The following is a 142,390-nucleotide window of genomic DNA, read 5'->3' on the forward strand; positions in this document are numbered from 1 at the left end:
CTTCTGGCAGACTCCTTGTTACTTGGAGAAACTATTGTGCTCTTCCTGTCTAACTAATGCATGGAAGTGGTTTGAAACCATTGCCTCATCACACCCATTCTCTCTGAATACACTTCACAGGTGCAGTGAGAAGGCAGAAGTTCCATCCTCATTCACAGTAAGCTTCTACCAGAGTTCCCTTATCCCTGAAGGCTCTTTAATTTATTGAGACTCAGCACAGACTTGGACCTTCTGGCCCTTCGAGCTGTGCTGCCCAGCAATCCCCTAATTTTAATCTGAGCCTAATCACAGGACAATTTACTACCCTACCAACTGGTGCGTCTGTGGATTGTGGGAGGAATCCCACGTGATCACGATGAGAGGAGACAAACTCCTTACAGACAGTGGTGGGAATTGGATCTGGGTCGCCTGCACGGTAAAGCGTTGTGCTAAACACTACGTTACCACGTCGCCCATTTTGTTGGTCATGGTATAGTGTGCGTTGGGTTAACAACTGTTTTTCTCTCTACTTTGTGGGTGCTGGCGATGAGTTATCAGCACTGATATCCCTGGCTCTCACCATCCTGTTGAGTAACTAAAGCCCTAGCACTAGTAACTAGCAAGCCCTAGTAACTAGAACAGAGCAGAACTATTTGCTCACAGATGTCACTGAGTGTGAGGTCAGTTGGGTTGAAACAAGTAGAACATAGACCAGAAAAAAACAGTACTGGCCCTTCAGCCCATAATGTTATGCCAACTTATATAAACCTACTCCTTAATCAACCTAACCCTTCCCTCTTATATAGCCCATAAATCCCCATTTTCTACTTACACACCTCTATCAAGTTGAATATCATCCTTCTTTGCTCCGAGAAGAAAAACCCTAGCTCAGTCTGCCTTTCCTAATAAGACATGTCTTTAATCCAGACAGCATCCATGTGCCTATCTAAGAGTCTCCTAAATGTCCCTAATATATCTGTCTCTACCACCACCACTGACCCCTGACCACAGCACCCATTACCTCTGACATTTCCACTAAAATTTCCTCTACTCATCTTTAATGGATGTCCTCTGGTAGTGCCCAGTGCTGCCTTGTGATAAAGGTGCTGGTTGTCTATTCTATCTATGCCCTCAATGAACTTACACACCTCTATCGAGTCTTCTCTCATTCTCCTTCGCTCCAAGGAGAAAATAACTCCAGCTCAGTCTGCCTTTCCCCATAAGACATGATCTCCAATCCAGACAGCATCATGGTAAATCTCTCCTGCATCTTCACTGAAGCTTCCACAACCTTCCTATAATAAAGCGACCAGAACTGAGCACAGTACACCAGAATTCTGCAGAGCTACAGCATTACCTCTCCAGTGCTTCCATGTTCTTCCAGGTATCGGCAACACATTGAATTATGGTGTGCTTGGGCCTTAAATTGCAAGCTGGCATCAATTCCAGCCCACCTCTTTCAGGGAATCCAGCTGGTTTTTAGAATTAGAAGAAAAAAAATGCTGGAAGAACATCTGTGAGTGAACATTCTGGGTTGAGACCCGACATTAGGACTGAGTTCTTCCAGCAGTTTTTTTTTGCTCTCAGTTCCAGCATTTGCAATTTCTTGAGCCTTATTGTGAGAAATACCCTACTTAGTCACTCTGACTCCACAGAGAAACAATAAGTTGAGATGACTGTCTAAGGACTTGAGGCTCCACTGAAGATTGCAAACACATCAACAAACACGGTCTGGATAGACAGTCACAAAGGGATATTGACAACTCCTTTCCACACACCGACTTGACCTGCTGAGCTTCTCGAGCAGATTGTTTTTTTTTTTGCACCAGATTTGCACCAGCATCTGCAGTCTTCATTAACTGGAAGGTCTCAGTCATCCAAGCAACACACAAAATGCTGGAGGAACTCAGTCGGCCAGGCAGCATCTATGGAAAAGACAACAGTTGACGTTTTCAGGACTGGAAGAAAAGATGAGGACTCGGAGTGAGGAGGTGGGGGAATGGAGGAAGAACCACAAGGTGATAGGTGACACCGGGAGGGTGGAAGGGGTGAAGTGAAGAGCTGGGAAGTTGATTGGTGAAAGATACTGGAGAAAGAGGAATCTGATAGGAGAGAATAGAAGGCCACGGAAGAAAGAAAAGTGGAGGAGCACCAGAAGGAGGTGATAGGCAGGTAAGGAGATAAAGTGAGAGCAAGAAATGGGAATGGGGAGTAGTAAAAGGGAGGAGGGTGTTGGACAATACCGGAAGTTCAAGAAAGCGATATTCATGCCATCAGGTTGGAAGCTACGCAGATGGAAGATTTTCTCTTGTTTGTCAATCTGCAGATTTTCTTTTGTTTGTGATTGGTCCCTGTTACCCAATGTTTTTGACCCTGATCTGTTGCCATCCTCCACACAGATCAGCAAGAATGAGGCTGTGTCTAGACAGGGTGACACAGCAGTGTAGACATTGGCACTGCTGTCTCACACCTCCAGTAAACCAGGTTCAATCCTGACCTCAGGTGCTGTCTATGTGGAGTCTGCATGTTCTCCATGTGACTCTGTGCATTTCCCCTGGTTTCTCCTGTTTCTTCCCCCAACCCAAAGACTTAGGGGTAGATCAATCACTCCAACAATTTATATCTGGTGTCATTGAAAGAATCAATGGGGAGCTGATGGGTCAGTGAGGCAGAATAAGTTGGAGAGGTAGAAGGAAATAAGGAGAGAGTATTTTATGAAATGACCCATAAGATCATCGAGAGCCTGCTTTATGGACCATTCGTGAGTATTTTATGGATGAAGTAAGCTTGAGGTATTGCACTTCTGGAGACAAAATGAAAGGAGAGAATATACAGATAATGGTAGACCCCTTAATAGTACTAAGGTACAGATAGATCTGGGAGTACTGGTCCATCGATTAGTAAAAGTGGTTACGCAAGTGGACAAAATGGTTAAGAAAGTGCAGTCTGCGACATGCTTGCCTTCATTGGTAGGCGTGCTGAATATAAGAGTCAGCTGCTGCTGTATGAAACTTCAGCCAGGCTGCACTTGGAGTATAGTGTTGTGGTTCTGAAAGCATGCAGATTGTGTCAAGAATGGCCGTAGACTGTGGATTCAGACCGTATTTGAGCTGCGGAGTCAGACCGTGGTTAATTTGCACTAGGATCACGGATTGAACAGGAGCTTTTATTTTTGGGTGGATTTGCTTGATTTGGAGCAAACATCACAGTGTGCGCATTTACTCTGAGAGCCTATTGAGGAAGCTCAGGCTGCCTTTTAAATGCTACCTGCCAGGTTCTCACAGAGCACTGTCTCTGCTGATGGATGTATCCACGGGGTACTAACTATCTCCGTGACAGATCTTCCCCCGGCTTGTATCTAAAAGGCCTGCGGACTCCTGCTTTTCACTCTGACATTGCAGCGAGTTTGATTAATGCTTGTTCCTGTTCTGCCATCCATTCAAGTATCTGCAAACACATGTTTGGTGTTAACCCACCATGGAATAATTGCTTAATGTTGTTTATGAAGCTCTTCAGCTGTAGGTTTCGAGTAATTAACATCCAATATTTCATTCAGGCTTCGTTCATTAATGGAATGTACATACCTAATCAGAGCTAAGGTTCAGGGTGTACGAACAGATCAAGAAGATTATTGGAGAGCAACCAGCTGATTCTTTCAGCCAATGTGCTGTAGACAGCGTCTAGCAAGGAAAAGAAATGGATATGATTTACAGTCACAGATTTATTTCTTGAACCTACTTTACTGTCTGGGGATTGTAAAAAACCAAATATTTGACACTGAGTCGTGTTAGGAAATGTTAGGTCAACTGAACTAAGGTATGGTCAAAGGGAGGAGGGGAGGTTTAGAGAAGGAGAGAGAGGCTGGGCATCATATGTTGGCACAGCAGCACTGCTGAGAGAGCAGAGGCCCCACAGCGCCAGTGAGCTGGGTTCGATGCCCACCCGAGGCGTAGTCTGTGTGGGGTTCACGCGTTCTCTCGGTATGGTCACCCCAGTGCACTGATTACGTCCCGCACCCCAATGACTGAGCATACTGCAGCCCAGGAATAGGCCCTTTGGTCTACAACTTCTGTGCGGACCAGGATGCAAAATTAAACTAAGGCTACGTCCACACTAGACCGGACAAATCCGTAATCAAAGCTTTTTCTCTTCATTTTGACCATCCGTCCACACTGAAACGGTGTTTTCCTCCCCCGGAAACGGAGATTTTCAGAAACACTCTCCAGAGTGAATAAATCTGAAAACGCCTAATATCTGGCGTAGTGTGTACGGGGTAACCGGCTAATTTTAAAACCGCTGTCATGACGTGCCGGAACAATTGGTGACGGCACCACGACATTTCATTGTTTTCTTGAACGCAGCCTCCAACACCACAACGATATCTGACAATAGATGTGTAACAGCCTAATGTAACATCGTATGGAAATACAAGATAACACTGATGCAGACATGTTTCATACATTTAACAAGGTGCTTTATTAATGTATTGCTGGTGCAAACGTTCAATAGATGCAATTGTCACTTTTGCCCAGTAACTCGTTTCATTGCACATGTTAAATACAGCAAAATAATACACAAGGACATGGCAAAAGTAAAGGCAAACAAATGAGGTAACAGCAAATTTCACTTTTGCCCAGTAACAAGCCTTATTGCATTTAGTTGTAGCTGTTGTCCCTTTCATCGGTGAAGAGACTATGGCTGTAGGAAATGTTTCTGGACAAACGCGCACCAAGTCTTTGTTTGGCAATTTCCTTTTAAGTTTTTCTAGTCTGTAACTGGACAAACGCGCACCAAGTATACCATTTCCCCTTCGCTTGTTTTCTGTGTGTCCTGCGCATGCCCAGTAGGAGGAGATTCATCCAAATATCCATTTCAATGGGGACAGAGATATTTTTAAAAATGCCTACTGTGGACACCTGTCATTTTTACGCCAAACCGGCATTTTCAAAATTATCCGGTCTAGTGTGGATGTAGCCTGACTCTCTTCTGCCCACACATTACTACATTTTCATCTCTGTCTAAATACCTCTTAAACACCGCTTTTGTATCTGCTTCCACCATCTCCCCCGGCAGTTGTCAGGCCTGCAAATGCAGACACCTCCCGGACTCCATCAAGCCATTTATTTCATCATCACCTGCAACCTATTTAAACCCAGTTCTCATCCACGCTCTGTTGTTCATCCATCAAACCAGCCTTAACCAGTTGCTCCCAGCCTTCAGTTACCTTGTTGTGTTGAGTATCTGCTCTCTCTTGTTTTGTGGCCCCTCGGAGCTTGTTTATTAGTAAAATACCAGAATCAGGTTTAATATCACCGGCATATGTTGTGAAATTTGATTACTTTGTGGCAGCAGTAGAATGCAATACGTAATAAATATAGAAAAAAAACTTAATTACAGTGAGTATATATGTATATTAAATAGTTAAATTCAGATAAGTAATGCAAAAAAGCAGAAATTTAAAAAATAGTGCTCATGGGTTCAATGCTCATTTAGGATTCGGATGGCAGAGAGGAAGAAGCTGTTCCTAAACCGCTGAGTGTGTGCTTTTAGGCTCCTGCACCTCCTTCCTGATGGGAACAATGAGAAAAGGCATGTTCTGGGTGGCGGGGTCCTGCAAGATGGAAGGCACCACTCCTTGAAGATGTCTTGGATATTATGTTTACTGCTAAATATTGTCTATTGCTAACTTGTCTCTGCTGCTCTGCTTTTGGGTCAAGGCACCCTCAACACCACCTGACGGAATGGGTGAACCCAATATTGACCCAGCAAAGTATGCTCGCCTAAGGGAAGCTGTATGTTGACATGCGCACATGATCCCGAGGAAGCAGGAAACCAATGCCTCTCTGCTCACCACTCTCAACCAGCTTTCTGTCTCACCACAACAACCATGCGTCCTTCAACCTCCTTCCTTGGAGCCCCACACTCTGGTGCCTGAATGCTTTGACAGCCCAGTGCCAAAACTGTTTATCCAGTGTGTCTCTAGCCATCTCTGTATTCTATGGACCGAGCCAAAATTGCCTTTATCATCTTTCTCCTGGCTGGGCAAGTTCTGACCTCGGTTGCCACTAACTGGGACAACGAAACAACCGTTTGCAATAAATATGAGGAATTCACCACCGAGATGCGCTGGGTTTTTGACTATCTGGGAAATGGAAGGTGGAGGGTAGTGGATCAGATACTTCACAAGGATATAATGCTAAAACTTTACAAGGCATTGACGTGGCCTCACTTGGAGTATTCTGAGCAGTGCTGGGACCCTTATTTATGAAAGGGTGTGCCGACATTGGAGAGAGTTCAAAGGAGCTTCATGAGAATGATTCTGGGAATGGAAGTCTTATCATATGAGGAGCGATTGATAGCTCTGGGCCTTTACTCACTGGTATTTATTTATTTATTTATTTATTGAGTTACAGCACAAAATAGGTATAGAGAGCTCCCTTACCCCTCCAAGAGTGCAAGCACTGTGGAGAAAACACTTGTGCACTTACTGCCGATCATCCACATATCAAATGCTCTCTGCGTCCTGGAGAGACAGCACCACCAACCAGAGAGAAGGGGCGCTCTATCTGTAAACTTCGGCTGGCCTCTTGTTTCAGCACCATACCTCAGCAGGTCTATTTGCATAGGAGGCTATGGAGGATTCCGTCGTCACAGGCAACCAGAATCTATGTATACAGCTTGGACTTGTACCAAATCTGTCTCTTACTCCTTCCGTATCAACGGCCATTGACAGAGCTCCATAGGGGTCTGGGATGGTCAGAGCAAGCAAAGGACCAGTGCACATGAGCATTAGAGAGCATTGCAGCTCCATGCAATTCCTCCAGACTGACTCAACCACATTCTTCTCATTCTTGGGTTACCCCTGGCTCTCCATTCACGACCCTCACTTTGCCTGGTCATCCATTTCACTGCTGAGTTGGAGATGCACCTGCCAGACCACCTACCTGCTCACCTCATCAATCCATGGAGAAGAAGAAAACCTTCAATCTCACCAAACCTCCACAGGGATACCATGACCTAGCCATTGCCTTCTATAAGTGGGAAACCAGCACCTTGTCACCTCACAGACCATACGATTGCACGGTCGACTTCTTCCCTGAGCTCGTCTGATCTACCTCTCCTCTCCTGAGTCTCTAGCCATGAATGACTACATACTAAAGTGCTACAACGCAGCTTCATTCCACCATTCCAGTCCTTAGGCAGTGCAGGATCTTCGGTGTCAAAAGGAAATATGGAGATCTTTGTCTTTGCACCACCATGGTCTCAACAAAATTGCCATTAAAAACAGATACCCTCTCCCCTTGCTGGAGTGTATTCAAAACACTCTGTGTGGCCTAGACCTTCACCAAACTGGATGTACAGAGTGTGTACAACCAGATATACAGTCGCCAGGGAGATGAGTGGAAGATGACGTTCATAGCATCAACTAGCCACAATGAATACTTGGACTTGCCTTTTAGACTTTCTAACAGTTCAGCTGTTTTCAAGACCTTCCCCAACGAGATTCCCTGAGTCATGCTCCACAGGTATGTGTTCGTCTACCACAATGACATCCTCATCTTCTCCAAGGACCCCCAACAAATGTCTGTCACATCCATTCAGTCTTTCAGGTCTTCTTGAAAACAAGCTGTACTGCAAGTTAGAAAAATGGCAGTTATACGCCCCAGTTGTTTTCTTCCCAAACATATCTATGGACACAGGGAAAGAGCGTACCATGGTTGAATGGCCCCATCAAACAGCTATAATGTTTCTTGAGCTTCTCCAATGTTGACCAACGCTTCATTAGGAACACAGCCAAATTGCCACTCCTCTCACCTCCCTCATCAAATCACCTACCTCACGGATAACCTGATCTGCTACCGTGGATCGTGCTTTCGAGAAGCTCAAGAGGAGCTTCACCACCACTCCCCTTCTCCACCATCCAAACCCCCTCTTACCTTTAGTGGCGAAGATGGATGCATCTGATGTGGGCGCTGGTGCCATCCTCTCCCAGCGAGGAGCAGACGGGAAGACACACCCTCATGCCTTCTTCTTGTGCACGTTCAACTCTTCACAGTTCCGTTGTGGGCTAGGAGACAGGAAACTATGCTATTAAATAGGCCATTGGCTGATAGGAAATACAGAGCTCCATCCTGATCTGGACTACCTCATGTCCACACAACAGGCCCACCAACCCAACCCACACCAGGCTTGCTGGTCTCTCTTCAAGCAATTCAACTTCCCCATCCCTTACCAACCTGGCCTCAAAGACACCAAGGCAGACACCCTGTCATGACAGCTTGACCCGGCTTAAATGGAACTTAAATCCAACTCAAGCATTAGCCCATCATTCCATCCTCCAGGATCCTTGCCCCAACCATCTGGGATCTTGAGAACCAGATCTGCTCGGCCTCACAGCATGAGCATGCTCTGGCCGACACACCTGGCAACCGTATGTAGGAGCCGATGGCCCATACATCTGAGGTGGCCCGCTCCTCGCCCCTCTCTGGCCATCTAGGTGCATGATAGACTCTGGATTTCCTGGTGGCTCACCATCATCGCATCTGTATATCAGTTCACCACAGTTCTAATTTCTCCAACCAGCGGCCCTCTGGGCTCCCCTGGCTCTTGCTGGTCGCTCAACATCCATGGTCCCATATCGCTATGGTGACCATGACAATAGTGGACTGGTTTTCCAAAGCCAGCCCACTTCATTTCTCTCCTCACACTTCCATCTGTCTCTGAGATAGCGAACTTGCTTCTGCAACATGCAGTTCATCTCCGTGATTTCCTTATGGGCATTCCCTCGAGACATCGTGTCGGACCAGAGCCCACAATCATCTCATACTGCTGGTGAGCCTTCTGCTCCCTCCTCCATACTACAGTGAGTTTGTCATCTGCCTATCCTCCGCAAACCAAATCAGAAAGAGCCAACGAGTAGGTTGGGAAATTTCTGTGGTGCTTTCCCCTCTAATCCTTCCACATGAAAGAAGTATCTGCTCTGTGCCAAGCTCTCCCGCAATCTACACACCTCCTCTGCCACAGGTATGTCACTCTTTGAAGTGCTTCGTGCCTACCAAACACTGATGTTCCCCATGAAGGAGCCAGCTGTGGCGGTCCCATCTACCAGAACCCTGGCTCGCCAACACTGGAATGCTTGGAAGAGGGCACGAAGGGTCATGCTAGCTGACAACCACACCTATTGCCACCAGGCTAACCGCCACCAGTGCATAACTACACTACTTGTGTCTGGCTCTGCACCTGAGATCTGTCCCTGCGTTCCAATTCCCGCAAGACTTTGCTGCGGTTCACTGGTCCCCTGAACAGCACCCATTGCATCAATCCAGCCACTTCCTGTCTCCAGCTGCCCCCATTCTTCAGGGGTGCACCTACCTTCCACGTGTCCTGCTTCAAGCCCATTGTCCATGGACCATGCCTGCATCTCCAGAACCAAGGGTGGTGGAAGGTGGCACAGTGTGCATGGTTTGCCGGTTGATAGATTCACGTCATCATGGACAGGGTGTACCTGGTCGACTGGGAAGAGTAAGGCCCAGAGGAAAGATCTTGGGTGCTGTCCAATTTCATTTTGGATCTATCACTCATTGAGGAGTTCCACTGGTCTTATCCAGATGCTGGCCATGGGGGTGGGGGGGTTGGTCCTATCAGGCACCTCCCAGTCACCTGCCGCTCACTTCCAACTCATCACCGGCAGACTATTTAATCCCAGCTCTCACCCGCAGTCCTTTGTTCACCCATTGAAACAGCCATTCTCAACCAGTCCCTAATCGCTTTCAGTTACCTTGTTGCCTTGTCATTTTATGTACTTGTTCCCTCTTGTTCTGTGGCTCCTTGTGCAATTTATTAGTAAAATATTGTTTACTGCTTAACTGTCTCCGCTACTCTGCTTTTGGGTCAAGCCTCTTCTACACCTCCCGACAGCAGCATGAATCCAGACACCCTCCACTACACCCTGTGTAAAAATCTTGCTTTACATAAAGGCATCTGTTAGTCTTGCGAGACTATGGATCTGCGCTGGAAAGTCTTCACTCTCCAGGGCGCAGGTCTGGGCCAAGATTGTATGGAAGACCGGCAGTCGCCCATGCTGCGAGTCTCCCCTCTCCACGACACCAGTGTTGTCCAAGGGAAGGGCACTAGGGTCGATGCAGCTTGGTGCCGGTGTCGTCGCAGAGCAATGTGTGGTTAAGTGCTTTGCTCAAGGACACAACATGTTCCCTCGGCTGGGGCTCGAACTCACGACCTTCAGGTCGCTAGTCCAATGCCTTAACCACTTGGCCGCGTGCCCACACTCTTGCTTTACATATCGTACAGTATAAGACCATAAAACATAAGAGGAGCTTTCGGACATTTGGCCCATTCAGTCTGTGTTGTCATTCCATCATGGCTGATCTGTTATCCCTCCCAACCCCATTCTGCTGCCTTCTCCCCATAACCTTTGATGCCTTTACTAATCAAGAACCCATTAACCAATCCCCTTTACACTTCCCTTCTCTCATGTCCTCCAGTATTTGACATTTTGTCCCTGGGAAGTTGATTCTGAATTTCTACTCTATCTATTTGAGCAGGTAGGGCTCATTAGCCAAGTTTGGCAGTTCAGCCAGGAGAAGGTGAACTCTGATCTCTGCAAACCTCCACTGCTTTGCGGCTATACCCACTTATGGGGAAAGCTTTGGGAGTAAACGGTAAGTGAAATACTGGAGCTGGAATCCCAAAGGTAGTCCAACGTTGAGCTGACAGCAACTCCTGCAACACTGCTCATACCAAACTGTATCAGTCTCTGTCATTCCCATAAACATGGGAAAAGGGATTAAGTTTGCAGGGAAGTAATTGGGGGAACGGAACTGATGGAAATCCTCTATGAGCGAGGATAGAAGATGGGCTGAGTGGACTCTTTCCAAGTTATAGGAAAATATGAAATGATAAGATGCCATGTAAAGTTGCACCATTTGTAGTCCCTATTCTTTTCTCTTCTGTTTAGTACAGAGAGGCAATTAGATGGAAATAGTCGCAATTCATGTGCACCTGCAAGACACTTTGACGTGAGCACACAATTATGATGAACGTCAGCAATCTGTACACTGTTTGAAGGTGAAATTCACTTTTGAAGTAAGGGGCTCAGAATTTTACAATGCCTACCACCCGCTCTCCAAGTTGCTGTATCACCATCTGCTGTGGGGAGAGGCTGCTGCACGGGATCAAAATAAACTGCAGAGAGCTGTAAACTTAGCCAGCTCCCTTTTGGGTACTAGCCTCCATAGTAACCAAGACATCTTCAAGGGGTGATGCCTGGGAAAGGTGGCATCCATCATTAGGGACCCTCATCACCCCTGTTATGCCCTCTTCTCAATGCTACCATCAGGAAGGAGATACAGAAGCCTGAAGGCACACACTCAATGATTCAGGAACAGCTTCTTCCCCTCTTGCCATTCAATTTCCGAATGGACATTGAACCCATGAACTCTACCTTACTACTTCTTAATTTTTTTATTCTTGCACTACTTATTTAATTTAACTATTTAATATGTATATATTTACTGTAATTCGCAGTTTTTTCTCTATTATTATGCATTGTATTGTACTGCTGCTGCAAAGACAACAAATTTCACGACATATGCCAGTGATACTAAGTGTGGTTCTGATTCCTCTAGTGAAGCTGCTCCACAAGCAGACAGCACGTCTCACTTCTCCCTGTGTGGCAGATGTCTTTTGTGCAATGGGAAATGGTATGGCAGAACCTGAGTGAACTTATGGACGATAAGAGATATCCCCCAAAGGAGCAAGCAGCTCTGAAGTTAAAGACACACCAGCTCTGCTTGCACCAAGAAGGACTCAGCTGATAAGCCGCATCTGCGGGAGGAAAGGAATTGTCAATGCTTTGGGCCAGAACCCCAAGCACCAGCACGAAGTGTAATGCTTGCAAAGATACATACTGGACCAGAAGAGAGTCAAGGTTTGTTGGCATTGGGGTCCTGATGCAGGGCGCTGGCCCAAAGTTTCAACAATTCCTTTCCTCCTACAGATGCTGCTTATATATGCTGATCTCCTCCTGTGGATTGTCTTTTGCTCCAGATTCCAGGATCTGCAAATCTCGTGCCTCCAATCTCAGTTAGCTCTGGTAAGGTAGCAACACCTTCGGTCAGGATAACCACTTTTGGAGGGGGTGTGGGGAATACAGCCTGGGGTTTGACTTCGGCCCAGAACCAGAGGAGTAACTGAGTCAGGGTTCACAAAGGCAAAGTGTTTTTTTTAAATTTTTAATTGTTTCAAAGAACCTGGGATTAGCAGGGAAATAAGTTCCTCTATGGAAACTGCTAACCCTATTGCTTGAATGTTGAGGCCAAGACTTTTAAGGAAAGCAGTCGGTGTGCCTGCTCTCAGTTAAGCTCCAGCTAAGATATACTTAATGCCTTGCTGCCAATAAACAAGAAATTTCACGACATACATCAAGGATAATAATAATTCTATTCTCATGCTGATTTCTGTACGGTCACTCGAGAGCACAGCAACTGACCCTGGTTTCACACAGTTGTCGACGACGTGTGCTCCCGGGGGACTGGAAGGTCCCTCTCAGCCCATTGGGTGCAGAGAGCCCAGACACCAGCTGCTTGGGCGGGATGGGAGTCCCACTGAGACTGACTGGCGTCCCGACTCATGCAACACACTTACAGTTCCAAAGCGCGGGGCGGGTGGCGTGACGGGGCACTGCCCTGAACGAGGACTAAACAGTGGCAGGAGGGACCAAGGAGCTCTCAGATCTGCCCCACCAGTCACCAGAGTGACACACACAAAATGCTGGAGGAACTCAGCAGGTCAGGCAGCATCTATGGAGAGGAATAAAGAGTTCACGTTGCAGGCCAAGACCCTTCATCAGGACTGGAAAGGAAGGGGTAAAGGCTGGAAGAAGAGGAACACAAGTTCCAGTGCAACAGCATGGAAGTGCTTCAGCGTCAGGGGCTTCAGAATGATGCTTCCGATTAAAGTGGCTCTTCATGCTCAAGTGAGTTTAAAGAATCACATGCTGGCATTTCGATGGAAGACAGAAGAATTCATCCTGTTACACCTGACTAGCGTTTATCCCTCAGTGCCTTTCATGCAGCCAGTAGAGCAGCTACCGTACAGCGCTAGAGACCCGCGTTCAATTCTCGACCTCCGGTGTTGTCCGTGTGGAGTTTGCATGTTCTCCCTCTGGGTGCTCTGGATTCCTCCCACATCCTAAAGATTAGTGTGGGTTGGTGGCCACTGTAAACTTACCCTCGGTGTGGGTGAGTGGCAGAATCTGGGAAGCATTGATGGCAATATGGGGAGAATAAGAAGGGATGAACATAAATGGGTTCCTGGTGACCAGTTCGGACATGATGGGCTGAATGGCCTGTTTCTGGGCTTTATGATTATAACTTGTCCTTAAAACCATATTGTCTCTTTATCATGTTGCACTTGTTAGGGATTATTGCCTGTCACATCTGTTACATTATAACAAGGGAGCTTCAATGGATGCAAGATACATACAATTCTGGAAGATCTCAGCAAGTCAAGCAGCGTATATGGAAGGAAATAAACAGCTGATGTTTTGTGCTGAGACCCTTATTCTCCTTATTCCCCTCCATAGATGCTGTCTGGCCTGCTGAGTTCCTCCAGCATCTGCAGAATCACATGTGGTAATGGATGCAAGACACTCGGAGGCATCCTGGAGTTGGTGAAAGATGAATAAAGATGAACGCCTGTCTTCTCATTCGTGCTCTGTTTTTGCTCAGTCGGAAGATTCACGCATTTCATATTTGAGTAACTTCCTCACTCTGCAAGCTGCCGTTGAATGCGGTTAATCGGTCAGTGTAAATTGCCCCATGATTAGGCTAGGATTAAACTGGAGGATTGCTCAGCAGTGTGCCTTGACGGGCTGGAAGAGCCTACTCCGTACTGAATCTCAAGAAATAAATAAATAAAACCAAAATCACTCAGTCTATGCATTACCACGCGACCTTACCAGAAGGAGGTGCTTTTGCTCTAAGCTGAGGAGTTATAAGAAATTAGACATAACCAATATATTTAATGTTGTTCCTTCACTGTTACATTGCAAATGGACACATGGAAAGGGCCTGGACCATTCCTACCTTAATCTCCTGTACATTTTTTCCCTCACATTTCCCCTGATTCTACCAGTCACCTACAAAGCAGGGGCGATTTACCACACACCTGCATGTCTATGAGATGTGGGAGGAAATCAGACCACTGCTATGCTATCTTCAGAGGGATGGCAGCCAAGGTGAGGATTGAACCCGGGTCTCTGGCTCTATGAGGCAGCAACTCTACTGGCTGTGCTACCGTGCCAGACTTCACTTTGGCTATGCCAATTGGATTTAACATGCTGTGTGTTATTTGGAATTGCCTTCCTCAGCTTCCTACCTAACTAAACTCCAGCAAAACTGACTCTGTGGACAGGCTTTTGGACCCCTGCCCCTCTCTTGGTGGGCTGCTGTTGAAGTTTGACTTGATTACTCACTGCGATGTTACAAACACTAATTATGCTCTGTATCAGAGGAGAGACGGCGGGTGTGGGCGGGGGAAGGGGGTTGTGGAGAGCACCCTGATTACTTGGCCAGTCTTTATCCTTCAGTCATTATCTCAGGTGATTCAGCAAGTAAAGCTGCTGTCCCAGAGCTCCAGTGACTCAGTTTCGATACTTGAGAAAGGATCCGATTGTGGAAAAGATGTGGGGGGTTGGGAAAAATGGGAGACAGGAACAGGTTAAAAAGAGCTGAGCTTTTGTTCTCTTTTATGCTGCAGTTTTCTGTTTGCTTCCTTTCTCCCCTACCCCCACCTCCCCATCACCTCAAACACAATACACAGAACAATTCATCAAATTCACATAAACAATATTCAGGAGCTGCACTCAGCCGAGGAAATCCACAAAGCGATTTGTCAGCTCGGTGTTCCAGTCGTAAAATTATTCACCTCATTTCGGCTTTCTTCTGCCGCAGGAGCTGACACTAATGATATGACTGCTCCATCATTTGGTTAACAACCTCTGTAAGATGTGTCAGATTTCGTCACACTGGCCTGGTTACCTTGCCATTGAGAACTTTGCCAATCATCCTTCAGCAGGTCAGTAATAAGAGGGCAGAGCCCTGTTGTGAATCCCCGGTGGTAAGTCAGCTGGTTCCTGAACTGCAGGTGGGCATTGGAGTTGAGTACAATGCTGTTTGCAGTCAATACCGTTAACCTGGAGAAAGGTCTATCGGGATCTGCAGCATCATTACCAACTAGATTCAGGAACAAAAGGGAAAACAGAATCCATTCCTTCCCTTAAGATATCCCAAGCTCTTCCCAGCCAACGACATGAGATGCTAGAAGTCTTGAGCAACACATATAAAAATTGTAGAAACTCATCAAGTCAGGCAGCGTCTGTATGGAGGGAAATGACTACTTACTGCCAGAGGTTGAGAGAGGTTAATAGGATCATTTAAGAAGCACTTGGATGTGCCTTGTAAGGCATGAAAATGCCCGACTCAGGCCTCTCATGGTCTGTTGACATTCTCTCCCTGGATGGGAACATGCCGGGGCGTGCGCGGGCAAGGTTTGAACACAGGACTAGCCGTACCCGTGGTCAGCATAGACTGGTTGGGCAGAATGGCTTGTATTTGTGCTGTATGACTCTATGACGTTTTGGGATGAAACTGTTCATCAGGACCAGAAAGAGGGCAGAAGCCAGAATAAAAGGTGGGGGGTGGTGGAGTACAAGCTAGCAGGTGATAGGTGAGGGACCATAAAGTGTTCCGACCCGTGGTCATTGCTTTTGTATTGAAGGGGCACAGAGAGTGGCGGGTGTCTGGATTCACTGCCAGGTCTGGTGGTGGAGTCTGATATAATGGAGGAATTTAAAATAGGCATGTTACTATGCAGAAGTTGATGGGATATGGACCATGTGCAAGGAAAAGGGACTAGTTTAGTAGGCTTCATTGGCTAAATTAGCTCAGCACAATGTCCTTGGTCAAAGAGTCTGCTCCTGTGCTGCACTATTCTCTATTCAATGAAAGACAGGAGTTTCTGAGACAAGTGTCAAAACCCAGACAAAGGAGCAATTTTATGAAATATTGTAAAGACAAGGAGGTAGAGCCAGTGAGGGAATTTCTGAACTTTGGAGACTGAACATTGGACATTGAATGATGGCGTGATGGCAACCAAGAGCGCTAAACAAAACAATCACAAAGGATTGCTGGACTGAAAGGTGTTGAAGGGTTGGTGAACAGCAAATAGCTGAAAGAAAGATTAAAAAAATTAATTCTAATTTTAACATTGTGTTCTTGCTTATCTCCCTCCAACAGCTGCCTCCAGCCTCACTCTCCCCTTCCCTACTTCACTCTATCTGCCTCTCATTATTTTCTCTCTCCACCTATCAACGACCAGCCATTCTCTCCCATCTCCAAACCCTCTCCCCTCCTCTTCCTGGTACAACCTGTCCGTCGTCTTTTACCCATTGTCAGTCATCAAAGCTGAGGCTCCAGCCTTGCCACTCCTCTTCCCTGGTGCTGGGTTCCAACCTGAAACAGCGACTATCCCTTTCACCTCATAGAAGCTGCTCAACCTGCTGTGTTCATCCAGCAGATCATTCATTGGTCCAGACTGCAACGTCTGCAGTTTCTTGTACCTTTAAGAAATTTAATTATTGCTATGAGATAACAAAGGCAGTTAACAAAACCCTTCTGGTTAGTGACGAGATATCAAAACTTGGATTTTTTTTTCTCCTTCAGCGAATGCCAGCAGTCTACTCAACTGCAGAAGGCTTCACAGGCAAACACAATCCTGCTCTCATCAAATAATCACATGATCAAACCTCTATCACGTGATGTTCAGTTTTCCCTTTCTTTCACTGTATAAGCTGATCCCTACCTCCACTCCTTCAGCACATTTCCACCTGGTGCTTACTAGTCCAGGAGCCTTGGCTTTTCTTCTCCGCACATTTGTACGAGGGAGAGGTGACTCACACCAACACACATGGATTCAGATTTGACCAGTACAACTCTCTGCCAGACCTCCTGGGCATGGTGTTGGGAATGACGCTAGAGTGAATGACAAGATGGTGAATGTTGCTTCCTAAAATTTTCCTAATTTTTTAATGTCTCAAAGTTCAAAGTAAATCTATTATTAAACGCACACTCAATACATTTAACATCTAAACAGCCGATCACATGCCAACAACTCAAAGCACAAAAGCATGCAGTTAACAGGTTCAGTTGTTGTTAAGAATGGGGAAGAAATGTGATCCAAGTGACTTTGACTGTGGAATGATTGTTGGTGCCAGATGGGGTGGTTTGTTCCTTAGGGGCAAATCGCTGATCTGGGACTTTCGTGCACGACGGTCTCTCGAGTTTACAGAGAACGGTGCAAGAAACAAAAAACATCCGGTGATCAGCAAGTCTGTGGGTGAAATCAGCTTGTTAATGAGAGAAGTCAGAGGAGAATGGCCACACTGGTTCAAGTCGACAGGAAGGCAACAGTAACTCAAATGACGCATTGTAATAGTGGTGTACGGAAAAGCATCCCTGCGTGCACGCCACGCCAAACCTCGAAGTGGATGGGCTACAGCAGCAGAAAACCATGAACGTAAGGAAATACACTCAATGGCCAATTTATTAGGTACCCCCTCTGCCTAATGAAGTGGTCACTGAGTGTATATGTCACCATATACCATGTTGAGATACATTTTCGTGCAGGCATTCTCAGTAGAACAGAGAAATATAACAGAATCAATGAAAAGCTGGTAAACAACCGATGTGCCAAAGAAAGCAGGCTGTGCAACTAAAAAGAACAAGAAAGTCAATAATGCTGAAAACTCGAGTTGTAGAATCATTGAAAAGGGAGTCTATACATGGTTGTGGAATCAGTTTGGAGTTGAGGTGAGTGAAGTTGTCCGTGCTGGATCAAGGGCCTGATACTTAAAGGGTAATAACTGATCCTGAAGCTGATAATGTGGGACCTAAGGCTCCTGTACCTCCTTACCGATGGCAGCAGTGAGAAGAGAGCATGGCTAGGAGGCTTTCTCTTCCTGCACAGGTTTGATGGATCGATTGACTTACTACTACTCCTCCCATTTTGCCATCCCTCATGTATTTTTAGAAAAGTCTTGAGATATTTTTCAGTGTCAATGCCATTAGCTGGTACTGTTTTACTGTTATTGTTATAAATAACCCAAGTTAATCAGAAAACCTCTGGGCCACTGAGGTTAAAAACAACATTTCAGAATATGGCGTCAATTTAACATTTCACTTTGGAGGCAGAAGTCACTTCACATCCAAATTCAGCAGCAGACATTTTATGAATGGGGTGTTAGAATCAGGTCTCAGGTATCCAGTGGACAGCACAGAGCATTATCCTGAAGTCCTGTCCCGGTCACTCTTAATCCCTCAAGCCCCCTTTACAATCCCGAGTTGCTTCCATCTCTTTGCTGCCATCAGGAAGAAGATACCAGAGCCTCAGGACTCACATCACAAGGTTCAGGAACAGATACTACCCCCTAACCATCAGGCTTTTGGATCAAAGGAGATAACTTCGCTTGGCCTATTATTGAAATGTTTTCACAACTCACTTTTGAGGACTCTTCATCTCATGATCTCGATATTATTTATTTATTATTATTCATTTCTGTTTGTGTTTGCATAGTTTGTTGTCTTTTGCACATTGGTTGAATGCCCAAGCTGATGCGGTCTTTCATTCATTCTATAATGGTAGTTATTGTATTATAGATTTATTGAGAGTGCCTGCAAGAAAATGAATATCAAGGTTTTATATGGTGACATATACAGTGGCATGCAAAAGTTTGAAAAAATTCTGTTACTGTGAATAGTTAAGTCAATAGAAGATGAACTGATCTCCAGAAGTCATAAAGTTAAAGATGAAACATTCTTTTCAACATTTTAAGCAAGATTAGTGTATTATTTTTGTTTTGTACAATTTTAGAGTGAAAAAAAAGCAAAGGAGCACCATGCAAAAGTTTGGGCACCCCAAGGGATTTGAGCTCTCAGATAACTTTTACCAAGTTCTCAGACCTTAATTAGCTTGTTGGGGCAATGGCTTTTTCACAGTCATCGTTAGGAAAGGCTAGGTGATACAAATTTCAAAGCTTTATAAATAGCCTGGCTCCTCAAACCTCGTCCCAACAATCAGCAGCCATGGGCTTCCCTAAGCAGCTGCGTAGTACTCTGAAAATTAAAATAAATGATGCCCACAAAGCAGGAGAAGGCTATAAGAAGATAGCGAAGCGTTTTTAGGTAGCCGTTTCTTCAGTTCGTAATGTAACTAAGAAATGGCAGTTAACAGGAATGGTGGAGGTCAAGTTCAGGTCTGGAAGACCAAGAAAACTTTCTGAGAGAACTGCTCGTAGGTTTGCTAGAAAGGCAAATCAAAACCCCCGTTTGACAGCAAAAGACCTTCAGGAAGATTTAGCAGACTCTGGAGTGGTGGTCCACTATTCTACTGTGCAGTGACACCTGCACAAATATGACTTTCATGGAAGAGTCATCAGAAGAAAACCTTTCCTGCGTCCTCACCACAAAATTCAGCGTCAGAAGTTTGCAAAGGAACATCTAAACAAGCCTGATGCATTTTGGAAATAAGTCTGTGGACTGATGAAGTTAAAATAGAACTTTTTGGCCGCAATGAGTAAAGGTATGTTTTGAGAAAAAAGGGTGCAATATTTCATGAAAAGAACACCTCTCCAACTGTTAAGCGCAGGGGTGGATTAATCATGCTTTGGGCTTGTGTTGCAGCCAGTGGCACGGGGAACATTTCACTGGTACAGGGAAGAATGAATTCAATTAAATACCAGCAAATTCTGGAAGCAAACATCACACTGTCTGTTAAAAAGCCGAAGATGAAAAGAGGATGGCTTCTACAATAGGATAATGATCCTAAACACACCTCAAAATCCACAATGGACTACCTCAAGAGGTGCAAGCTGAAGGTTTTGCCATGGCCCTCACAGTCCCCCGACCTAAACATCATCGAAAATATGTGGATAGACCTCAAAAGAGCAGTGCGTGCAAGATGGCCCAAGAATCTCACAGAAATAGAAGCCTTTTGCAAGGAAGAATGGGCAAAAATCCCCCAAATAAGAACTGAAAGACTCTTAGCTGGCTACAGAAAGCATTTACAAGCTGTGATACTTTCCAGGGGGATGTTACTAAGTACTGACCATGCAGGGTGCCCAAACATTTGCTTCAGGCCCTTTTCTTTTTTTGTTATTTTGAAACTGTAAAAGATGGAAATTAAAAAAGTAATCTTGCTTAAAGTATTAAAGAAATGTGTCATCTTTAACTTTATGCCTTTTGGAAGTCAGGTCATCTTTTACTCGCTCAGCTATTCACCGTAACATAAATTTTGATCGGGGTGCCCAAACTTTTGCAAGCCACTGTATGTACTTTGATGATAAATTTACTCTGAACTCTCTATTGCTGATTGTGGGATCTCACGAGTACAAATTAGTTGAAGTTTTTCAACTTGTTTGTTCCTTCAGAGAATGTGAACATTGCTGTGATTGCCTGTTAGCATCTAACTATAATCTTGCTCTCATAACTTTGGCCATACCACTGTCCTACCTGCTTGCGTTTGACTCATCTCCCTATCTTCTCGCAACTACCATCATGCAGGTGGTGCAGGAGTCAAAGGTCCCATTGTAGGGTAACGTAATTGGTGAAAAGGTACATGTTTCACAACCACCGATATTGATCTGAGGCTCACTTTAAAAGATTATCTCTGTGTGGAGGTTTGTGTTCAAGTTGGAGTTCAATAAATGTGTCGTTATGGTTCCTTTCTTAGACTTAAAATACCTCTCATTGTTTGATTTGCAAAAACTTACACTGTGTCAACAGGTTCAGGAACTGTTCTTATCCTGCAGCTATTAAGCTCTTGAACCGGCCACTGACCTTCGCACTGAAGTAACTTTCCAGCCTGTAGATTCACTTTTAATGACTTTGCATTTCATGTTCTTTTTTTTTGCTATTTGCCTGATTTGTTCTTTTCACGCTCATTAAATTTTTATCAATCTTTGTTGTGTGGGATTCTTTGTGGTTTCTATTGTCTGGCTTTGTTTTGTGGCTGCCTGCAGGAAGAGAATCTCAAAGTTGTATCTGGTGTGCATACTTTGGTAATAAATCTTCTTTGAACTTCTAATGTTGAATGCTTGGAGTATTGTGTTCAATGATACCATCATGCTGTAAAGTGTGCAGAAAAGATTTATGAGGATGTTGCCAGGTCTCAAGGTAAGGAGAGGTAGGGCATGCTAGGACTTCATTCCCTGAAGTGTAGGAAAACGGGTGTGATCCTGTAGAGGTGATCACACCTATATGACACCGTGAGGATCATAGGTAGGGTGAATTCACACAGTCATTTCTTCCAGGACTGGGTAATCAAGAACAAAAGTACATAGCTTTAAAATAAGAGGGGAAAGATTTCATTGGAACCTGAGGGGCAACTTTGGGCAGGAGATAACGATTCATCATGTACTAATGACCTGAGCCTAAAGACCAGGTAATAAAGACCCTGAGCAGAATAGAATTGAAACTCTACATCATTTGAAGATTACAAAAGACATTTTTAATGGCAGCCCATCTCAAAAGCAAGTTTCTTCTTCCCGTTTTCTGTTGTTTACCCATCATCTAGGCTGACCACTGGTTGAGCTCACTTAATTTCAATGGGTCAGTGCCCATGCTGGCTAGGCACCGGAAGCAAGCTATTTTAATGGTCTAATTCCTACCCTATGACAAGTTGAGTTACAAATTACTCATAGTTAATTAGTTTGAGCTTCAGTAAGTACTTTTCTGCTGACTCTCATGTCATTGTTGAATCCCAGCACCAAATGATGATGAAAAGGCTCTTCCTGTCTCTTCAATGTTTCTAAAGGGCAACTGTACCCCATCCTACTCTTCCCTAACAGCCCCAAAAGCTTCCTCTCCCATATTGTTTTTTTTCTGCAAATTCGTTCTGAAAGCTCCTATTGAATCAATTTTCTGGTTGAACTCCCAGCTCACAACAATTTGCTGAGTAAAATGAATTCTTCTTCTCTCACCTTTTGCTAATTGCCTTAAATCCGTGCCCTCTGACCTCTCTGTCAGTACAAACATGTTATCTTATTTTCTCCTTAATTTCTGTGCTTGTGTTAGCACTTTGCTTAATCTCCCCTGATCTGTCAAGTGTGATCCCAGTCTCTCTCATCTCTTTGGCTCACTGAGGATTTCACGTTCTGTAGGTTTCAGGTACAGCTGCTCTCCTTCCTTCTCATTCCTGCAGAAGAAGAGCAGGATGAGTTACCAATCGCTCCAACGTCATCGGGATCTAGGGGCCACTCATGTAAGTGTTAACTTCTGATATTTTAGATGAACCGCTGCCACCTTCATTGACTCTGGCTGGTCAGCATGCTAGAATCAAACATTCTGGTAAAACAAAAGCGTTGTATGACCTTCTGATGTCTCAAAACCCTTTAAACAATCTAAGATTAACTTTGCACTTTGGTATACATTTTCCAGACTTGTACGCAGCAAGATCACACAAAACTGGACCAGCTAATGAAATTAGTCATGCTAAATGCTGGAGTGGACAGCAGGAAGAACACCACCCTCCTGAGACTTTTGCCCACAACCTCATAGGTTTCCTTTGATTGAGAATAATGGGATCTTTTACGTCCAGCTAAAAGCACAGTCCGGACCTTTGTTAACTAGGCTTATCAATGAAGAACACCCTTCAGGGTTGGGGGTGGGTGGGTACTGGTGTTTCACCCCTGTTTCATCCTGATTTCAACCCAAGTCCACTAACAATTCATCTTTTCATTGCAGATCCTGCGGAGTTCCTCCAGCAGATTTGTTGTCCCTCCAGATTCTTCCAACATCTGCTGTCCAGGTGCCTTGCCGAAGTGTTGGCGGACTGAGGAAGAAATAATCTGAGTCCATAGCGGAGTCAGTGAAATAAGGAGCATTTCCTTCTAATGGAATTCAGTAGATTCATTGTGGAATGAAGAAGAGGGCTTCAAGGGATACAAGCTGGATCACTGGAATCAATTTCAGTTTGGCTTGTTTACTTGGGATCCAGGCATTGTTGCTAAGACCAGCATTCATTGATTATATCTGAACGTCTTTTAAGAAGGTGATAAAGAAGGTTTACCAGATTGATTCCTGGGATGGCAGGACTTTCATATGATGAAAGATTGGATCGACTAGGCTTATACTCGCTGGAATTTAGAAGATTGAGGGAGGAGCTGATTGAAGCGTATAAAATTCTAAAGGGATTGGACAGGCTAGATGCAGGAAGATTGTTCCCGATGTTGGGGAAGTCCAGAACGAGGGGTCACAGTTTAAGGATAAAGGGGAAGCCTTTTAGGACCGAGATTAGGAAAAACTTCTTCACACAGAGAGTGGTGAATCTGTGGAATTCTCTGCCACAGGAAACAGTTGAAGCCAGTTCATTGGCTATATTTAAGAGGGAGTTAGATATGGCCCTTGTGGCTACGGAGATCAGGGGGTATGGAGAGAAGGCTGGTACAGGGTTCTGAGTTGGATGATCAGCCAAGATCATACTGAATGGCGGTGCAGGCTCAAAGGGCCGAATGGCCTACTCCTGCACCTATTGTCTATGCTTCTAATACCATATTCAATCAATCCAGTCCAAATGACCATAAAACATAGAAACAAAATTAGGCCATTCAGCACATTCCATCATGGCTGATTTGCTATCCCTCTCAGATTCATTCTCCTGCCTTCTCCCTATAACCTTTGACACCCTTACTAATCAAAAACCTATCAATCTCTGCTTTAACTAGTATACCTAATGACTTGGCCCTCACAACCTCCTGTGCCAATGAATTCCACAGATTCATCACTTTCTAGATAAAGAAATTCCTCCTCATCTCTGTTTTAAAGGGATATCCTTCTATTCTGAGGCCCTGTCCTCTAGTCCTAGACTCCTCCACTATAGGAAACATCCTCTCCACTTTCACTGTATCTAGGCCTTTCAGTATTGGATAGGGTTCAATGAGATCCTCCCTTTTCTTCGAAATTGTCGTCCTTCTGGTGAAGGCCGCATCCTCACGGCTGTTGGATGGGAGAGATACAGAACGTAGACCCAGTGACTGCTTCTTTGGTATAATAGGTTAATGTTAGCATGGCTCTTTCTGTATCACTGGTAGGGTGCTGAGGAAGACGGCAGTTATTACAAGGTGATAGAGTGGTACAACACAGGGTGCAGGCCACTTAGATCTTCACATCCCAGCAGATCATTGAGAAAATTAAATAAGACAGATACAAGCACAGACCCTTTTCTCACAGAGGGTCATGGGTCTCTGGCACTCTCCCTTGTTAGGCAGTGGATGGAGTCTTTGAACATTAATAATCAATGGAGAGGTAGATTCTTGATAATCAAGGAGGTAAAAGGTAACAAATGGAGATGAGGTTGTAATAAAGTTGGCCATGATCTTATCAAATGGAGATACAGACGTGACTAATTCAGGTGTTTGTATTCTTTATTTATTTACTTATTATGCTACAGCGAGGAATAAGCCCTTCCAGCCCTTCCAGCCACACCACCCAGCAACCCCCAATTTATTTTAAAGCATCCATTAGTCTTGAGAGACCATGGATTTGCGCCTTGGAAGGTTTCCAGGGCGCAGGCCTGGGCAAGGTTGTATGGAAGACTGGCAGTTGCCCATGCTGCAAGTCTCCCCTCTCCACGCCACCGATGTTGTCCAAGGGAAGGGCATTAGGACCCATACAGCTTGGCACCGGTGTCGTCGCAGAGCAATGTGTGGTTAAGTGCCTTGCTCAAGGACACAACACGTTGCCTCGTCTGAGGCTCGAACTCACGACCTTCTGGTTGCTAGTCCAATGCCTTAACCATTTGGCCACATGCCCACACCCAACCCCCAATTTAACCCTAGCCTAATCACGGGACAATTTACAATGACAAATTAACCTTCTAACCGGTACGTCTTTGGACTGTGGAAGGAAACTGGACTGCCCGGAGGAAGCTCTCACAGTCACAGGGAGAATGTACAAACTCCTTACAGGCAGCAACAGGAAATGAACCTAGGTCGCTGGTACTGTAAAACATTGTTCTAAGCACTACGCTACCGTCCCGCCTCATGGTATACCTCGTTCTCTCACACAGCGCTTTCCTCCCCCACTTTGACATTACATCCCTTCAGAATTTACTGTTCAATATGTCTTTCTCCTCTTAGGCAGTGCATGGGAATATGCAGATTGTAATTAGGTCCCCTCATGTCTAATTACCATCATGTTCTCAGTCCTGGCTAATTACCCATGGGCTCCTGACCATCAAGGAGAAGCCAATACTTATGAGATGAAAGGGGAGCAATTGGTCTGCTACATAGAATCAATTTCCAGTAGAATTTAACAGAATGCAAAGGAAGGAACATATGCGCAGATGTAGAGATCGATAGGGCAAAATAGGGCTAGTTGCAAAGCAGTATCAAATAAAAAAGAGAGAGAAGAGATAAATAAATAAGAAAAAAACCATGATTACAAAAGAACAAAAGAGTGGCTTTAACTGCAAACAAAGGAAGATGAACGGGATATTTTCAAAGCACAGCGTGTGGGAAATATACTGGGGAAATTAAAAGCAATTATGTCACAGGAGGATATGGGTTTAATAGCACAAACAGAGCCTTAGCAGGAAACCGGACAGTAAAGCAAACAGCTTTGGTTGTAATATTTTCAGAGAAGCTGGATGAATATTGAAAGAACAGAGGCTGCTTACCAGCGCTTTCTCAGGGACAATGAAGGATGGGCAGGAGACACTGGGAATGCCAATATGCTAGTAATGGTTAGAACAACACTTTGCAGTACAGTCAACCTGGGTTCAGTTTCCCCCGGTGCCTGTAAGGAGTGTGTACGTTCTCTCCGTGACCTCATGGGTTTCCTCCAGGTGCTCCGGTTTCCTCCCACAGTCCAAAGACACTCCGGTTGCTGGTTAATTGGTCATTGTAAATTGTCCCATGATTCGGCTGGGATCAAATCGTGGGACTGCTGGGTGGAGCAGCTCGAGGGGCTGGAAGGTCCTATTCCATGCTGTATCTCAATAAATAAATAAAGCACAAGGCACTGGCCGTGTGGAGGATCGATGGCAGAGAGAGAGTGCTGATACTCAAAGTTCACACACTTTCAATCTAACCAGCAATTAAGGATTAAAAGGCTTTATTCCTAGGACTGTACAGCAGCCTCCCTTCTCCTCTCCCACTACAGAACACCAATAAGAACAGTAAGCTGCAGGTAGATTATGTAGTCAAGAAGGTTTGACATTATTGTTCATGATTCCCAGACTGGGACAGGGAGAGAACACAGAAGAGGGAACGGAATTCTTAAAATCTTTGAGTGACTCTTTTCTAGTGCAGCATGTTTCCATGGCAACAAGGGGGAAACAGAGCTGGCTCAAGTTTCAGATTGCTGTGGTACACTTTAATGCAGATTGTGGCTTGCTTCTATTAGAGCTGCATTGAGTAAATAGCAGTGAGAAAGGGCATTCAATCCAACTCAAATTCCTTGGTCTTTTTACACGAGTTTTTATGAATCTCTCTTTATCCAACTATATTTCCTTCCCATCTTCTTTTGCTCTGATGAACATATATATTATGCTTAAATACACCCATCCTCCTTGTTTCAGCTACTCCATGTGCTGGGGTAATGCCACATTTACCCCTGCTTTGAGAAAAGGCAGAGGAGTTAATCAGGATGCTCGCTGGAATGGAGGGTTTTAGCTATGGGCAGATAGTGATCTGAAAAAAATCACCAGAGACATAGATGGGGTAGATAACCAGAATCTTATTCCTGTGGCAGGGATATCAAAAACAAGAGGGCATATAGTTAGATTCAAGCAACACCCATAAAAGTTGTTGGTGAACGCAGCAGACCAGGCAGCATCTCTAGGAAGAGGTACAGTCGACGTTTCAGGCCGAGACCCTTCGTCAGGACTAACTGAAAGAAGAGCTAGTAAGAGATTTGAAAGTGGGAGGGGGAGGGGGAGATCCAAAATGATAGGAGAAGACAGGAGGGGGAGGAATGGAGCCAAGAGCTGGACAGGTGATTGGCAAAAGGGATACAAGAGGATCATGGGACAGGAGGTCCGGGAAGAAAGACAAGGTGGGGGGGGGGGACCCAGAGGATGGGTAAGGGGTATAGTCAGAGGGACAGAGGGAGAAAAAGGAGAGAGAAAAAAAGAATGTGTGTATATAAATAAATAACGGATGGGGTACGAGGGGGAGGTGGGGCATTAGCAGAAGTTAGAGAAGTCAATGTTCATGCCATCAGGTTGGAGGCTACCCAGACGGAATATAAGGTGTTGTTCCTCCAACCTGAGCGTGGCTTCATCTTTACAGTAGAGGAGGCCGTGGATAGACATATCAGAATAGGAATGGGACGTGGAATTAAAATGTGTGGCCACTGGAAGATCCTGCTTTCTCTGGCGGACAGAGCGTAGGTGTTCAGCAAAATGATCTCCCAGTCTGCGTCGGGTCTCGCCAATATTTAGAAGGCCACATTGGGAGCACCGGACGCAGTATATCACCCCAGCCGACTCACAGGTGAAGTGTCGCCTCACCTGGAAGGACTGTCTGGGGCCCTGAATGGTAGTGAAGGAGGCAGTGTAAGGGCATGTGTAGCACTTGTTCCGCTTACAAGGATAAGTGCCAGGAGGGAGATCAGTGGGGAGGGATGGGGGGGACGAATCGACAAGGGAGTCGCGTAGGGAGCAATACCTGCGGAAAGCAGAGAGAGGAGGGGAGAGAAAGATGTGCTTAATGGTGGGATCCCATTGGAAGTGGCGGAAGTTACGGAGAATTATATGTTGGACCCGGAGGCTGGTGGGGTGGTAGGTGAGGACAAGGGGAACCCTATTCCTAGTGGGATGGCGGGAGGATGGAGTGAGAGCAGATGTGCGTGAAATGGGGGAGATGCGTTTGAGAGCAGAGTATAGTTAGATTAGATTAGATTATATTCAGCTTTATTGTCATTGTGCTGAGTACAGATACAAAGCCAATGAAATGCAGTTAGCATCTGACCAGAAATGCAAAGAATAGTGTTATTTATAAAATAACTGCGAATAAAAAGTAAGTGCTACAGCACACAAATATGAAAGTACTGAGACGGTACAATACTGATGCAATACTGCTTAGTGCTGTGATGTGAGGTTCAGCAGGGTCACAGCCTCAGGGAAGAAGCTCTTCCTGTGCCTGCTGGTGCAGGAGTGGAGGCTCCTGTAGCGCCTACCGGATGGGAGGAGAGTAAAAAGTCCATGGTTAGGGTGAGATGCTTCCTTGATAATGCTTTTCGCCCTGCCCAGGCAGCGTTTAACGTGAGAATATCATCATTTTGCTCCGTGCTGTCTGCTGTGGCCGATCATTATTGTTCTCGGCAAATTCTTCAGAAGTGGCTTGCCCTTGCCTTCTTCTGGGCAGTGTCTTTACAAGATGGGTGACTCCAGCCATTTTCAATACTCTTCAGAGATTGCCTGCCTGGCATCAGTGGTCGCATAACCAGGACTTGTGATAGGCACCGGCTGCTCGTATGACCGTCGACCTGGCTTCACGTGACCCTGATCGGGGGTGTGGGGTCTAAGCAGGTGCTACACCTTGCCCAAGGGTGACCTGCAGGCGATCAGAAGGAAGGAGTTACTTGCACCTCCTTTGGCTGAGACATACAATATCTCCAGCCCGCCTCCCATAAGATGAGAGGAAGGATTTTTAAGAATGGCCTGAGAAGGAAGCTTCTCATGTAGAACAGTTGGTATCTGAAATGTGCTGCCTGAGGATGTGGTGGAATCAGAGATAGTCTCTATGTTTAAAGGACACTTTGAAGACAATTGAATAGGAAGGTGTGGAAGAATGCAGTTTAATGAAAGCAAGTGGGATTAGTGTACAGAGGATTAAAGATTCGCCCAGGAATGATGGGCTGAAGGCCTCTGTGCGATACAACGCAATGACTCTATTTCCTTATCTCCCATTGAATCATGGGCAGCGTGGGCAGGACAATCACTTTACAGTACCAGTGATCACCGATCATCATTCGATTACCACCGCAGTTTGTGAGGTGTTTGTATGTTCTCCCTGTGACCTCGTGGGTGCCTCTGGTGCTCCGGTTTCCTCCCACAGTCCAAAGACGCGCTGTTAGGGTGAGGGTTAGTGGAAGCATGGTGACATTTGTGGGCTGCCCCCAGCACAGTCCTCAGACTGTATTGGTTGTTGAGTCAAAGTAATATATTTCATGCAATGTTTCGATGCTTTAGTGTTCTACACATGTGGCAAATAAAGTTAATCTTTCAATCTTTCTTTGTGTTAACAAAATTATCTTTCTCATTTCCGTCAACAGAGGGGAAAAAAAGGTTTATTTGACAGGGGTCTGTATTCTTAGGAAGCGAAGTGACAACAAGGGGGAAATTCCTGATTTTAATCTTTCTACCATTAGTGGATTTGCCTTCAGCTGCTAAGGCCTGAATCTTTCAATGTCTTCAGCAATCTCTCTCTTTCCTCCCTGAAACACATGTCTTTACCGCTTCTCCGGCCTCTGTATGGCCCAGCACCAGTTCTCAAACAATAAAGCCCCCTTGAATAGATGTTGGAAGTTCAGCTGCACCAAGGACACTATATAAATGCAAGCTATATCTTGTTGGTTGAAGAGATAAAATGAGGAGCTGCAAGTATAATATTAAATGGAACACTAAGAGAAATGTGCTCACATATAGTGCAGTATAGGGAGCTCGAGGAGATTTAGTATGTCACCTAAAACACTCGCAGGTTTCTACAAATGTACCGTGGAGAGCATTCTAACTGGCTGCGTCACCGTCTGGGATGGAGGGGCTACTGAACACAGGATTAAAGTAGCTGCTGAGAGTTGTAAACTTAGTCATCTCCGTCATGGGTTTCCAGGACATCTTCAAAGGGCAGTGACTCAGAAAGGCAGCATCCATCATTAAAGACCCCCACCACTCGGGACGTGCCCCCTTCTCATTGTTACCGTCAGGAAGAAGGTACAGAAGCCTGAGGGCACACATTTAACGATTCAGGAAGAGCTTCTTCCCCTCTGTCGTACAATTTCTGAACGGACATAGAACTCATGAACACTACTTTTTTATTTTCTTTTTTCTTTGCACTACTTACTTAATTTAACTATTTTATATACTGCTGCCGCAAAGTTAACAAATTTCATGACATATGCCAGTGACATTAAACCTGGTTCTGATTCTGTACGCAAGCAAAGACCTTGTCAACAGGTAAGAACAGGATACAAAAAAATAGGGATATGGAAACAGGGATATAGATTGGACTGGATGCCATGTGTGCTGGGGAACATCAGTGTGGCCACGAAGTGCAGAACAGTCTGTTTCCATGACTGTCTTTTGTACATATTTGAATAACATCATTACAGTGGAAAACAGCTGGATAAACAGAGCCCAAGATGGTGCAGAAGGCTAACCAAAGATATATGGGCCTTGGAGATGTACTCTCTATTAACATCATTGGAATGAATTGAAGAGATCTATACACAGAAACAATCAGACAGCATGTTTAGCACTGTGAATAAACGGATTTCCAGCCAACAGCCAAAGGGCAAATAAGGCACGTTTAAAGAGGAGCTGGCCAAATAATTCTGGTCAGGATCGAGCCACACAGAGTGAGACTTTAAACATTCAGTAGCAATGATTTGAATGACATTTTCATCTGAGCCCATATTGTGCATTGTATGTGTTTTATTTATGTGTGTGTGTGTGTGTGTGTGTGTGTGTGTGTGTGTCCTCTTACTTCTCACTCCAATGGGATACTTCCATCTAATCCTTGAAGATATTTGAAGGGTATATTTATAATGTTAATATGAGTAATGTATTGATTAATTATTCTAATTAGACCTAATTTCCACATGCAAATTCCTTTAATTAGAAAATAGACTTTTTCTTCAGTGCAAATAAACAGAGTCATTCTGATAAACAGCTATTGCCTTCAGCAGTCCCATAACATTCACGTGTTTCCAGAAAGCAGCCTCCACAGAGAACCACGGATCTATTTTTATTACCAACCAGCAAGGTGAAGGATTCGTCCCACTTTTTCAGGAGATCATCAAGTTTGGGAGTAATAGGATGTGAGGCTGCGATGACCAGGAGTTAGTTCTGGAGTGGCGAGAAGCTTGGGTGTAAAGAAGCAATCACTGGCACAGCATCTTTAAGAAATTAATCATCCCAAGGTTCTTCACAAGAAGATCGGAGGCTGCTAAACAGGAAAGGGAAAGGAAGGACGAGGGACATGAAGAGTCAAAGGAATGGAGATTGCTAAACAAGGAATGAGAGTGTCAGAGCAAGAGAAAATAAGGCAGACAGGAGAAGACAGGGGAAAAACGACCGAGGAAGAGTAGACTGAGGAAAGGAAGACGAAGAAAAGACCAAAGAAGAGGGGGAAAGGAGAAAGTGAAGAAGAAAGAATTGAGGAAGGAGAGAATTATGAAATGAAGGGTGAGAAAGGGAAGACTGATGAAGGGAAATTTGAGGAAGGGGCTTAGGAAGCAGATGCAGAAGAAGGGGAGATTGAGGACAGGGAGATGGAAAAAGGAAAGCTGATGAAGGGAGACTGGAGATGTGGAGAAAGAAAAGACTGAAGACGGGGATGGGAATTAATTTCCCAAGTTGTGGATCTGGATAAGTTGGAACTGAGATTGTGTGATGAGTTTTGATTTCAACCCAATAACGATAAAGGAGGAGAAAGCAAACTTTGGTGAATCTGATGCCTGAGAAGAATGAATGTGTTCAGTTGTACAAGATCCAGCCATTTGTGAGAGGGTACATATGGATTGTCAGGGTGGGCGAATGGATCTCTGGTTAAGATGAAAGCTTTATTGAACTATTCTGTACAAGTAAGATCAAAGTGTTGCTTCCTCTCTGTTTCAAAGACCTGGTTCTGTCCTGACCCTTGGCACTGTCTGTGTGGAGTCTGCTTGTTCTCTGTGTGACTACATGGAGTACTCCAATTTCCTCCCACATCCCAAAAACGTTTCTCTAGGCCAATTCCCCGCTGTAGATTGCTCCTCATGTTGGCGGGTTGGGGAGTAGTGGAAGATGGCAAAAGAACAAAAGGGATTTGACACACGTGTGAGAAAGAACAAGCTTCCAGGGTGCAGGGAAATGGGGCTGACCAGGATCAGCATGGACTTTATCAGTTTATGAGCTAATGGCTCCTTATGTGTCATAATAAGTAAGTAAGAGAAACATTGTGACAAAGTCTTTCAAGTAGTGACAGAACAGTGAAAGACTTCATAAGAGAAAGACAAGTCAACACTGAGAGCTAGTCTAAGCTTAAGCGTGAATAACACAAATTTATAATAGAGCACCTTGGACACCTGTCCCCCACTTGTAAATATCCAGTCTCTTTTCCTCTCAGATACAGGACTTCTGCAGTGACATCACGGTAGCAACACCTTGGGGATCAAAGGACCAATAAGAAAACAGCCCTTTACCAGCACAACAACCAATCAAATTCAGTGCAGGAATTCATGTGCACCCAGTTTTAACCAGGCAGATGTAGATCTCATATGGTCCTATTTGTTAGAGAGGTTTTGTGCTCAGTAATAATTTATCACTGAATCAGGTTTAATATAACTGGTATTTGTCATGAATTTTTTTGTTTTGTGGCAACATTACAGTGTAATACATTAAAAATACTACGTGACAATGAAATGCAAATGAAGTGTGCAAAGAAGAATAGAAAGTTAGCATTCATGGTTTTATGCACTGTTCAGAAATCTTAATTGTGTTGGGCACGTGACCAAGTAGACCAAGGCATTCGTCTTTTGATCTGAAGGTCGCTAGTTCGAGTCTCAGCTGTGGCAACATATTTGTGTCCTTGAGCAAGGCACTTAACGACATGTTACTCTAGTGTCTGTGCGAGGAGTGGCGCCCCACAGAGACTTCCAATCTGCACCTTGTAAGGCATGAAAATGCCCGACGCAGGCCTCTCATGGTCTGAGTCGACGTTTCCTCACCTCCCCTCAGAAATCTAAAGGTTGAGTAGAAGAAGCTCCTTTCAAAAACTGAGTGTAGGTCTTCAGGCTCCTTGATGGTAGAAATGAGCAGAGGGCATGTCCTGGATGGTGAGAATCCTTAATGATGAATGCCACCTTCTTGAATCGCTGTCTCTTGAAGATGTCCTCAATGGTGGGGAGGGTCGTGCCCATGGTGGGTCTGGCTGAGTCGACAACCCTGTGCAGCTTCTTGCAAACCTGTATATTGGAGCTTCTGTACCAGGCTGCGATGCAACCAGACAAAATGCTCTTCATGGGATGTTCTTCCGATGTCCAAAAGAATTCCAAAGGTTCAAAGGTTCATTTCATTATCAAAGTATGCATACAGAATACAACTCTGAGATCTGTCTTCTCCAGATAGCCACAAAATACAGAAAACTGTAGTAGTTGAAAGAAACACATCAAACCCACCCCCTGCACGAAAAGAAAAAGAAATAAAACCTCTCAAACACCAAGCGCCCCCCCACAACACTTTCCTCACACAAAAACTAACAGATCACCCATATGGAGAAACAACAGCAAGAACACCAAACCCCAAACCCCAGCCTGCCAATCGGCAACAAGAAGGAATGGGCGAGAACACAAAAAAAGAATCATGAAACTGAAAGAAGCCAAAATGAACTACAATCCAAGCCATAAATTGCTGAATTTTGGTATTTCATATCCAATTGAATATGGGGTGGAATGCAAATATAGTTTTTTTTATAGAATATTGTAATAACTGGCCTGACAACAGTGAGATTCCACAGAATAGCAATGGGATGGGAGAAGGGTGCTTAGTTAAAAATGTTAAGTATTGAAAGTTACATGTGACATCGGGATTTCCCAAAGCCCTCGAAAGCGATGTATGGGTTTTTGAGATGTCGTAACACTTGTGTAGGATGCAACATACAAAGTGGCTGTAGCAATCTTTCACAAACAAAACATCAGAGCAATCATGAGGAATGATCATTGGGTCAGACAGTACCTGTGCAGGAATCAACATTGTTAACGTTTTAGGTAGAGAAATGCAGAAAATGTAGGAATAGAGGGGACTGGAGGAGGGAACACAGGAACAGTGGAAGGGAGGAAAGATAGGAGAGTAATTGAGGAAGTGGAACAAGAAACATACGATCAGATTGGTGGAGATGAAATGGAAGGAAGCAGAATTATCCAATAGGAAAAATCAGGAATAATTTGCAGTCAAAATTTTAGAAATTGTTGAACTCAAATTGTTGAAGCCAGTGGTTGCAATGTACCTGTTACATTGTTGGAACAATGTTGGAGTCCAAGGCTGGAAAGGTCCAAGCAGGAGGAAGCTCAGGAGCTAGTTTATCAGCTGAATGGAAGTGTTCTGCAAGCATACGGCCGGGTCTGTGTGTGACTCTCTAGAGCAAGCAGCGAATACAGAACCCTAAAGGAAACCTGCAATAACCCAATATCACATCATTTGGAAATCCAGGGGGCTCAGCATTTGGTTCACTGGGTAGTGATTTGATCGCTTCCTGTGATCGGCTGAAACACACCGGGGTTTGGCACCCTGTACTTTCTGTGTGGGACGCAGGTTCATTGCCAATTTTATCATTCTGCACTGTGTGACATCTAAAATGGATGACTAAAGGTATGCTGGGATGGTAACTGTGGTAGTCCCGACATCGTCAAGGTCCCAAGTGCTGCCTGATTAACTGAGGGTTATTCTAAACCAAAGGAATCCCGACCTGCTGGTCAGAGCAGCACAGTGGTGTAGATGGTAGAGTCAATGTCTCATAGCGCCAATAACCTGAGCCCAGAGGATGGACAAGGGGTATATTCAGTGGGACAGAGGGAGAAAAAGGAAAGTGAGAGAAAGAATGTGTGTATATATATAAATAAATAACGGATGGGGTACGAGGGGGAGGTGGGGCATTAGCGGATGTTAGAGAAGTCAATGTTCATGCCATCAGGTTGGAGGCTATCCAGACGGAATATAAGGTGTTGTTCCTCCAACCTGAGTGTGGCTTCATCTTTACAGTAGAGGAGGCCGTGGATAGACATGTCAGAATGGAAATGGGATGTGGAATTAAAATGTGTGGCCACTGGGAGATCCTGCTTTCTCTGGCGGACAGAGCGTAGATGTTCAGCAAAGCGGTCTCCCAGTCTGCGTCGGGTCTCGCCAATATATAAAAGGCCACATCGGGAGCACTGGACGCAGTATATCACCCCAGCTGACTCACAGGTGAAGTGTTGCCTCACCTGGAAGGACTGTTTGGGGCCCTGAACGGTGGTAAGGGAGGAAGTGTAAGGGCATGTGTAGCACTTGTTCCGCTTACACGGATAAGTGCCAGGAGGGAGATCAGTGGGGAGGGATGGGGGGGACGAATGCACAAGGGAGTTGCGTAGGGAGCGATCCCTGCGGAATGCAGAGAGAGGGGGGGAGGGAAAGATGTGCTTAGTGGTGGGATCCCGTTGGAAGTGGCGGAAGTTACAGAGAATAATATGTTGGACCCGGAGGCTGGTGGGGTGGTAGGTGAGGACCAGGGGAACCCTATTCCTAGTGGGGTGGCGGGAGGATAGAGTGAGAGCAGATGTACGTGAAATGAGGGAGATGCGTTTAAGAGCAGAGTTGATAGTGGAGGAAGGGAAGCCCCTTTCTTTAAAAAAGGAAGACATCTCTCTCGTCCTAGAATGAAAAGCCTCATCCTGAGAGCAGATGCGGCGGAGACGGAGGAATTGCGAGAAGGGGATGGCATTTTTGCAAGAGACAGGGTGAGAAGAGGAATAGTCCAGATAGCTGTGAAAGTCAGTAGGCTTATAGTAGACATCAGTGGATAAGCTGTCTCCAGAGACAGAGACAGAAAGATCTAGAAAGGGGAGGGAGGTGTCGGAAATGGACCAGGTAAACTTGAGGGCAGGGTGAAAGTTGGAGGCAAAGTTAATAAAGTCAATGAGTTCTGCATGCGTGCAGGAAGCAGCGATAGGAAAAGATAGGAAAAGTTCATTTTCAGCATAAATGAATGGTTGAGTGCACTCGATGTGTTGTTTTTCCTTGCTTTATACCTCTGTACTCTGGGACTCTGAACAACACCGTGTGTATAAGCAGAATATAAAACCACAAGACCCTAAGAAGAAGAATTAGACCATTTGACCCATCCGTTCTGCTCTGCCATTTTGTCATCGCTGATCCACTTCCCTCTCAGCTCCAGTTCCCTACCTTCTCCCCATACCCCCTCATGCCCAGGCTAATCAACAATCCGTCAACCTCTGCCTTAAATACATCCAATAACTCGGCCTCCATGGCTGTCTGTGGCATTGAATTATGCAGATTCACCACTCTCTGGCTAAAGAAATTCCTCCTCATCTCTGTTCTAAAAGGACACCCCTCTATTCTGAGGCCATGTCCTCTGGTCTTAGGCTCCCCCCCTCGAGAAAACATCCCCTTCACATCCACCCTGTCGGGGCCTTTCATCATTCAATGGATTTCAATGAGGTCACCCCCTTATTCTGAATTCTACTGAGTAGAGGCCCAGAGCCTCTGCTCTGCTGGCATGTACTGTAAAGTAGTGTCCTGGGCAAAATCCCTGCTCTTCCACGAGTCAATCCCACTTTAAGGAGTCTTTATCTTGTTATTTCATGTTCTTGTTACTTATTGCTATTTATGTATATCTGCATTTGCACAGGTTGTGTCTTCTGCACTCTAGTTGACCTTCCATTGATCCTGTCATGGTTACTAATCTATACATCTGCTGAGCATGCTCACAGAAAAATGAATCTCAGGGCTGTATATGGTGACATATATGTACTTTGACAATAAAATTTACTTTGTCCTTTGAACTTTTAGGGAAGGATGTAACATTTGCCGTCCGCCCACCAGAGCAGATGGGGCACCAGTCGGACATCACAGCTAGCTTGCACCGCCTCTAATAGTGCAGCATTCACCATTATTCAGCTTCGTCCCCCTTCTCGTTCCAAGCTGAGATAATTATTCTCTGAGTCATAGTGGATGCAGTCTAACTGACTGGTTACATGATGTAAACTGATTGTAATGGATCAGGAATAACCTCCTGCTCCGGGAATATTCCCTGAGATCTTCTACCTAAGAGGACTAAATTTAATATCTCAGTAGAAAGTCAGCAAGCCATCTGTGTTGTGCAGTGATGATCTTCACTGACCATTGAATTCTACAAGTGGGACTCCAACCCAGCAATCCCGACTCAGTGGTGAGAAAACTACTGACAGAGACTAGCTGACACACTTGATGTGTCTGCTCCTGGGATGAAGGTGATTTATAACACAAACTAAGTTGCAATTTTTTTGCTTGTTAAGGGCTTGTTAAAGCAGCAATCAATACAGAAGCTTCAAATTTATTCATTGTTACTTTTGCGTTAATACTGTTGGGTTTGAAACATGGCATTAAGGCTGTGGCTGGAGTCTAGAATTTGTTTTAAGAAAGTTGGAGAGGAGGGGTGTAATTGCACAGGACAACAAATTTTTTGAAAGTGCTGATTCCTCAGATTTTTTTTCGTTTATGATATGCTGCTTGAAGCTGAACACAAGTATAATTTCAGGCTACTTCTATCACATGGGAATTTGAAGAAACAAGTACCTGAGGCTTCTCACTTCAGTGTCCAACACTAATCAGCCAGCATTGATGGATTCCAGTTGTCCTGATGCCATTTCTTCATGACTACAATGTCCTGATGGAAACCTTCACCATACTCATCACTGAGAGCACATAACATTTTCAACAACATCCTTGAATGCTTTCCATTCGATTTTCTCCATTGCCACTAGAAATTCTTCAAATTGATGACCTATTTGATCTGTGGACCAACAAAAATTCCTTCCTTAATCTTGGCATCAGTTATTCTGGGAAACATCTTCTCAAATATCGAAAACCTTCGCAGAAATTTACCACCTTTCTAAAACATGTCCTGCAATGTACCATTTGACTATCTAAGCATGCCCAGGCATGCCTGAACAAGATAGACTAATTTTCAGCTACATTGTGGGCAACATTTTAATTGACTTGAATTATGAATTGAAATTTCAGATATAGGCGATTTTAAAAAATGTTGCATGATAGAGAAATTTCATTGTGATTTTCATGATTAGCAGCCCAAAATCCATAAGATACATCCAAGAGTATTCAGGAAGAAAATCTTTGTTGTCCAGTGTTATTTGTGGGGCTGGTTAAGCTCCTGAAGCACTGAAGCCTGAAGATCTACGCTAGGTGAAGAAGTTCCAAACTCAGGGAATAGTAATCTCTCAGAAAGAGAATTCTCCTGCCATACCTAAAAGTGCCCTCAGCACCACATTGTGCGAAGATTCATGGTAAACTACCCTGGGATGCCAGACTGAATTCACTTGGAGTTTGGAGTTTGCCTTCAGAAACTAATCTCTTTGTTACAAACCAAGGTCAGCAAGAGAGTGGGTCTCTTGTCTGAGAACAATACCACATTTCCATAATCTTTGTACTATTTCTAACCTGCTTTCTCCTCCTTTATCTTTACCCCATGTGTGTTGTGGATACACAGGGTGACTAATGCATTAAATTGACTTTATTTCTGACATCCTTCACATACATGAGGAGTAAAAATCTGCAGTGCTGAGTTTTATCACCTTGTGATTTTAGAACCAAGAGAAAATCTGCAGATACCAAAATCTAAGCAACAACTACGCAAAATGCTGGAGGAACTCAGTAAGCCGGGCAGCCATCTATGGAAAAGAGTATAGTCGACATTTCAGGCCAAGACCCTTCCTCAGGCCTGAAACGTCAACTATACTTTTTTTCCATAGATGCTACCTGGCCTGCTGAGTTCCTCCAGCATTTTCTGTGTGTTGTGATTTCAGACAATGGTTGAGGTTGTAAAAGACCATAGATAAATATCTATTTTAATTTCTATCTTAATATTAAAAATTAGTTGCCTGGATTGTGTCACTGTTTATTCGGGGGGTGGGGGGGGGGGTTCAGCCCTCACAGAAATACCCTCGAGCCATGTGTTGGCAATTGCAATAGTGAGCAGTTAGAGCAATGACTGGCCTTTGCTCTGGGTCCTTTGATTGAACTTGTGCTTTGCTACCTCAATTAGAGTCAGAGGTGGCCCAGAAGAAAGCTTAAGGATTCATGCATAACAGGACAGTTTGTAAAGCTGCCTCCTTTCAGTCTTAGCTGCCCAGGCTCCATCCTGACCTCTGCTGTTGACCGTGTGGAAATTTGCATGCTTGTCCTTTGACTGATTGGGTTTCTCCCAGGTGCTCTGGGTTTTCTCCCACATCCCAAAGACGTGAGTTTTGGTGGGTTAATTAGTCTCTGTAAATTGCCGCTAGTATGTAGGTGTAATGTGGAATCTGGGGGTAGATGATGGGAATGTAGGCGGAATCAACTGGGATGAGTGTAGAATTGGTGTCAATGGGTGGTTAATGGCTGGTGTGGACTCAGTGGGCTGGAGGGCCTGTTTCTGTTCCATCTCTCTCTCCACTTCTGCCCCTGGTCTGAAAGATAGAGCTGATTGGCTGCAGGTTTGGGAGTTTGGTGGTCCTGAGGGTGGTGAGTAGCAGAGCAGTATCCAAATTGGGCAACAAACTACAACAGATGCAATCTCACTGGCTCTCCTCTTCTGCTTCGGATTACCTAGATAACCACAAGACGTAAATCAGGTTCCTGTTTATCGGCTACAACTCTGTGTTCAACACCATCATCCCTTCAATAGTAATTACCAAGCTTCAAAACCTATACTTCCTTTCTGCCACTGAATTTAACGCTTCTTTTTTGGAAGATCCCTGTCTGCGCCGATCAATAACAACAGCTTCTCCTTGCTGACAATCAACGTAGGCACACCTCAAGGATGCGTGCTTAGCCCACGGCTCTACTCTCTCTACACTCATGACTGTGGCCAGGCACAGCTCAAGCTCCATCTATAAATTCACCTCTGTTCACAGAACCTCAGGTGGTGACGAAGAGGCATACAGGAGTGAGGTAGATCAGCTGACTGAAACAATAACCTCGTACTAAAGGTCAGTAAGGTGAAGGAGATGAAGGAGATGAAGGATGGGAATTCAGAACACACCAGTCCTCATCAAGGTGCCAGCGGTGAAATGGATGAGTCGCTTCAAGTTTCTAGGAGTCTCAGACGGTCTATCCTGGATACAACACACTGATACAATCATGAAGAAAGCACATTAGTGCCTCTAATTTGTTAAGGGTTTGAGGAGGTTTGATATGTCAGTAAGGACTCTTGCGAATCTCTATTTTTCGACCATGGTTGCATTAGTCAAGTCAAGTCAAGTTTATTGTCTTTTTGACCATTAACTGCTGGTACAGTCCACAGTAAAAATGAAACAATGTTCCTCCAGGACCCTGGTGCTACATGAAACAACACAAAACTACACTAGACTATGTGAGACAGCACAAGGCTACACTAGACTATGTAAAACAACATAAAAACTGCACTAGACTACAGACCTGCACAGGACTGCATAAAGTGCACAAAACAGTGCAGGGCAGTACAATAATTAATAAACAAGACAATAAGCACAGTAGAGGGCAAATTACAATATAATAATAAATGGTGTAGATATCGGTCTAGACTCTGAGTATTGAGGAGTCTGATGGCCTGGGGGAAGAAACTGTTGCATAGCTTTGCATGGAGCCTCAAGGGCAAAGGATTGCAAGAGGCTGAAGGAGGCTGTAAACTCAGCCAGCTCCATCACAGGCACGACCCTCCCCATCGCTGAGAACATCTTCAAGAAGTGATGCTTCAAGAAAGCATCCAACGTTAAGGACCCTCACTATCCAGGACATGTCTTCCTCTCGTTACTACTTTTTGATCCACACTCACCATCTCAGGAACAGCTCCTTCCCTTCTTCAATCAGATTTATTAATGGTCCATGAACCCATGAACACTACCTCATTCTTCCTTTTACTTTACACAATTTTTTTTGTATAATTTATAGATTTGTATGTCTTTGTATTGTACTGCTGACACAAGGTAACAATCTTCATGTCTTAGATCAGCAATAGTCAGTCCAATTCTGATTCTAATTCTGGGCACATACAGATGAAGCAGACTGTAGCATTGTGAGTTCAGCCACTATGCTTTTTTTTCAGGTGGTCCTTTTATCAAACTACGTGGAGACGTTTCCTGCAGCAACACACTCAGTTTGGGAATATGATGAGGACTCATTATGTAAAACAGTTTCCTTTCCATTGAACTAACTGGGAGACAGGGTAAGATTGATTACTGGGCTCTTTGCCTATTAGAAACAAGTTGCAAAAAAGTTTTATTGGTGTGTTTATCTCGACAGGCACCAGGATTAGGACTGGTTGGCTGGAAGTATTCAGTCATATCATTTATTACTAGTGTCCACTGGAAGCAGTAGACTTTGTCATATCTGTATGTGTAACAGAGAGCGATAAAAACTGCTGGGACTCTCTTGCACATAAAGTTTGGTAATTTGATATTGAATAATTGTAAAAATTGGCCTCATGTAGCAAGAGTACCATACAGCACGGAAACAGGCTCTTTATCGCACTGCGTCTATGCCAAATTGGATGCACTCTCCTTTTTAGCACCTTGGTCTATAGCCTTCTATACTTTGCTGATTCAGAAGCTTCGGGCATTGTGAAGTAGAAGTCAAAGTTGAGTTTATTGTCATATGCACAAGTGCAATGAAGAATCTTCGCGCAGTATCATCGCAGGCACATGGCATCAGATAAGCAAAATTTACAAGAAAGGCACAAATTATTATTAGATTAGATTAGATTATGAGGACATGCAGTCCTCTTTTATTGTCATTCAGTAATGCATGCGTTAAGAAATGATACAATGTTCCTCCAGAATGATATCACAGAAACACAAGACAAACCGACTGAAAAACTGACATAAACCACATAATTATAACATATAGTTACAACAGTGCAAAGCAATACCATAATTTGATGAAGAACAGACCATGGGCACGGTAAAAAAAAAGTCTCAAAGTCTCTCAAAAGTCCCATCATCTCACGCAGACGGTAGAGGGAATAAAAAAAACCTCTTCGTGCCATGAGCTTCCAGCGCCGCAAACTTGCCGATGCAGCATTCTGGAAGCACCCGACCATAGCCGACTCTGAAAGTCCGTCCGAAAACCTGGAGCCTCCGACACTGAGCACTGAGCACCATCTCTGCCGAGCGCTTCGACCCCGGCCCCAGCAACAGGCGATATGCAAAGCCGAGGATTTGGGGCCTTCCCCTCCGGAGATTCTTGATCACACAGCAGCAGCGGCAGCGAAGCAGGCATTTCAGAAGTTTCTCCAGGTGTTCCTCTGTGCTTGTCACGTTCGTCTCCATCAAATCACGATTGTGCACAGCCCCTAGTTAACACATACGATATCATTTTGGAGTGGCCGTGCGCACTGCGTTGGGCCGCCATCTTCTCCTCCCACTATAAAATTATACATATTTTTACAAGAAAACAAAAAATATCCATTCCAGTGCAAAGTGATCAAAGTGGTCACAGTGTTGCAAAAGTAAAGTTTTGCATGATGGTTTGAGAACGGAATGTCTCTAGGTGAGTGAGAAACCATTGCCTTTAACTTTGAGCAGTATGATGACCACAAAATAGGGTCAGTGAGTGACACTACAACTATTACCCCTTGGCAAGGTGCAGGAATCCAGTGTGCCAGCCTGTTTCAAGACATGACCCATCTTAGTGTGAAAATCAGTATCCCACTATGTAAGTGCTTGTAGTCTGAGCCAGTTCATCCACTGACGGGAGAAAGAACAGGGTCCCCGCTCCCCACAAAGTCTGAATGTAACGGAGCTGCTGCCGCCCTCCAGACACAGGAGACGTCTCTGTCGTGTCTGTGATCTGCCTGCCGCCTGCTTTCTGTCACTGAATCTGGTAAGCTGTGTCAGTTCAGCCCAGGAAAACACCGGGAGATCCATGCCATCAGCATGGCAGCGGAGGTGAGTGGGTTAAAGAGTGACTGGGGGTCGTGTAGTGAATGTACTCCTCTGTTGCAATGGCCTGGACTTTAGTTTGGCTTCACCTGGCATCAGTTAGGGGAGATGGGTCAACCATCATCCACCCAAGGAGGAGGGCCGCTCTCTCATCCTTGCGTTGTAAGAGTAAAATACGGAAAAAATAATGAGCTAGTGGAATCAAGTGGCACCTATGGAAGGGATACACAGCCAACATTTCGGCTTGAGACCGTTCATCTATGTAGACTGAAAGATTAGAGGAGATAAGCAGTGTTAAGAGGCAGGGAGAAGAGGTGGAGCAAGAGCTATAGGTTAACCTCTTCAGCAGGCTGGATAATTGCATTTCTTACTTTAATGGCTAGAAGATCCATTTTGCTGAATTGGAAAGAGATTAACCCTCCTACTGTATTTCATTGGTTTTCACCAACTATGTTGTGTTTGAATTTGGAAAAAATTAGAAGTGTGGTTTATGACCCTTCCATTAAATTTGAAAAAACTTGGAGGCCATTCATTCAGCATTTTCATATGATGCAATTTGACCATTTCCAAACTTATTTTACTTCTCAGTACTGTTGGTTGAGAGGAATGGAGTCGTTGACAGTAGGGTCTTCTTCTCTTCCATTTTTATGTTGTTAGAATTGCCCAAGTCTTTTTAGTTTAGTTGACTAATTCTGTTTAGTTTAGTTTTTCTTTTGGGGTGGGGTTTGTTTTTTTTCTATTTTTTTTCTTTTTCATGATTTTTCTCCAGTTTTTTTTTGTTCTGTATTATTCATTGTTATCCTACAAGATTGGGAGTTTTGTCAAGTTATACTATTTGGTTTTATAATTACTCATTTAAAGTACAACAATGTATCTCCAACTATTTGTATTATTGCTATGTTATGTTTATATTTTATGAAACTATTAAAAAGATTGAAAAAGAAAGAAAGAAAGAGCTGTAGGTGGAAGAGAGTGAGGAGTGATTGATCAGCAGTCGGTTGGGAGGGCGCGGGGAGTGTGGAGTAAGTGACAGAGGCCGGGAGATGGTAGGCAGAGGCAAAAAGCTCTGTGGATAATGGAGACTGATAGGAGAGGAAGGGAGAGCATGGGCCCGAGGAAGGGAGATGAGAACAGAGGGAGGAGTCTGTGGATGATGGGCAGTTAGAGGAGATAGGGGGAGGGAAATGAATTGGGTGATGGGGGTTGCGGAAGTGGTTGGGAGGAAGAATGTGTGTGAAAGGAACAGGGCAGACCTGAAGGAGAGAGGAAGGCACCAAGGAGGAACAGGTTAACAAAACTGGAGAATTCAGTGTCCTTGCTGCCGGATTGCGGACCTCCCCAGAGAAATATGGGACAAGAGAGATTCTACAAATGCTGGAAACCTTAAGGAACGCACTCAAAATAGTGGGAACTCAGCAAGTCAGGCAGCATCTATGGAGAGGAATGAACAGTCAATGCTTGGGGTTGAGACCCTTCATCAGGACTGCTGTGTACTGTTCCTCTCTTCTGCATTTGGCCTGACCCCAGAAATGGAGGAGGCTGAGGGCAGACAGGTCAGATTGGTGTGGGAATGGGGAGGCTATTTAAAATGGGAGCTCCAGAAAGCCATGACGGATGGAATGCAGGTCCTTGACAAAATGGATGCCCGTTCTGTACTGATGTAGAGGAGGCCACATTGAAAGGACTCACTGGATGCAGAGGACAAGGTGGGAGGAGGTGCACGTGAAACTTTGGAAGGACTGTTTGGGTCCCTGGGTGGATGTGAGGAAGAGTAGGGGCAGCTGTGAATGCAGCCCTCCTGCTCTTCTCGGGGGCACAGGCCCACCTCCACCAACCTCTGAACTTGCCGCTGCATTCTGGCCGGCATGTTAAAAGAAAGATGTGACGACACTGGAGAGGATGCAGAGGGGAAGTACAATTGTCTAGCAGGTGGGAGGGAAGACATGGGATGTGGACTCTGGAATAGAAAATGCTGAGGGAAGACAATCAATATATATAAATTATGGAGACATTGAGAGAATAAACAAGATTCACTTAGCATTAACAGAGTATCAAAAAAAGTAGAGGGCGAGGATATACTAAACCGAGATGCTGAAACAATATTCAGCCAGGGGGTTGTAGGGGTGTGGAACTCACCACCTGTAAGGTGGGAGGGGCGGAAATCAGTGTCACTTTCGAAGAGCCCTGTGCTGTTTAAATGTGACCTGTGGGGATCACACCAGCAGATGGGGCTGGTTGGCTGGCTCTGACTCAAAAGTCACCGGCGCTTTTGAAAAATGTGTGTGTATGAGGGAGACAGAGGGAGAGAGAGAGAAAGAAAGAGAGAGATGTGAGAGATCTGTGTATAGGTCTGTTTCTATGATTACGTCTGCCTGTGTGTGTGAGTGTGTGTGTGTGTGTGTGTGTGTGTGTGTGTGTGTGTGTGTGTGTGTGTGTGTATGTGTGTGTGCGAGTGTGTGTGTGTGTGTGTATGTGTGTGTGCGCGTGTGTGTGTGTGTATACGTGTTCACGTACTATTTTTCTATCTCAGTGCACGTGCCTGTCTGTGTGTGCATATGATTTGTGTGAGAATGTGCTTATTTCAGTGTGACTGTTCATGTACCAGTGCGTAACCGGGTGTGCGAGAGTATATGTGGGTTCGTCCACAAGAATGTGTTGATATCTGAGTGCGTGTCTGTGTACAAGTGTGTGATTTCCCGTAGTGCTGCTCTGGGAGCTGACTACATGGAAATCAGTGTGATCTGTGGGTGGTCAGTGTGGTCTGTGGGTGGTCAGTGTGGTCTGTGATGGTCAGTGTGGTCTGTGGGTGGTCAGTATGGTCTGTGGGTGGTCAGTGTGGTCTGTGATGGTCAGTGTGGTCTGTGGGTGGTCAGTGTGGTCTCTGATGGTCAGTGTGCTCTGTGGGTTCTCAGTGTGGTCTGTGGGTGGTCAGTGTGGTCTGTGATGGTCAGTATGGTCTGTGGGTGGTCAGTGTGGTCTGTGATGGTCAGTGTGCTCTGTGGGTGGTCAGTGAGGTCTGTGATGGTCAGTGTGGTCTGTGGGTGGTCAGTGTGGTCTGTGGTGGTCAGTGTGGTCTGTGGGTGGTCAGTGTGGTCTGTGATGGTCAGTGTGGTCTGTGGGTGGTCAGTGTGGTCTGTGATAGTCAGTGTGGTCTGTGATGGTCAGTGTGGTCTGTGGGTGGTCAGTGTGGTCTGTGATGGTCAGTGTGGTCTGTGGGTGGTCAGTGTGGTCTGTGATGGTCAGTGTGATCTGTGATGGTCAGTGTGGTCTGTGACTGGTCACCGTGGTCTGTGATGGTCAGTGTGGTCTGTGATGATCAGTCTGGTCTGTGTGTGGTCAGTGTGGTCTGTGGGTGGTCAGTGTGGTCTGTGATGGTCAGTGTGGTCTGTGGGTGGTCAGTGTGGTCTGTGTGTGGTCAGTGTGGTCTGTGATGGTCAGTGTGCTCTGTGGGTGGTCAGTGTGGTCTGTGTGTGGTCAGTGTGGTCAGTGTGGTCTGTGGGTGGTCAATGTGGTCTGTCATGTTCAGTGTGGTCTGTGATGGTCACTGTGGTCTGTGGGTGGTCATTGTGGTCTGTGATGGTCAGTGTGGTCTGTGGGTGGTCAGTGTGGTCTGTGATGGTCAGTGTGGTCTGTGGTTGTTCAGTGTGGTCTGTGGGTTGTCAGTATGTTTTGTGATGGTCAGTGCGGTCTGTGGGTGGTCAGTGTGGTCTGTGGGTTGTCAGTGTGATTTGTGATTGTCAGTGTGGTCTGTGGATGGTCAGTGTGGTCTGTGATGGTCAGTGTGAACTGTGAGTGGTCAGTGTGGTCTGTGATAGTCAGCATGGTCTGTGGGTGGTCAGTGTGCTCTGTGATGGTCAGTGTGGTCTGTGGGTGGTCAGTGTGGTCTGTGATGGTCAGTGTGGTCTGTGGGTGGTCAGTGTGGTCTGTGATGGTTAGTGTGGTCTGTGATGGTCAGTGTGATCTGTGATGGTCAGTGTGGTCTGTGACTGGTCACTGTCGTCTGTGATGGTCAGTGTGGTCTGTGGGTGGTCAGTGTGGTCTGTGATGGTCAGTGTGGTCTGTGGGTGGTCAGTGTGGTCTGTGTGTGGTCAGTGTGGTCTGTGATGGTCAGTGTGCTCTGTGAGTGGTCAGTGTGGTAGTGATGGTCAGTGTGGTCTGTGGGTTGTCAGTGTGGTCTGTGATGGTCAGTGTGGTCTGTGGGTGGTCAGTGTGGTCTGTGATGGTCAGTGTGGTCTGTGGGTGGTCAGTGTGGTCTGTGATGGTCAGTGTGGTCTGTGGGTGGTCAGTGTGGTCTGTGATGGTCAGTGTGGTCTGTGGGTGGTCAGTGTGGTCTGTGATGGTCAGTGTGGTCTGTGATGGTCAGTGTGATCTGTGATGGTCAGTGTGGTCTGTGACTGGTCACTGTGGCCTGTGATGGTCAGTGTGGTCTGTGATGATCAGTCTGGTCTGTGTGTGGTCAGTGTGGTCTGTGGGTGGTCAGTGTGGTCTGTGATGGTCAGTGTGGTCTGTGGGTGGTCAGTGTGGTCTGTGTGTGGTCAGTGTGGTCTGTGATGGTCAGTGTGCTCTGTGGGTGGTCAGTGTGGTCTGTGTGTGGTAAGTGTGGTCAGTGTGGTCTGTGAGTGGTCAGTGTGGTAGTGATGGTCAGTGTGGTCTGTGGGTTGTCAGTGTGGTCTGTGATGGTCAGTGTGGTCTGTGGGTGGTCAGTGTGGTCTGTGATGGTCAGTGTGGTCTGTGGGTGGTCAGTGTGGTCTGTAGATGGTCAGTGTGGTCAGCAATGGTCAGTGTGGTCTGTGATGGTCAGTGTGGTCTGTGGGTGGTCAGTGTGGTCTGTGTGGTCTGTGGGTGGTCACTGTTGTCTGTGATGGTCAGTGTGGTCTGTGATGATCAGTGTGGTCTGTGGGTGTTCAGAGTGGTCTGTGATGGTCAGCGTGGTCTGTTAGTGATCACTGTGGTCTGTGATGGTCAGTGTGGTCTGTGGGTGGTCAGTGTGGTCTGTGTGTGGTCATTGTGGTCTGTGATGGTCAGTGTGGTCTGTGGGTGGTCAGTGTGGTCTGTGTGTGGTCAGTGTGGTAGTGATGGTCAGTGTGGTCTGTGGGTTGTCAGTGTGGTCTGTGATCGTCAGTGTGGTCTGTGGGTGCTCAGTGTGGTCTGTGATGGTCAGTGTGGTTTGTGGGTGGTCAGTGTGGTCTGTAGATGGTCAGTGTGGTCAGCAATGGTCAGTGTGGTCTGTGATGGTCAGTGTGGTCTGTGGGTGGTCAGTGTGGTCTGGGATGGTCAGTGTGCTCTGTGGGTGGTCAGTGTGGTCTGTGGGTTGTCAGTGTGATTTGTGATGGTCAGTGTGGTCTGTGTGTGGTCAGTGTGGTCTGTGATGGTCAGTGTGGTATGTGGGTGGTCAGTGTGGTCTGTGGGTGGTCAATGTGGTCTGTCATGTTCAGTGTGGTCTGTGATGGTCACTGTGGTCTGTGGGTGGTCATTGTGGTCTGTGATGGTCAGTGTGGTCTGTGGGTGGTCAGTGTGGTCTGTGATGGTCAGTGTGGTCTGTGGTTGTTCAGTGTGGTCTGTGGGTTGTCAGTATGTTTTGTGATGGTCAGTGTGGTCTGTGGGTGGTCAGTGTGGTCTGTGATGGTCAGTGTGGTCTGTGGGTGGTTAGTGTGGTCTGTGATGGTCAGTGTGGTCTGTGGGTGGTCAGTGTGGTCTGTGATGGTCAGTGTGGTCTGTGGGTGGTCAGTGTGGTCTGTGATGGTCAGTGTGGTCTGTGATGGTCAGTGTGATCTGTGATGGTCAGTGTGGTCTGTGACTGGTCACTGTGGTCTGTGATGGTCAGTGTGGTCTGTGATGATCAGTCTGGTCTGTGTGTGGTCAGTGTGGTCTGTGGGTGGTCAGTGTGGTCTGTGATGGTCAGTGTGGTCTGTGGGTGGTCAGTGTGGTCTGTGTGTGGTCAGTGTGGTCTGTGATGGTCAGTGTGCTCTGTGGGTGGTCAGTGTGGTCTGTGTGTGGTAAGTGTGGTCAGTGTGGTCTGTGAGTGGTCAGTGTGGTAGTGATGGTCAGTGTGGTCTGTGGGTTGTCAGTGTGGTCTGTGATGGTCAGTGTGGTCTGTGGGTGGTCAGTGTGGTCTGTGATGGTCAGTGTGGTCTGTGGGTGGTCAGTGTGGTCTGTAGATGGTCAGTGTGGTCAGCAATGGTCAGTGTGGTCTGTGATGGTCAGTGTGGTCTGTGGGTGGTCAGTGTGGTCTGTGTGGTCTGTGGGTGGTCACTGTTGTCTGTGATGGTCAGTGTGGTCTGTGATGATCAGTGTGGTCTGTGGGTGTTCAGAGTGGTCTGTGATGGTCAGCGTGGTCTGTTAGTGATCACTGTGGTCTGTGATGGTCAGTGTGGTCTGTGGGTGGTCAGTGTGGTCTGTGCGTGGTCATTGTGGTCTGTGATGGTCAGTGTGGTCTGTGGGTGGTCAGTGTGGTCTGTGTGTGGTCAGTGTGGTGTGTGATGGTCAGTGTGGTCTGTGAGTGGTCAGTGTGGTAGTGATGGTCAGTGTGGTCTGTGGGTTGTCAGTGTGGTCTGTGATCGTCAGTGTGGTCTGTGGGTGCTCAGTGTGGTCTGTGATGGTCAGTGTGGTTTGTGGGTGGTCAGTGTGGTCTGTAGATGGTCAGTGTGGTCAGCAATGGTCAGTGTGGTCTGTGATGGTCAGTGTGGTCTGTGGGTGGTCAGTGTGGTCTGTGGGTGGTCAATGTGGTCTGTCATGTTCAGTGTGGTCTGTGATGGTCACTGTGGTCTGTGGGTGGTCATTGTGGTCTGTGATGGTCAGTGTGGTCTGTGGGTGGTCAGTGTGGTCTGTGATGGTCAGTGTGGTCTGTGGTTGTTCAGTGTGGTCTGTGGGTTGTCAGTATGTTTTGTGATGGTCAGTGTGGTCTGTGGGTGGTCAGTGTGGTCTGTGGGTTGTCAGTGTGATTTGTGATTGTCAGTGTGGTCTGTGGATGGTCAGTGTTGTCTGTGGGTGGTCAGTGTGGTCTGTGATGGTCAGTGTGGTCTGTGGGTGGTCACTGTGGTCTGTGATGGTCAGTGTGGTCTGTGATGGTCAGTGTGGTCTGTGGGTGGTCAGTGTGCACAGTTATGGTCACTGTGGTCTGTGATGGTCAGTGTGGTATGTGGGTGGTCAGTGTGGTCTGTGATGGTCAGTGTTGTCTGTGGGTGGTCAGTGTGGTCTGTGATGGTCAGTGTGGTCTGTGATGGTCAGCGTGGTCTGTGAGTGGTCAGTGTGATCTGTGATGGTCAGTGTGGTCTGTGGGTTGTCAGTGTGGTCTGTGGGTGGTCAGTGTGGTCTGTGATGGTCAGTGTGGTCGGTGACTGGTCACAGTGGTCTGTGATGGTCAGTGTGGTCTGTGACTGGTCACTGTGGTCTGTGATGGTCAGTGTGGTCTGTGGGTGGTCAGTGTGGTCTGTGATGGTCAGTGTGGTCTGTGGGTGGTCAGTGTGGTCTGTGATGGTCAGTGTGAACTGTGAGTGGTCAGTGTGGTCTGTGATAGTCAGTATGGTCTGTGGGTGGTCAGTGTGCTCTGTGATGGTCAGTGTGGTCTGTGGGTGGTCAGTGTGGTCTGTGGGTGGTCAGTGTGGTCTGTGATGGTCAGTGTGGTCTGTGGGTGGTCAGTGTGGTCTGTGATGGTCAGTGTGGTCTGTGGGTGGTCAGTGTGGTCTGTGATGGTCAGTGTGATCTGTGATGGTCAGTGTGGTCTGTGACTGGTCACCGTGGTCTGTGATGGTCAGTGTGGTCTGTGATGATCAGTCTGGTCTGTGTGTGGTCAGTGTGGTCTGTGGGTGGTCAGTGTGGTCTGTGATGGTCAGTGTGGTCTGTGGGTGGTCAGTGTGGTCTGTGGGTGGTCAGTGTGGTCTGTGTGTGGTCAGTGTGGTCTGTGATGGTCAGTGTGCTCTGTGGGTGGTCAGTGTGGTCTGTGTGTGGTCAGTGTGGTCAGTGTGGTCTGTGGGTGGTCAATGTGGTCTGTCATGTTCAGTGTGGTCTGTGATGGTCACTGTGGTCTGTGGGTGGTCATTGTGGTCTGTGATGGTCAGTGTGGTCTGTGGGTGGTCAGTGTGGTCTGTGATGGTCAGTGTGGTCTGTGGTTGTTCAGTGTGGTCTGTGGGTTGTCAGTATGTTTTGTGATGGTCAGTGCGGTCTGTGGGTGGTCAGTGTGGTCTGTGGGTTGTCAGTGTGATTTGTGATTGTCAGTGTGGTCTGTGGATGGTCAGTGTGGTCTGTGATGGTCAGTGTGAACTGTGAGTGGTCAGTGTGGTCTGTGATAGTCAGCATGGTCTGTGGGTGGTCAGTGTGCTCTGTGATGGTCAGTGTGGTCTGTGGGTGGTCAGTGTGGTCTGTGATGGTCAGTGTGGTCTGTGGGTGGTCAGTGTGGTCTGTGATGGTTAGTGTGGTCTGTGATGGTCAGTGTGATCTGTGATGGTCAGTGTGGTCTGTGACTGGTCACTGTCGTCTGTGATGGTCAGTGTGGTCTGTGGGTGGTCAGTGTGGTCTGTGATGGTCAGTGTGGTCTGTGGGTGGTCAGTGTGGTCTGTGTGTGGTCAGTGTGGTCTGTGATGGTCAGTGTGCTCTGTGAGTGGTCAGTGTGGTAGTGATGGTCAGTGTGGTCTGTGGGTTGTCAGTGTGGCCTGTGATGGTCAGTGTGGTCTGTGGGTGGTCAGTGTGGTCTGTGATGGTCAGTGTGGTCTGTGGGTGGTCAGTGTGGTCTGTGATGGTCAGTGTGGTCTGTGGGTGGTCAGTGTGGTCTGTGATGGTCAGTGTGGTCTGTGGGTGGTCAGTGTGGTCTGTGATGGTCAGTGTGGTCTGTGATGGTCAGTGTGATCTGTGATGGTCAGTGTGGTCTGTGACTGGTCACTGTGGTCTGTGATGGTCAGTGTGGTCTGTGATGATCAGTCTGGTCTGTGTGTGGTCAGTGTGGTCTGTGGGTGGTCAGTGTGGTCTGTGATGGTCAGTGTGGTCTGTGGGTGGTCAGTGTGGTCTGTGTGTGGTCAGTGTGGTCTGTGATGGTCAGTGTGCTCTGTGGGTGGTCAGTGTGGTCTGTGTGTGGTAAGTGTGGTCAGTGTGGTCTGTGAGTGGTCAGTGTGGTAGTGATGGTCAGTGTGGTCTGTGGGTTGTCAGTGTGGTCTGTGATGGTCAGTGTGGTCTGTGGGTGGTCAGTGTGGTCTGTGATGGTCAGTGTGGTCTGTGGGTGGTCAGTGTGGTCTGTAGATGGTCAGTGTGGTCAGCAATGGTCAGTGTGGTCTGTGATGGTCAGTGTGGTCTGTGGGTGGTCAGTGTGGTCTGTGTGGTCTGTGGGTGGTCACTGTTGTCTGTGATGGTCAGTGTGGTCTGTGATGATCAGTGTGGTCTGTGGGTGTTCAGAGTGGTCTGTGATGGTCAGCGTGGTCTGTTAGTGATCACTGTGGTCTGTGATGGTCAGTGTGGTCTGTGGGTGGTCAGTGTGGTCTGTGTGTGGTCATTGTGGTCTGTGATGGTCAGTGTGGTCTGTGGGTGGTCAGTGTGGTCTGTGTGTGGTCAGTTTGGTGTGTGATGGTCAGTGTGGTCTGTGAGTGGTCAGTGTGGTAGTGATGGTCAGTGTGGTCTGTGGGTTGTCAGTGTGGTCTGTGATCGTCAGTGTGGTCTGTGGGTGCTCAGTGTGGTCTGTGATGGTCAGTGTGGTTTGTGGGTGGTCAGTGTGGTCTGTAGATGGTCAGTGTGGTCAGCAATGGTCAGTGTGGTCTGTGATGGTCAGTGTGGTCTGTGGGTGGTCAGTGTGGTCTGGGATGGTCAGTGTGCTCTGTGGGTGGTCAGTGTGGTCTGTGGGTTGTCAGTGTGATTTGTGATGGTCAGTGTGGTCTGTGAGTGGTCAGTGTGGTCTGTGATGGTCAGTGTGGTATGTGGGTGGTCAGTGTGGTCTGTGGGTGGTCAATGTGGTCTGTCATGTTCAGTGTGGTCTGTGATGGTCACTGTGGTCTGTGGGTGGTCATTGTGGTCTGTGATGGTCAGTGTGGTCTGTGGGTGGTCAGTGTGGTCTGTGATGGTCAGTGTGGTCTGTGGTTGTTCAGTGTGGTCTGTGGGTTGTCAGTATGTTTTGTGATGGTCAGTGTGGTCTGTGGGTGGTCAGTGTGGTCTGTGATGGTCAGTGTGGTCTGTGGGTGGTCAGTGTGGTCTGTGATGGTCAGTGTGGTCTGTGGGTGGTCAGTGTGGTCTGTGATGGTCAGTGTGGTCTGTGGGTGGTCAGTGTGGTCTGTGATGGTCAGTGTGGTCTGTGATGGTCAGTGTGATCTGTGATGGTCAGTGTGGTCTGTGACTGGTCACTGTGGTCTGTGATGGTCAGTGTGGTCTGTGATGATCAGTCTGGTCTGTGTGTGGTCAGTGTGGTCTGTGGGTGGTCAGTGTGGCCTGTGATGGTCAGTGTGGTCTGTGGGTGGTCAGTGTGGTCTGTGTGTGGTCAGTGTGGTCTGTGATGGTCAGTGTGCTCTGTGGGTGGTCAGTGTGGTCTGTGTGTGGTAAGTGTGGTCAGTGTGGTCTGTGAGTGGTCAGTGTGGTAGTGATGGTCAGTGTGGTCTGTGGGTTGTCAGTGTGGTCTGTGATGGTCAGTGTGGTCTGTGGGTGGTCAGTGTGGTCTGTGATGGTCAGTGTGGTCTGTGGGTGGTCAGTGTGGTCTGTAGATGGTCAGTGTGGTCAGCAATGGTCAGTGTGGTCTGTGATGGTCAGTGTGGTCTGTGGGTGGTCAGTGTGGTCTGTGTGGTCTGTGGGTGGTCACTGTTGTCTGTGATGGTCAGTGTGGTCTGTGATGATCAGTGTGGTCTGTGGGTGTTCAGAGTGGTCTGTGATGGTCAGCGTGGTCTGTTAGTGATCACTGTGGTCTGTGATGGTCAGTGTGGTCTGTGGGTGGTCAGTGTGGTCTGTGTGTGGTCATTGTGGTCTGTGATGGTCAGTGTGGTCTGTGGGTGGTCAGTGTGGTCTGTGTGTGGTCAGTGTGGTGTGTGATGGTCAGTGTGGTCTGTGAGTGGTCAGTGTGGTAGTGATGGTCAGTGTGGTCTGTGGGTTGTCAGTGTGGTCTGTGATCGTCAGTGTGGTCTGTGGGTGCTCAGTGTGGTCTGTGATGGTCAGTGTGGTTTGTGGGTGGTCAGTGTGGTCTGTAGATGGTCAGTGTGGTCAGCAATGGTCAGTGTGGTCTGTGATGGTCAGTGTGGTCTGTGGGTGGTCAGTGTGGTCTGTGGGTGGTCAATGTGGTCTGTCATGTTCAGTGTGGTCTGTGATGGTCACTGTGGTCTGTGGGTGGTCATTGTGGTCTGTGATGGTCAGTGTGGTCTGTGGGTGGTCAGTGTGGTCTGTGATGGTCAGTGTGGTCTGTGGTTGTTCAGTGTGGTCTGTGGGTTGTCAGTATGTTTTGTGATGGTCAGTGTGGTCTGTGGGTGGTCAGTGTGGTCTGTGGGTTGTCAGTGTGATTTGTGATTGTCAGTGTGGTCTGTGGATGGTCAGTGTTGTCTGTGGGTGGTCAGTGTGGTCTGTGATGGTCAGTGTGGTCTGTGGGTGGTCACTGTGGTCTGTGATGGTCAGTGTGGTCTGTGATGGTCAGTGTGGTCTGTGGGTGGTCAGTGTGCACAGTTATGTTCACTGTGGTCTGTGATGGTCAGTGTGGTATGTGGGTGGTCAGTGTGGTCTGTGGGTGGTCACTGTGGTTTGTGATGGTCAGAGTGGTCTGTGATGATCAGTGTGGTCTGTGGGTGGTCAGAGTGGTCTGTGATGGTCAGTGTGGTATTTGGGTGATCACTGTGGTCTGTGATGGTCAGTGTGGTCTGTGGCTGTCAGTGTGGCCTGCGTGTGGTCAGTGTGGTATGTGGGTGGTCAGTGTGGTCTGTGGGTTGTCAGTGAGGTCTGTGGGTGGTCATTGTGGTCTGTGATGGTCAGTGTGGTCTGTGATTGTCAGTGTGGTCTGTGGGTGGTCACTGTGGTCTGTGATGGTCAGTGTGGTCTGTGATGATCAGTGTGGTCTGTGGGTGGTCAGAGTGGTCTGTGATAGTCAGTGTGGTTTGTGGTGATCACTGTGGTCTGTGATGGTCAGTGTGGTCTGTGGGTGGTCAGTGTGGCCTGTGTGTCGTTAGTGTGGTCTGTGATGGTCAGTGTGGTCTGTGAGTGGTCAGTATGGTCTGTGATGGTCAGGTGGTCTGTGGGTTGTCAGTGTGGTCTGGGTGTGGTCAGTGTGGTCTGTGATGGTCAGTGTGATCTTTGAGTGGTCAGTGTGGTCTGTGTGTGGTCAGTGTGGTCTGTGTTGGTCAGTGTGGTCTGTGAGTGGTCAGTGTGGTAGTGATGGTCAGTGTGGTCTGTGGGTTGTCAGTGTGGTCTGTGATGGTCAGTGTGGTCTGTGAGTGGTCAGTGTGGTAGTGATGGTCAGTGTGGTCTGTGAGTTGTCAGTGTGTTTTGTGATGGTCAGTGTGGTCTGTGGGTGGTCAGTGTGGTCTGTGGGTTGTCAGTGTGATTTGTGATTGTCAGTGTGGTCTGTGGATGGTCAGTGTTGTCTGTGGGTGGTCAGTGTTGTCTGTGATGGGCAGTGTGGTCTGTGGGTGGTCACTGTGGTCTGTGATGGTCAGTGTGGTCTGTGATGGTCAGTGTGGTCTGTGATGATCAGTGTGGTCTGTGGGTGGTCAGAGTGGTCTGTGATGGTCAGTGTGGTCTGTGGTTGTCAGTGTGGCCTGCGTGTGTTCAGTGTGGTCTGTGGGTGGTCAGTGTGGTCTGTGGGTTGTCAGTGAGGTCTGTGGGTGGTCATTGTGGTCTGTGATGGTCAGTGTGGTCTGTGATGGTCAGTGTGGTCTGTGGGTGGTCACTGTGGTCTGTGATGGTCAGTGTGGTCTGTGATGATCAGTGTGGTCTGTGATAGTCAGTGTGGTTTGTGGTGATTACTGTGGTCTGTGATGGTCACTGTGGTCTGTGGGTGGTCAGTGTAGCCTGTGTGTCGTTAGTGTGGTCTGTGATGGTCAGTGTGGTCTGTGAGTGGTCAGTGTGGTCTGTGATGGTCAGTGTGGTCTGTGGGTTGTCAGTGTGGTCTGTGTGTGGTCAGTGTGGTCTGTGATGGTCAGTGTGATCTGTGAGTGGTCAGTGTGGTCTGTGTGTGGTCAGTGTGGTCTGTGATGTTCAGTGTGGTCTGTGAGTGGTCAGTGTGTTAGTGATGGTCAGTGTGGTCTGTGGGTTGTCAGTGTGGTCTGTGATGGTCAGTGTGGTCTGTGAGTGGTCAGTGTGGTAGTGATGGTCAGTGTGGTCTGTGGGTTGTCAGTGTGGTCTGTGATGGTCAGTGTGGTCTGTGGGTGCTCAGTGTGGTCTGTGATGGTCAGTGTGGTCTGTGGGAGGTCAGTGTGTCTGTAGATGGTCAGTGTGGTCTGTGTGTGGTCAGTGTGGTCTGTGATGGTCAGTGTGGTCTGTGGGTGGTCAGTGTGGTCTGTGGGTGGTCAATGTGGTCTGTCATGGTCAGTGTGGTCTGTGATGGTCACTGTGGTCTGTGGGTGGTCAATGTGGTCTGTGATGGTCAGTGTGGTCTGTGGGTGGTCACTGTGGTCTGTGATGGTCAGTGTGGTCTGTGTTGTTCAGTGTGGTCTGTGGGTGGTCAGTGTGGTCAGTGATGTTCACTGTGGTCTGTGATAGTCAGTGTGGTCTGTGGGTGGTCACTGTGCTCTGTGATGCTCAGTGTGGTCTGTGATGTTCTGTGTGGTCTGTGGGTGGTCATGTCGTCAGTGATGTTCACTGTGTTCTGTGATGGCCAGTGTGGTTTGTGGGTGGTCAGTGTGGTCTGTGATGGTCAGTGTGGTCTGTGGGTGGTCACTGTGGTCTGTGATGGTCAGTGTGGTCTGTGATGATCAGTGTGGTCTGTGGGTGGTCACTGTGGTCTGTGATGGTCAGTGTGGTCTGCGATGTTCAGTGTGGTCTGTGGGTGGTCAGTGTGGTCAGTGATGGTCACTGTGGTATGTGATGGTCAGTGTGGTTTGTGGGTGGTCAGTGTGGTCTGTGATGGTCTGTGTGGTCTGTGGGTGGTCACTGTTGTCTGTGATGGTCAGTGCGGTCTGTGATGATCAGTGTGGTCTGTGGGTGGTCAGAGTGGTCTGTGATGGTCAGTGTGGTCTGTGGGTGATCACTGTGGTCTGTGATGGTCAGTGTGGTCTGTGAGTGGTCAGTGTGGTAGTGATGGTCAGTATGGTCTGTGGGTTGTCAGTGTGGTCTGTGATGGTCAGTGTGATCTGTGGGTCCTCAGTGTGGTCTGTGATGGTCAGTGTGGTCTGTGGGTGGTCAGTGTGGTCTGTAGATGGTCAGTGTGGTCAGCAATGGTCAGTGTGGTCTGTGATGGTCAGTGTGGTCTGTGGGTGGTCAGTGTGGTCTGTGGGTTGTCAGTGTGGTCTGCGATGTTCAGTGTGGTCTGTGGGTGGTCACTGTGGTCTGTGATGGCCAGTGTGGTTTGTGGGTGGTCAGTGTGGTCTGTGATGGTCAGTGTGGTCTGTGGGTGGTCACTGTGGTCTGTGATGGTCAGTGTGGTCTGTGATGATCAGTGTGGTCTGTGGGTGGTCACTGTGGTCTGTGATGGTCAGTGTGGTCTGCGATGTTCAGTGTGGTCTGTGGGTGGTCAGTGTGGTCAGTGATGGTCACTGTGGTATGTGATGGTCAGTGTGGTTTGTGGGTGGTCAGTGTGGTCTGTGATGGTCTGTGTGGTCTGTGGGTGGTCACTGTTGTCTGTGATGGTCAGTGCGGTCTGTGATGATCAGTGTGGTCTGTGGGTGGTCAGAGTGGTCTGTGATGGTCAGTGTGGTCTGTGGGTGATCACTGTGGTCTGTGATGGTCAGTGTGGTCTGTGAGTGGTCAGTGTGGTAGTGATGGTCAGTATGGTCTGTGGGTTGTCAGTGTGGTCTGTGATGGTCAGTGTGATCTGTGGGTCCTCAGTGTGGTCTGTGATGGTCAGTGTGGTCTGTGGGTGGTCAGTGTGGTCTGTAGATGGTCAGTGTGGTCAGCAATGGTCAGTGTGGTCTGTGATGGTCAGTGTGGTCTGTGGGTGGTCAGTGTGGTCTGTGGGTTGTCAGTGTGGTCTGCGATGTTCAGTGTGGTCTGTGGGTGGTCACTGTGGTCTGTGATGGTCAGTGTGGTCTGCGATGTTCAGTGTGGTCTGTGGGTAGTCAGTGATGGTCACTGTGGTATGTGATGGTCAGTGTGGTTTGTGGGTGGTCAGTGTGGTCTGTGATGGTCAGTGTGGTCTGTGAGTGGTCAGTGTGGTAGTGATGGTCAGTGTGGTCTGTGGGTTGTCAGTGTGGTCTGTGATGGTCAGTGTGGTCTGTGGGTGCTCAGTGTGTTCTGTGATGGTCAGTGTTGTCTGTAGGTGGTCAGTGTGTCTGTAGATGGTCAGTGTAGTCAGCAATGGTCAGTGTGGTTTGTGATGGTCAGTGTGGTCTGTGGGTGGTCAGTGTGGTCTGTGGGTTGTCAGTGTGATTTGTGATGGTCAGTGTGGTCTGTGTGTGGTCAGTGTGGTCTGTGGGTGGTCAATGTGGTCTGTCATGGTCAGTATGGTCTGTGATGGTCACTGTGGTCTGTGGGTGGTCAATGTGGTCTGTGATGGTCAGTGTGGTCTGTGGGTGGTCAGTGTGGTCTGTGATGGTCAGTGTGGTCTGTGGTTGTTCAGTGTGGTCTGTGGGTGGTCACTGTCTCTGTGATGGTCAGTGTGGTCTGTGGGTGGTCAGTGTGGTCTGTGATGGTCAGTGTGGTCTGTGGGTGGTCACTGTGGTCTGTGATGGTCAGTGTGGTCTGTGGTGGTCAGTGTGGTCTCTGATGGTCAGTGTGGTCTGTGGGTGGTCAGTGTGGTCTTTGGGTGGTCACTTTTGTCTGTGATGGTCTGTGTGGTCTGTTGTGGTCAGTGTGGTCTGTGGGTGGTCAGTGTGGTCTCTGATGGTTAGTGTGGTCTGTGGGTGGTCAGTGTGGTCTGTAGATGGTCAGTGTGTTCAGCAATGGTCAGTGTGGTCTGAGATGGTCAGTGTGGTCTGTGGTGGTCAGTGTGGTCTGTGGGTGGTCAGTGTGGTCTGTGGGTGGTCACTGTGGTCTGTGGGTGGTCTGTGTGGTCTATTGGTTATCAGTGTGGTCTGTGATGGTCAGTGTGGTCTGTGGGTGGTCAGTGTTGTCTGTGGGTGGTCTCTTTTGTCTGTGATGGTCTGTGTGGTCTGTTGTGGTCAGTGTGGTCTGTGGGTGGTCAGTGTGGTCTGTGATGGTCAGTGTGGTCTGTGGGTGGTCACTGTGGTCTGTGATGGTCAGTGTGGTCTGTGATAGTCAGTGTGGTCTGTGGGTGGTCACTGTGCTCTGTGATGGTCAGTGTGGTCTGTGGGTGGTCAGTGATGGTCACTGTGGTATGTGATGGTCAGTGTGGTTTGTGTGTGGTCAGTGTGGTCTGTGATGGTCTGTGTGGTCTGTGGGTAGTCACTGTTGTCTGTGATGGTCAGTGTGGTCTGTGATGATCAGTGTGGTCTGTGGGTGGTCAGAGTGGTCTGTGATGGGCAGTGTGGTCTGTTAGTGATCACTGTGGTCTGTGATGGTCTGTGTGGTCTGTTGTGGTCAGTGTGGTCTGTGGGTGGTCAGTGTAGTCTGTGTGTGGTCATTGTGGTCTGTGATGGTCAGTGTGGTCTGTGGGTGGTCAGTGTGGTCTGTGGGTGGTCAGTGTGGTCTGGGATGATCAGTGTGGTCTGTGGGTGGTCAGTGTGGTCTGTGGGTTGTGAGTGTGTTTTGTGATGGTCAGTGTGGTCTGTGTGTGGTCAGTGTGGTCTGTGATGGTCAGTGTGGTATGTGGGTGGTCAGTGTGGTCTGTGGGTGGTCAATGTGGTCTGTCATGTTCAGTGTGGTCTGTGATGGTCACTGTGGTCTGTGGGTGGTCATTGTGGTCTGTGATGGTCAGTGTGGTCTGTGGGTGGTCAGTGTGGTCTGTGATGCTCAGTGTGGTCTGTGGTTGTTCAGTGTGGTCTGTGGGTTGTCAGTGTGTTTTGTGATGGTCAGTGTGGTCTGTGGGTGGTCAGTGTGGTCTGTGGGTTGTCAGTGTTATTTGTGATTGTCAGTGTGGTCTGTGGATGGTCAGTGTTGTCTGTGGGTGGTCAGTGTGGTCTGTGATGGTCAGTGTGGTCTGTGGGTGGTCACTGTGGTCTGTGATGGTCAGTGTGGTCGGTGATGGTCAGTGTGGTCTGTGGGTGGTCAGTGTGGACAGTTATGGTCACTGTGGTCTGTGATGGTCAGTGTGGTATGTGGGTGGTCAGTGTGGCCTGTGATGATCAGTGTGGTCTGTGGGTGGTCACTGTGGTTTGTGATGGTCAGTGTGGTCTGTGATGATCAGTGTGGTCTGTGGGTGGTCACTGTGGTCTGTGATGGTCAGTGTGGTCTGCGATGTTCAGTGTGGTCTGTGGGTGGTCAGTGTGGTCAGTGATGGTCACTGTGGTATGTGATGGTCAGTGTGGTTTGTGGGTGGTCAGTGTGGTCTGTGATGGTCTGTGTGGTCTGTGGGTGGTCACTGTTGTCTGTGATGGTCAGTGCGGTCTGTGATGATCAGTGTGGTCTGTGGGTGGTCAGAGTGGTCTGTGATGGTCAGTGTGGTCTGTGGGTGATCTCTGTGGTCTGTGATGGTCAGTGTGGTCTGTGAGTGGTCAGTGTGGTAGTGATGGTCAGTATGGTCTGTGGGTTGTCAGTGTGGTCTGTGATGGTCAGTGTGATCTGTGGGTCCTCAGTGTGGTCTGTGATGGTCAGTGTGGTCTGTGGGTGGTCAGTGTGGTCTGTAGATGGTCAGTGTGGTCAGCAATGGTCAGTGTGGTCTGTGATGGTCAGTGTGGTCTGTGGGTGGTCAGTGTGGTCTGTGGGTTGTCAGTGTGGTCTGCGATGTTCAGTGTGGTCTGTGGGTAGTCAGTGATGGTCACTGTGGTATGTGATGGTCAGTGTGGTTTGTGGGTGGTCAGTGTGGTCTGTGATGGTCAGTGTGGTCTGTGAGTGGTCAGTGTGGTAGTGATGGTCAGTGTGGTCTGTGGGTTGTCAGTGTGGTCTGTGATGGTCAGTGTGGTCTGTGGGTGCTCAGTGTGTTCTGTGATGGTCAGTGTTGTCTGTAGGTGGTCAGTGTGTCTGTAGATGGTCAGTGTAGTCAGCAATGGTCAGTGTGGTTTGTGATGGTCAGTGTGGTCTGTGGGTGGTCAGTGTGGTCTGTGGGTTGTCAGTGTGATTTGTGATGGTCAGTGTGGTCTGTGTGTGGTCAGTGTGGTCTGTGGGTGGTCAGTGTGTTCAGCAATGGTCAGTGTGGTCTGTGATGGTCAGTGTGGTCTGTGGTGGTCAGTGTGGTCTGTGGGTGGTCAGTGTGGTCTGTGGGTGGTCACTGTGGTCTGTGGGTGGTCAGTGTCGTCTGTGACGGTCTGTGTGGTCTATTGGTTATCAGTGTGGTCTGTGATGGTCAGTGTGGTCTGTGGGTGGTCAGTGTGGTCTGTGGGTGGTCTCTTTTGTCTGTGATGGTCTGTGTGGTCTGTTGTGGTCAGTGTGGTCTGTGGGTGGTCAGTGTGGTCTGTGATGGTCAGTGTGGTCTGTGGGTGGTCACTGTGGTCTGTGATGGTCAGTGTGGTCTGTGATAGTCAGTGTGGTCTGTGGGTGGTCACTGTGCTCTGTGATGGTCAGTGTGGTCTGTGATGTTCAGTATGGTCTGTGGGTGGTCAGTGTCATCAGTGATGTCACTGTGGTCTGTGATGGTCAGTGTGGTCTGCGATGTTCAGTGTGGTCTGTGGGTGGTCAGTGATGGTCACTGTGGTATGTGATGGTCAGTGTGGTTTGTGTGTGGTCAGTGTGGTCTGTGATGGTCTGTGTGGTCTGTGGGTAGTCACTGTTGTCTGTGATGGTCAGTGTGGTCTGTGATGGTCAGTGTGGTCTGTGGGTGGTCAGAGTGGTCTGTGATGGGCAGTGTGGTCTGTTAGTGATCACTGTGGTCTGTGATGGTCTGTGTGGTCTGTTGTGGTCAGTGTGGTCTGTGGGTGGTCAGTGTAGTCTGTGTGTGGTCATTGTGGTCTGTGATGGTCAGTGTGGTCTGTGGGTGGTCAGTGTGGTCTGTGGGTGGTCAGTGTGGTCTGGGATGGTCAGTGTGGTCTGTGGGTGGTCAGTGTGGTCTGTGGGTTGTGAGTGTGTTTTGTGATGGTCAGTGTGGTCTGTGTGTGGTCAGTGTGGTCTGTGATGGTCAGTGTGGTATGTGGGTGGTCAGTGTGGTCTGTGGGTGGTCAATGTGGTCTGTCATGTTCAGTGTGGTCTGTGATGGTCACTGTGGTCTGTGGGTGGTCATTGTGGTCTGTGATGGTCAGTGTGGTCTGTGGGTGGTCAGTGTGGTCTGTGATGGTCAGTGTGGTCTGTGGTTGTTCAGTGTGGTCTGTGGGTTGTCAGTGTGTTTTGTGATGGTCAGTGTGGTCTGTGGGTGGTCAGTGTGGTCTGTGGGTTGTCAGTGTTATTTGTGATTGTCAGTGTGGTCTGTGGATGGTCAGTGTTGTCTGTGGGTGGTCAGTGTGGTCTGTGATGGTCAGTGTGGTCTGTGGGTGGTCACTGTGGTCTGTGATGGTCAGTGTGGTCGGTGATGGTCAGTGTGGTCTGTTGTTGGTCAGTGTGGACAGTTATGGTCACTGTGGTCTGTGATGGTCAGTGTGGTATGTGGGTGGTCAGTGTGGCCTGTGATGATCAGTGTGGTCTGTGGGTGGTCACTGTGGTTTGTGATGGTCAGTGTGGTCTGTGGGTGGTCCGAGTGGTCTGTGATGGTCAGTGTGGTATGTGGGTGATCACTGTGGTCTGTGATGGTCAGTGTGGTCTGTGGTTGACAGTGCGGCCTGCGTGTGGTCAGTGTGGTCTGTGGGTGGTCAGTGTGGTCTGTGGGTTGTCAGTGAGGTCTGTGGGTGGTCATTGTGGTCTGTGATGGTCAGTGTGGTCTGTGGGTGGTCAGAGTGGTCTGTGATAGTCAGTGTGGTTTGTGGGTGGTCACTGTGGTCTGTGATGGTCAGTGTGGTCTGTGGGTGGTCAGTGTGGCCTGTGTGTCGTTAGTGTGGTCTGTGATGGTCAGTGTGGTCTGTGTGTTGTCAGTGTGGTCTGTGATGGTCAGTGTGATCTGTGAGTGGTCAGTGTGGTCTGTGTGTGGTCAGTGTGGTCTGTGATGGTCAGTGTGGTCTGTGAGTGGTCAGTGTGGTAGTGATGGTCAGTGTGGTCTGTGGGTTATCAGTGTGGTCTGTGATGGTCAGTGTGGTCTGTGAGTGGTCAGTGTGGTAGTGATGGTCAGTGTGGTCTGTGGGTTGTCAGTGTGGTCTGTGTTGGTCAGTGTGGTCTGTGGGTGCTCAGTGTGGTCTGTGATGGTCAGTGTGGTCTGTGGGTGGTCAGTGTGTCTGTAGATTGTCAGTGTGGTCAGCAATGGTCAGTGTGGTCTGTGATGGTCAGTGTGGTCTGTGGGTGGTCAGTGTGGTCTGGGATGGTCAGTGTGGTCTGTGGGTGGTCAGTGTGGTCTGTGGGTTGTCAGTGTGATTTGTGATGGTCAGTGTTGTCTGTGGGTGGTCAGTGTGGTCTGTGGGTGGTCAATGTGGTCTGTCACGGTCAGTGTGGTCTGTGATGGTCACTGTGGTCTGTGGGTGGTCAATGTGGTCTGTGATGGTCAGTGTGGTCTGTGGGTGGTCATTGTGGTCTGTGATGGTCAGTATGGTCTGTGGTTGTTCAGTGTGGTCTGTTCTTGGTCACTGTGGTCTGTGATGGTCTGTGTGGTCTGTGGGTGGTCAGTGTGGTCTGTGATGGTCAGTGTGGTCTGTGGGTGGTCACTGTGTTCTGTGATGGTCAGTGTGGTCTGTGGTGGTCAGTGTGGTCTGTGGGTGGTCAGTGTGGTCTGTGGGTGGTCACTGTGGTCTGTGATGGTTAGTGTGGTCTGTGATGGTCAGTGTGGTCTGTGGGTGGTCAGTGTGGACAGTTATGGTCACTGTGGTCTGGGATGGTCAGTGCGGTATGTGGGTGGTCAGTGTGGTCTGTGATGGTCAGTGTGGTCTGTGGGTGGTCACTGTGGTTTGTGATGGTCAGTGTGGTCTGCGATGATCAGTGTCGTCTGTGGGTGGTCAGAGTGGTCTGTGATGGTCAGTGTGGTATGTGGGTGATCACTGTGGTCTGTGATGGTCAGTGTGGTCTGTGATCGTCAGTGTGATCAGTGGGTGGTCACTGTGGTCTGTGATGGTCAGTGTGGTCTGTGATGATCAGTGTGGTCTGTGGGTGGTCAGAGTGGTCTGTGATAGTCAGTGTGGTTTGTGGTGATCACTGTGGTGTGCGATGGTCAGTGTGGTCTGTGAGTGGTCAGTGTGGTCTGCGATGGTCAGTGTGGTCTGTGGGTTGTCAGTGTGGTCTGTGTGTGGTCATTGTGGTTTGTGATGGTCAGTGTGATCTGTGAGTGGTCAGTGTGGTCTGTGTGTGGTCAGTGTGGTCTGTGATGGTCAGTGTGGTCTGTTAGTGGTCAGTGTGGTAGTGATGGTCAGTGTGGTCTGTGGGTTGTCAGTGTGGTCTGTGATGGTCAGTGTGGTCTGTGGGTGGTCAGTATGTCTGTAGATGGTCAGTGTGGTCAGCAATGGTCAGTGTGGTCTGTGATGGTCAGTGTGGTCTGTGGGTGGTCAGTGTGGTCTGGGATGGTCAGTGTGGTCTGTGGGTGGTCAGTGTGGTCTGTGGGTTGTCAGAGTGATTTGTGATGGTCAGTGTGGTCTGTGTGTGGTCAGTGTGGTCTGTGATGGTCAGTGTGGTCTGTGGGTGGTCAGTGTGGTCTGTGGGTGGTCAATGTGTTCTGTCATGGTTAGTGTGGTCTGTGATCGTCACTGTGGTCTGTGGGTGGTCAATGTGGTCTGTGATTGTCACAGTGGTCTGTGGGTGGTCAGTGTGGTCTGTGATGGTCAGTGTGGTCTGTGGTTGTTCAGTGTGGTCTGTGGGTGGTCACTGTGGTCTGTGGGTGGTCAGTGTTGTCTGTGATGATCAGTGTGGTCTGTGGGTGGTAGGTGTGGTCTGTGATAGTCAGTGTGGTCTGTGGGTGGTCACTGTGGTCTGTGATGGTCAGTGCGGTCTGTGATAGTCAGTGTGGTCTGTGGGTGGTCACTGTGCTCTGTTATGGTCAGTGTGGTGTGTGATGTTCAGTGTGGTCTGTGGGTGGTCAGTGTTGTCAGTGATGTTCACTGTGGACTGTGATGGCCAGTGTGGTTTGTGGATGGTCAGTGTGGTCTGTGATGGTCAGTGTGGTCTGTGGGTGGTCACTGTGTTCTGTGATGGTCAGTGTGGTCTGTGATGATCAGTGTGGTCTGTGGGTGGTCACTGTGGTCTGTGATGGTCAGTGTGGTCTGCGATGTTCAGTGTGGTCTGTGGGTGGTCAGTACTGGTCACTGTGGTATGTGATGGTCAGTGTGGTTTGTGTGTGGTCAGTGTGGTCTGTGATGGTCTGTGTGGTCTGTGGGTGGTCACTGTTGTCTGTGATGGTCAGTGTGGTCTGTGATAATCAGTATGGTCTGTGGGTGGTCAGACTGGTCTGTGATGGTCAGTGTGGTCTGTGGGTGGTCACTGTGGTCTGTGATGGTCAGTGTGGTCTGTGGGTGGTCAGTGTGGTCTGTGGTGGTCAGTGTGGTCTGTGGGTGGTCAGTGTGGTCTGTGGGTGGTCACTGTGGTCTGTGGGTGGTCAGTGTCATCTGTGACGGTCTGTGTGGTCTATTGGTTATCAGTGTGGTCTGTGATGGTCAGTGTGGTCTGTGGGTGGTCAGTGTGGTCTGTGGGTGGTCTCTTTTGTCTGTGATGGTCTGTGTGGTCTGTTGTGGTCAGTGTGGTCTGTGGGTGGTCAGTGTGGTCTGTGATGGTCAGTGTGGTCTGTGGGTGGTCACTGTGGTCTGTGATGGTCAGTGTGGTCTGTGATAGTCAGTGTGGTCTGTGGGTGGTCACTGTGCTCTGTGATGGTCAGTGTGGTCTGTGATGTTCAGTATGGTCTGTGGGTGGTCAGTGTCATCAGTGATGTCACTGTGGTCTGTGATGGTCAGTGTGGTCTGCGATGTTCAGTGTGGTCTGTGGGTGGTCAGTGATGGTCACTGTGGTATGTGATGGTCAGTGTGGTTTGTGTGTGGTCAGTGTGGTCTGTGATGGTCTGTGTGGTCTGTGGGTAGTCACTGTTGTCTGTGATGGTCAGTGTGGTCTGTGATGATCAGTGTGGTCTGTGGGTGGTCAGAGTGGTCTGTGATGGGCAGTGTGGTCTGTTAGTGATCACTGTGGTCTGTGATGGTCTGTGTGGTCTGTTGTGGTCAGTGTGGTCTGTGGGTGGTCAGTGTAGTCTGTGTGTGGTCATTGTGGTCTGTGATGGTCAGTGTGGTCTGTGGGTGGTCAGTGTGGTCTGTGATGGTCAGTGTGGTCTGTGGGTTGTCAGTGTGGTCTGTGTGTGGTCAGTGTGGTCTGTGATGGTCAGTGTGATCTGTGAGTGGTCAGTGTGGTCTGTGTGTGGTCAGTGTGGTCTGTGATGGTCAGTGTGGTCTGTGAGTGGTCAGTGTGGTAGTGATGGTCAGTGTGGTCTGTGGGTTATCAGTGTGGTCTGTGATGGTCAGTGTGGTCTGTGAGTGGTCAGTGTGGTAGTGATGGTCAGTGTGGTCTGTGGGTTGTCAGTGTGGTCTGTGTTGGTCAGTGTGGTCTGTGGGTGCTCAGTGTGGTCTGTGATGGTCAGTGTGGTCTGTGGGTGGTCAGTGTGTCTGTAGATTGTCAGTGTGGTCAGCAATGGTCAGTGTGGTCTGTGATGGTCAGTGTGGTCTGTGGGTGGTCAGTGTGGTCTGGGATGGTCAGTGTGGTCTGTGGGTGGTCAGTGTGGTCTGTGGGTTGTCAGTGTGATTTGTGATGGTCAGTGTTGTCTGTGGGTGGTCAGTGTGGTCTGTGGGTGGTCAATGTGGTCTGTCACGGTCAGTGTGGTCTGTGATGGTCACTGTGGTCTGTGGGTGGTCAATGTGGTCTGTGATGGTCAGTGTGGTCTGTGGGTGGTCATTGTGGTCTGTGATGGTCAGTATGGTCTGTGGTTGTTCAGTGTGGTCTGTTCTTGGTCACTGTGGTCTGTGATGGTCTGTGTGGTCTGTGGGTGGTCAGTGTGGTCTGTGATGGTCAGTGTGGTCTGTGGGTGGTCACTGTGTTCTGTGATGGTCAGTGTGGTCTGTGGTGGTCAGTGTGGTCTGTGGGTGGTCAGTGTGGTCTGTGGGTGGTCACTGTGGTCTGTGATGGTTAGTGTGGTCTGTGATGGTCAGTGTGGTCTGTGGGTGGTCAGTGTGGACAGTTATGGTCACTGTGGTCTGGGATGGTCAGTGCGGTATGTGGGTGGTCAGTGTGGTCTGTGATGGTCAGTGTGGTCTGTGGGTGGTCACTGTGGTTTGTGATGGTCAGTGTGGTCTGTGATGATCAGTGTCGTCTGTGGGTGGTCAGAGTGGTCTGTGATGGTCAGTGTGGTATGTGGGTGATCACTGTGGTCTGTGATGGTCAGTGTGGTCTGTGATCGTCAGTGTGATCAGTGGGTGGTCACTGTGGTCTGTGATGGTCAGTGTGGTCTGTGATGATCAGTGTGGTCTGCGGGTGGTCAGAGTGGTCTGTGATAGTCAGTGTGGTTTGTGGTGATCACTGTGGTGTGTGATGGTCAGTGTGGTCTGTGAGTGGTCAGTGTGGTCTGTGATGGACAGTGTGGTCTGTGGGTTGTCAGTGTGGTCTGTGTGTGGTCATTGTGGTTTGTGATGGTCAGTGTGATCTGTGAGTGGTCAGTGTGGTCTGTGTGTGGTCAGTGTGGTCTGTGATGGTCAGTGTGGTCTGTTAGTGGTCAGTGTGGTAGTGATGGTCAGTGTGGTCTGTGGGTTGTCAGTGTGGTCTGTGATGGTCAGTGTGGTCTGTGGGTGGTCAGTATGTCTGTAGATGGTCAGTGTGGTCAGCAATGGTCAGTGTGGTCTGTGATGGTCAGTGTGGTCTGTGGGTGGTCAGTGTGGTCTGGGATGGTCAGTGTGGTCTGTGGGTGGTCAGTGTGGTCTGTGGGTTGTCAGAGTGATTTGTGATGGTCAGTGTGGTCTGTGTGTGGTCAGTGTGGTCTGTGATGGTCAGTGTGGTCTGTGGGTGGTCAGTGTGGTCTGTGGGTGGTCAATGTGTTCTGTCATGGTCAGTGTGGTCTGTGATCGTCACTGTGGTCTGTGGGTGGTCAATGTGGTCTGTGATTGTCACAGTGGTCTGTGGGTGGTCAGTGTGGTCTGTGATGGTCAGTGTGGTCTGTGGTTGTTCAGTGTGGTCTGTGGGTGGTCACTGTGGTCTGTGATGGTCAGTGTGGTCTGTGGTGGTCAGTGTGGTCTGTGGGTGTTCAGTGTGGTCTGTGGGAGGTCACTGTGGTCTGTGGGTGGTCAGTGTTGTCTGTGATGATCAGTGTGGTCTGTGGGTGGTAGGTGTGGTCTGTGATAGTCAGTGTGGTCTGTGGGTGGTCACTGTGGTCTGTGATGGTCAGTGCGGTCTGTGATAGTCAGTGTGGTCTGTGGGTGGTCACTGTGCTCTGTTATGGTCAGTGTGGTGTGTGATGTTCAGTGTGGTCTGTGGGTGGTCAGTGTTGTCAGTGATGTTCACTGTGGTCTGTGATGGCCAGTGTGGTTTGTGGATGGTCAGTGTGGTCTGTGATGGTCAGTGTGGTCTGTGGGTGGTCACTGTGTTCTGTGATGGTCAGTGTGGTCTGTGATGATCAGTGTGGTCTGTGGGTGGTCACTGTGGTCTGTGATGGTCAGTGTGGTCTGCGATGTTCAGTGTGGTCTGTGGGTGGTCAGTACTGGTCACTGTGGTATGTGATGGTCAGTGTGGTTTGTGTGTGGTCAGTGTGGTCTGTGATGGTCTGTGTGGTCTGTGGGTGGTCACTGTTCTCTGTGATGGTCAGTGTGGTCTGTGATAATCAGTATGGTCTGTGGGTGGTCAGACTGGTCTGTGATGGTCAGTGTGGTCTGTGGGTGGTCACTGTGGTCTGTGATGGTCAGTGTGGTCTGTGGGTGGTCAGTGTGGTCTGTGATGGTCAGTGTGGTCTGTGGGTGGTCACTGTGGTCTGTGATGGTCAGTGTGGTCTGTGGTGGTCAGTGTGGTCTGTGGGTGGTCAGTGTGGTCCGTGGGTGGTCACTGTGGTCTGTGGGTGGTCAGTGTCGTCTGTGATGGTCTGTGTGGTCTATTGGTTATCAGTGTGGTCTGTGATGGTCAGTGTGGTCTGTGGGTGGTCAGTGTGGTCTGTGGGTGGTCACTTTTGTCTGTGCTGGTCTGTGTGGTCTGTTGTGGTCAGTGTGGTCTGTGGGTGGTCAGTGTGGTCTCTGATGGTCAGTGTGGTCTGTGATGGTCAGTGTGGTCTGTGGGTTGTCAGTGTGGTCTGGGTGTGGTCAGTGTGGTCTCTGATGGTCAGTGTGATCTTTGAGTGGTCAGTGTGGTCTGTGTGTGGTCAGTGTGGTCTGTGATGGTCAGTGTGGTCTGTGAGTGGTCAGTGTGGTAGTGATGGTCAGTGTGGTCTGTGGGTTGTCAGTGTGGTCTGTGATGGTCAGTGTGGTCTGTGAGTGGTCAGTGTGGTAGTGATGGTCAGTGTGGTCTGTGGGTGGTCAGTGTGGCCTGCGTGTGGTCAGTGTGGTCTGTAGGTGGTCAGTGTGGTCTGTGGGTTGTCAGTGTGGTCTGTGGGTGGTCATTGTGGTCTGTGATGGTCAGTGTGGTCTGTGATCGTCAGTGTGATCTGTGGGTGGTCACTGTGGTCTGTGATGGTCAGTGTGGTCTGTGATGATCAGTGTGGTCTGTGGGTGATCAGAGTGGTCTGTGATAGTCAGTGTGGTTTGTGGTGATCACTGTGGTCTCTGATGATCAGTGTGGTCTGTGAGTGGTCAGTGTGGTCTGTGATGGTCAGTGTGGTCTGTGGGTTGTCAGTGTGGACTGTGTGTGGTCATTGTCGTCTGTGATGGTCAGTGTGATCTGTGAGTGGAGAGTGTGGTCTGGGATGGTCAGTGTGGTCTGTGGGTGGTCAGTGTGGTCTGGGATGGTCAGTGTGGTCTGTGGGTGGTCAGGGTGGTCTGTGGGTTGTCAGTGTGATTTGTGATGGTCAGTGTGGTCTGTGTGTGGTCAGTGTGGTCTGTGATGGTCAGTGTGGTCTGTGGGTGGTCAGTGTGGTATGTGGGTGGTCAATGTGTTCTGTCATGGTCAGTGTGGTCTGTGATCGTCACTGTGGTCTGTGGGTGGTCAATGTGGTCTGTGATTGTCACAGTGGTCTGTGGGTGCTCAGTGTGGTCTGTGATGGTCAGTGTGGTCTGTGGCTGTTCAGTGTGGTCTGTGGGTGGTCACTGTGGTCTGTGATGGTCTGTGTGGTCTGTGGGTAGTCACTGTGGTCTGTGATGGTCAGTGTGGTCTGTGGTGGTCAGTGTGGTCTGTGGGTGGTCAGTGTCGTCTGTGGGTGGTCACTGTGGTCTGTGGGTGGTCAGTGTCGTCTGTGATGGTCAGTGTGGTCTGTGGGTGGTAGGTGTGGTCTGTGATAGTCAGTGTGGTCTGTGGGTGGTCACTGTGGTCTGTGATGGTCAGTGTGGTCTGTGATAGTCAGTGGGGTCTGTGGGTGGTCACTGTGCTCTGTGATGGTCAGTGTGGTGTGTGATGTTCAGTGTGGTCTGTGGGTGGTCAGTGTTGTCAGTGATGTTCACTGTGGTCTGTGATGGCCAGTGTGGTTTGTGGATGGTCAGTGTGGTCTGTGATGTTCAGTGTGGTCTGTGGGTGGTCACTGTGTTCTGTGATGGTCAGTGTGGTCTGTGATGATCAGTGTGGTCTGTGGGTGGTCACTGTGGTCTGTGATGGTCAGTGTGGTCTGCGATGTTCAGTGTGGTCTGTGGGTGGTCACTTTTGTCTGTGCTGGTCTGTGTGGTCTGTTGTGGTCAGTGTGGTCTGTGGGTGGTCAGTGTGGTCTCTGATGGTCAGTGTGGTCTGTGATGGTCAGTGTGGTCTGTGGGTTGTCAGTGTGGTCTGGGTGTGGTCAGTGTGGTCTCTGATGGTCAGTGTGATCTTTGAGTGGTCAGTGTGGTCTGTGTGTGGTCAGTGTGGTCTGTGATGGTCAGTGTGGTCTGTGAGTGGTCAGTGTGGTAGTGATGGTCAGTGTGGTCTGTGGGTTGTCAGTGTGGTCTGTGATGGTCAGTGTGGTCTGTGAGTGGTCAGTGTGGTAGTGATGGTCAGTGTGGTCTGTGGGTGGTCAGTGTGGCCTGCGTGTGGTCAGTGTGGTCTGTAGGTGGTCAGTGTGGTCTGTGGGTTGTCAGTGTGGTCTGTGGGTGGTCATTGTGGTCTGTGATGGTCAGTGTGGTCTGTGATCGTCAGTGTGATCTGTGGGTGGTCACTGTGGTCTGTGATGGTCAGTGTGGTCTGTGATGATCAGTGTGGTCTGTGGGTGATCAGAGTGGTCTGTGATAGTCAGTGTGGTTTGTGGTGATCACTGTGGTCTCTGATGATCAGTGTGGTCTGTGAGTGGTCAGTGTGGTCTGTGATGGTCAGTGTGGTCTGTGGGTTGTCAGTGTGGACTGTGTGTGGTCATTGTCGTCTGTGATGGTCAGTGTGATCTGTGAGTGGAGAGTGTGGTCTGGGATGGTCAGTGTGGTCTGTGGGTGGTCAGTGTGGTCTGGGATGGTCAGTGTGGTCTGTGGGTGGTCAGGGTGGTCTGTGGGTTGTCAGTGTGATTTGTGATGGTCAGTGTGGTCTGTGTGTGGTCAGTGTGGTCTGTGATGGTCAGTGTGGTCTGTGGGTGGTCAGTGTGGTATGTGGGTGGTCAATGTGTTCTGTCATGGTCAGTGTGGTCTGTGATCGTCACTGTGGTCTGTGGGTGGTCAATGTGGTCTGTGATTGTCACAGTGGTCTGTGGGTGCTCAGTGTGGTCTGTGATGGTCAGTGTGGTCTGTGGCTGTTCAGTGTGGTCTGTGGGTGGTCACTGTGGTCTGTGATGGTCTGTGTGGTCTGTGGGTAGTCACTGTGGTCTGTGATGGTCAGTGTGGTCTGTGGTGGTCAGTGTGGTCTGTGGGTGGTCAGTGTCGTCTGTGGGTGGTCACTGTGGTCTGTGGGTGGTCAGTGTCGTCTGTGATGGTCAGTGTGGTCTGTGGGTGGTAGGTGTGGTCTGTGATAGTCAGTGTGGTCTGTGGGTGGTCACTGTGGTCTGTGATGGTCAGTGTGGTCTGTGATAGTCAGTGGGGTCTGTGGGTGGTCACTGTGCTCTGTGATGGTCAGTGTGGTGTGTGATGTTCAGTGTGGTCTGTGGGTGGTCAGTGTTGTCAGTGATGTTCACTGTGGTCTGTGATGGCCAGTGTGGTTTGTGGATGGTCAGTGTGGTCTGTGATGGTCAGTGTGGTCTGTGGGTGGTCACTGTGTTCTGTGATGGTCAGTGTGGTCTGTGATGATCAGTGTGGTCTGTGGGTGGTCACTGTGGTCTGTGATGGTCAGTGTGGTCTGCGATGTTCAGTGTGGTCTGTGGGTGGTCAGTGCTGGTCACTGTGGTATGTGATGGTCAGTGTGGTTTGTGTGTGGTTAGTGTGGTCTGTGATGGTCTGTGTGGTCTGTGGGTGGTCACTGTTGTCTGTGATGGTCAGTGTGGTCTGTGATAATCAGTGTGGTCTGTGGGTGGTTAGAGTGGTCTGTGATGGTCAGTGTGGTCTGTTGGTGATCACTGTGGTCTGTGATGGTCATTGTGGTCTGTGGGTGGTCAGTGTGGTCTGTGTGTTGTCATTGTGGTCTGTGATGGTCAGTGTGGTCTGTGGGTGGTCAGTGTGGTCTGTGTGTGGTCGGTGTGGTCTGTGATGGTCAGTGTGGTCTGTGAGTGGTCAGTTTGGTAGTGATGGTCAGTGTGGTCTGTGGGTTGTCAGTGTGGTCTGTGATGGTCAGTGTGGTCTGTTGGTGCTCAGTGTGGTCTGTGATGGTCAGTGTGGTCTGTGGGTGGTCAGTGTGGTCTGTAGATGGTCAGTGTGGTCAGCAATGGTCAGTGTGGTCTGTGATGGTCAGTGTGGTCTGTGGGTGGTCAGTGTGGTCTGGGATGGTCAGTGTGGTCTGTGGGTGGTCAGTGTGGTCTGTGGGTTGTCAGTGTGATTTGTGATGGTCAGTGTGGTCTGTGTGTGGTCAGTGTGGTCTGTCATGGTCAGTGTGGTCTGTGATGGTCAGTGTGGTCTGTGGGTGGTTAGTGTGGTCTGTGATGGTCAGTGTGGTCTGTGACTGGTTGCTGTGGTGTGTGATGGTCAGTGTGTTCTGTGATGGTCAGTGTGGTTTGTGGGTGTTCAGTGTGGTCAGTGATGGTCAGTGTGGCCTGTGAGTGGTCAGTGTGGTCTGTGATGGTCAGTGTGGTCTGTGTGTGGTCAGTGTGGTCTGTGATGGTCAGTGTGGTCTGTGGGTGGTCAGTGTGGTCTGTGGGTTGTCAGTGTGATTTGTGATGGTCAGTGTGGTCTGTGGGTGGTCATTGTGGTCTGTGATGGTCAGTGAGGTCTGTGGGTTGTCAGTGTGGTCTGTGATGGTCAATGTGGTCTGTGGGTGGTCAGTGTGGTCTGTGGGTGGTCAGCATGGTCTGTGATGGTCAGTGTGGTCTGTGGGTGATCAGTGTGTTCTGTGGTGGTCACTGTGGTCTGTGGGTGGTCAGTGTGGTCTGTGGTGGTCACTGTGGTCTGTGGCTGATCAGTGTGGTCTGTGATGGTTAGTTTGGTCTGTGGGTGGTCAGTGTGGTCTGTGATGCTCAGTGTGGTCTGTGGGTGGTCAGTGTGGTCTGTGGGTGGGCAGTGTGGTCTGTGGTTTGTCAGTGTGATTTGTAATGGTCAGTGTGGTCTGTGTGTGGTCAGTGTGTTCTGTGATGGTCAGTGTGGTCTGTGAGTGGTCAGTGTGGTCTGTGATGGTCAGTGTGGTCTGTGGGTTGTCAGTGTGGTCTGTGTGTGGTCAGTGTGGTCTGTGATGGTCAGTGTGGTCTGTGGGTGGTCTGTGTGGTCTGTGTGTGGTCAGTGTCGTCTGTGATGGTCAGTGTGGTCTGTGAGTGGTCAGTGTGGTAGTGATGGTCAGTGTGGTCTGTGGGTTGTCAATGTGGTCTGTGATGGTCAGTGTGGTCTGTGGGTGCTCAGTGTGGTCTGTGATGGTCAGTGTGGTCTGTGGGTGGTCAATGTGGTCTGTGATTGTCAATGTGGTCTGTGGGTGGTAAGTGTGGTCTGTGGATGGTCAGTGTGGTCAGCAATGGTCAGTGTGGTCTGTGATCGTCACTGTGGTCTGTGGGTGGTCAGTGTGGTCAGTGATGGTCAGTGTGTTCTGTGGGTGGTCAGTGTGGTCTGTGATGGTCAGTGTGGTCTGTGGGTGGTCAGTGTGGTCTGTGGGTTGTCAGTGTGATTTGTGATGATCAGTGTGGTCTGTGTGTGGTCAGTGTGGTCTGTGATGGTCAGTGTGGTCTGTGGGTGGTCAGTGTGGTCTGTGGTTTGTCAGTGTGAGTTGTGATGTTCAGTGTGGTCTGTGGGTGGTCAGTGTGGTCTGTGAAGGTCAGTGTGGTCTGTGGGTGGTCAGTGTGGTCTGTGGTTTGTCAGTTTGAGTTGTGATGTTCAGTGTGGTCTGTGGGTGGTCAGTGTGGTCTGTGATGGTCAGTGTGGTCTGTGGTTTGTCAGTGTGGTCTGTGATGGTCAGTATGGTCTGTGGGTGGTCAGTGTGGTCTGTGATGGTCGGTGTGGTCTGTGGGTGGTCAGTGTGCTCTGCGGGTTGTCAGTGTGATTTGTGATGGTCAGTGTGGTCTGTGGGTGGTCAGTGAGGTCTGTGTTGGTCAGTGTGGTCTGTGGGTGGTCAGTGTGGTCTGTGGGTGGTCAGTGTGGTCTGTGATGGTCAGTGTGGTCTGTGGGTGTTCATGGTGGTCTGTGATGGTCAGCGTGGTCTGTGGGTGGTCATTGTGGTCTGTGATGGACAGTGAGGTCTGTGGGTTGTCAGTGTATTCTGTGGGTGGTCAATGTGGTCTGTCATGGTCAGTGTGGTCTGTGATGGTCACTGTGGTCTGTGCCTGGTCAGTGTGGTCTGTGATGGTCAGTGTGGTCTGTGGGTGGTCACTGTGGTCTGTGATGATCAGTGTGTTCTGTGATGGTCAGTGTGGTCTGTGGGTGGTCAGTGTGGTCTGTGATGGTCCGTGTGGTCTGTGGGTGGTCAGTGTGGTCTGTGATGATCAGTGTGGTCTATGATGGTCAGTGTGGTCTGTGATGGTCAGTGTGGTCTGTGGTTGGTCAGTGTGGTCTGTGATTGTCAGTGTGGTCTGTGGGTTGTCAGTGTGGTCTGTGATGGTCAGTGTGGTCTGTGGGTGGTCAGTGTGTTCTGTGATGGTCAGTGTGGTCTGTGGGTGGGCAGTGTGGTCTGTGGTTTGTCAGTGTGATTTGTAATGGTCAGTGTGGTCTGTGTGTGGTCAGTGTGTTCTGTGATGGTCAGTGTGGTCTGTGAGTGGTCAGTGTGGTCTGTGATGGTCAGTGTGGTCTGTGGGTTGTCAGTGTGGTCTGTGTGTGGTCAGTGTGGTCTGTGATGGTCAGTGTGGTCTGTGGGTGGTCTGTGTGGTCTGTGTGTGGTCAGTGTCGTCTGTGATGGTCAGTGTGGTCTGTGAGTGGTCAGTGTGGTAGTGATGGTCAGTGTGGTCTGTGGGTTGTCAATGTGGTCTGTGATGGTCAGTGTGGTCTGTGGGTGCTCAGTGTGGTCTGTGATGGTCAGTGTGGTCTGTGGGTGGTCAATGTGGTCTGTGATTGTCAATGTGGTCTGTGGGTGGTAAGTGTGGTCTGTGGATGGTCAGTGTGGTCAGCAATGGTCAGTGTGGTCTGTGATCGTCACTGTGGTCTGTGGGTGGTCAGTGTGGTCAGTGATGGTCAGTGTGTTCTGTGGGTGGTCAGTGTGGTCTGTGATGGTCAGTGTGGTCTGTGGGTGGTCAGTGTGGTCTGTGGGTTGTCAGTGTGATTTGTGATGATCAGTGTGGTCTGTGTGTGGTCAGTGTGGTCTGTGATGGTCAGTGTGGTCTGTGGGTGGTCAGTGTGGTCTGTGGTTTGTCAGTGTGAGTTGTGATGTTCAGTGTGGTCTGTGGGTGGTCAGTGTGGTCTGTGAAGGTCAGTGTGGTCTGTGGGTGGTCAGTGTGGTCTGTGGTTTGTCAGTTTGAGTTGTGATGTTCAGTGTGGTCTGTGGGTGGTCAGTGTGGTCTGTGATGGTCAGTGTGGTCTGTGGTTTGTCAGTGTGGTCTGTGATGGTCAGTATGGTCTGTGGGTGGTCAGTGTGGTCTGTGATGGTCGGTGTGGTCTGTGGGTGGTCAGTGTGCTCTGCGGGTTGTCAGTGTGATTTGTGATGGTCAGTGTGGTCTGTGGGTGGTCAGTGAGGTCTGTGTTGGTCAGTGTGGTCTGTGGGTGGTCAGTGTGGTCTGTGGGTGGTCAGTGTGGTCTGTGATGGTCAGTGTGGTCTGTGGGTGTTCATGGTGGTCTGTGATGGTCAGCGTGGTCTGTGGGTGGTCATTGTGGTCTGTGATGGACAGTGAGGTCTGTGGGTTGTCAGTGTATTCTGTGGGTGGTCAATGTGGTCTGTCATGGTCAGTGTGGTCTGTGATGGTCACTGTGGTCTGTGCCTGGTCAGTGTGGTCTGTGATGGTCAGTGTGGTCTGTGGGTGGTCACTGTGGTCTGTGATGATCAGTGTGTTCTGTGATGGTCAGTGTGGTCTGTGGGTGGTCAGTGTGGTCTGTGATGGTCAGTGTGGTCTGTGGGTGGTCAGTGTGGTCTGTGATGATCAGTGTGGTCTATGATGGTCAGTGTGGTCTGTGATGGTCAGTGTGGTCTGTGGTTGGTCAGTGTGGTCTGTGATTGTCAGTGTGGTCTGTGGGTTGTCAGTGTGGTCTGTGATGGTCAGTGTGGTCTGTGGGTGGTCAGTGTGTTCTGTGATGGTCAGTGTGGTCTGTGGGTGGTCAGTGTGGTCTGTGGGTTTTCAGTGTGATTTGTGATGGTCAGTGTGGTCTGTGATGGTCAGTGTGGTCTGTGGGTGTTCAGTGTGGTCTCTGATGGTCAGTGTGGTCTGTGATGGTCAGTGTGGTCTGTGGTTGGTCAGTGCAGTCTGTGATGTTCAGTGTGGTCTGTGTGTGGTCAGTGCGGTCTGTGATGGTCAATGTGGTGTCTGGGTGGTCAGTGTAGTCTGTGATGGTCAGTGTGGTCTGTGGGTGGTTAGTGTGGTCTGTGATGGTCAGTGTGGTCTGTGACTGGTTGCTGTGGTGTGTGATGGTCAGTGTGTTCTGTGATGGTCAGTGTGGTTTGTGGGTGTTCAGTGTGGTCAGTGATGGTCAGTGTGGCCTGTGAGTGGTCAGTGTGGTCTGTGATGGTCAGTGTGGTCTGTGTGTGGTCAGTGTGGTCTGTGATTGTCAGTGTGGTCTGTGGGTTGTCAGTGTGGTCTGTGATGGTCAGTGTGGTCTGTGGGTGGTCAGTGTGTTCTGTGATGGTCAGTGTGGTCTGTGGGTGGTCAGTGTGGTCTGTGGGTTTTCAGTGTGATTTGTGATGGTCAGTGTGGTCTGTGATGGTCAGTGTGGTCTGTGGGTGTTCAGTGTGGTCTCTGATGGTCAGTGTGGTCTGTGATGGTCAGTGTGGTCTGTGGTTGGTCAGTGCAGTCTGTGATGTTCAGTGTGGTCTGTGTGTGGTCAGTGCGGTCTGTGATGGTCAATGTGGTGTCTGGGTGGTCAGTGTAGTCTGTGATGGTCAGTGTGGTCTGTGGGTGGTTAGTGTGGTCTGTGATGGTCAGTGTGGTCTGTGACTGGTTGCTGTGGTGTGTGATGGTCAGTGTGTTCTGTGATGGTCAGTGTGGTTTGTGGGTGTTCAGTGTGGTCAGTGATGGTCAGTGTGGCCTGTGAGTGGTCAGTGTGGTCTGTGATGGTCAGTGTGGTCTGTGTGTGGTCAGTGTGGTCTGTGATGGTCAGTGTGGTCTGTGGGTGGTCAGTGTGGTCTGTGGGTTGTCAGTGTGATTTGTGATGGTCAGTGTGGTCTGTGGGTGGTCATTGTGGTCTGTGATGGTCAGTGAGGTCTGTGGGTTGTCAGTGTGGTCTGTGATGGTCAATGTGGTCTGTGGGTGGTCAGTGTGGTCTGTGGGTGGTCAGCATGGTCTGTGATGGTCAGTGTGGTCTGTGGGTGATCAGTGTGTTCTGTGGTGGTCACTGTGGTCTGTGGGTGGTCAGTGTGGTCTGTGGTGGTCACTGTGGTCTGTGGCTGATCAGTGTGGTCTGTGATGGTTAGTGTGGTCTGTGGGTGGTCAGTGTGGTCTGTGATGCTCAGTGTGGTCTGTGGGTGGTCAGTGTGGTCTGTGGGTGGGCAGTGTGGTCTGTGGTTTGTCAGTGTGATTTGTAATGGTCAGTGTGGTCTGTGTGTGGTCAGTGTGTTCTGTGATGGTCAGTGTGGTCTGTGAGTGGTCAGTGTGGTCTGTGATGGTCAGTGTGGTCTGCGATGTTCAGTGTGGTCTGTGGGTGGTCAGTGCTGGTCACTGTGGTATGTGATGGTCAGTGTGGTTTGTGTGTGGTCAGTGTGGTCTGTGATGGTCTGTGTGGTCTGTGGGTGGTCACTGTTGTCTGTGATGGTCAGTGTGGTCTGTGATAATCAGTGTGGTCTGTGGGTGGTTAGAGTGGTCTGTGATGGTCAGTGTGGTCTGTTGGTGATCACTGTGGTCTGTGATGGTCATTGTGGTCTGTGGGTGGTCAGTGTGGTCTGTGTGTTGTCATTGTGGTCTGTGATGGTCAGTGTGGTCTGTGGGTGGTCAGTGTGGTCTGTGTGTGGTCAGTGTGGTCTGTGATGGTCAGTGTGGTCTGTGAGTGGTCAGTGTGGTAGTGATGGTCAGTGTGGTCTGTGGGTTGTCAATGTGGTCTGTGATGGTCAGTGTGGTCTGTGGGTGCTCAGTGTGGTCTGTGATGGTCAGTGTGGTCTGTGGGTGGTCAATGTGGTCTGTGATTGTCAATGTGGTCTGTGGGTGGTAAGTGTGGTCTGTGGATGGTCAGTGTGGTCAGCAATGGTCAGTGTGGTCTGTGATCGTCACTGTGGTCTGTGGGTGGTCAGTGTGGTCAGTGATGGTCAGTGTGTTCTGTGGGTGGTCAGTGTGGTCTGTGATGGTCAGTGTGGTCTGTGGGTGGTCAGTGTGGTCTGTGGGTTGTCAGTGTGATTTGTGATGATCAGTGTGGTCTGTGTGTGGTCAGTGTGGTCTGTGATGGTCAGTGTGGTCTGTGGGTGGTCAGTGTGGTCTGTGGTTTGTCAGTGTGAGTTGTGATGTTCAGTGTGGTCTGTGGGTGGTCAGTGTGGTCTGTGAAGGTCAGTGTGGTCTGTGGGTGGTCAGTGTGGTCTGTGGTTTGTCAGTTTGAGTTGTGATGTTCAGTGTGGTCTGTGGGTGGTCAGTGTGGTCTGTGATGGTCAGTGTGGTCTGTGGTTTGTCAGTGTGGTCTGTGATGGTCAGTATGGTCTGTGGGTGGTCAGTGTGGTCTGTGATGGTCGGTGTGGTCTGTGGGTGGTCAGTGTGCTCTGCGGGTTGTCAGTGTGATTTGTGATGGTCAGTGTGGTCTGTGGGTGGTCAGTGAGGTCTGTGTTGGTCAGTGTGGTCTGTGGGTGGTCAGTGTGGTCTGTGGGTGGTCAGTGTGGTCTGTGATGGTCAGTGTGGTCTGTGGGTGTTCATGGTGGTCTGTGATGGTCAGCGTGGTCTGTGGGTGGTCATTGTGGTCTGTGATGGACAGTGAGGTCTGTGGGTTGTCAGTGTATTCTGTGGGTGGTCAATGTGGTCTGTCATGGTCAGTGTGGTCTGTGATGGTCACTGTGGTCTGTGCCTGGTCAGTGTGGTCTGTGATGGTCAGTGTGGTCTGTGGGTGGTCACTGTGGTCTGTGATGATCAGTGTGTTCTGTGATGGTCAGTGTGGTCTGTGGGTGGTCAGTGTGGTCTGTGATGGTCAGTGTGGTCTGTGGGTGGTCAGTGTGGTCTGTGATGATCAGTGAGGTCTATGATGGTCAGTGTGGTCTGTGATGGTCAGTGTGGTCTGTGGTTGGTCAGTGTGGTCTGTGATTGTCAGTGTGGTCTGTGGGTTGTCAGTGTGGTCTGTGATGGTCAGTGTGGTCTGTGGGTGGTCAGTGTGTTCTGTGATGGTCAGTGTGGTCTGTGGGTGGTCAGTGTGGCCTGTGGGTTTTCAGTGTGATTTGTGATGGTCAGTGTGGTCTGTGATGGTCAGTGTGGTCTGTGGGTGTTCAGTGTGGTCTCTGATGGTCAGTGTGGTCTGTGATGGTCAGTGTGGTCTGTGGTTGGTCAGTGCAGTCTGTGATGTTCAGTGTGGTCTGTGTGTGGTCAGTGCGGTCTGTGATGGTCAATGTGGTGTCTGGGTGGTCAGTGTAGTCTGTGATGGTCAGTGTGGTCTGTGGGTGGTTAGTGTGGTCTGTGATGGTCAGTGTGGTCTGTGACTGGTTGCTGTGGTGTGTGATGGTCAGTGTGTTCTGTGATGGTCAGTGTGGTTTGTGGGTGTTCAGTGTGGTCAGTGATGGTCAGTGTGGCCTGTGAGTGGTCAGTGTGGTCTGTGATGGTCAGTGTGGTCTGTGTGTGGTCAGTGTGGTCTGTGATTGTCAGTGTGGTCTGTGGGTTGTCAGTGTGGTCTGTGATGGTCAGTGTGGTCTGTGGGTGGTCAGTGTGTTCTGTGATGGTCAGTGTGGTCTGTGGGTGGTCAGTGTGGTCTGTGGGTTTTCAGTGTGATTTGTGATGGTCAGTGTGGTCTGTGATGGTCAGTGTGGTCTGTGGGTGTTCAGTGTGGTCTCTGATGGTCAGTGTGGTCTGTGATGGTCAGTGTGGTCTGTGGTTGGTCAGTGCAGTCTGTGATGTTCAGTGTGGTCTGTGTGTGGTCAGTGCGGTCTGTGATGGTCAATGTGGTGTCTGGGTGGTCAGTGTAGTCTGTGATGGTCAGTGTGGTCTGTGGGTGGTTAGTGTGGTCTGTGATGGTCAGTGTGGTCTGTGACTGGTTGCTGTGGTGTGTGATGGTCAGTGTGTTCTGTGATGGTCAGTGTGGTTTGTGGGTGTTCAGTGTGGTCAGTGATGGTCAGTGTGGCCTGTGAGTGGTCAGTGTGGTCTGTGATGGTCAGTGTGGTCTGTGTGTGGTCAGTGTGGTCTGTGATGGTCAGTGTGGTCTGTGGGTGGTCAGTGTGGTCTGTGGGTTGTCAGTGTGATTTGTGATGGTCAGTGTGGTCTGTGGGTGGTCATTGTGGTCTGTGATGGTCAGTGAGGTCTGTGGGTTGTCTGTGTGGTCTGTGATGGTCAATGTGGTCTGTGGGTGGTCAGTGTGGTCTGTGGGTGGTCAGCATGGTCTGTGATGGTCAGTGTGGTCTGTGGGTGATCAGTGTGTTCTGTGGTGGTCACTGTGGTCTGTGGGTGGTCAGTGTGGTCTGTGGTGGTCACTGTGGTCTGTGGCTGATCAGTGTGGTCTGTGATGGTTAGTGTGGTCTGTGGGTGGTCAGTGTGGTCTGTGATGCTCAGTGTGGTCTGTGGGTGGTCAGTGTGGTCTGTGGGTGGGCAGTGTGGTCTGTGGTTTGTCAGTGTGATTTGTAATGGTCAGTGTGGTCTGTGTGTGGTCAGTGTGTTCTGTGATGGTCAGTGTGGTCTGTGAGTGGTCAGTGTGGTCTGTGATGGTCAGTGTGGTCTGCGATGTTCAGTGTGGTCTGTGGGTGGTCAGTGCTGGTCACTGTGGTATGTGATGGTCAGTGTGGTTTGTGTGTGGTCAGTGTGGTCTGTGATGGTCTGTGTGGTCTGTGGGTGGTCACTGTTGTCTGTGATGGTCAGTGTGGTCTGTGATAATCAGTGTGGTCTGTGGGTGGTTAGAGTGGTCTGTGATGGTCAGTGTGTTCTGTTGGTGATCACTGTGGTCTGTGATGGTCATTGTGGTCTGTGGGTGGTCAGTGTGGTCTGTGTGTTGTCATTGTGGTCTGTGATGGTCAGTGTGGTCTGTGGGTGGTCAGTGTGGTCTGTGTGTGGTCAGTGTGGTCTGTGATGGTCAGTGTGGTCTGTGAGTGGTCAGTTTGGTAGTGATGGTCAGTGTGGTCTGTGGGTTGTCAGTGTGGTCTGTGATGGTCAGTGTGGTCTGTTGGTGCTCAGTGTGGTCTGTGATGGTCAGTGTGGTCTGTGGGTGGTCAGTGTGGTCTGTAGATGGTCAGTGTGGTCAGCAATGGTCAGTGTGGTCTGTGATGGTCAGTGTGGTCTGTGGGTGGTCAGTGTGGTCTGGGATGGTCAGTGTGGTCTGTGGGTGGTCAGTGTGGTCTGTGGGTTGTCAGTGTGATTTGTGATGGTCAGTGTGGTCTGTGTGTGGTCAGTGTGGTCTGTCATGGTCAGTGTGGTCTGTGATGGTCAGTGTGGTCTGTGGGTGGTTAGTGTGGTCTGTGATGGTCAGTGTGGTCTGTGACTGGTTGCTGTGGTGTGTGATGGTCAGTGTGTTCTGTGATGGTCAGTGTGGTTTGTGGGTGTTCAGTGTGGTCAGTGATGGTCAGTGTGGCCTGTGAGTGGTCAGTGTGGTCTGTGATGGTCAGTGTGGTCTGTGTGTGGTCAGTGTGGTCTGTGATGGTCAGTGTGGTCTGTGGGTGGTCAGTGTGGTCTGTGGGTTGTCAGTGTGATTTGTGATGGTCAGTGTGGTCTGTGGGTGGTCATTGTGGTCTGTGATGGTCAGTGAGGTCTGTGGGTTGTCAGTGTGGTCTGTGATGGTCAATGTGGTCTGTGGGTGGTCAGTGTGGTCTGTGGGTGGTCAGCATGGTCTGTGATGGTCAGTGTGGTCTGTGGGTGATCAGTGTGTTCTGTGGTGGTCACTGTGGTCTGTGGGTGGTCAGTGTGGTCTGTGGTGGTCACTGTGGTCTGTGGCTGATCAGTGTGGTCTGTGATGGTTAGTTTGGTCTGTGGGTGGTCAGTGTGGTCTGTGATGCTCAGTGTGGTCTGTGGGTGGTCAGTGTGGTCTGTGGGTGGGCAGTGTGGTCTGTGGTTTGTCAGTGTGATTTGTAATGGTCAGTGTGGTCTGTGTGTGGTCAGTGTGTTCTGTGATGGTCAGTGTGGTCTGTGAGTGGTCAGTGTGGTCTGTGATGGTCAGTGTGGTCTGTGGGTTGTCAGTGTGGTCTGTGTGTGGTCAGTGTGGTCTGTGATGGTCAGTGTGGTCTGTGGGTGGTCTGTGTGGTCTGTGTGTGGTCAGTGTCGTCTGTGATGGTCAGTGTGGTCTGTGAGTGGTCAGTGTGGTAGTGATGGTCAGTGTGGTCTGTGGGTTGTCAATGTGGTCTGTGATGGTCAGTGTGGTCTGTGGGTGCTCAGTGTGGTCTGTGGTTTGTCAGTGTGATTTGTAATGGTCAGTGTGGTCTGTGTGTGGTCAGTGTGTTCTGTGATGGTCAGTGTGGTCTGTGAGTGGTAAGTGTGGTCTGTGGATGGTCAGTGTGGTCAGCAATGGTCAGTGTGGTCTGTGATCTTCACTGTGGTCTGTGGGTGGTCAGTGTGGTCAGTGATGGTCAGTGTGTTCTGTGGGTGGTCAGTGTGGTCTGTGATGGTCAGTGTGGTCTGTGGGTGGTCAGTGTGGTCTGTGGGTTGTCAGTGTGATTTGTGATGATCAGTGTGGTCTGTGTGTGGTCAGTGTGGTCTGTGATGGTCAGTGTGGTCTGTGGGTGGTCAGTGTGGTCTGTGGTTTGTCAGTGTGAGTTGTGATGTTCAGTGTGGTCTGTGGGTGGTCAGTGTGGTCTGTGATGGTCAGTGTGGTCTGTGGGTGGTCAGTGTGGTCTGTGGTTTGTCAGTTTGAGTTGTGATGTTCAGTGTGGTCTGTGGGTGGTCAGTGTGGTCTGTGATGGTCAGTGTGGTCTGTGGTTTGTCAGTGTGGTCTGTGATGGTCAGTATGGTCTGTGTGTGGTCAGTGTGGTCTGTGATGGTCAGTGTGGTCTGTGGGTGGTCAGTGTGGTCTGTGGTTTGTCAGTGTGAGTTGTGATGTTCAGTGTGGTCTGTGGGTGGTCAGTGTGGTCTGTGAAGGTCAGTGTGGTCTGTGGGTGGTCAGTGTGGTCTGTGGTTTGTCAGTTTGAGTTGTGATGTTCAGTGTGGTCTGTGGGTGGTCAGTGTGGTCTGTGATGGTCAGTGTGGTCTGTGGTTTGTCAGTGTGGTCTGTGATGGTCAGTATGGTCTGTGGGTGGTCAGTGTGGTCTGTGATGGTCGGTGTGGTCTGTGGGTGGTCAGTGTGCTCTGCGGGTTGTCAGTGTGATTTGTGATGGTCAGTGTGGTCTGTGGGTGGTCAGTGAGGTCTGTGTTGGTCAGTGTGGTCTGTGGGTGGTCAGTGTGGTCTGTGGGTGGTCAGTGTGGTCTGTGATGGTCAGTGTGGTCTGTGGGTGTTCATGGTGGTCTGTGATGGTCAGCGTGGTCTGTGGGTGGTCATTGTGGTCTGTGATGGACAGTGAGGTCTGTGGGTTGTCAGTGTATTCTGTGGGTGGTCAATGTGGTCTGTCATGGTCAGTGTGGTCTGTGATGGTCACTGTGGTCTGTGCCTGGTCAGTGTGGTCTGTGATGGTCAGTGTGGTCTGTGGGTGGTCACTGTGGTCTGTGATGATCAGTGTGTTCTGTGATGGTCAGTGTGGTCTGTGGGTGGTCAGTGTGGTCTGTGATGGTCAGTGTGGTCTGTGGGTGGTCAGTGTGGTCTGTGATGATCAGTGTGGTCTATGATGGTCAGTGTGGTCTGTGATGGTCAGTGTGGTCTGTGGTTGGTCAGTGTGGTCTGTGATTGTCAGTGTGGTCTGTGGGTTGTCAGTGTGGTCTGTGATGGTCAGTGTGGTCTGTGGGTGGTCAGTGTGTTCTGTGATGGTCAGTGTGGTCTGTGGGTGGTCAGTGTGGTCTGTGGGTTTTCAGTGTGATTTGTGATGGTCAGTGTGGTCTGTGATGGTCAGTGTGGTCTGTGGGTGTTCAGTGTGGTCTCTGATGGTCAGTGTGGTCTGTGATGGTCAGTGTGGTCTGTGGTTGGTCAGTGCAGTCTGTGATGTTCAGTGTGGTCTGTGTGTGGTCAGTGCGGTCTGTGATGGTCAATGTGGTGTCTGGGTGGTCAGTGTAGTCTGTGATGGTCAGTGTGGTCTGTGGGTGGTTAGTGTGGTCTGTGATGGTCAGTGTGGTCTGTGACTGGTTGCTGTGGTGTGTGATGGTCAGTGTGTTCTGTGATGGTCAGTGTGGTTTGTGGGTGTTCAGTGTGGTCAGTGATGGTCAGTGTGGCCTGTGAGTGGTCAGTGTGGTCTGTGATGGTCAGTGTGGTCTGTGTGTGGTCAGTGTGGTCTGTGATTGTCAGTGTGGTCTGTGGGTTGTCAGTGTGGTCTGTGATGGTCAGTGTGGTCTGTGGGTGGTCAGTGTGTTCTGTGATGGTCAGTGTGGTCTGTGGGTGGTCAGTGTGGTCTGTGGGTTTTCAGTGTGATTTGTGATGGTCAGTGTGGTCTGTGATGGTCAGTGTGGTCTGTGGGTGTTCAGTGTGGTCTCTGATGGTCAGTGTGGTCTGTGATGGTCAGTGTGGTCTGTGGTTGGTCAGTGCAGTCTGTGATGTTCAGTGTGGTCTGTGTGTGGTCAGTGCGGTCTGTGATGGTCAATGTGGTGTCTGGGTGGTCAGTGTAGTCTGTGATGGTCAGTGTGGTCTGTGGGTGGTTAGTGTGGTCTGTGATGGTCAGTGTGGTCTGTGACTGGTTGCTGTGGTGTGTGATGGTCAGTGTGTTCTGTGATGGTCAGTGTGGTTTGTGGGTGTTCAGTGTGGTCAGTGATGGTCAGTGTGGCCTGTGAGTGGTCAGTGTGGTCTGTGATGGTCAGTGTGGTCTGTGTGTGGTCAGTGTGGTCTGTGATGGTCAGTGTGGTCTGTGGGTGGTCAGTGTGGTCTGTGGGTTGTCAGTGTGATTTGTGATGGTCAGTGTGGTCTGTGGGTGGTCATTGTGGTCTGTGATGGTCAGTGAGGTCTGTGGGTTGTCAGTGTGGTCTGTGATGGTCAATGTGGTCTGTGGGTGGTCAGTGTGGTCTGTGGGTGGTCAGCATGGTCTGTGATGGTCAGTGTGGTCTGTGGGTGATCAGTGTGTTCTGTGGTGGTCACTGTGGTCTGTGGGTGGTCAGTGTGGTCTGTGGTGGTCACTGTGGTCTGTGGCTGATCAGTGTGGTCTGTGATGGTTAGTGTGGTCTGTGGGTGGTCAGTGTGGTCTGTGATGCTCAGTGTGGTCTGTGGGTGGTCAGTGTGGTCTGTGGGTGGGCAGTGTGGTCTGTGGTTTGTCAGTGTGATTTGTAATGGTCAGTGTGGTCAAGTGTGTGGTCAGTGTGTTCTGTGATGGTCAGTGTGGTCTGTGAGTGGTCAGTGTGGTCTGTGATGGTCAGTGTGGTCTGTGGGTTGTCAGTGTGGTCTGTGTGTGGTCAGTGTGGTCTGTGATGGTCAGTGTGGTCTGTGGGTGGTCTGTGTGGTCTGTGTGTGGTCAGTGTCGTCTGTGATGGTCAGTGTGGTCTGTGAGTGGTCAGTGTGGTAGTGATGGTCAGTGTGGTCTGTGGGTTGTCAATGTGGTCTGTGATGGTCAGTGTGGTCTGTGGGTGGTCTGTGTGGTCTGTGTGTGGTCAGTGTCGTCTGTGATGGTCAGTGTGGTCTGTGAGTGGTCAGTGTGGTAGTGATGGTCAGTGTGGTCTGTGGGTTGTCAATGTGGTCTGTGATGGTCAGTGTGGTCTGTGGGTGCTCAGTGTGGTCTGTGATGGTCAGTGTGGTCTGTGGGTTGTCAATGTGGTCTGTGATTGTCAATGTGGTCTGTGGGTGGTAAGTGTGGTCTGTGGATGGTCAGTGTGGTCAGCAATGGTCAGTGTGGTCTGTGATCGTCACTGTGGTCTGTGGGTGGTCAGTGTGGTCAGTGATGGTCAGTGTGTTCTGTGGGTGGTCAGTGTGGTCTGTGATGGTCAGTGTGGTCTGTGGGTGGTCAGTGTGGTCTGTGGGTTGTCAGTGTGATTTGTGATGATCAGTGTGGTCTGTGTGTGGTCAGTGTGGTCTGTGATGGTCAGTGTGGTCTGTGGGTGGTCAGTGTGGACTGTGGTTTGTCAGTGTGAGTTGTAATGTTCAGTGTGGTCTGTGGGTGGTCAGTGTGGTCTGTGATGGTCAGTGTGGTCTGTGGGTGGTCAGTGTGGTCTGTGGTTTGTCAGTTTGAGTTGTGATGTTCAGTGTGGTCTGTGGGTGGTCAGTGTGGTCTGTGATGGTCAGTGTGGTCTGTGGTTTGTCAGTGTGGTCTGTGATGGTCAGTATGGTCTGTGGGTGGTCAGTGTGGTCTGTGATGGTCGGTGTGGTCTGTGGGTGGTCAGTGTGCTCTGCGGGTTGTCAGTGTGATTTGTGATGGTCAGTGTGGTCTGTGGGTGGTCAGTGAGGTCTGTGTTGGTCAGTGTGGTCTGTGGGTGGTCAGTGTGGTCTGTGGGTGGTCAGTGTGGTCTGTGATGGTCAGTGTGGTCTGTGGGTGTTCATGGTGGTCTGTGATGGTCAGCGTGGTCTGTGGGTGGTCATTGTGGTCTGTGATGGACAGTGAGGTCTGTGGGTTGTCAGTGTATTCTGTGGGTGGTCAATGTGGTCTGTCATGGTCAGTGTGGTCTGTGATGGTCACTGTGGTCTGTGCCTGGTCAGTGTGGTCTGTGATGGTCAGTATGGTCTGTGGGTGGTCACTGTGGTCTGTGATGATCAGTGTGTTCTGTGATGGTCAGTGTGGTCTGTGGGTGGTCAGTGTGGTCTGTGATGGTCAGTGTGGTCTGTGGGTGGTCAGTGTGGTCTGTGATGATCAGTGTGGTCTATGATGGTCAGTGTGGTCTGTGATGGTCAGTGTGGTCTGTGGTTGGTCAGTGTGGTCTGTGATTGTCAGTGTGGTCTGTGGGTTGTCAGTGTGGTCTGTGATGGTCAGTGTGGTCTGTGATGGTCAGTGTGGTCTGTGGTTGGTCAGTGTGGTCTGTGATTGTCAGTGTGGTCTGTGGGTTGTCAGTGTGGTCTGTGATGGTCAGTGTGGTCTGTGGGTGGTCAGTGTGTTCTGTGATGGTCAGTGTGGTCTGTGGGTGGTCAGTGTGGTCTGTGGGTTTTCAGTGTGATTTGTGATGGTCAGTGTGGTCTGTGATGGTCAGTGTGGTCTGTGGGTGTTCAGTGTGGTCTCTGATGGTCAGTGTGGTCTGTGGGTGGTTAGTGTGGTCTGTGATGGTCAGTGTGGTCTGTGACTGGTTGCTGTGGTGTGTGATGGTCAGTGTGTTCTGTGATGGTCAGTGTGGTTTGTGGGTGTTCAGTGTGGTCAGTGATGGTCAGTGTGGCCTGTGAGTGGTCAGTGTGGTCTGTGATGGTCAGTGTGGTCTGTGTGTGGTCAGTGTGGTCTGTGATGGTCAGTGTGGTCTGTGGGTGGTCAGTGTGGTCTGTGGGTTGTCAGTGTGATTTGTGATGGTCAGTGTGGTCTGTGGGTGGTCATTGTGGTCTGTGATGGTCAGTGAGGTCTGTGGGTTGTTAGTGTGGTCTGTGATGGTCAATGTGGTCTGTGGGTGGTCAGTGTGGTCTGTGGGTGGTCAGCATGGTCTGTGATGGTCAGTGTGGTCTGTGGGTGATCAGTGTGTTCTGTGGTGGTCACTGTGGTCTGTGGGTGGTCAGTGTGGTCTGTGGTGGTCACTGTGGTCTGTGGCTGATCAGTGTGGTCTGTGATGGTTAGTGTGGTCTGTGGGTGGTCAGTGTGGTCTGTGATGCTCAGTGTGGTCTGTGGGTGGTCAGTGTGGTCTGTGGGTGGGCAGTGTGGTCTGTGGTTTGTCAGTGTGATTTGTAATGGTCAGTGTGGTCTGTGTGTGGTCAGTGTGTTCTGTGATGGTCAGTGTGGTCTGTGAGTGGTCAGTGTGGTCTGTGATGGTCAGTGTGGTCTGTGGGTTGTCAGTGTGGTCTGTGTGTGGTCAGTGTGGTCTGTGATGGTCAGTGTGGTCTGTGGGTGGTCTGTGTGGTCTGTGTGTGGTCAGTGTCGTCTGTGATGGTCAGTGTGGTCTGTGAGTGGTCAGTGTTGTAGTGATGGTCAGTGTGGTCTGTGGGTTGTCAATGTGGTCTGTGATGGTCAGTGTGGTCTGTGGGTGCTCAGTGTGGTCTGTGATGGTCAGTGTGGTCTGTGGGTGGTCAATGTGGTCTGTGATTGTCAATGTGGTCTGTGGGTGGTAAGTGTGGTCTGTGGATGGTCAGTGTGGTCAGCAATGGTCAGTGTGGTCTGTGATCGTCACTGTGGTCTGTGGGTGGTCAGTGTGGTCAGTTATGGTCAGTGTGTTCTGTGGGTGGTCAGTGTGGTCTGTGATGGTCAGTGTGGTCTGTGGGTGGTCAGTGTGGTCTGTGGGTTGTCAGTGTGATTTGTGATGATCAGTGTGGTCTGTGTGTGGTCAGTGTGGTCTGTGATGGTCAGTGTGGTCTGTGGGTGGTCAGTGTGGTCTGTGGTTTGTCAGTGTGAGTTGTGATGTTCAGTGTGGTCTGTGGGTGGTCAGTGTGGTCTGTGATGGTCAGTGTGGTCTGTGGGTGGTCAGTGTGGTCTGTGGTTTGTCAGTTTGAGTTGTGATGTTCAGTGTGGTCTGTGGGTGGTCAGTGTGGTCTGTGATGGTCAGTGTGGTCTGTGGTTTGTCAGTGTGGTCTGTGATGGTCAGTATGGTCTGTGGGTGGTCAGTGTGGTCTGTGATGGTCGGTGTGGTCTGTGGGTGGTCAGTGTGCTCTGCGGGTTGTCAGTGTGATTTGTGATGGTCAGTGTGGTCTGTGGGTGGTCAGTGAGGTCTGTGTTGGTCAGTGTGGTCTGTGGGTGGTCAGTGTGGTCTGTGGGTGGTCAGTGTGGTCTGTGATGGTCAGTGTGGTCTGTGGGTGTTCATGGTGGTCTGTGATGGTCAGCGTGGTCTGTGGGTGGTCATTGTGGTCTGTGATGGACAGTGAGGTCTGTGGGTTGTCAGTGTATTCTGTGGGTGGTCAATGTGGTCTGTCATGGTCAGTGTGGTCTGTGATGGTCACTGTGGTCTGTGCCTGGTCAGTGTGGTCTGTGATGGTCAGTGTGGTCTGTGGGTGGTCACTGTGGTCTGTGATGATCAGTGTGTTCTGTGATGGTCAGTGTGGTCTGTGGGTGGTCAGTGTGGTCTGTGATGGTCAGTGTGGTCTGTGGGTGGTCAGTGTGGTCTGTGATGATCAGTGTGGTCTATGATGGTCAGTGTGGTCTGTGATGGTCAGTGTGGTCTGTGGTTGGTCAGTGTGGTCTGTGATTGTCAGTGTGGTCTGTGGGTTGTCAGTGTGGTCTGTGATGGTCAGTGTGGTCTGTGATGGTCAGTGTGGTCTGTGGTTGGTCAGTGTGGTCTGTGATTGTCAGTGTGGTCTGTGGGTTGTCAGTGTGGTCTGTGATGGTCAGTGTGGTCTGTGGGTGGTCAGTGTGTTCTGTGATGGTCAGTGTGGTCTGTGGGTGGTCAGTGTGGTCTGTGGGTTTTCAGTGTGATTTGTGATGGTCAGTGTGGTCTGTGATGGTCAGTGTGGTCTGTGGGTGTTCAGTGTGGTCTCTGATGGTCAGTGTGGTCTGTGATGGTCAGTGTGGTCTGTGGTTGGTCAGTGCAGTCTGTGATGTTCAGTGTGGTCTGTGTGTGGTCAGTGCGGTCTGTGATGGTCAATGTGGTGTCTGGGTGGTCAGTGTAGTCTGTGATGGTCAGTGTGGTCTGTGGGTGGTTAGTGTGGTCTGTGATGGTCAGTGTGGTCTGTGACTGGTTGCTGTGGTGTGTGATGGTCAGTGTGTTCTGTGATGGTCAGTGTGGTTTGTGGGTGTTCAGTGTGGTCAGTGATGGTCAGTGTGGCCTGTGAGTGGTCAGTGTGGTCTGTGATGGTCAGTGTGGTCTGTGTGTGGTCAGTGTGGTCTGTGATGGTCAGTGTGGTCTGTGGGTGGTCAGTGTGGTCTGTGGGTTGTCAGTGTGATTTGTGATGGTCAGTGTGGTCTGTGGGTGGTCATTGTGGTCTGTGATGGTCAGTGAGGTCTGTGGGTTGTCAGTGTGGTCTGTGATGGTCAATGTGGTCTGTGGGTGGTCAGTGTGGTCTGTGGGTGGTCAGCATGGTCTGTGATGGTCAGTGTGGTCTGTGGGTGATCAGTGTGTTCTGTGGTGGTCACTGTGGTCTGTGGGTGGTCAGTGTGGTCTGTGGTGGTCACTGTGGTCTGTGGCTGATCAGTGTGGTCTGTGATGGTTAGTGTGGTCTGTGGGTGGTCAGTGTGGTCTGTGATGCTCAGTGTGGTCTGTGGGTGGTCAGTGTGGTCTGTGGGTGGGCAGTGTGGTCTGTGGTTTGTCAGTGTGATTTGTAATGGTCAGTGTGGTCTGTGTGTGGTCAGTGTGTTCTGTGATGGTCAGTGTGGTCTGTGAGTGGTCAGTGTGGTCTGTGATGGTCAGTGTGGTCTGTGGGTTGTCAGTGTGGTCTGTGTGTGGTCAGTGTGGTCTGTGATGGTCAGTGTGGTCTGTGGGTGGTCTGTGTGGTCTGTGTGTGGTCAGTGTCGTCTGTGATGGTCAGTGTGGTCTGTGAGTGGTCAGTGTGGTAGTGATGGTCAGTGTGGTCTGTGGGTTGTCAATGTGGTCTGTGATGGTCAGTGTGGTCTGTGGGTGCTCAGTGTGGTCTGTGATGGTCAGTGTGGTCTGTGGGTGGTCAATGTGGTCTGTGATTGTCAATGTGGTCTGTGGGTGGTAAGTGTGGTCTGTGGATGGTCAGTGTGGTCAGCAATGGTCAGTGTGGTCTGTGATCGTCACTGTGGTCTGTGGGTGGTCAGTGTGGTCAGTGATGGTCAGTGTGTTCTGTGGGTGGTCAGTGTGGTCTGTGATGGTCAGTGTGGTCTGTGGGTGGTCAGTGTGGTCTGTGGGTTGTCAGTGTGATTTGTGATGATCAGTGTGGTCTGTGTGTGGTCAGTGTGGTCTGTGATGGTCAGTGTGGTCTGTGGGTGGTCAGTGTGGTCTGTGGTTTGTCAGTGTGAGTTGTGATGTTCAGTGTGGTCTGTGGGTGGTCAGTGTGGTCTGTGATGGTCAGTGTGGTCTGTGGGTGGTCAGTGTGGTCTGTGATGGTCAGTGTGGTCTGTGGTTTGTCAGTGTGGTCTGTGATGGTCAGTATGGTCTGTGGGTGGTCAGTGTGGTCTGTGATGGTCGGTGTGGTCTGTGGGTGGTCAGTGTGCTCTGCGGGTTGTCAGTGTGATTTGTGATGGTCAGTGTGGTCTGTGGGTGGTCAGTGAGGTCTGTGTTGGTCAGTGTGGTCTGTGGGTGGTCAGTGTGGTCTGTGGGTGGTCAGTGTGGTCTGTGATGGTCAGTGTGGTCTGTGGGTGTTCATGGTGGTCTGTGATGGTCAGCGTGGTCTGTGGGTGGTCATTGTGGTCTGTGATGGACAGTGAGGTCTGTGGGTTGTCAGTGTGGTCTGTGATGTTCAGTGTGGTCTGTGTGTGGTCAGTGTGGTCTGTGCTGGTCAGTGTGGTCTGTGGGTGGTCAGTGAGGTCTGTGTTGGTCAGTGTGGTCTGTGGGTGGTCAGTGTGGTCTGTGTGTGGTCAGTGTTGTCTGTGATGGTCAGTGTGGTCTGTGGGTGTTCAGTGCGATCTGTGATGGTCAGTGTGGTCAGTGATGGTCACTGTGTTCTGTGATGGTCAGTGTGGTGTGTGGGTGGTCAGTGTGGTCTGTGGTTGGTCAGTGTGGTCTGTGATGGTCAGTGTGGTCTGTGGGTGGTCAGTGTGGTCTGTGATGGTCAATGTGGTCTCTGGGTTGTCAGTGTGGACTGTGGATGGTCAGTGTGGTCAGCAATGGTCAGTGTGGTCTGTGATTGTCAGTGTGGTCTGTGGGTTGTGAGTGTGCTCTGTCATGGTCAGTGTGGTCTGTGGGTGGTCAGTGTGGTCTGTGGGTTGTCAGTGTGATTTGTGATGGTCAATGTGGTCTGTGTGTGGTCAGTGTGGTCTGTGATGGTCAGTGTGGTCTGTGGGTGGTCAGTGTGGTCTGTGGTTTGTCATTGTGAGTTGTGATGGTCAGTGTGGTCTGTGGGTGGTCAGTGTGGTCTTTGTGTGGTCAGTGTGGTCTGTGATGGTCAGTGTGGTCTGTGGGTTGTCAGTGTGGTCTGTGATGGTCAGTGTTGTCTGTGGATGGTCAGTGTGGTCTGTGATGGTCAGTGCGGTCTGTGGGTGGTCAGTGTGGTCTGTGTGTGGTCAGTGTGGTCTGTGATGGTCAGTGTGGTCTGTGGGTGGTTAGTGTGTTCTGTGTGTGGTCAGTGTAGTCTGTGATGGTCAGTGTGGTCTGTGAGTGGTCAGTGTGGTAGTGATGGTCAGTGTGGTCTGTGGGTTGTCAGTGTGGTTTGTGATTGTCAGTGTGGTTTGTGGGTGCTCAGTGTGGTCTGTGATGGTCAGTGTGGTCTGTGGGTGGTCAGTGTGGTCTGTGATTGTCAATGTGGTCTGTGGATAGTAAGTGTGGTCTGTGGATGGTCAGTGTGGTCAGCAATGGTCAGTGTGGTCTGTGATGGTCAGTGTGGTCTGTGGGTTGTCGGTGTGGTCTGTGATGGTCAGTGTGGTCTGTTGGTGGTCAGTGTGGTCTGTGATGGTTAGTGTGGTCTGTGGGTGGTCAGTGTGGTCTGTAGGTTGTCAGTGTGATTTGTGATGGTCAGTGTGGTCTGTGTGTGGTCAGTGTGGTCTGTGATGGTCAGTGTGGTCTGTGGGTGGTCAGTGTATTCTGTGGGTGGTCAATGTGGTCTGTCATGGTCAGTGTGGTCTGTGATGGTCACTGTGGTCTGTGCCTGGTCAGTGTGGTCTGTGATGGTCAGTGTGGTCTGTGGGTGGTCACTGTGGTCTGTGATGATCAGTGTGTTCTGTGATGGTCAATGTGGTCTGTGGGTGGTCAGTGTGGTCTGTGATGGTCAGTGTGGTCTGTGGGTGGTCAGTGTGGTCTGTGATGATCAGTGTGGTCTATGATGGTCAGTGTGGTCTGTGATGGTCAGTGTGGTCTGTGGTTGGTCAGTGTGGTCTGTGATTGTCAGTGTGGTCTGTGGGTTGTCAGTGTGGTCTGTGATGGTCAGTGTGGTCTGTGATGGTCAGTGTGGTCTGTGGTTGGTCAGTGTGGTCTGTGATTGTCAGTGTGGTCTGTGGGTTGTCAGTGTGGTCTGTGATGGTCAGTGTGGTCTGTGATGGTCAGTGTGGTCTGTGGGTGTTCAGTGTGGTCTCTGATGGTCAGTGTGGTCTGTGATGGTCAGTGTGGTCTGTGGTTGGTCAGTGCAGTCTGTGATGTTCAGTGTGGTCTGTGATGGTCAGTGTGGTCTGTGTGTGGTCAGTGTGGTCTGTGATGGTCAGTGTGGTCTGTGGGTGGTCAGTGTGGTCTGTGGGTTGTCAGTGTGATTTGTGATGGTCAGTGTGGTCTGTGGGTGGTCATTGTGGTCTGTGATGGTCAGTGAGGTCTGTGGGTTGTCAGTGTGGTCTGTGATGGTCAATGTGGTCTGTGGGTGGTCAGTGTGGTCTGTGGGTGGTCAGCATGGTCTGTGATGGTCAGTGTGGTCTGTGGGTGATCAGTGTGTTCTGTGGTGGTCACTGTGGTCTGTGGGTGGTCAGTGTGGTCTGTGGTGGTCACTGTGGTCTGTGGCTGATCAGTGTGGTCTGTGATGGTTAGTGTGGTCTGTGGGTGGTCAGTGTGGTCTGTGATGCTCAGTGTGGTCTGTGGGTGGTCAGTGTGGTCTGTGGGTGGGCAGTGTGGTCTGTGGTTTGTCAGTGTGATTTGTAATGGTCAGTGTGGTCTGTGTGTGGTCAGTGTGTTCTGTGATGGTCAGTGTGGTCTGTGAGTGGTCAGTGTGGTCTGTGATGGTCAGTGTGGTCTGTGGGTTGTCAGTGTGGTCTGTGTGTGGTCAGTGTGGTCTGTGATGGTCAGTGTGGTCTGTGGGTGGTCTGTGTGGTCTGTGTGTGGTCAGTGTCGTCTGTGATGGTCAGTGTGGTCTGTGAGTGGTCAGTGTGGTAGTGATGGTCAGTGTGGTCTGTGGGTTGTCAATGTGGTCTGTGATGGTCAGTGTGGTCTGTGGGTGCTCAGTGTGGTCTGTGATTGTCAATGTGGTCTGTGGGTGGTAAGTGTGGTCTGTGGATGGTCAGTGTGGTCAGCAATGGTCAGTGTGGTCTGTGATCGTCACTGTGGTCTGTGGGTGGTCAGTGTGGTCAGTGATGGTCAGTGTGTTCTGTGGGTGGTCAGTGTGGTCTGTGATGGTCAGTGTGGTCTGTGGGTGGTCAGTGTGGTCTGTGGGTTGTCAGTGTGATTTGTGATGATCAGTGTGGTCTGTGTGTGGTCAGTGTGGTCTGTGTGTGGTCAGTGTGGTCTGTGGGTGGTCAGTGTGGTCTGTGGTTTGTCAGTGTGAGTTGTGATGTTCAGTGTGGTCTGTGGGTGGTCAGTGTGGTCTGTGATGGTCAGTGTGGTCTGTGGGTGGTCAGTGTGGTCTGTGGTTTGTCAGTTTGAGTTGTGATGTTCAGTGTGGTCTGTGGGTGGTCAGTGTGGTCTGTGTGTGGTCAGTGTGGTCTGTGATGGTCAGTGTGGTCTGTGTGTGGTAAGTGTGGTCTGTGATGGTCAGTGTGGTCTGTGGGTGGTCAATGTGGTCTGTCATGGTCAGTGTGGTCTGTGATGGTCACATTGGTCTGTGGGTGGTCAGTGTGGTCTGTGATGGCCAGTGTGGTCTGTGGGTGGTCAGTGTGGTCTGTGATGGTCAGTATGGTCTGTGGGTGGTCAGTGTGGTCTGTGGGTTGTCAGTGTGATTTGTGATGGTCAGTGTGGTCTTTGGGTTGTCAGTGTTGTCTGTGATGGTCAGTGTGGTCTGTGGGTGGTCAGTGTGGTCTGTGGGTTGTCAGTGTGATTTGTGATTGTCAGTGTGGTCTGTGGGTGGTCAGTGTTGCCTGTGATGGTCAGTGTGGTCTGTGGGTGGTCAGTGTGGTCTGTGGGTGGTCACTGTGGTCTGTGATGGTCTGTGTGGTCTGTGATGGTCAGTGTGGTCTGTGGGTGGTCAGTGTGTTCTGTGATGGTCAGTGTGGTCTGTGGGTGGTCACTGTGGTCTGTGATGGTCAGTGTGGTCTGTGATGGTCAGTGTGGTCTGTGGGTGTTCAGTGTGGTCAGTGATGGTCACTGTGGTCTGTGATGGTCAGTGTCGTCTGTGATGGTCTGTGTGGTCTGTGATGGTCAGTGTGGTCTGTAGGTGGTCAGTGTGGTCTGTGATGGTCAGTGTGGTCTGTGGGTGGTCACTGTGGTCTGTGATGGTCAGTGTGGTCTGTGATGGTCAGTGTGGTCTGTGGGTGGTCAGTGTGGTCAGTGATGGTCACTGTGTTCTGTGATGATCAGTGTGGTCTGTGGGTGGTCAGTGTGGTCCGTGATGGTCAGTGTGGTCTGTGGGTGATCACTGTGGTCTGTGATGGTCAGTGTGGTCTGTGACTGGTCAATGATGGTCAATGTGATCCGTGGGTGGTCTGTGTGGTCTGTGTGGTCTGTTGTACTGTAGTCAGTGATGGTCAGTAATGTGTGTGGGTTGCCAGTCAGTGACATCTGTGGTGGTCAGTGGTATCTGTGGACGTCAGTAGTATCTGATCATGGTTAGTGTGGCCTGTGGGTAGTCTATGTGTCCTGTAGATGGTCAGGGTGCTCTGTGATAACCAGTGTGGTGTGTGGTGGTCAGTGTTGTACAGTGTGGACATTGTTGGACTACGAGTGGAGAGTGTGCTCTGTGTTATTCGGTGGGATTCTGGAGTTCACTTTGGTGTGAGAATGGTCATTTTGGGGTGTGAGTGGTCACTGTGCTCTGTGATGGTCAGTGTGATTGATGCATCATCATTGTGGTCTATGGGTGGTCAGCGGAGTCTGTGGTGGTCAGTGGGTTATGTGGATGGTCTACGGTGCTCTGTGTAGTCTGAGGGTGGTCAGTGTAGTCCCTGGGTGGTTAGTGTGTTGCAAGTGTAGTTACTGTGGTCTATGGTCTGTGGTGAACAGTGTGTTCTGTTGTACACAATCTGGTCTGTGACGGTCAATTTGGTCTGTGGGTGCTCGATGTAGTTTGTGTCGGTCAGTGTGGTCTGTGGGTGGTCAGTATGGTCAGTGTTTGTCAGCATGGTCTGAGGGTGGTCATTGGGTCATTGTGGTCTTTACTGGTCGGTGTGATATGTGGTGTTCAATGTTTTCTGTGGGTGAACAGTGTAGTCAGTTTTGGAGCTGTGGTCTATGTGTGTGGGGGGTGGGTGTCAATGTGATCTGTGTTTGTCAGTGTGACGTCAGTACTCAGCGTGTTTTGGGGGAGCTCATCGTGGTCTGTGGGAAGTCACGGAGTAGTGGCTAGTTGGGCTGTGGAGACCCGTCTGGTGTGAGGGAGGTCAGTTTGGTCTGTGAGTGGTCACTGTAGCCTGGTGGTCAGTGTGGTCTGTACATCGTCAGCGTGGTCTGTAGGATTTCAGCGTGGTCTGTGGGTTGTCGGTATGGTCTGTGGTAGTCACTGTGCTGTCTGTGTGTTCTGTCTGGGTAGTGGTGGGCTTTGCAGTCTGAGAGTGATCGGTGTTGTCTGTGGGTGGTCAGTCTGGTTTGTGTAGGTCGGTGTGGTCTGTGAGTGGTTAATGTGCTCTCTGAGGTGTATAGCCCCCCCATACCCTGGATAGCAGCAGCCATACCAGCCCAGTGGGGAGCCACGGGTAGGCTTGGGAGCCGCATATCCAGTAAGTACCTCCATAGCATCATACAGCATGGACGCAGTCATCCTGTGATACTCACTGTGTCCCACTGACTGGTTGGACCTGTGCTGAACCATGCCTTTCCCTTCCTTGTTGGCTCAGGAATTACTTTCAAGGCCGGGAACCTTGGGTTAAGCAAGTCATAAGTAGGGAAATACCAGCCCCTTAAGCACTTACCCTACTGGGGGGTCACAAAGGCTCAGGTTCGTTAAGGCTATCGCCATATGATTGAGTAAGGTTGGTTGGAGTAGACTACCCCCTCTCTGTTTCCCCCAAAACAGAATACCAAATTCAGTGGAGCTGGGCAAGTTCCCCCAGTAGTCTTTTTCCTTGTCATCAAAGGGGATCTGTATTAATGATACCCCTTCAACAGCACATTGGTCCTAGAACATAGAACATAGAACTTAGAAATCTACAGCACAATACAGGCCCTTCAGCCCACAATGCTGTGATGAATATGTACTTATACCTGTTGCATATTCTGCAGGAGCGTGTTATAGTACCTCCTAAAGCAGGTCAGACACACCACTTTGTCATTCTGCAATGTAGGGAGACACACACTTACTCCCTCTTGGTTAATTGTTGGGATCTAGGCATATCATCCTCCCGGAGGGCTGGTCGGAGGCTTGAAGTTTTCGGACGGACTCAGAGTCGGACTGTGGTCGGGTGCTTCCGGGATGCTGCATCGGCAAGTTTGCGGCGCTGGAAGCTCATGGCAGGGAGAGTTTTCTTCCTTCTACCGTCTGTGTGAGATGTGGGACTTTTGAGAGATTTTGAGACTTTATTTTTACCATGCCCATGGTCTGTTCTTTATCAAATTACGGTGTTGCTTTGCACTGTTGTAACTATATGTTATAATTATGTGGGTTTTGTCAGTTTTTCAGTCTTGGTCTGTCTTGTGTTTCTGTGATATCACACTGGAGGAACATTGTATCACTTCTTAATGCATGCATTACTAAATGACAATAAAAGAGGTCTGCGCGTCCTCATAATCTAATCTAATCTAATCATTCCTGGTTATTCCCAGCAACACTGTTCACCATGACTTCTATGATCCCCCCACCTCTGTAGCCCCTGTGGTTGCTGAAACCCAAACCTTCCCCAAGTCCTCTTCCAAGTCCAAGTCCTCTAGCTTCAGAGGGCCTGAAATTGCTAAACGCTGGAACACTGGGGACCCAGCTGGACTCACCAGCCATGAGTTCAGGTGGTCCCTCATTTGCTGCAGCACAACTACCCACCCTTGGAGGGTGCAGGTAAGGGACAATGGCTTAATCTGTTGCTCCAACAACCCATTTATGTGCTTGATCAACCCTGCTGCCTGCAGATAATATTGGATATGAAATGTCCACAAAATTCCAGATTCTGTAGCCCAATCCTGGACTTTTCTTCCCACAAAATGTGAGCTATTGTCTGAATGAATCTCCCAGGTAATCCCATACATGGATGACAAGCACTATAACCCTTTTACTGTTTTTTTCCTGGCCAGCATAGTCATATAACACTGCTGCCAGGACTACAGTATATGCCGGCTATGGTCAGCACGTACTGCTTTTTGTTTTCTTACAGCAGTGGCCCAGTATAATCAATCTGCCAGACTTGAACAGTTCCCGTAGCCCATTAGATGTGTCCCGAGAGACCCACTGGCCATCCTCTGGGCTTCATCTTTTTGTACGATGGTTAGCGTACGGCCACCATTTTGGCTTTCATCATGTTAGTGCCATCCCTTGATCCTACACCCATTTCCTTACCCTGCCCGCCCACAAATGCACACCCTACTGGTATGTCCAGAATGCCAGACATCTGTAGTCCTCCTCCTCAGAACACACTGCTCTATCCACCGCAGCATTATGTATGTCCTTCTTTTGTTCCCAGAGAGGTGGGCGTCTATGTGGTGGATGGTCTTCTGCCAGATGTGTTCCCAATAGGAGTGCCCCAGCAAAGTCACCTAAGCACCTCCAGTTCCGATCGTTCCAGGGGTCACTCCAAACTTCTGCTCCTCCTCAGGGGCCAGGTTGTCATTTGGCTTACCCCACTGAATAGGTGTGGGGTTAGTTGTAGGAACTTCATTGTGAGCGCAACGGTCATTACAGGGGCAGGGCCATAACCTGTTCATGGAGATGGCTCAGCCCATGAGGACTTTTCTCTGCCCTGTCGAAGATGAATCCATTTAATGATTGAAGACCATTGTGACTCAAATCGTCACATTGCACAAAAAAGATGACTCGTTACTACCTGTGCCTTCTCAGATAGTAGATGGGTGACTACCAGGAGAAGTAAGTGCAGTATGCGGGATCCCCTCTTCCTTCAGCAATAAATATAGCCCTTTGGACACTGTTGGTAGTGGGGAAGAGAGAATGACTGATCGGGCACAGCAGCAATGGCCAGGCCTGTGATACTCTGGGCAGATCTGAGGCTCAGCAGGAAAGGATAAAGATAGTTAGATTAGATTAGATTATGAGGACACGCAGTCCTCTTTTATTGTCATTTAGTAATGCATGCATTAAGAAATGATACAATTTGTTCCTCAAGAATGATATCACAGAAACACAAGATAAAGCAAGACTAAAACAAAGCTGACAAAAACCACATAATTATAAGATATAATTACAACAGTGCAAAGCAATACAGTAATTTGATGAAGAACAGACCATGGGCACGGTAAAAAAAAAGTCTCAACCTCTCTCGAAAGTCCCATCATCTCACGCAGATGGTTGAAGAGAGAAATCCTCCCTGCCATGAGCTTCCAGTGCCGCAAACTTGCCGATGCAGCATCCTGGAAGTACCCGACCGCAGTTCGACTCCGAGTCCATCCGAAAACTTCGAGCCTCCGACCAGCCCTCCGACACCGAGCAGCATCTCTGCTGAGTGCTTCGACCCCAGCCCCGGCAACAGGCAATAGGCAAAGATAGTGATAGGAGATCTGATAATTAGGAGGATGGACAAGAGATTCTGGGTGCAAGAAAGAGAGGCCAGGATGAAGCGTTACCTCCCAGGTGCTAAGGTCTAGGACGTCTCAGAGAGGTTGCAGGATATTCTCAAGTGGGACGGTGAGCAGCCAGAGGGTGTGGTGTACATTGACACCAATATGTGGAGAGGGAGAAAATGTCCTGTGCAGTGAATATCAGGAGTAAGGAAAGAGGCTGGAGAGTAGGACTTCCAAGGTAGTAATAATATATGGATTAGGTGGATGCTTTCCTGGTGTCATGGATTCTTGATTACCTGACTGGCAGACCACAGTATGTGTGCTTGCAACACTGTGAGTCCGACAGAGTGATCAGCAGCGCTGGGGCTCCACAGGGGACTGTCTTGTCTCCCTTTCTCTTCACCATTTACACCTCGGACTTCAACTACTGCACAGAGTCTTGTCATCTTCAGAAGTTTTCGGATTACTCTGCCATAGTTGGATGCATCAGCAAGGGAGATGAGGCTGAGTACAGGGCTACGGTAGGAAACTTTGTCACATGGTGTGAACAGAGTTATCTGCAGCTTAATGTGAAAAAGACTAAGGAGCTGGTGGTAGACCTGAGGAGACCTAAGGTACCGGTGACCCCTGTTTCCATCCAGGGGGTCAGTATGGACATGGTGGAGGATTACAAATACCTGGGGATACGAATTGACAATAAACTGGACTGGTCAAAGAACACTGAGGCTGTCTACAAGAAGGGTCAGAGCCATCTCTATTTGCTGAGGAGACTGAGGTCTTTTAACATCTGCTGGACGATGCTGAGGATGTTCTACGAGTTTGTGGTGGCCATTGCTGTCATGTTTGCTGTTGTGTGCTGGGACAGCAGGCTGAGGGTAGCAGACACCAACAGAATCAACAAACTCATTTGTAAGACCAGTGATGTTATGGGGATGGAACTGGACTCTCTCACGGTGGTGTCTGAAAAGAGGATGCTGTCCAAGTTACGTGCCATCTTGGACAATGTCTCTCATCCACTACATAATGTACTGGTTGGGCACAGGAGTACATTCAGCCAGAGACTCATTCCACCGAGATGCAGCACAGAGCGTCATAGGAAGTCATTCCTGCCTGTGGCCATCAAACTTTACAACTCCTCCCTTGGAGGGTCAGACACCCTGAGCCAATAAGTCCTGGACTTACTTCATAATTTACTGGCATAATTTACATATTACTATTTAACTATTTATGGTGTTATTACTATTTATTATTTATGGTGCAACCATAATAAAAACCAATTTCCCCCGGGATCAATAAAGTATGACTATGACTATGACTATTACTCCTGGTATCACATACTTGACAGAGCAGGAATCAGACAGTACAGATGAAGGAGTGGCTGAGGAATGTGCAGGAAGCAGAGTTTCAGGTTCTTGGATCATTAGAACCTCTTCTGGGGCACGGTGACTTGTACAAGAGGAATCTAAACTGGAGGGCAACTAATACCCTGGCTGGGAAGTTCATGAGCGCAACTCGGAAAGGTTTAAACTAGTTTGGCAAAGAGATGGGAACCAAAGCACCAAGTCAGAAAGTGGAAGGATGGAAATGAAGGCAGATGTCAGGCCAGTAAAAACAGGCAGGGGTAAGGTAATAAAAATAATGGGCAGTTTGAAGTGTGCATACCTTAATGCTAGGAGTATCATGGGTAAAGGCGATGAACTTAGTTCATGGAACTATGGTCTTATGGCCATTTCAGAGACTTGGTTGAGAGAGGGACGGGAATGGATGCTCAACATCTCAGGGTTTTGATGCTTTAGAAAAGACAGAGAGGGAGGTAAAAGAGGGGGGAGGGGAGTTGTACTACTAATCAAGCCTGCACTCGGAGGGGATACAATAGAGTGCAGAACTCAAAAATAGGAAGGCTGCAATTACTCTGATGGGATTGTACTGCCGTCACCACAATAGGCACTGGGACATTGAGGAACAGATATGTAGACAGATTCAGGAAAGGTGCATAAACAGCAGGGTTTTTCTCATGGGGGAATCAAATGTTGGAAAGACTAAATAGAATGGATGTGGATCTCATTGACGGGTGGAGTAGGCTCGATGGGCCAGATGGCCTACTCCGTCTCCTATTTCTTATGAAAAGATGGTGCGGGAATCCAGGACCAGAGGACACAGCTTCAGAATAGAGGATCATCCATTTAGAACAGTTGTGAAGCAGAATTTCTTCAGCCTGAGTGTGGGGAAATCTGTGGAATTCATTGCTACAGGTCTTCTGGACTTAAAAGACTTCATCTTCCCTAATATAGACTGGGACCTTCTCAGTGCAAGAGGTTTGGACAGGGCAGAGTTTGCTGCGTAAACCTAGGAGGATTTTTTAAATCAATATGTAGATAATTCAGCAAGTGGAGGGGCTGTACTGGATTTGGTGTTGGGTAATGGCCCTGGCCAGGTGACTGACCTTTCAGCGGGCGAGAGTTGGGGAGCAGTGAACACACTTAGAGTATGTTTTAAGATGGCTGCAGATAAGGATAAGTACAGACCTTGCGGGAGAGTATTAAGTTGGAGAAGGTCAAATTATGAGAGCGTTAGGCAAGAACTAGAAAGATTTAATTGGGAACAGCAAGTCCACATCCGACATGTGGAAAGCACTTAAAGACGGCAAACAACAGAGAGGACAGGACAGGTACGTTCCAGTCAGAAGGAAGGACAAGAATAACAAGGTGGGAGAACATTAGATGCTGAGAAAGTTGGAGCTAGAGAAGAACTCTAGAAGGGGATTAGGAAAGCCAGGATTGCCCATGAAATATTCTTGGCAAGTAGGATTAAAGAGAATTGCAAGGCACTCAGCAAGTGCATCAAGAGCAAGAGGATAACTAGGGAGAGAGTACGACCACTCAAAGATACAGGGATAATATTTGCTTGGATGCAGAGGATGTGGGTGAAGTCCTTAATGAGAGCTACATCAGTAGTTACCAAGAAGAAGGCCTTAGAGGGCAAGGAGATCATTGATATGCTCAAGTATTCTGAAGTAAAGGAGGAGGTAGATTTGGGTCTCCTAAAGGACGTTAAAGTGGATACATCCCCAAGGTTTGATAGAATATACTCAGGTTCTTGAGAGAGGCAAGAGAAGTGATTGCTAGGGACTTAACCAATATCTTTGTATCCTTTCTAGCCACCGGCGAGACCCTGAAGGACTGGCAAATAGCGAATGTTCCATCATTCAGGCAGTGAGCCATGGATAATCCTGGAAAGTACAGACTGGTGAGTCAGTATACTGATAAGGTCAAGATCCTAAACAATGCTGATGAGCAGAGGGATCTTGGATTCTAAATCCGTAGCTCCCTGGAAGTGGTTGAGCAAGTTGATAGAGTGTTTACGAAGTCATAAGGCATGCTTGCTTTTATTAGTCAAATCATTTAGTTAAAATATAAAGAAGATATGTTGCAGCTTTATAAAGTTCTAATTGGGCCACGTCTGCAGTTATGTTGCCCCATTATTGGAAAGATAGGCCTTGGAAAGGCTGAAGAAATGGTCTACCAGGAAGCTGCCTGGATTAGAAGGTGTACGCTATAAAGTGATGCTGGACTGACTTGAATTGTTTTCTCTGGAACGGCAGAAACAGAAGGCAGACCGATAAAGGTTCATAAGATTATGAGAGGTTAGATAGACAGCATCTCTTTCCTAGACCAGAGGCATGCATTTAAGGTGAGAGGGAATAATTTCAAAGGAATTGTGAGGGGCAATTCTTTACCACAAAGAGTGGCGGATGCCTGGAGTTACAGAACAGACTAGTTAGCCATTTGATTCCTCATTCGGGCTGAAGGGCCTGTTCCTTTGTAGTACTGTTCTATATTCTATGTAGTATGCTCAGAGAGCTGGAGGTGGTTAGCGTGTTTTCTCTGATAAACAACAGGGCCCAAGTGTTCAGCTTGGTCAGTTTTTTTCTCCAAAAATACTTTATTCAAAAATATTGTAAAATAAAGTTATTTACATAAAAAAACATTCATTGACTCTGAGTCCTTATTCAATAAATAAAGTTGTTTACAATAGAATTACGTGTTGACTCTCAGTCCATATTCAAATGAAAGATGTTTACAATAAATCGTTCATTGACTGTCAAACCTTAGTCAAGAATTAAGACTTATTTACAATAAAATTATTAACAATAAAAAAACAGGCATTGGCTCTAATTCCTTTACAAAAGTTCTTTAACGGTCTACACAATTCCAGCCACTCCTGGAGCACCATGTTGATTCATCTGTCCACATCGCTGATGAGGGGTATTCTCCTCCCCACCCGACCCCTCCCACTCCCACGGGTGACGAACATTAAACTGTGGTCCTTCCCCACTGGGAATCGCGGTGGCCGCACCAAGCTTGAGTGCATCCCTCAGCATGTACTCCTGCAGGCGACAGTGAGCCAGTCGGCAGCATTCAGTCACGGACATCTCCGTCAGCTGGCAGACCACCTAGTTTCGGGCAGACCAAAGAGCGTCTTTCACCGAATTAATGATCTACCAGCAACACCGGATATTCATCTCCGTGTGTGTCCCCGGGAACAGCCCGTAGATCAGCTTGGTCAGCTGCGACGTGTGCAGCGCGAGGCCTCAGTAGATCTGATGTGGTCACTGTGGCCATGGTGTGGTCCTTCTGTGGTCAGGTTGCCTCTGGTGTAGCCTCAGTTGTCACAGTGTGGTCTCGGTGGATCAGCTGGCCAGTGGAGTTGGAGTGTTCTCTGTGTGGTCAGTAAGGACAATGTGACAGAGCAGACAGCACTGTGCCATGTTCTGAGTGTGGTCTGTGTTATTTCTAAATAACCAGAGAGCCTTAACATGACCTGCACGATGTCAGTGTGACTTCAGTGTCCAGTGTGTACTATCAGCGTGGTTAGTGAGGTCAAAGGAGACAATCTGTCTCAATGTGTTGTCTGTGTTGTCACTCCTGTCAGTGTGCTCAGTGAGTTGCTATTGGTCAGTGTGCTGTCTTGTAACTGGGGGGATTCATTGTGGTCAGTTGTTTCAGAGTGGCTAGTGCTGTCACGTTGATCATAGAAGCCATTTTGATTTCCCTGCGGTCATGGTGGGTGGTGCGGTCACCGTGCAGTCAGATTACTTGCCTCAGTAGTCTCAGTGAGTGCAGTCTTGTGTGGTTAGCGTGGTCAACGTACTGAAGATGCCAGCGCAGACTGTATCGTCAAGGCATTCGGTGTGTGGTTTGTATCGTTGAGCACGTCAACATGAAATATTGTCGCAGGAAAGCAGCATCCATCATCAGGGATAGCTACCACTCAGGACACTCTTTTCACGGTGCTGCCATCAGGAAGAAGGTACAGGAGCCTTAGGACTCACACTGCCGGGTTCAGGAACAGCTATCACCCCTCAACCATCAGGCTCTTGAACCAAAGGGGATAATTTCACTCAACTTTATTAGCCTCGGCATTGAAATGTTCTCACAGTCTAGGAACTCATTTTCGAGGAATCTTCATTTCAGATTCTTGATATTTATTGCTTATTTATTAAAATTATTATTTTTTTCTATTTGTATTTGCACAGTTTGTTGTCTTTTGCACACTGGGTCAATGCCCAGGTTGGTGTGGTCTTTCATTGATTCTGTTGCTGTTACTGTTCTATTATGAATTTAGATTAGATTATGGAGATACGTAGTCACCTTATATTGTCATTTAGTAATACATGCATTAAGAAATGATACATTATTTCCTCCGGTGTGATATCACAAAACACAGGACAAACCAAGGCTAAAAAAAACTGACAAAACCACATAATTATACGTACAGTTACAACAGTGCACAATATCATCACTTGATGAATAAAGTCCGTGAGCACAGTAAAGTTCAAAGTTTCTCAAATGTCCCACATCTCACGCGGACGGGAGAGGGAAGAAAAACTCTCACTGCCACGCTGACCACAATCCGACTCTGAGGCATCCGAAAACTTCGAGCTCTGATCAGCTCTCCGACACCGAGTACTGAGCGCCATCTCTGTCCGAACGATTCGACCTCCTTCTCGGTCGCCAAAAGCAGGCAAGGCCGGGGATTTTGAGGCCTACCCTCCGAAAGATTCCCGACTCTACAGAAACGACAGCAGCAAACCGGCGTTTCAGAAATTTCTCCAGATGTTCCTCTGTGCTTTCACGTCCATTCTCCATCAAATCAGAATTGTCCACGGCCCCTATTTAACAAATACGATGTCATTTTTCACCAGAGAGCTGCGCATGCGTGGCGTGCTGCCACCTTCTCCTCCTGCCTTATTGAGAATGCCTGCAAAAAAAGGATCTCATGGTAGTATATGGTGAAATATACTGTATGTACTATGATAATAAATTTATTTTGAACTTCTCACGATCTGTGGGCCTTAACATGGTCAGTCTGGTGTTATTGTGTCCTCAGTGTACTTTGTGTACTTTCAAAGTGTTCAGTGGACTGAATAGAGTTATTAGGGTCAGTGTGGATAAATTATTTCTCTCTGGTCAGTGTGGTCTCTGAAGATCAGAACGATGCAAGCGTTCAGTGTTGTCAATGGTCTCAGTGTGGTCAGTGAGATCTCAATTTGTCTAATGCTGTCATAATGAGTATTGTGATCTCACTGTGGTCCTCACGGATGATATTGGTCCTGTGTGGTCAGAGTGGTTGCTGTCTTGCTTCAGTAATCTCAGAGTGGCCAGTGTCAACCATTGCAGTCTCCGTGCGGTCAGTGTGACAGAGCAGGTGGCAAATCCATGGTCTAAATGATCAGTGGGCCTTGGTGTGGACATGTATGGTCTCAGTGTTACTTCAGCGATTAGTCTCTGTGTTTCAGGATGGTCAGCGAGGTTAATGGAGCCAGTGTCCTCATTGAGGTCAGTTGGTGATAGTATCCCCAGCAATTAGTCAATTAGTCACTGTGATCTCAATATGATCAGTAATCGTTGGTGCTTCATCTGTTCCTTGATCAGGAATAATTCAATGTAGACAGGACGGTAGTTAAGGTAGTGGAATTTTCCTCCTGTAAGAGGCAGGATTTTGGACTACCTGACAGTCTTCCTGATGTCTACATCTACGGGAAATGCACGCAACTTCATCTCCTGACTGACTATGGTCAATGAACTGGAGCTGGAGCTGGATGCACTCAGGGAGGCTGGTAAGCTCCTAGATGAAAGTTTTACTGGGATGGTGGCATGCTGAGGGCAGGCTTCAGATAGTAGATGGATGACCACCATGAAAAGTTAGGGCAGTCAGCATGCAATGCAGGGTTCCCCTGTGGCTATTCCCCTCGGCAGCAAATATACCAGTTTGGAGCTGGCTGCGGTGGGGTGGGAGGGTGGGAGAGAGAGATGACCGATCAGGGTATAGTACCGCAGCCAGTTCAGTGGCTCTGTGGCCGGTTCCGAAACTCAGAAAGGAAAAGTAAAGTCAGGCAGAGAGATAGTGATAAGAGTCTTGATATTTAGGAAGATGGACAGGAGATTCTGTGGCCAGGAGAGGCCAGGATAGTGTGTTATCTCCCAGGTGCTAGGATCCAGCATCTATCAGAGCCACTGCAGTAGATTCTCATGAGGGAGAGTGATCAGTTAGAGGAAATGGTGCACATTGGCACCAAATATACAGGTACAAAGGGAAAAAAGGCCCTGTGCAGTGATATTGGGAGTTAGGAAAGAGACTTAGAGCAGGACCTCCAGGGTAGTAATATATGGATTACTCCCAGTGCCACGTACTAGTCAGGATAGGAATGAAAGAATACAGATGAAGGAGTGGCTGAGGAGCTAGAGCAGGAGGCAGGGTTTCAGGTTCCTGGATCATTGGAACCTCTTCTGTCCTGTACGAGGGACCTAAATGGGAGGAAACTAATATCTTGGCCGGAAGATTCACTAGTGATACCCGGGGAAGTTTCAACTAGTTTGGCAGGGGCATTGGAACCAAAGCACCAGGTCAGAAAGTGAAGGGATGGAGAGGAAAATAGATGTCAGGGCTAGTAAAAAAAAAGAGAGGAGTGAAATAATAGATATGATAGGATAGGTAGTTTGAAGTGTGTGTATTTTGTATTTTAATGGAAGGAGTATTATGGGTAGGGGTGATGAACTTAGAGCACGGAGCTGTTCATGGATCTGTGATGATATGGCCATTATGGAGACATGGTTGATGGAGGGCCCAATGGGTGCTTAATGTCCCAGAGTTTTGATGCCTCAGAAAAGATGGAGATGGAGGTAAAAGTGGTGGGAGGAGAATCACACTGCTAATCAAGGACAATATCAACTGCTCTGCTAGGATTATAATGGAGGCATCGTCCACCAACTCTATAAAGGTAGAACTCCGAAATAGGAAGGCTATGATGGGTGGTACTGCAGAGGCCCCAGTAGGCACTGGAACATTGAGGAACAGATATGCAGGCAGATTCAGGAAAGTTGTAAAAATATCATGGGGGACTTAAACTTTCTTAATATTGGCCAGGACCTTAATAATGCAAGAGTTTCAGATGGAACAGAATTTGTTAAGTAAATCTAGGAGGGTTTCTTGAGATCAATATTCCAAGAAGAGGAAGGCTGTACTGGATCTGTGTTGTGTAATGAGCCTGTCCAGGTGTCTGAGCTTTCAGTGGTTGAGCTGTTAGGGAATAGTGAACACACTTCTTATGTTTTAAGATATGACTCTATGATTCTAAGGTAGCTATAGATCAGGATAGTGTTATGATAGTCATGGGGGATTTTAACATGCAGGTAGATTGGGAAAATCAGGTTGGTAATAGATCCCAAGAGAGTGAATTTGTTGAATGCCAATAAGATATCTTTTTAGATCAGTTTGTCATTGAACCTACTAGGGGGATCAGCTATTCTGGATAGCTTGTAATGCAATGAATTGGAGACAATTAGGGAGCTTAAGATAAAGGGAAACTAGGAAGCAGGATATAATTGAGATCAACTTGAAATTTGATAGGGAGAAAGTAAAGTCTAACATAGCAGTATTTCAGTAGAGTAAAGAAAATTACAGTACTTATGAGAAAGGACTTGGCCAAAGTAAATTGGAAGGAGATGCTGGCAGGGATGTCAGCAGAGCAGCAATGGCTTGAGTTTCTGGGAAAAAAATGAGGAAGGTTCAGGACAGATGTATTCCAAAAACAAAGAAATACTCAAATGACAAAATAGTACAACTGCGGCTGACAAGCGAAGTCAAAGCTAATGTAAAGGCTAAAGAGAGTGCACACAACAAAGCAGAAATTAGCGGGAAGATAGAGGTTTGGGAAGCTTTTAAAAACCTACAGAAAGCAACAAAAAGAATCATTAGGAGGGTAAAGATGAAATATGAAAGCAAGCTAGCAAACAATATCAAGGTGGATAGAAAAAGTTTTTTCAAGTATATACAAAAAAAAGAGAGATGAGAGTGGATATAGGCCTGCTAGAAAATGAGGCCGGAGAAATAATAAGGGGGACAAGGAGACGGCTGATGAACTAAATATTTTGCATCAGTCTTCACTGTGGAAGACATTCGCAGTGTGCCAGGAGCTGAAGGGTGAGGGAGAAGAGAAGTGGGTGCAGTTACTATTACCAGGGACAGGTGCACAAAAAGCTGAAGGACTTAAAGGTGCATAGGTCACAAGAACAAGATGAACTGCACCCTCAGGTTCTGAAAGAGGTCGCGGTAGAGATTGTGGAGGCATTCGTAATGATCTTTCAAGAATCATTGACTCTGGAATGGTTCGGGTGGACTGGAAAATTACAAATGTCTCTCCACCCTTTATGAAAGGAGGAAGGCAGCAGAAAGGAAATTATAGACCAGTTAGTCTGACCTCAATGGTTGGGAAGATGTTGGAGTCAATTGTTATGGATGAAATTACTTGTTGACACAGAACAAGATAGGACAAAGTCGGCATGGGTTTCCTTAAGGGAAAATCTTGCCTGATGAACCTATAGGAATTCTTTGAGGAGATTACACGTGAGATAGATAAAGGAGATCCAATGGCCGTTATATACTTGGACTTTCTGAAGGCCTTTGACAAGGTGCTACACATTAGGCTGCTTCCCAAGTTAAGAGCTCATGGCATACAAGAAAGTTACTAGTATGGTTAGAACATTGGTTGAATGGTAGGAGGAATGAGTGGGAATGAAAGGATCCTTACCTGGTTGGTTGCCAGTGACTAGTGGTGTTCCACAGGGGTCAGTGTTGGGACTGCTTCTTTTTACATGGTTTGTCAGTCTTGTCAATGTGCTCAGTGAGTTGCTATTGGTTAGTGTGCTCTCTTATGATCGGTAAGATCAAGGATTCATTGTGGTCTGTTGTTTCAGAGTGGTTAGTGTTGAGAATTGTTCTGAGTCAAATTAAAAGCAAGTTAAGCCCAGAAACTTCCAAACTGCAATATGGATTTATTGAGGATAGAGGAACTAGGAATGCAATTTTTATTCTACGAATGCTTTTAGAAAGGGCAATTGAATATCAAAATGATGTCTTTTTATGTTTTATTGATTTCACTAAAACATTCAACAAAGTGCAACATGAAAAATTATTTCGAATTCTCGCTAAACTAAACATAGACATAAGGGACCAACAACTGCTTCAAAATTTATATTGGAATCAAATGGCGGCAGTAAAAATTGATGATAATATAAGCAGTTGGACTAAAATTCAAAGAGGAGTTAGACAGGGTTGTGTTGCCTCACCTGAATTATTTAATATCTATAGTGAAATGATTCTCAGAGAAATAGAAGACCTGGATATACTAAAAATTGGAGGTGTTAACTTCAACAATATAAGAAATGCCGACGATACCACCCTAATAGCAAGTGCTGCAGAAGACCTACAAATCAGAATCAGAATCCTTTATTATCGCCAAGTGTGTGGACACATACAGGGAATTTGATGCCGATTTCCCTGAGCTCTCGCTGTACAGAATCAAAAAGCAAACAAAACAATAGTGCAGATAATCATGAACTATATACAATGAGGTATACCTGTCTATGTACGGGTGGACTTGGTTTATAATAGACTAAAATTCAAGTGTTCATAAGACTGATGGCATACGAAAAGAAACTGTTCTTGTACCTATTTGTCCTGGCATACAGTGATCTAAAGCGCCTACCAGAAGGAAGGAGTTGGAACAGGTGATGTCCAGGGTGTGATGGGTCTACAATAATGCTGCTTGCTCGCTTCCTGACTCTAGATGCATATAAGTCCTGGATCGAGAGCAGCTTCACACCAATAGTCCTTTCTGCAGCCCTGACGGTTCTTTGGAGTCTATTCTTGTCTTGTTTGGTAGCTGATCCAGACCAGACAGTGATGGACAAACAGAGAACAGACTGGTTTATTCCTGAATAGAATTGAATCAGCAGCTCCTGAGGCAGATTGTACTAGACAAATCCCCCTAGACAAAGCAGTACAAGCAAGTGCAGATTTTGGTCTAACCATCAATTGTAAAAAAACGAAATGTATGGTAACATCAAAACAGCAGGATACTCCCAACTGCCAATTGTACATCGATAACCAAGAGATTGAACAAAAGACCAGCTTTAGTTACCTTGGTAGTTTTATATCACAAGATGCTAGAAGTAAAGAAGAAATAAAAAGAAGAATTGCCATTGCCAAAACCAACCTCCAAAAAATGAAACCCATTTTTATCAACAGACACATTTCTATGACAATAAGGCTTAGGCTACTAAAATGTTACATCTGGTCAATCTTGCTGTATGCTTCCGAAACATGGACTATAACACCAGAACTCCCAATAAACTTAGAAGCAACAGAAATGTGGTTTCTTAGAAGAAGGCTGAAAATATCGTATAGCGATAGGGTAACTAATGAGACAGTACTCCAACGTGCCCATACAAAAAGATCTTGAATGAGAATATTAAATGAGAGGAAACTTAAATTCCTGGGCCATGTCGTCAGAAAGGGAGAAACAGAATGCCTTACATTACAAGGCCGTATGCCTGGGAAACACAGTAGAGGAAGGCAAAGAAGAAAATATATGGACCCTGACAGATCTTAGTGTGCAAGATATCATTGATGCTGCGAGGGATCATTCGATGTGCAGAGCCACGATCGCCCAAGCGTGTGACGCGCAAGGCACTTGAAGAAGAAGTGTTGTCACAATGATCTGATGGGATCATAAGGGCCATTATCACCTCACAAGTGGCCATTGGGATGGTGTGGTCAGACTACTTACCTCAGTGCTCTCAGTAAGGACAGTGCAGTCTCACATGGTCAGAGTGGTCAATGTGCTCAAGGTATGCTACTTGGGTTCTCAGGATCAATGGGCCTTAACTTTATTAATATGGAACTATTGTGAACTCAGTGTGCTTTCAGAGTGTTCGGTGAACTGAATGGAGTCAGTGTGGTCAGCTTGGTCTCATTTTGGTCAGCTTGGTCTCATTGTGGACAGTACGCCCTCACCGTGGCCAGTGTGGTGTCTGAAGGTCAAGGAGATTCTAAGGTTCAGTGTTATCAGTGGTCTCAGTGTGGTCAGTGTGATCTCAGCTGCTCTAATGCTGTCATAGTGGGCATGGTGATCTCACTGTGGACGTCATGGGTTTCATGGTAACTGTATGGACAGATTGTTTGCTGTCTTGCCTCAGTAATCTCAGAGTGGCCAGTGTTGTCGTAGATTTGTTGGTCATCTCAGTCTGTGTAGCAAGTGCAGTCAGTGTGACAGTGCAGGCGCAGTATGGCGAAATGATCAGTGGGCCTTGGCCTGGACATGCGTGGTTTCGGTGTGATCTCAGTGTTCAGTCTCTGTGTTTCAGGATGGTCATTGAGGTTAATGGAGCCAGTGTCCTCATTGTGGTCAGTGTGGTGATAGTATCCTCAACAATATGCCAGTGTAGTCTCTGTGATCTTAATGTACTCAGTGATTTGATGGTGTTTAGTTGCTCTTTGATCAGGAATATGCAAGGGTTCAGTGTGGCCAGTTGCTCCAGTGTGGCTTGTGTGGTGTCAATAGTTCTGATGTGGTCATAGTGGCTATTATGATCTCGCTGTGGCCATGACGGGTGGTATGGTCAGTGTATGGTCAGACTGCCTGCTGTATATCCTCAAAGGGTCTAATGTGGCCCCAGTGATCTTGGTGCAGTTAATGCACTCAATATGCTCAATAGGTTAGAGGTGATCTGTATGATTTATTTGCAAGGTTAAGAAGGTGTTAGATGGATATAGGCCAGAAAAAGTCGACTGGGACTACAGACATTGGGCAACTTTAGGCAGTACTTTCAACTTAGGCTGAAGGGACTGTTTCTGTGCAAATTAGCCCCATGGTTATGACTTTCTATGGCTCTATAGAAACACAGAAAACCTACAGCACAGTACAGGCCCTTCAGCCCACAAAGCTGTGCCGAACATGCCCTTACCTTAGAAAAGACTCGATGAGAGTGGTCACATGGGCGCAGGATGGTGAAGGTGAGCAGTGTGAGCATTTATAGTGCTAACTGCGGGCTTACAAAGTTGTCTCATTGTGCTACTTTGCTTAGTGGTATCGGGTGTTGGAGAAATCAATGTATTCTTTGAGGACTTAGAGTGCTCTCAGTGGGTTAGTATTGTTTCAGTGTGGTCATTGAAGGCCGGTTTTGTCTGAATGTAGTGAGTGGTCTGCCTGGTCTTTTGTTCTTGGTTTAACCCCAAACTGATGTCCAAATTCACAAAACAATGGAATTCTTTTTGCAGTCGGACCAGGGAGTCAGACAACATTAGGTCAAGAATAACTTCTGAAGTCTTTAAAGATTGGCTTTATTTGTCAAATACACATTGAAACATGCAATAAAGGCGGGAGGAGAGAGAGCAGCACGCCGTGCGTGCGCAGCCCTCTGGTGAAAAATGATATCATATCTGTTAAATAGGGGCCGCAGACAATTCTGATTTGATGGAAACAGATGTGTAAGCACAGAGGAACATCTGGAGAAATTTCTGAAATGCCAGTTCGCTGCTGTTGTTACTGCAAGGTCGGGAATCTTCCGGAGGGAAGGCCTCAAAATCCCCGGCTTTGCCTGCTGTTGGCGACCGAGATTGAGGTCGAAACATTCGGACAGAGATGGCGCTCAGTACTCGGTGTCAGAGAGCTGATCGGAGGCTCGAAGTTTTCGGATGACTCAGAGTCGGATTGTGGTCGGGCATGGCAGGGAGAGTTTTTCTTCCTTCTCCCGTCTGCGTGAGATGTGGGACATTTGACAGACTTTGAACTTTTACTGTGCTCATGCTTAATCAAGTTATGGTACTGCTGCACTGTTGTAACTATATGTTATAATTATGTGGTTTTGTCAGTTTTTTCAGTCCTGGTCTGTCCTGTGTTTTGTGATATCACACCGGAGGAAATATTGTATCATTTCTTAATGCATGCATTACTAAATGACAAAAGAAGATGACTGCGTGCCTTCATAATCTAAAAAAAATCAAATCAGCGAGGATTGTAGATTGTGAAAGGCAGTCTACAGGTGTTGCCAGATTTCTGGTGCCAACACAGCATGCCGAAACTTGCTAACTCGAATCCTTGATTGTTTGGAATGTGGGAGGAAACTGCAGCAGCCAAAGGAAAGCCACACGTCCATGGGGAGAACATATAAATTCCTTACTGGCAATGGCAGGATCGGCGAAGGCTGACACTGTATGAATCTCTCTGTTGGTCAGGGTCAGCTATGGATTTTACATCCTAGTTGTCTATGTGACATGCAAGCCCAGGCAATCTGATATGGAGAGCAAGTTGTTGATATGATATGGAGAGCAGCAGGCTCTCCCTCTCCATGCACCAAAGGAACATAGGCATCTGTTAGTCTCGTGAGACCATGGTTTCCAGGGCACAGGCCTGGGCAAGGTTGTATGGAAGACTGGCAGTTGCCCATGCTGCAAGTCTCCCCTCTCCACGCCACCGATGTTGTCCAAGGGAAGGGCACTAGGGCCGATACAGCTTGGCACCAGTATCGTCGCACAGCAATGTGTGGTTAATTGCCTTGCTCAAGGACACAACACGCTGCCTCAGCTGAGGCTCGAACTAATGACCTTCAGATCACTAGACCGAAGCCTTAACCACTTGGTCACAAGGAACAGCAGAGATCAATACAGTTTAGCTCCAGCAGCATTGCAGGAATTGCCAGTCAGCGTTGAACTCAATGTTGGACTGCTTTATGGACCCCAGCTCTGGATTTTTGCCTCAGGGTTTACTCCCAAAGCCTTCCCCATGAGTGTGTACAGCCGCAAGGCAGCGTAGGTTTGAAACCAGTTTTCCTTTTCTTTGATATTCTGCCAACCACTGCTAACAAGCCCCATCTGCCCAAAGCACCTGGTTTTAAGGTGCCAATAACCTGCCTTTGACCCTTCTCCTGTCAGTAGAGATGGTTCCACCAGGCCTATTAGCTAAGCCACACGTTAAGGCCGGGATCTGGACTTTGTTGTCAGAGGCATTTTGAGATGAATGCCATTGGGAGCATTTAATAGGGCTATGACAACCTTTAGGAAGGTGGCACTGTAGAGTGATGTGCTAACTACTATGCAACCACGCTGGCTATATAGGGTCATATAGGTGCCAGTTACAGTCTGTAATAGCCAGCTAACCAGCTCACTGACCATCACCGACATTAACGCTCGATCATTTCTCTTCCATGTTGAGTTGTTCCCTCTTTGCAAACTTCAGATCAAGATCAAGATTGAAGTTTATTTGTTGTGTCCATCAAAACATACAGTGAAGTGCATCACCTGTGTTAACAAACAACCCACCCGAGGCCGGCTGAGAGCTGCTAGCAAGTGTTGTCACACATTCTGGCACCGGCATAATAAAGTTCAAAGCACATTTGTTATCAAAGTACGTAGATATTACACAACCTCCTAACAGGCAGCCACAAAACAAATAAACCCAAAAGAACCCATTAAAAAGAGAAAAGTGTCAAAGCTGAAGTCTACAGCGAGTCCGTCCCAGGTACATAGTTCAGCGCAGGGCGAAGCAGCCTTTGTCCTCACCTCTGGCCCTGACACCCTGATCTTTTCAATCTGGCCCGGCGCCAAAACTGTTGTCCAAACGTCGGGTTCAATGACTTCGATACCGTTTGGGGCCTGGATCCCACCTTTCCAGTTTGGGTCGGGTCCTTAAATCAATTGAACCTCGGGTCTTCCTTGCTCTCAGCAATGGTCCCACTGCCTTGCAATGCTCAGCAGAACAATGCAGAGCACAAGAAGCAACAAAACAATAACTGCAAAAACAAGCCCTATTCCTCCCTCCCACCTACACGCGTACACAGTCCTTTAACTCCAGTACACCCTCCAGCTTCAGCCTTCAGCAGACGTAGATGTAGGCCTGCAGACGCCTTCCCAGTGGACGCACCAAGGTGAGTGGACTCAGCTATGGTCAACAAGCTCTCGGTTGCCAGAGTTCCAATTATGGGCCTCAGTTGATGACATCGATACCAGAATTTGCTGATCACCGAGCAAATGGCCATGTACCAGGCCTTTCCTCTAAAGTGGCAGTGCGCTTGGCTGCAGCGACCTCTTTGGGTCTGAACAAATGTGAAATTGTTCAAACTGTATGTCTTATATTTTTACAGTCACAGGACACTGCGGGTTATTAAGAACATTGGGTATGGAAGGTCTACCCCACTAGTGAGTTGCTCTATAGAATTGGAGCTGGAGTGGTGGGGCACTGTGTTGCAGCCTGATTCAGCCACCCAGGGAGGACAGCGTCAGAGTTGGTGTGCAACCCAACAAACAGTGGAAATGATTGACTTGGGCATTTTTATTGCGATTGCAAGATCCTGCTGTAGGTTGGTAGCGTAGAGTACTACGAGTCATATCATTGATTCAGTGGTGAGATTGACAGCGAGGAAGCTGCGTAGCCACGGTTGTGGTTGTGGACCAGACCCGCGTGCACCGGGCTGGCCTGCTGCGGCCACCAGGGGAGAAGGAGACACCGGAGCTGTCTGTGTGTCGCTGGGTTCCACACTGGGTCAGGGGCTGATTCCCCCTGTCGGTGCTGCTCTCCAGTGTTCGCTCAGCAGAAGACAGGGTAGATTGGACTCCTCTGTGGCTACACTTGCACGAGATGCAGAGCCGCTGCGGCTTGTAGAAACATGGCTCCAGGACAAAATCCATGCACCATCGATCTATGGGCCATGATACTCAGGGATGAGATACACTGTCTATTTTTAAATTTTTGCAACCATGTTAGTGCTACCATAATTATCGTGCTATACAGTGTGTGCTGTGTGGGACTGTTGGTACTGAATTTTGCAACCTGGCCTCAAAGGCATGCTTTGTTTTCAGCTGTATGGTTGAATTACAATTAAATTTGAACTTGAGCTTTAATGCTGGACTCGTCAATGGTGGGACCACGAACACTAGGCCTTGAACTCGGGTCTCATCAAGTCACGAACCCAAGGGAGCATCAGAACTTGTTCCTCTTGCCCGCACAGAACTTTGACACTGGAACCCACCAACTGAACTAATGGCGGGGTCGGGGGGGGGGGGTGTCTCCTCCACTCTCTTGCAGGTCTAGTTTGTAATAGAGTATTAAGTGATTTAAACAATGCTGCCTGTCTAAATAACCTCGAAGCTGCTGGCTCATCCTTATGGCTTTAAGAGGCCTCACTTATCGGATGCTCTCTGCTCTGTCACAGAACTGGACAATGGGACGGTGGATTAATTGGAGCATTGTTTCTCTCCAGTCCTACCTGTCCGCCTCTGGATGAAACAAGCCCACCCACCCTATGCTCAAAAAGCACCACATTCTTTATATATAAATTAGAGGTCAGTGTCCTGACCCCGCAGAGATGGGGTCAGGATCTGCAACTGACCCATTTTCCTTCTATCTACATGTGAAGTTAACAGCAGTCCAACACTCAACCACAGCCAGATAGTCACAGTGGGCCAGTGCGTAATCAGCACCTACATGCCAGGAATATCACACACAGAACTGGATTAATTAACACTGGTTTACAACCTCCTCAATAAAATTCACAGCAATAGTCATTTAAGTTCTGAAGATCGCGGGACATAATTGACTATTTCCGATTAACATGGTCCCTGCGATCCCAGCGATTCCCCTGGGTGTGCTGCGAAATCTCAACGCTTCCTGCTTTGGTCCAGAATGATTACAAAGCCACATCATTGTCCATGGTTACAGCATATAAAGAACAAACTGTACAATGTGTGTTGTCTGGTACGTTGCCACCTCTGGACTGTACTCCTGTACCTTGGGAATAATGATGTAAAGCCTTATCTTTGGCACTAGCTTAGTAGCTGTGGCTTCAGGCAATCTGATGCTCCAGTATCACCTCTGGGGATGTCTGTGGTGACTCATGATTCATCTTCAAGGCCTGTATTTCCCTTCTTGTCTTGGCTCACCAAGCTTTAACCTCATGCATTATTTCTCACTGCTGTTGTTGCGTTTATGCTGTGTGCTCTGAGATTTGAGCCGATGGGAGAAGAACAGGAGAAGAGAAGAAATAGTATCTGGAGAAGAGGATATGGCACTCTGTGTCTGCTCCACCACTGAGTAAGTTTAATCCTATACCTTGGTCCCACTCTCCTGCCCGATTCCAATATCCTTTAATTCCTTTAGCACTGAAAAACCTATTGATTTGAGGCTTGAATCTATCCAATGCCCTACTCAAGCAGAGAACATCAACCATTCAAGTTGAGAAATTTTATCTCACATCAGCTCTTTAAAGGCCAATGATTTTTACTAAATTCTGTGTATCCCTTTGCACTGAGATGGAACGTTGGCGCAGCAGGTAATGCTGCTGCCTGCGCGATTCATTCGCCTGGATACGTCCCCAATCTCCGGCACTGTCTGTATGGAGCTTCCATGTTCTCCCTGTGACTCCGTGGGCCTTCCCTGGGATCTCTGGGCTCAGTATCAGAATCAGGTTTTGTATCACTGGAGAAGAAAGAATCTGATAGGGGAGGAGAGGGAACAGTAAAAGAAAGGGAAGAAGGAGAGGACCCAGGGGAGGTATTAGGCAGGTGAGAAGAAGTGAAAAGTTAGAGTGAGGAATAGAGGAAGGAGTTGAATTTGTTCACCAGAAGGAGAAGTTGATATTCATGCCATCAAGCTGGAGGGTATCCAGATAGGCCTCTCCGTGGATTGTCACCTTGTCGTGGTGGAGAAGCTTGTGTGGTCCTGTGATCCCGAAGGCAATGCCGTCTGGAGCTATGCTCCTGGTAGGGTCACCCATGGCGGTGAGGTCGAGGGTGAGCACCCTGACAAAGACCAGTCCAACCAGGACTTCAACGGTGGGACAGGCGGACAAAGTTACTTCGAACTCAACGGCTGTGAAGGCGGATGAAGGCTGCAACAAATCCATCAGCTCCAGTCGTCGTGGTTTCCATGCCACTGGAATTAGTTGGTTGATTTGTGAAGTATCGTGTGCTTCTTGGAGAGCAGCATCATGTACACGTTAAACAAATACACGCACAGGCGTCTTCACTCTGTGGGCCACTTCAGATTGAAGACTGTCATCCTCGACCTCGAGGGATAGCCATGACGATGATCTAGATAGAATATAAGGTGTTGCTCCTCCACTCTGAGGGTGTCCTATCAGATTTTTTCTTCTCTAGTTCTTGACCTTTTCCTCTCACCTGGCTTCATCCATCACCTTCCAGCTAGCCTCTTCCGCCCCCCCCCAACCATTTTATTCAGCCATCTTCCCCCTTCCTTTTCAGTCCTGAAGAAGGGTCTCGGCCTGAAGCATCGACTGTTTACTCTTTTCCATAGATGCTACCTGACCTGCTGAGTTCCTCCAGCATTTTGTGCGTGTTGCTTTAGTGTGAGGAACCATTCGCTCAATATTTTCCAAATCTGTAAATTGCATTCAATGAAATCAGCCATTCTAAACTCCATGAGTAGGGGACATTTGTTCTCAATCACTCATCACAGGAATTCACGTCAACAAATTCATGGTTTATTGCTTCCTGGACAACTACATTCCTTCTTAAAAAGCGAGATTGCACACAGATTTCAGTCCTGCAAAAGCAAAATATAGTTACCCTTCCACTCCAATCTTTCTTGCAATAAACCGCAACATGACATTTCCCTTCTGCTTTCCTTATTCAACTTCTGAATTTATTGAAGCAGTTAGGGTTAGGCTTTTTTTTTACTAACCATGGAAATAATGTTATATTTCTTTATATTTCTTCCTGAAATCAATAACCTTGCATTTTTATAAATTTCTTGTCTCAGCATCTATGCTCCTTTCTCGATTCGTAGCAAGCTCCTTACCATTCGCATTTCTACCCGGTTTGTATCACAAACAAATTCTGATACTGTGTACTTGCCATTTCATCATCATTCCAATAGATACAGACACTGGGGGCCCCGCTCTGAGCCCTGTGTAACACCACTCCCAACACCAGGCTAAAAATAATCTATTTATTCTGATTCTAATTTGTCCTTCAGCCAATCCCCTATCCGTACTAATACGTTGCCTCCAACACTATGAACTCTTATGCAATAATCTTTTGCATGGCGTCTTATTAAGTACCTTATCTAATGGCTGTAATTCACACTGCATGCTTCACTACCCGTCTTGGCCTTTAATATTTAATATTTTCTCATTTCAAAAGCTTGTCAGTAGTTCTGCGTTTAGTCCTCAAATGTTTCTGAAAATCTGATTTTGACAGCAAATTGGAAAGGGAGGGTGGAAGTGGGGGAAGAGGAAGGGGGATGAAACAATGATTTGATTGGTGTTTGAAGAATAGTCTCCCAGTATCTACTGTGTGGGAGCCTCCCAAGCTACCTTTTGACCTTTGCAACCAATTAAGGTGCCCACTTTAGGAAGCTCTTGGCCCTTTTCTCCAAGCCAGTCTTTGGCTGGTTGGATCTATGCTTACAATGAGGAAAGTCACATGTAAGTCATTTGAGGAACTTTATAAAGACTTGCAGCACAGAAGCAGGTCCTTTGCTCCATGTCAATAAACACAAAATAATCTGCAGATGCTGTCAAAAGATCAAAGCAACACTTTCAGTACGCTGGATGAACTCAGCAAGTCGGGCAGCATCAGTCAGAAACGATGAGTCGACGTTTCGGGCCGGAATCCTTCGTCAGGACTGAAGAATGAAAGATGGAGAAGGATTTGAAGAATGCTTGTAGCTTCAGTTGAAAGACCAGTAATTTGAAAAACAAAGGGGTGGGGGAGGGGAAGCATTGACGTCATAGCCCTGAAAATAATGGGTGGTAGAAGAAGGAGGCGGAACCATGAGGGAGCTGGGGGATTCCTCCAACCTGAGTTTAGCCTCATCGTGGCAGTAGAGGAGGCCATGTATGGACATATCTGAATGGGAATGGGAAGCAGAGTTGAAGTGGGTGGCTACCTCATATACCATCTAGGTAGTCTCCAGCCCCTTAGTATGAACATAGAATTCTCCAACTTCCGGTAATTCCCTCCGCCTCCCTTCCTCTATCACTATTTCACTCTACCCCCTCCCCCAGCTCCCTCATGGTTCCGCCTCCTTCTTCTACCACCCATTGTTTTCAGGGCTATGACGTCAATGCTTCCCCTCCCCCACCCCTTTGTCTTTCAAATTACTGGTCTATCAACTGACACTACAAGCATTCTTCAAATCCTTCCCCATCTTTCATTCTTCAGTCCTGACGAAGGGTTCCAGCCCAAAACGTCGACTCATCGTTTCTGACTGATGCTGCCCGACCTGCTGAGTTCATCCAGTGTGGTGAAAGTGTTGCCATGTCAATAAACATTCCCATCCAAGCAAGTCTCATATGCCCTCCATTTGGTCCATATCCCTCTAAACCTTCCGTAACATTGCACCTGTCTTAGGACATTTTAAAAGTTCTTATCCCTATTTATGGAATAACTCATTCCCAAAGCCTGATGGAGGATATTTGGCCCATCAACTCTATGCCTGCTATCAGGAAATGATTCCATCAATTCCATTGCTCCATTTTACTTCCTATCATTTTATTCCTTCTGGCATAACCATCAGATCCCTCTGGTTCTATCACTCAATTACACTAGAGTTCACTTACAGGGACCCATTATCGGTCGCCTAGCAGGTCCTCACCACTATGGCTGAGATGTTGACCGATCCCAAGAGCTTTGCTGCAAGCACTGCTCTCAGCTCTTGCTTCTCCTGGACAGTGAACCGAGTTGGCTGGAGGTTGGCTCCATGATGGTGGGGATCTCAAGAGGAAGTAGAACGGGCTCATTCACTCAGTACTCCCGGCCAGACCTACCCGCTCGTCCTCTGGGGTACGGGAGGAGGCCTGAGTGTCTGAAAGAAGTTAACGCAATTGGGATTGAACCAGAACTGCTGGAACTGTGGGGCAGCAGCACCATCTCGTGTTCCATTGTACCAAGTGCATCATGTATAGGGGCATGGCAACACTCACAACACGCTGGAGGAACTCAGCAGGTTGGGCAGCATCCGTGGAAAAGATCGGTCGACGTTTCGGGCCGGAACCCTTCATCAGGACTGAAGAGGGAGGGGGCAGAGGCCCGATAAAGAAGGTGGGGGGAGGGTGGGAAGGAGAAGGCTGGTAGGTTCCAGGTGAAAAACCAGTAAGGGGAAAGATCAAGGGGTGGGGGAGGTGAAGCAGAGAGGTGATAGGCAGGAAAGGTGAAGAAGGAATAGGGGAAAACACAATGGGTAGTAGAAGGAGGTGGAACCATGAGGGAGGTGATATGCAGCTGGGGGAGGAGGAAGAGTGACATAGGGATAGAGAAAGGGAGGAGGAGGGAATTACCGGCAGTTGGAGAATTCTATGTTCATACCAAGGGGCTGGAGACTACCTAGACGGTATATGAGGTGTTGCTCCTCCAACCTGAGTTTAGCCTCATCGTGGCAGTAGACGAGGCCATGTATGGACATATCTGAATGGGAGTGGGAAGCAGAGTTGAAGTGGGTGGCAATAAAACAATAAGCAATATAAATGAATTTCACGGAGCACCTATTTGTCATCTCCGTTGGGATATGTAAGGGTGACAGCCCAAATTCATTCCTCCTTCACCATTGCCAAAGAACTGATAACCTGCTCACCAGTGTTGGTAGGAGTTGTCTGTACACACCTGGGCTATTTCATCCCTTGTATTCCAAGTCTGGATATACTTTAAAGATGTACATTATTGTTTCAAGGGCAATAGGCACTATGTGAAGATGTGAACGCTCCCATCCTCTTTATCACTGCAACACACATAAAAGTTGCTGGTGAACGCAGCAGGCCAGGCAGCAATTTTTACGTGTGTTGCTTGAAATTCCAGCATCTGCAGATTTCCTCGTGTTTGCCTCTTTGTCACTGCATTGAGTTTCTATGAAATTTTATTAATTCATATTGTACCCAAACAAGATTCTGGGCAAGGACGTCAGAATAATCTTTGGAAATAAAAAAAAGTTTTCTTGGCAGAAAAACATGCCAGGATAGCAGAATGCGATGATGTTTCAGCGTTAAAAAGACATATTTACGGAAGCATAATTGGCAGCCTTTCGGCTGGGTCCTGGGCTTCATTAAAACTGAATGAACATCAGGGCTATTTTCTTCATGTCTTGTTGGTGATATAGGAGCCAGTTAGTAATCTTCCACTGAAATGGAGAGATCCGCAGTGAATATGCAACGGAGAGTTACTGAATATTTAAAAATACCGTATATACTAAGTGACCCAGGCCACCAACTTCATGGTTGGCCAAGCCAGCTTTGAGTTTTTAGGCAGATTAATAGTGATGGAAGTCACTTTAGAATCTTTCTGAAGTGGACCAGAAGCAGAGTTGAGCAACCTTAACTTTCTCATAACAATACATCCACTCTGTGTATGTATGAGGAGATAATATGGAAGTCGGAAACTTCTGTCTGAAACCTGATGGCATGAACATTGACTTCTCTAACTTCCGCTAATGCCCCACCTCCCCCTCCTACCCCATCCGTTATTTATTTATATACACACATTCTTTCTCTCTCTATCCTTTTTCTCCCTCTGTCCCTCTGACTATACCTTTTGCCCATCCTCTGGGTTTTTCCCCCCTCCCCCTTTTCTTTCTCCCTAGGCCTCCTGTCCCATGATCCTCTCATATCCCCTTTGCCAATCATCTGTCCAGCTCTTGGCTCCATCCCTCCCCCTCCTGTCTTCTCCTATCGTTTTGGATCTCCCCCTCCCCCTCCCACTTTCAAATCTCTTACTCTAGCTCTTCCTTCAGTTAGTCCTGACGAAGGGTCTCGGCCTGAAACGTCGACTGTACCTCTTCCTAGAGATGCTGCCTGGCCTGCTGCGTTCACCAGCAACTTTGATGTGTGTAACTTCTGTCTGTCCTGTGTTGTCACAGCCAGGGGTCATTTTTACAGAAAAAAAGGGATTATATTCAGTTGGGATGCGAATTGTATTTTCTCAGTGTCACCTCGTGGGCATGCAGAGTTCCTTGGATTGTTTGCTTTTTATGTTAAGTTGTTTGTCTTTGCACTAGGTCTGATTTTTCACTTTGTGTTGCAGGTGTCACATTTGGTACACTGGATATTGTTAAAGGTCTCTTTGTGTAGAGGGATCAGCAGTGGAGAGAGTGAGCAATTTCAAGTTCCTGGGTGTCGATATCTCTGAGGTCGTAACCTGGACTCAACATGTCAATGCAGCTGTCTTTCATTAGAAGTCTGAGGAGATTTGTTATGTCACCAAAAACACTCACAAATTTCTACAGATGTACTATGGAGAACATTTTAACAGTCTAAATCAATATCTTGGCTGGGAGAGGTGTGTAACTGCACAGGGTCGAAGTAAGTTGCAGAGAGTTGAAAGTTAGTCACCACCATCACGGGCACTAGTCTCCATAGTATCTGGGATATCTTCAAGGAGCGATGCCTCAGAGGGGCACCGTGCATATTTAAGGACCTCTGCCACCCAACACATGCCCTCTTCTCATTGTAGGAGGTATAGAAGCCTGATGGCACACACTCAGCGATTCAAGAACAGCTTCTTCCCCTCTGCCATCAAATTTCTGAATGGACATTGAACCCATGAACATTACTTCATTACTTTTTTTATTTCCCATTTTTTGCATTATTTTAAATTAAATTATATATATATATATGCACACACAGTAATTCACAGTTTTTTCTCTCTTTCTATGATCACATTTGCATTGTCCTGTTGCCAGGAAGTCAGCAAATGTCACGACATATGCCAGTGATATTAAACCTGAGTCTGATTCTGATATCACTTTTATTCAATTTGGGATAATTTAATTAGCACAATATGTTTAATGTCTTTCATTTTTTATGTGTTCCAGGGTATATTTCAGTGGGGCATATCAACCCTTCTTTACTTGGTTGTAGTGTTTCCTCGTCTGGTGAAATTCAGGCTGAGTTTTTTTCTGTGTATTGCGGGAGGTTCAAGTTCGTCAGGATTCTGTTAATTCTGCTGATTAATTTCTGTAATGAATGTTTAGCTTTGTTTGAGTTGCCGAAGCCTCTGTGGTTCCTGCCCTTGAGTTTGCTAGTGACCCTTACATGCATTGTAGCTACCCTGAGAGTGCCAGAACTGTGCTGGGAGGGTGTTAACCTGTACCTTGTCTATCTTGTATCCCCCTGAAATGTTTGAGTATGCAGAGCTTTCCTTGTGTCAACATACACAAAATGTTGGGAAAACTCAGTAGGTCAGGCAGCATCTATGGAGGGGCATAAACGGTCAATATTTCAGGGCAGGACCCTTCATCAGGACTGGAAAGAAAGGGAACAGAAGTCAGAATAAGAAAGTGAGGAGAGGGAGAGGAATACAAGGTAGAGATAGGTTTTAACTTTTACCCACTTCCTTTTCAGAGCTGATGAAGAGTCTTGGCCTGAAATGTCGGTTGTTTATTCCTCTCCATCGATGCTGCCTGACCAGCTGAGTTCCGCTATCATTTTGTGTGTGCTGCTCAGGATTTCCAGGTTCCCTTCTGTTTATGATTCTCTGTTCTCTGTGTCTAAGTTGTTTTGTATGTGTCCTAGGTGCTGTTAATGGCACAGAGTGAGGAGAGCTCTACTTTGTGTCTAGCCCATGATGTCCCTGCCTTGGGAGAGCTTGATGGGACGATGCAAAGTAAAGTTTTTACCCTGGAACTAACTAGTGTTGTCCCAGTCCTGGGTGTGTTTGATGGGACGACGTAACGACGAGCTTTATCTGTTCTGTACCTGCCCTGGAAGTGTTTGTTGGGACAATGTGGAGGGAGATTTAGTCAGTATCTGACTAGCAATGTCTCTACTCTGAGAGTGTTTGATAGCAATAATATATAAAGAAATATTATTGTACACCCTCATTAATATTCCTTGCTTTATTTAACACTTTTTTTGTTTGAATAGCAAATAATAAATCAGTAAGCCACTTCCAGTGAACGTTTTTAATTATTATTAGTCAGATCACTTTATCTGCAGAAGTAGATTTATCCAGAAAAGATGCACTGCTGTAGGTGAGACATTCTGTTAACGTAGACCTCTTAACAGATCTGTCATCACTATAGTTACAACCAATCGGTCGCTGCATCTTGTTGACACCTGCAGCTGTTTAGACTATTTTGTTAATTTCATTTTTGCCACCTGGGCATTGCTAGGAGGAACAGAGGAAAACTGGGCCATTCAGCCTCTCAGGACTGCCCCGCTATTCAATAAAATCATTTATTTATTTGTTGACGGATTGAGGTACAGTGCGGAATACACCCCTCCAACCCTTTGGGCCGCACCACCCAGCAATCCCTAAATTTAACCCCAGCTTAATCACGGAACAAGTTACAATGGGCAATTCACCAACCAAATGGTACGTCTTTGGACTGTGGGAGGAAACCAGAGCACCCAGAGGAAACCCGTGCAGTCAAAGAGAGAACATATAAACACCTCTCAGACAGCAGCAGGGATTGACCCGAAGCCACCTGTGTTGTGTCTGTCTCAAAGTTCAAAGTAAACTTATTATCAAAGTGCATACTGTTAAAGTCACCATATACTACCCTGAGATTCATTTTCTTGTAGAACAACACATACAATAGAATCAGTGATAAAGTGCACAGAGAGATTGACAAGCAACCAATGTGCAAAAGAATACATACTACAAATACGAAAAAAAGCATCTGCCCCAGCTCCCCACTGCCCTTCAAACAGCCATTCAAAAATATATATAACTTCTTTTATGATACCTGCAGCAATTTTAAGGGGGTGGAGAAGATGGTCCCGTGCTGCGCGTGCGCAGCTCTCTGGTGAAAAATGATGTCACATCTGTTAAATAGGGGCCGTGGACAATTTTGATTTGATGGAGAATGGACGTGATATCACAGAGGAACATCTGGAGAAATTTCTGAAACGCCCGTCCGCTGCTGTCGTTACTGTGTGGTCGGGAATCTTTCGGAGGGTAGGCCTCAAAATCCCCGGCCTTGCCTGCTTTTGGCGACCGAGAAAGAGGTCGAATCGCTCGGACAGAGATGGCGCTCAGTACTCGGTGTCGGAGAGCTGATCAGAGCTCGAAGTTTTCGGATGACTCAGAGTCAAATTGTGGTCGGCATGGTAGAGAGAGTTTTTCTTCCCTCTCCCGACTGCGTGAGATGTGGGACATTTGAGAAACTTTGAACTTTACTGTGCTCACGGACTTCTTCATCAAGTTATGGTATTGTTACACTGTTGTAACTATATGTATAATTATGTGGTTTTGTCAGTTTTTTCAGTCTTGGTTTGTCCTGTGTTTTGTGATATCACACCGGAGGAAATATTGTATCATTTCTTAATGCATGCATTACTAAATGACAATAAAAGGGGACTGCGTGTCTTCATAATCTAAAAAAAATTTACCCTCTAGGGCAGAGCTTCACTTCCTCTGTGAAAAGAAGTCCCTAGGCACCCTCCTGGTTTAAACAATTGCCTTCTGATGTGCCATCTTAATTGCCCTTGAGGAAGTGGGGGTGAGCACTGTTGTTGAAATGCTGCTCCCCTTCTTCTGAACTGTGAGGTTGGGGTGGATGTTCCGGGACCAAGACTCGGTGGCAATGAAGGAATGAAGGAAGGAAGATTCAGTAATACACTCCCAAGTCAGGTTCTGCAGGATTGTAAAGGGAACCCACAAGGGCAGGCTTTATGGACTCGGGGGATTCGGGCTATAGGAGGTTGGTCATGCCATGTTAGTTGAACACGTAACTGGGCAAAGATGAGCTTGCCTGAACCCAGTCCACGTCCTGTTGCACTGCTCCCACAACCTATGGTCTCACTTTCAAGGACTCTTCATCTCATGTTCTCAATACTTATTGTTTATTTATTATTATTATTGTTATGTCTTTCATTTTGTATTTCCACAGTTTGTTGCCTTTGCATGTTGATTGAACACTCAAGTTGGTGAGGTCTTTCATTGATTCTATTATGGTAATTATTCTGTCATGGATTTCTTGAGTATTCCCACAAGAAAGTGAATCTCAGGGTTGTATATGGTGATTTATATGTATTTTGACAAAGGGAGATGATATAATTGGGTTATTCTTTCAGAACGCTGGGGCAAGCATGTGGGACCACCTGTATTGTAATCACTCCACCCCAGAGTAACAGAGAGCTTTGTTAACCATCAAGGATCACCCTCATGTTCGAGGAGAAGTGCTCGGAGCAACATCGAGACACAATCAAGACAGAGGTGGGAAGTGCGAAGCGGGGAAAAGTCGGAGAGGACGAGTTTGTGTTCTTTTTTGCTCTGCACACTGGATATTTGTTGGTCTTTTTAAAATGGGCTATTTCAGGTTTGCTGTTTTGTGACTCCCTGTAAACAGACAAATCTCAGGGTTGTGTAATTTACACATACCCTGGTAATAAATGTACTGTGAACTTTGAACTTTTGAACCTAATAGGTCAAATGAGGGCAACCCGGTCATTGTTTTGGTTAGGTCAAGACTCAGACGCTGGACAGAACAACAGCACAGCTGGTAGAGGCACTGCCTCACACGATCAATGATCGGGTTCGATCCTGACCTCAGCCGTTGTCTGTGTGGAGTTTGCAGGCTCTCCCTGTAACTGTGCCTATTTCCCGTGAGTGTTCTGATTTTCTTCAACACTCTAAACGCATGTAGGTTGGCAGATTAATTGGCCTCTGGTGTGCAGGTGAGGGGGAGAATCGTGGTGGGGGGAGGTTGATGGGAATGTGGAAGAATAAAATGTGTTAAGGTAGGATTAGCATAAAATTGGTACTATCTATGAGCATTTAGCCATTGTAAGTTGTCCCCTGGTGTGTGAATGAGGGGTAGGATTGGGGAGAGTTGATAGGAATGTGAGAATGTCTTCTTTGCTTGGGGGATTTGAGTGGTCATCTCAACACTTCTTAAACATTGCCAGAGATTCCTTTTCCACCACTCTCTCAGGCTGTGCATCCCCGGGAATAACGAGGGATTTAAAGTTTCCTAACATTTAACGATCTCATCCTAAATCCCATGTCTTCCTGGGTCACTGACTCCAAAACTCAGCGCCATTAGTTCAAATCCTTGGTTGTGGATTCACGGAGTGACCCAGTGCGACGACGGCTCCTTTGGCCCAAGTGGTCCATGCTGGTCAAGGTGGTTCCATCTGACTGAGATCCCTTGAAACCCCTTCCATCTTCTGTTCTCTTCTGCACCTGAGTAAATATCTTTTAAACCTTAAGGAATATATTCACTGGTTAACTAATTCCTCACTCGCCACTGTCCCACCTTCTGAATTTCCTCCATGTTATGGACCTCTTCCTATAATTCTTAGGTGGAGGGAAGAGGTAGCAAAGGGCCCTCGTTTGAATACTTCCATGCACCATCACCAGAGATGCAGCACTCTCTCAGAATGGCAATGGACCAGTCTAACTCCTGCTCAAGCAAACCCAGGGAGATTTGCACCTTGCAGGGTTAACACCCACAAAGCCCTGGCTGACAGCTCATAAGTAATATTATTGACTTCAGTCATGTTGATTATTGCACAGGTAGGATCTAAGTAAGGTTCAGTGGCAGGCATTTTTGATATATGTATAAAGTATATCTATCAGGATAGGGTACAGATGCTACGTTGTTTATTAAAGCATTGATATGTGGGATTTTATTGCTGCCATTTTTCTTGGTTGTGGACGTGTCAAAGGTCACACAAGGTGTTCTGGGATGGATTGGCTGTCCTTAAGAGGAGGACCAGTCTTTTCAATTCAATTACAGGGTGACTGGAGCTTGCTCTAAGGTGGATATTTGATTTGCAGCTGTAGCCGGGTTTCAATTTCCTTTGTTTGACATAACTCCAAGGAGTATATTTGAAGCTGGCTTTCAGTGGGTCATGTTTCAGTACAGCTGGGAGCAGTCCACATACATCATAACCAGGAACAAAGAAACACCGTGCAGCAACAACACCAACAAAGACAAATTGCATTTATATAGTGCCATTAATGCAACAAAATGTGCTCCAGGGGAGCAATTCTCACACAAAATTTGCTACCAAGCAGCAGGAGATGATATTAAAAAAGGTGGCCAAGGCGTCGAGATGTTTTCTTTTGCTATATGGGGGGAAGCAGTTAAAAGGTGCAAAAAAGACGAGAGAGACCTTGCTGAGCACAGTGAAGGGGGCAAAGAATGTTCTGCATGTGCGGGAGGTTGGGTTTGATGGAGAAGGCACAATAGGCTGTACATGTAGAGTAGAACCAAGCTACTGAAGGATCTATGGATGCAGAGATATGGCCAACATTTTGGGTTGAGATAGTGCATCAGATATGGAGGAGGTACAGCAGCTCAAAGATCCACACTCAACATTTCAGTAACAGTTTCTTCCACTCCGCCATCAGATTTTTGAATGGTCCATAAGCTCATGAAGACTACCTCAGAATTCCCCTTATGCGCTAACTATCTGTCTATCTGGACTGAAAAGACAGGGCATCAGTCAGGACAAGAGCTGATTTCGCTCGTTCTCCTCGATGGTCATCTCCACGGCACTGAGGCTATGAAGCCTGCCCCGGCTGCTGCACTCCATGCCTGCTAATATGATGAACTGATAAGGGAGGCTTTGGGCCTCCTCTGGGGCTCAGATCTGATGACTCAGTTTTGGTTTGGAATGCTGTTGTTGGCTTCAATTATTTGCATGGTTTGCGTTGTTTTTTCCTTTGCGCATCGAGTGTTGGTCTTTTATTTTTATTCTTTTCTTTAAATTGGGTTCTTTCGGGTTTCTTGATTTGTGGCTGCCTGTGAGCAAACAAATCTCAAGGTTGTATAATTTATACATTCTTTGATAATTAATGTACTTGAATCTTGAATCTATCTATCTATCCATTTATTTAGTTAGTTATGTATGCTGTAACTTAAAGTAAGTTAGTATGTCAGCACTGCACTGCTGCCACAAAACAACAAATTCCCCAACTTTCTGCCTGACTCTGACTCGCATCTCAAACTACACAGAGCATTATTTCAATGACCGTGGCACAGAATGGGCGTATGGCACAGTGAGGGGAGAGTGTGTAAGTGGCAGGGAGGGGAAATGGTGGAGCTTTTCCAGAGAACAGAGGAACATGGGCAGGTTTTTGTGAAAAGGAATCCCTCTTGTACAAAAAGGGCGCACGGGGCCGCAATTTCCTGGGGATGTATGGGTATGCGTGCCCTTTGTCAGTGACATCATTTTCAAGAGATCTTCAAGGTGTTAATGCTAAAGTTTCATCGGCCCAAAATCCAGTGTTCCCCACTTTTGACCTCACTATCTACTTCGTGTGATCTTGCACCTTACTGTCTTCCTGCTCTGCACATTCTCTGTAACTCTAACACTATAATTTGCATTCCTTTACTGTTTTCCTCTGAACTACATCAGCGCACTGTTGCAATGAAAGGATCTATATGGATGGCAATGTCTTTCATTGTACCTCAGTCAGTGTGACAATGAGAAAACAATTTTACCAATTTTTTAAAGGCATCCGTTAGTCTTGCGAGACCATAGATCTGCGTCTGGAAAGTCTTCACTCTCCAGGGCGCAGGCCTGGGCAAGGTTGTATGGAAGACCAGCAGTTGCCCATGCTGCAAGTCTCCCCTCTCCACAACACCGATGTTGTCTGAGGGATGGGCATTAGGACCCATACAGCTTGGTACCAGTGTCGTCGCAGAGCAATGCGTGATTAAGTTCCTTGCTCAAGGACACAACATGTTCCCTCGGCTGGGGCTCGAACTCACGACCTTCAGGTCGCTAGTCCAATGCCTTAACCGCTTGGCCATGTGCCCACATTACCAATTTACTTATTTAAATTTTACTGAACTTCATTTGACCCATATGGTGTTGCAGTAAGCAGCTGATTGTAATGACCAGCAGGGGCAGTATGCAGGGATCCTGAGGCTAGGTGCCTGGGAGATATGGTAATCTTGCCTTCAGGAGAAGTGTTGGTACCTTAGCACTTTGAGCTTGTCCTAGTGGGCTACAGGGATCACCACCAAACTACAGCTGGTAAAAGCACACTTCAAGCAGGCTGAGGAAAACTGTGGTCCCAGACACCACACCTTCATTTTTCTTCTCAGAATTAAGAATCTAGAGGAAATCCTGCAAAAACGAAACACAATTCCATGCTGACCAGATGGCAGTTGGCTGAAAAAGAAGAGAGCATACATCAGCCAATTGAAAGAGTAATCCAAATAGTCCTCACATCTTACTCTCTACACTTTACCCATTCCCATCACCCTGCAATTATATTTTTTCAGGTTTTTTTTCAATTCCTTTCAAAAGCTTCTGTGAATCTATAATAAATCATTCAACCAGCATGTTCCAGATCAAAATGATGCCATGCACAAGAAATTTCTATTCAATTCTTATCTTCATTCAATTCCAATATTGATCTCTTGTTTATGATTCATATCCAGGCAGTCTTTCGGAGCAGTTTACTTCCAGCCTGGTTTATGGTTTCTAAGCTGGCTAATTGTCACGGTTAGTGTGATGTTATTACAGCTCAGGGTGCTGGAGTTCAGAGTTCAACCCTGCTGTTCTCTTTAAGGAGTAATACACACTATGTACTGGAGAAGCTAAGAAGATCAGGCAGCATCTAGGAATTGGAATAAATAGGAATAAAAATATTTCTGGCCAAGACCCTTCATCAGGACCGAAACGTTGACTGTTTGTTCCCATCCATAGATGCTGCCTGACCTGCTGAGCTCCTCCAGCACATTGTGTGTATCGTTCTAGATTTCCAGCATCTGCAGTACAACTCGTGTCCTCTGTAAGGAGCCTCTGTACGTTCTCCCCATATGGATTGCATGTGTTTTCTACAGGTTGTTCCACGGTCCAAGGACATACCAGGTAGGTTAACTGGTCATTGTAAATTGTCCTGTGATTAGGGTAGGGTTAAGTTGGGGTTTTTCGAGCATTGCAGCTTGAAGGGCTGCTCCACTCTGTACCTCAAAATGAAATAAAATAAGTTAAATAATGAGGCTAACATAAGAAGTACAGACTCTTTGACAAATTGGATAGTGTGCCAAAAGGCCAGGCAGGAGGTGCCATGTAATCCCATTGCATGGAAACACAACTGTAGAAAGCTCCTTCTCTCTTTAAGGGGTCATGGGCTAGGGAGTTCCCTGGGTCAGTAGGGAATGTCGTATTTCTCCAAGGACACATGACACAGCTTTCAATCTTTTTCACCATCCACTCCCTGCATAGAGTTCAGTGTGTCAGCGTGACTCTGTCAGAAGCCTGGTATCAGGCAGGTGAGCCAACTGCCCAATGCAGCCGGTGATGTCGGCCTGGTCAGCAAGCTCATGCGGGTTAGCTTAACCTTCTTGTGGAGGATCTGTATTTTTCTGTGACATTGTTGATCAGCTCTGCAAGGGTGGACCTAACGTAGGCAAAACCATTGTCCTCCACCTACTCCCTAACATAGAAGGTTGATTGCAAGATCCAGGTGACTCAAAATTACATTTGAAGGCATTGAGTAATATTTAAATACAGCAAACATTTTTATTCACAGTATAAGTATTACCTTCTCCTCTGACAGGTAAAGGACATTCAATGTCCGGACAACTCAATGTTTTAGGAAGAGCTTCTTCCCCTCAGCCATTAAATTCCTGAACAATCCACAGACCCATAAACATGACCTCATTATTCCTCTTTTCACCGTTTCTCTATTTCTTCATCCATCTATTTATTTACCTATCTATCAATTCATCTATATATCCATTTATTTATCTATTTATCTATCTATCTGTCTCTCTACCTGTCTAGATATTTATTTGTTTATCTGTCTATTGGTCTATCTATCTATTGGTTTATCTATTTATCTGTCTATCTATTTTATTATATCTTATTATAATTTTATACCTTGCATTGTACTGTTGCCACAAACCAACTCATTTCATGCTAAATATCACTGATAATAATCCAGATTCTGATTCTGATTTTGAAAAGCTGATATTGGATCATATGCTTGATTTTGGCTTCGTGATTCACTGCTGGGTGTTGTCACATGAAACTGTTGGGAAGAATGCAAGTCCAAGAGAAGGGTTAACTTGCCAGTCTTAGCTCAATTTGGAAGAGCTCCGTCTGAGTGAGAACCACAATAGGCTTAAATTCTGCTGCAGGACACAAGCAGAAAATGTGGTGAAGTTATTGAGGGGAAACTGCACTGTCAGAGCAAACTTCTCTTTGATAACATTTAATCTAGATTTCCATTGTCCTTTTTAAAGGAAAGAGCAATAGTTTGCAGAAGACACGCGAGGTACATAGAACATGGAACATAAAACAGTACAGCCCAGGAACAGGCCCTTCAGCCCACAGTGTCTTTGCAACCCAGTTTAAAAAGTAAACCAAAACCCCCAGAAGCTAACATCTCCTACCAACACAATGTCCATTATTCCTCCATCTCCCTCCCATTCATGTACCTATCCAAACATCTCTCAGAAGCCTCTAATGTATTTGCCTCTACCAACATACCAGGCAGCACATTCCAAGTATCCACTTTCTGAGTTAGATTATGAGAACACTCAGTCCTCTTTTATTGTCATTTAGAAATGCATACATGCATTGAGAAATTATATAATGTTTCTCCGGAGTGATATCACAGGAAACAGGACAAACCAAAGACTAACACTGACAGAACCACATAATTATAACATATAGTTACAGCAGTGCAAAGCAACACTATAATTTGATGAAGAACAAACCATGGGCACGGTAAAAAAAAGTCTCAAAGTCCCCGAGTCGATCGACTCCCGAGTCCCCGATAGCAGGCGGCAAAAGGGAGAAAATTCCTGCCATAAACCTCCAGGCACCGTCAACTTACCGATGCCTTGGAAGCAGCCGACCACAGCCGACATTGAGTCCATCCGTCCGAAAACTTTGAGCTTCCGACCAGCCTCTCCGATACAGCCTCCCGGGCGTCATCCTCTGCCGAGCGCCTTCGACCTCTCCCCGGCCGCTGAAATCAAGCAAAGCCGAGGATTTTGGGGCCTTCAGCTCCGGAGATTCCGGTTACCACACAGTAGCAGCAGCAGCGAAGCAGGCATTTCAGAAATTTTTCAGATGTTCCTCCGTACTCTCACGTCCGTCTCCATCAAATCAGGATTGTGCACGGTCCCCTACTTGACGGATAACAGACATCACCACCGAAGTGGCCGCACGCGCTGCCGTCGCGCCGCCATCTTCTCCTCCTCACATAAAAACATAAACCCTCACATATTCTTTGAACCTACCTCTTTTCACCGTCAATGTATGCCCTCTGGTACTGGAAATAGACACTCCCCGTCTACTCTATCTATGCCTTTCATAATCTTGCAAACCTCTATCAGATCTCCCCTCAGCATTCCACCACTCCAAAGAAACAATTCAAATTTGTCCAGACTCTCATGACAGCACATGCCCTCTAAACCAGGCAGTGTCCCAGTGAACCTCTTCTGTAATCCCAACCAAAGCCTCTGTCATCAGATTTCTGAATGACCCATGAATCCATGAACACAGCCTTGTTAGACAATAGACAATAGACAATAGGTGCAGAAGTAGACCATTCGGCCCTTCGAGCCTGCACTGCCATTCTGAGATCATGGCTGATCATCTACTATCAATACCCGGTTCCTGCCTTGTCCCCATAACCCTTGATTCCCCTATCCATAAGATACCTATCTAGCTCTTTCTTGAAAGCATCCAAAGAATTGGCCTCCACTGCCTTCTGAGGCAGCGCGTTCCACACCTCCAGAACTCTCTGGGAGAAGAAGTTCCTCCTCAACTCTGTCCTAAATGACCTACCCCTTATTCTTAAACCATGCCCTCTGGTACTGGACTCTCCCAGCATCTGGAACATATTTCCTGCCTCTATCTTGTCCAATCCCTTAATAATCATATATGTCTCAATCAGATCCCCCCTCAATCTCCCTAATTCCAGCGTGTACAAGCCCAGTCTCTCTAACCTCTCTGTGTAAGACAGTCCAGACATCCCAGGAATTAACCTAGTGAACCTACGCTGCACTTCCTCCACAGCCAGGATGTCCTTCCTTAACCCTGGAGACCAAAACTGCACACAATACTCCAGGTGTGGTCTCACCAGGGCCCTGTACAAATGCAAAAGGATTTCCTTGCTCTTGTACTCAATTCCCTTTGTAATAAAGGCCAACATTCCATTAGCCTTCTTCACTGCCTGCTGTACTTGCTCATTCACCTTCAGAGACTGATGAACAAGTACTCCTAGATCTCTTTGTATTTCACCCTTACCTAACTCCACACCGTTCAGATAATAATCTTCCTTCCTGTTCTTGCTCCCAAAGTGAATAGCCTCATTTGCTTATAGTAATTTTTACCTTTCTTATACCGTACTGCTGCTGCAAAACAACAAATATTGTGACATTTGTCAGAGATCTGGAGGAATCTTTTTCACTCGGAGGGTGGAACGAGTATGGAATGAGCTGTCAGTGAAAGTGGTGGACCTGGGTTCAATTATAGATTAGGAGGAGTTTGGATAGCTACATGCATGGCAGGAGTTTGGAGAGATATGCTCTAGGTGTAGGTCAATGAGACAAGGTGGAGGATCAGGTTGGCTTGGATTAGGTGGGCGGAATGGGCTCTTTCTGTGCCATAGTTCTCTATGTGTCTATGAAACTATAATAAACCTGATTCCGATTCTGATCATTTCCATGTTACCATATGGGTAGGAGGAAGGCTTTTCAGTCCAGTTTACAGAGCAATCCCACTCCCAGCTAATTTTGCCTTTATTGCCATCAATTCTGCCCTGACGCCACCATTCCCTTACACACCAGAGGAAGTTAACAGTGACCAATTAACCCAGCAACAAGCATGTGTTGGGATATAGGAGGAGACCACAGCAACCAAAAGGAAATCCGTGTGGACACAAGGAGAGCATGCAAACTCCACTCGGACAGCGCTGGAGATCAGACTTGAACCTAGGTCGCAGGAACTGTGAGACGCATCTTTACTAGGTGTGCCCCCACGCTACCCATGTCTAGAAACACAGCTAGTTGGTGTAAATGCCTGCAGTATAACCAGTGCCTCAGCACCTGCCTTCACTAATCTCAATGACTTTTTACTTACTTTCTTAATGTCCATTACGCCGCCGGCATTTAGGGCAGCAATGAAGGTCCTCCATCTCTGGTGGTGTTCAGGGCTTCCTTCGTCACGTCAGTAACTTTCTCTTGGTTTTCACTGTTGTCAGTCATGCAAGTCCCAGGTGGAGACTCAGGAATACCATCGCACTCAGATATAGAAAGATTCTTTATTGCTGTTTCTGTAACAGTTTTGTTTGACCAGTCAGGGTCGTTACCCTGAGCTGAACCCCTGAACCTGGAGGGCCAATGGACCACTCTTAGTCTGGCCTCTATACTTTAACCTGTTTGGCATTGTTGACCCGACCAAGAGCCAAAACATAAAGCCCTGACTCCAGCCGACATAGCTCTCTGGGTCATTGAGGCATGCCAGTCTCCAAACCCAAGGTTGTGGTCATCTTGGAGGAATTACTTTATAGAATGAATACTAAGCAGGGATTGTGGATGAATTCCTAGGCAAAGTGTCTGCCCATTGAAGGCATTGTTACCTTATTGTTTATTGGACTTTCTCATGGAGTCATAGAAACATAGAAACATAGAAAATAGGTGCAGGAGTAGGCCATTCGGCCCTTCGAGCCTGCACCGCCATTTATTATGATCATGGCTGATCATCCAATTCAGAACCCTGCACCAGCCTTCCCTCCATACCCCCTGACCCCCGTAGCCACAAGGGCCATATCTAACTCCCTCTTAAGTATAGCCAATGAACTGGCCTCAATTGCTTCCTGTGGCAGAGAATTCCACAGATTCACCACTCTCTGTGTGAAGAAGTTTTTCCTAATCTCAGTCCTAAAAGGCTTCCCCTTTATCCTCAAACTGTGACCCCTTGTTCTGGACTTCCCCAACATCGGGAACAATCTTCCTACATCTAGCCTGTCCAATCCCTTTAGGATTTTATACGTTTCAATCAGATCCCCCCTCAATCTTCTAAATTCCAACGAGTACAAGCCTAGTTGATCCAGTCTTTCTTCATATGAAAGTCCTGCCATCCCAGGAATCAATCTGGTGAACCTTCTTTGTACTCCCTCTATGGCAAGGATGTCTTTCCTCAGATTAGGGGACCAAAACTGCACACAATACTCCAGGTGTGGTCTCACCAAGGCCTTGTACAACTGCAGTAGTACCTCCCTGCTCCTGTACTCGAATCCTCTCGCTATAAATGCCAGCATACCATTCACCTTTTTCACCGCCTGCTGTACCTGCATGCCCATTTTCAATGACTGGTGTATAATGACACCCAGGTCTCGTTGCACCTCCCCTTTTCCTAATTGGCCACCATTCAGATAATAATTTGTTTTCCTATTTTTGCCACCAAAGTGGATAACTTCACATTTATCCACATTAAATTGCATCTGCCATGAATTTGCCCACTCACCCAACCTATCCAAGTCACCCTGCATCCTCTTAGCATCCTCCTCACAGCTAACACTGCCGCCCAGCTTCGTGTCATCTGCAAACTTGGAGATGCTGCATTTAATTCCCTCATCCAAGTCATTAATATATATTGTAAACAACTGGGGTCCCAGCACTGAGCCTTGCGGTACCCCACTAGTCACTGCCTGCCATTCTGAAAAGGTCCCATTTATTCCCACTCTTTGCTTCCTGTCTGCTAACCAATTCTCTATCCACATCAATACCTTACCCCCAATACCGTGTACTTTAAGTTTGCACACTAATCTCCTGTGTGGGACCTTGTCAAAAGCCTTTTGAAAATCCAAATATACCACATCCACTGGTTCTCCCCTATCCACTCTACTAGTTACATCCTCAAAAAATTCTATGAGATTCGTCAGACATGATTTTCCTTTCACAAATCCATGCTGACTTTGTCTGATGATTTCACCGCTTTCCAAATGTGCTATTATCACATCTTTGATAACTGACTCCAGCAGTTTCCTTACCACCGACGTTAGGCTAACCGGTCTATAATTCCTCGGTTTCTCTCTCCCTCCTTTTTTAAAAAGTAGGGTTGCATTAGCCATCCTCCAATCCTCAGGAACTAGTCCAGAATCTAACGAGTTTTGAAAAATTATCTCTAATGCATCCACTATTTCTTGGGCTACTTCCTTAAGCACTCTGGGATGCAGACCATCTGGCCCTGGGGATTTATCTGCCTTTAATCCCTTCAATTTACCTAACACCACTTCCCTACTAACATGTATTTCGCTCAGTTCCTCCATCTCACTGGACCCTCTGTCCCCTACTATTTCGGGAAGATTATTTATGTCCTCCTTAGTGAAGACAGAACCAAAGTAATTATTCAATTGGTCTGCCATGTCCTTGCTCCCCATAATCAATTCACCTGTTTCTGTCTGTAGGGGACCTACATTTGTCTTTACCAGTCTTTTCCTTTTTACATATCTATAAAAGCTTTTACAGTCAGTTTTTATGTTCCCTGCCAGTTTTCTCTCATAATCTTTTTTCCCCTTCCTAATTAAGCCCTTTGTCCTCCTCTGCTGAACTCTGAATTTCTCCCAGTCCTCAGGTGAGCCACTTTTTCTGGTTAGTTTGTATGCTTCTTCTTTGGAATTGATACTATCCCTAATTTCTCTTGTCAGCCACGGGTGCACTACCTTCCTTGATTTATTCTTTTGCCAAACTGGGATGAACAATTGTTGTAGTTCATCCATGCAATCTTTAAATGCTTGCCATTGCATATCCACCGTCAATCCTTTGTGTCATTTGCCAGTCTATCTTAGCTAATTCACATCTCATACCTTCAAAGTTACCCCTCTTTAAGTTCAGAACCTTTGTTTCTGAATTAACTATGTCACTCTCCATCTTAATGAAGAATTCCACCATATTATGGTCACTCTTACCCAAGGGGCCTCTCACGACAAGATTGCTAATTAATCCTTCCTCATTGCTCAAAACCCAGTCCAGAATAGCCTGCTCTCTAGTTGGTTCCTTGACATGTTGGTTCAAAAAACCATCCCGCATACATTCCAAGAAATCCTCTTCCTCAGCACCTTTACCAATTTGGTTCACCCAATCTACACTTAAATTGAAGTCACCCATTATAACTGCTGTTCCTTTATTACACACATTTCTAATTTCCTGTTTAATACCATCTCCGACCTCACTACTACTGTTAGGTGGCCTGTACACAACTCCCACCAGCGTTTTCTGCCCCTTAGTGTTATGCAGCTCTACCTATATCGAAAACAACAGGAATTCTGCAGATGCTGGAAATTCAAGCAACACACATCAAAGTTGATGGTGAACGCAGCAGGCCAGACAGCATCTGTAGGAAGAGGTGCAGTCGACGTTTCAGGCCGAGACCCTTCGTCAGGACTAACTGAAGGAAGAGTGAGTAAGGGATTTGAAAGTTGGAGGGGGAGGGGGAGATCCAAAATGATAGGAGAAGACAGGAGGGGGAGGGATAGAGCCAAGAGCTGGACAGGTGATAGGCAAAAGGGGATACGAGAGGATCATGGGACAGGAGGTCCGGGAAGACAAGGGGGGGGACCCAGAGGATGGGCAAGAGGTACATTCAGAGGGACAGAGGGAGAAAAAGGAGAGTGAGAGAAAGAATGTGTGCATAAAATAAGTAACAGATGGGGTACGAGGGGGAGGTGGGGCCTTAGCGGAAATTAGAGAAGTCGATGTTCATGCCATCAGGTTGGAGGCTACCCAAACGGAATATAAGGTGTTGTTCCTCCAACCTGAGTGTGGCTTCATCTTTACAGTAGAGGAGGCCATGGATAGACATGTCAGAATGGGAATGGGATGTGGAATTAAAATGTGTGGCCACTGGGAGATCCTGCTTTCTCTGGCGGACAGAGCATAGATGTTCAGCAAAGCGGTCTCCCAGTCTGCGTCGGGTCTCGCCAATATATAAAAGGCCACATCGGGAGCCCCGGACGCAGTATATCACCCCAGTCGACTCACAGGTGAAGTGTTGCCTCACCTGGAAGGACTGTTTGGGGCCCTGAATGGTGGTAAGGGAGGAAGTGTAAGGGCATGTGTAGCACTTGTTCCGCTTACACGGATAAGTGCCAGGAGGGAGATCAGTGGGGAGGGATGGGAGGGACGAATGGACAAGGGAGTTGCATAGGATGCCGAATGCAGAGAGACGGGGGGAGGGAAAGATGTGCTTAGTGGTGGGATCCAGTTGGAGGTGGCGGAAGTTACAGAGAATAATATGTTGGACCCGGAGGCTGGTGGGGTGGTAGGTGAGGACCAGGGGAACCCTATTCCTAGTGGGGTGGCAGGAGGATGGAGTGAGAGCAGATGTACGTGAAATGGGGGAGATGCGTTTAAGAGCAGAGTTGATAGTGGAGGAAGGGTTAATAATAAGGTTAGGATTAGTGCGGAGGGAGTGGAGAGCAGAGCGTTCTGACGGAGTGAGGTTGGAATGGGGACAAGGTGTGGTGATAATAATAAGGTTAGGATTAGTGCGGAGGGAGTGGAGAGCAGAGCGTTCTGACGGAGTGAGGTTGGAATGGGGACAAGGTGTGGTGATAATAATAAGGTTAGGATTAGTGCGGAGGGAGTGGAGAGCAGAGCGTTCCGTAATAA

The sequence above is a fragment of the Mobula birostris genome, chromosome 32, assembly GCF_030028105.1.
Source record: "Mobula birostris isolate sMobBir1 chromosome 32, sMobBir1.hap1, whole genome shotgun sequence".
In the NCBI taxonomy this organism is placed as follows: Eukaryota; Metazoa; Chordata; class Chondrichthyes; order Myliobatiformes; family Myliobatidae; genus Mobula; species Mobula birostris.